The 144,179-nt window shown below is 40.9% G+C and overlaps 1 protein-coding gene across 3 annotated transcripts; it reads left to right on the forward strand.

Annotated features, from left to right (window-relative positions):
* Nucleotides 1-15,342: 15,342 nt before the first annotated feature.
* On the forward strand, nucleotides 15,343-85,167 carry SHB (SH2 domain containing adaptor protein B; the record flags this gene model as incomplete). 3 transcript variants are annotated; one of them, XM_079549026.1, is made up of 6 exons in its annotated part: nucleotides 15,343-16,005; nucleotides 35,001-35,118; nucleotides 55,414-55,629; nucleotides 64,457-64,628; nucleotides 68,549-68,668; nucleotides 84,984-85,167. In XM_079549026.1, 6 exons carry the CDS (start codon nucleotides 15,343-15,345, stop codon nucleotides 85,165-85,167), a joined length of 1,473 nt encoding a protein of 490 aa, XP_079405152.1. The 3 variants fall into 3 exon arrangements, with proteins under 3 accessions (XP_079405152.1, XP_079405153.1, XP_079405154.1); XM_079549027.1 differs by having other exon boundaries at nucleotides 15,343-15,960; nucleotides 34,968-35,118; XM_079549028.1 differs by having other exon boundaries at nucleotides 15,343-15,900.
* Between the last annotated feature and the right edge of the window lie 59,012 nt (nucleotides 85,168-144,179).

Below are 144,179 nucleotides of genomic sequence, written 5' to 3' on the forward strand. Positions count from 1 at the left end.
GAGTTTCTTTCGGTGTACTGCAGCATATATATAAGTCATTGAACAGTTTCCTTCTCTGGAATAAGGATTTCAGGTGTTTGCAGTGTATCTGTTTATGTTTTCTTTGCAGAAATTCAAATATTACATATGTCTTGGTACAGTGGTTACAAACCATTCACCTCTTTTGTACAAGCTAAAGTACAAAGATACTCAGCATAGGAAAATGTTGGCATTGAGAAGCAACACCAACTTGCAGATTTCTGTTCCTGCAAGTTCGGGAAACATGACAGAGAAGTTGCGAATCATGAACTGAAGAAAGGCTTGAAGAGCAGCACTGTCTTTGACATCAGTGGATGTTTCTGTCAGTGGCTAAAAACACAAGACAAATGCCTTACAATGTGTCAGGCCACTGCCAGTCAGGACTTGTTCACCCCTCCAAGTCTGCCTGGCCATACAAATGGCACTGCAAATGACTGCTGCTGACCCCTGACAGTACAAAGGCAGTACTTGGTCAAGATTAGCAGGAGTAATATCCTTCTTCCTTAGATCCACAATGAGAAAGAAATCAACTGCAAAACCTACATGCCTGTGTCCTGACAGGTCTAAAGGCAAATGCGTAACCAACCTAAAAAATCAAGCTGGAGAATCTGTAATTGTCTTTCTGTGGTTACTGAGAGGTCATGCAAGTGAGGTGGCACAAGACCTCTGGAAGTCATTAATCCACCTTTCTGCTTAAAGGAAGGTAGTGCTAAAATAAGGAGCAATATAACTGAATGTGCCACTTGCATTGTAAAATTGAGTAATGCTGGAATTAAAGTTGCATGCAGAAACGTAATTTAACAACTTTCTTATAGGTATTATAATTCGGTCTTTAATTGCAGAATTTTATTGTGTTTCCATAGAACCCAGACTCAATTAGTGCACCAGATGAATGAATTGCATGTTGGGAGCCCATGCTCAGTAATAACTTCCTTTCTTGATTCCCACATACAACAAGGCTTCACCTCATACTACTGTACAGACCATCTCCAAAAACAAGATTATAGAATGCCCTTACTTTATTTTATTATATTTTTGTCCAAGTAGTTGCTGTTTGTGCATTTCAGAAGTATCTATAGATAATTACTTGTGCAATTTCTGAGGCTGAAGTCAGCATGCTGCACTATCTACTTCAGCTTTTTAGAGGATTGTAAATGTTTATGGGTGGATGTGTTCATTTCCTGGAGTCTCTGGATTTAAATTCCACCTCTTTAACTCTTTGCAGTGTTATTAAAGAAATTCAAACACAGAATCACACAATCGTAAGAGTTGGAATGGACCTCTGGTGATCATCTACTCCAAGTCCCCTGCTAAAGCAATTGGTCAGGGCATGTTAAACTTTTCTTCTTGTTCAGAATGTTTTATGTTTCTATTCTAATTCTCTGCTGATAAGCTTATACTGAAGAAATGCCCATTAAAAATGGGTTATTAATAACTTATGAAGAGAATACTCCTGATATTTTTATTGGAGAGTATAGATACTCCTATAAAGTGCTTTTTCTTCTTCATCCTAGTATTGAAAAAGTAATTAGGTATTCTGAGTTAATGTGAAAAAGGGTCAAAAGTGCTGCAGGATTATTTTTTTAATTTATTTTTTCTCATTAATTCAAATTGTCACTTCTACACATTCTAAAAACATTGTGTGGATCCGTTGAAACAAGATGCGCTTCCTCATTAACAAAGCAATTTATCTCGTAAAATAGAAATAGGAAGAAGTAGGGGAATATTTCACTCCTTTATTTGTTGTCAGAATTCTTTGAAAATTCACTTTAATGTTTTTAAAATTACACCCCCTGAACAATCCTAAAGCAATGCATGAGTACCACTGTCAGTAGGATGCACAATGGGCAACCATGGAACAGGATTTGTGCAGGTGAGAGAAAAGCTACTTTAATGTGAAGAATTTTCCTTTTTCTTCACAGTGAAATGAACTTTTTAGCAGACATGGTCCCAGGTCAAATTAGGAAACTCCACCATGTTACTAAATATAAATGCAGGTTTTCCATCCGCAGATTTCAAGAATATTCAAAATTAACCAATTTCTTCCGAGTCAGTTTTTTCCATGCTAATCCTCTGTGAAACATGGTAGTTTCTCCTCCGATTGGCCATGGTTCATCACACTGTAAGGCTAGATATAGCCAAGGTAGATATGGTATGGCCAGTACAGGCAGGATTGGCAGCTTTGGTAGAAAACATATGTTAATCCATCAGAGACGGTGAAACAAGACTCCTCTGCCTATGTTGCATGTCACTTTTAAAATAACCAAAAGGAGTACTGAGCAGCTGACTAACCTTCAGTGAACTGCCTAAATCCAAGTTACAAAATGTAGCTTGTCCCTAAATAATGTCATGTTGTTAATAGATTGTGTCATCCTATCTGGGGAGGTCAGTGGTTACTGTTGATCTGAGATGTGCTTGGATGGAATTAATTTGCTGTTTTTCTCTTTTGCTTTCCAAAATCTTGCATGAACGTCTGTTTTCCCACGGTTTCAGATCAACATGCGTCCACTCAGATGTTTTTTGTGATGCTACGGGTCTTTCCAGTCATAACTGACTATTGGATCTGAGAACTCCCTTTCCCAGTTTACATCAAAATATTGATTTAAGTAACCTGTGACTTAAACCTTGTCTTCTAACAGTACAGGCAGGACAGGCTCAAGATTTGTGATTTGCAAGAGGAATAAGCATCACTGGGAGAATTTCACATTTTGCTGGAACTGTCTTTAAACTAAATCATCTTATATATGAATCAGACCCCAGTTTTGCTCTCTTTACTGATTTGCTCGCAAATTATTAGAATCAACTTCTATTTGCCTCTGTGATCCACTCTCTTCTTTTTCACCTCCCCCAATCTTTCCACTGAGCCCAAATTGCCACCAGCACACTCAAATAAAGGATTTACTTAATTCACAGATACTACAGGTGCTTGACAGAATCCAAGTGGTTTGCTGAAGCAGAACTTCTGAAACATATAAACAGAAATATCTGCAGATACTGTCTGCAGATTTCATTCAGATTTAAAACCTAGTGCCAGTACCAACAGACTGTGTCAGATTCTTCCAAACAGCTGTTCAATTTCTGTGGTCAATCAACAAATTAAAGCTGTGTTTTCCCCCTTTGCAGTGGCCACAGAGTGAGTATTCTGCCATTTAATTCTTATTGTTTCTGGTGTATAAAGGAGTTGTTTCTTTAGCTTTGTTTTCAGTGTGACAGGAGCTTTCCTAATGCTGTCAGTTGTAGAGCATCTGGACTTTTGTATTTTTCCTTGTGCTTTATTAAGAGCTTCCATTTCTGCTGAAAGGAAATCCACAGGGCTTCCACCTCTTCCACAGGGCTTTGACCACTTGATAGGATCTTGTTCCGATGTGTTGTCTAATGCATCTTTACAGAAAGCATGTATTTTCCACTGTGGTAGTTATCTTCATGTGTAATATACCATCTTTTGGGACAGTTACAAGGCCATAAATAAGTCAAACACAATCTTCTCATCTTTCTCTCTTTGCTTTATTCTATTAATGTTCGTTTCCACGTGATACCACCCTGTGTCAGGGTACACAGGTACGGAGAGCCTTCTAGAAAACATTGTATTCTAAGAGTTAACCATCTTGATTGTGTCATGATTGATCTAACAGCCCTTATACTTAAGAGTGAGTAGCCTGTGTGTTAACAGAGGTAGTCACCATAAGAGAATCTGCTAAGTGTCTGTGCCAGCCTGCGCTGCATGCTGGTGAATGTTGTAACAGAGATAACATTCCAGCCTGTCAGGAGAAGATCTGTGGTTTTGTATATTTACACAAGATAAAAGACACCATGGAATGGGAGGGGGAAGGAACATCTCCAGGACAGAACTTGCACAGCATGCCTTGGGAAAATCCATTTGGGATCTCTCCAATGCCACATGAAAGCAAAGCTCCCAGCATCTGAAGGGACTTAAGACTGACTCACTATTTATTGTTCTCTTTTTATGCCATCTTATTAAGACTGCTGTTTTATTACTCCATTTTTTGCTTACCTTCATTACTGAGATACAGAAAGAACCATGCACTGTGCCTGCTGCCCCATTTTCATGATGTAGAGCACCTACCTTATATTGCATTTCTGCTTCTGTGCCGGTCACTGTTCTGCCAAAGGAAGACTTTGGCAAGGATATAGCACAAAGAATGCTTGTTGCATTTTTCTTTGTACTTGCTCTACACATGGCAAACACAAAACCTCTTTTGGCCACTGTTGTCACCACACAGGCAAGTTCATATAATGTGATTAACTCTAAGCTCCGTATTAGCATTTAATCCTACTGTCTTCAGACAATGACAGAAAAGTCAAAACTCAGATCCCTTGCTAATCCAATGTAGAACTAAGGGAGAACAGAAGGCTTTCTATATCAATTTTCAAGAACACTGCAGAAACGCAAGATGTTGTCAGCATCTTATTTTTAAGTTTTGCTGAAAGGAAGCACAGTGAAAGCGAGAAGGGTAGAATTTCATGCCTGATGTTTTGAAATGCTCTGCAATATCCATCAAAAGCAGTGCGTGTCTCCATGAGAATAATAATAGCAGTTTTTGTGACCGAAAAGGCCTGTTTAGGATGGTTTCAACAGTTCCATACTCTGTAATGTTCAAGTCATATCTGACAATTTAATGTGAAGGGAGAAAACACCAACAGCTCTTCTTTGAGTTATAGTGCAGTTAAAGCTCTGAAATTACTTTCAGCTACTCATAAGCAATGACAATCTATTACTTCCCACTCCTTATGATAGCTTAAGGTCCTCATTAAAACTACAGAGATCCTTCAGTAAGTCTACTTCATATTTGGCTGAAAGCGAATGGACTTGCCTTATTTATAATGATAAATTATGATAGCATAATCTGTGCACCAGTGATCTGGGGAAGATAGGTTCTCTCCCTCCAAAGGTGGACAACACAGTGCTTTGTAATCTAAGGAGGAATAGTATCTATGCACTTCTGCTTCTAGTTCATGTCCTTACCTTGCTGTCTGACTAGGGCAGGCATTGTTAACTGTAAACAAAAGACTCTGGGTTTTACTCAGTGCTCTTCCTGAAGAACCAGAAATTCCTGGCAGTGAATGCCAAAGTCCCATGTTCTTGCATTCCATAACTAGTCTTTTGAGGTAAACGCTGTGGTTAATAACTGGTTGGTGTTGTTTCAGATGACAAGAAAATCCCACTGAGTTGATTGCATCACAAATTTGAGTTTATTAAGATAGGTTTTTCTATAAGATCAATGGCCTGAACATTTAATAGCCTTTATTTCCTAAAACATAACTACATGTCCCTACAGTATGAAAGATTTTAGAATCATAGGATCATTTGAGCTTGGAAGGACACTAACATATTAACTAGTCCACTTTCCCTGCAGTGAGTAGGGACATCTACAGCTGTATCAGGTTTCTCAGAGCCCCTCCAGTCTGACCTTGAATGTGTTCAGGGATGGGATACCCACCCACCACCTCTCAGGGCAACCTGTCCCAGTGCCTCATCACACTTATTGTAAAAAACATCTTCCTTATATCCAGTTTAAATCTTCCCTCCTTTTGTTTGGAATCATCTCTCTTTGTTCTACCTCAACAGATTCTGCAATAGAGTCTGCCCCCTTCCTTTCAATAGCCTCCCTTTTGATACTGAAAGGCCACTATGAGGTCTCCCCAGAGCCTTCTCTGCTCTGTGTTCAGCAGCCCCAGATCTCTCAGCCTGTCCCTGTAGTGGAGATGTTCCATCCCTGGGATCATTTTTGTGGCCTTCCTCTGGATGTGCTCCAACAGTTTCACATCTCTTCTGTACTGAGGATTCAACATCTGAATGCAGTACTCCAGGTGAGGTCTCACCAGTGCAGAACCCTGCTGACTAGACTTCTTTTGACACAGCACAGGATAGCTGGCCTTCTGGGCTGCAAGGGCACATTACTGTCTTATGTCCAGTACTGTTAAATCCTTTTTGGCAGGGCTGTGCTCTATTCTCACAGCCACCAGCTTGTACTCGTAGTGTGGGTTGCTTTGACACAGGTGTAGACCTTGCACTTGGAGTTGTTGAACCTCATGAGGTTCACCTGGGCCTCTGCTTGAGCCTGTCTGAGTCTCTCTGCATGGCATTCCTTGTCTGAGGGACACCACTTCCATCCGGACATTGAGCCTTTGACCATAACCCTCTGGGTAATATCTCATAATCAGGTCCAATCCTGGATTGGATGTCCAATCCATTCTTTCCAATTTGGAGACAAGGATCTTATGGGGGACAGTCTCAAAGGTATTACTAAAGTCCTGATAGATGACATTATCCTGATAGATGACAAGGCTCTTCCCTTATCCATGGATACAATTATACCATCACAAAAGTGACAAGGTTGGTCAGACAAGACCTACTCTTGGTGAAGCCATGCTGGTTATCCCATGTCACCTCCCTTTCTTCCATTTGCCTCAGCACAGCTTCCAGGAGGATCTGCTCCATGATCTTCCCCTACACAGAGGTGAGGCCGACAGGTTGGTAGCTCCTGGGTCATCCTCTCTACCCTTCTTATAAATGGGTGCAACTCTGCCTTTTTTCTAGTCACTGACTGCCATGACTGTTCGAATACCATTGAGACTGTCTTAGCAACTGCATCAGCCAATTCACTCAGAATTCTGGGATACACCTTATCAGGATGCATAGACTTATGGACATTCAGGTTCCTCAGGCAGTCATGAACCTCACTTCACTTACAGCAAGTGGGGCATTGATCCTCCAGTTCCCACCTCTTGAACAATCCACTTGAAGACTGTGTGTAGGGCAAAAAGTTGTTGAGTACCTCAGCCTTCTCCTTGTCTGTTGTTATTAGCCTGCGTATATTGCTTACTGGGAGAAATGTGCCCTCCTGAACTTTCTTTTTCTGGTTGACGTACCTGTAAAAGCTTTACTTGTTCTTCTTTGAGACCCTTGCCAAGTCCAGTTCCAGCTGGGTTTTGGTGTCTTCACTCTTCACCCCATCCCTATACAGCCTAGCAGCATCCCAATGCTCCTTTCAGCTTACCTGCCCATTTCCACTGCCTGTGCATTTTATTCTTGTTCTTCTGTTTGACCAGCAGATCCTGGTTCAGCCAAGCCAGCCTTTTGTCTTCCTTTCCTGACTTTCTACGCCTGGGAATGGAGAATTCTTGTGCCCTACAGAAAGTCTCCTTAGAGATCTGCCAGCTCTGCCCTGCTCCCTTGTTCTCGAGGACAGTTTCCCAGGGGTTTTGTCGACTAACTCCTTGACAAGTTGGAGTTTGACTCTCCTAAAGTTAAGCTTCCTGATTTTATGCTTGTCCAGTATCCCTCAGGAGTGTGAAGTCCATCGCTGCATGGTCACTACAGCCTCCAGTCCTGATGTCACCCATCTGTTCACTTGCGTTGGTGAGAAACAAGTCCAGTATTGCATCTGTCCTAGTGGGGCTGTGAATTACCTGGCTCAGGAAGTTATCTTTGATGCATTCCAGGAGCCTTGGCTCACTGCACTACTTTTCCAGCAAATGCAAGGTGATTGATGTCCACCAGCAGGAATAGAGCCTGCAAATATGATACCTCCTGTGGCTGGAGGAAAAAGCCTTCATCAACAGGCTTCACTTGATCAGGCAGCCTGTAGTAGATCCCATCCACAAGGCTCCCTTTGTTGCCTCTGTCTCTAATTCTCACTCATAGGTTTTTTATATGCTCATGGCCATTCTCCAGGGACAGCTGTTCACCATTTATTCCTTCCTTGATATTGGGGGCAATGCCTCCTGTCCTCCTTCCTTGCCTGTCCCTTCTGAACAGCTTGTAGCCATCAATAGCTACATTGCATTCATAAGAATCATCCCACTAGGCTTCAGTGACAGCAATTACATCATGGTTTTCTAATAGCATAGTCCTTCTAACTCTTTCTGTTTGTTTCTCAAGCTGCATGCATTGGTATAGAGGTACTTCAGCTGAACAGATGTTTTTTTTTCCTTCCTGGAGGATAACTCCTTAATTCCTTTGAAGTGTTTACCCTCAGTCTCCCTGTTGCCTTCATCATCATGAGATGCAGTGTGTTGAGGGCCCCCGTTAGCATCTTGCTCTCTAACTTAGGTACTGTATCTTGTAGTGGGCAGGCTTGCCATCACCCTCTTCCCCCTTCAAACCTGGTTCAAAACCCAGTCAGTGAGCCACAGACCAGAACTCTTTTACCCCTTTGACCCAGGTGGACTTCATCAGCAGTCATCAGGTCAGGCACTGGGTAAACCATCCCACTGGCAAAAAAGCCAAACTTCCTGCAATGGCACTAGATCATCGAATTTTTCTTTTCCTTTTTTCTCCCCATGGCTTATCATTTGTGTAATTGCAGAGTACCATGGCTGCACTCCCCTGTTAAATTGAGAGGGAATAGCTCCTACCTTGTGCATTTCCCTCCAACAACACTGGAGGCTAATGACTACACTTCATTCACTAAACCATGCAGATGAAAGAGAAAATTAACCAACTTCATACTAGTGCATACATTTTCTGGTAAAATAGAAAGTTAACTAAAAAAATAATGAATACGAATTACAAATGGTAAAATCTATTTCTATTAATAAAATGCTTCAGTGCAAACAATTCATGTGTCACAATGAAAATCTGTATTTTGGCATTAGTGATTACTCTTCACAGTATTCTGCCTGAGCAATACTGCACTGGATGTTGTCAGAACTAATGTTGTCAAAATTTAGTAGTAAACACATCTCTGGTGGTTTAGCAAGTCAGCTGATGTCATGGATTGTCAGTGTCAGTGTTCGGTCTGTGCAAAAGCCATCTATCTTTGTTCAGAATGGAAGACGTCAGTGAATCTGATTTCCTTTTGCCTCTGTTTTCTCATGGCAGAACAATGTGGAAAATTGGAGACAATGCTTTTCTTGCCCTAGCCTAGACTTGTAAGTGTTACAAAAGGTGTATAGAGGAAATAATCAAAATATATCATAGCTGTTTTTATCCTAGAACTAAAGCCTGGAAAAAATGTTGGCAATTTTGAGATACTATTATTTAGTTCTTGTTTCTGTCATTGGAAGGGTACACTTCTAAATTCAGGAAAGACCAGCCCTTGTTGATGCTGCTAGTGTAATATGAACAGAAGCCTTTTTTTACATGAATACTGCATGGGAAAGCCAGCATACCAAGACAAAACATGGTCCCATTTGTATTGTAAGCACAAAAGTGCTCTAGTAGAGGTGATATGTTGGTTCTGTAATTCACTGGACTGCTGAGAGTTCTGGTAAGCACTTTTGAAAACAGTGTAATTAGGAACAGCAAAGTATCTTCAAAACCTGAAGTGCATCACTTTTATATGAACATGCATGAAGCCCCTGGATCAATGTAAAAAGAAAATTTGGAAAGTGAGGCCATGCATCATTACTGTTAGAATTCTGTGAAAATGTTGAAGTGATAGATAAAGCATGGCTTGAGTATAAGGTGTAGTTAGGCTTTCAAAAGCCTTCTGGTACTGTTTCTCACAAGAGAATCAGGGAATTGAAAGAATCAGAAAAGACTAATAGTGAAACCCTGTGAGAGATTTAAAACTGCTTAAGAGATTGGAAATGAAGGAATAAATGGCCAATGATTGCATCTGAAGGAGCTTAACAAGAGCATGCCTGTGGGATCCATGTTAAGATTGCTGATATTTGCTAATAATAACCAGGAATAGAGTCTAAACACTGAACTGGCAAAACACACTGATGACTTTAATTTATGTAGGTTTCCTACAGATAGCGAAGAATTGGAGAATCTCCCAAGAAGTTCTAAGCAAACGAGGTAAGTGAGAAGTACCAACAAAACATATACAGGCAACTGCAAAGCAGCAAGCAATGGGACGACTGTGGAGTACTACAACAGCTTTGAGTTTGGGATGAATAACAACATCTCAGTAGGGCAGCCATCAAGCATATCCATCAGGAAAATCCTCCTGTTGTGCCTGCAGAGGCTTTCAGGTCAGAACATGTTCTGTCTTACGCAGCACAAGAGCATAGTAGCTGGAGAGTACATAGAAAGGAGAGCAGATTCATGGATGCACAGAATAATTGCAGTTGGACTTGAATCTCTTGAACCTAGGTCCAATCTACCAGTGAAAGTCTGGCCAGGATAAATCTGCATGTTCAGAGCCTTCTTCAGCTGAGGTCTGAGCTACTCACTGTGGATATCACAGTGCCACTCTGGGACCCTATGGCAGTGCCCAACTTTTCATCACTAGCATTATTGCCATGAAGATATGCATAGCACTGAGCCTCAGAGCAGAAACCAGAAATTCTGAGATTATTGCATATTGCAACACAAAGCAAGGAAAAAAAATCCTTGCAACAAAATGACTGTTTATCCAGCTGAGCCAGCAAATGCTCAGCCTCACAGGCTGAATGAAGGTCTCAGACAGATTTTACAATCCATGAAGAACTTTCTGCTGTTGCAGCTACATCTCTGTCAGACCTAATCATTTTCTGATGGGTTGCTGGTGTTGGAAAGCTCAAATCCTATGATTCCAGACTGCCCACATCCAAAGCAAACCTGTGATGCAGCTCATATTGTTCTCCTGAGCCAGAAATCTTCAGAATGCTTGCAAATGCACAGAGTCCTAATGCTAGCTGGCTTTATGAGCAGTTCTTTCTACAGCGCATCTGTAAGTGACAGAAAAACTTCAAAATCTGTCCTTGCCCATAAGATAAAAGAAAAGATCACTGGACATGAACTATACTGGCTCTTGGGAGGAAAGAGATTATCTGAAAGAAAAAATACAAGAGGAAAAGCAACGCCCATTCTTTTCCTACAGTAAGACAGTGTGAGAAGAATCAGCTGGGCTTCAATAACCAAAAGTGACTCCAGAAGTGAACTAGTTGCTGTAGGCGGTCACCCTGGAAAACTGAAAAATCAGATTTTCACATTTAGCCACATACATACACAGAAAGGAAAATATTTAGAATTCTGATAGGCCATGGGTCACAAACTAATCTGGAATCATTACATGACTGTGATGCAATATGCACAATTTAGAGAAACCCAAACGCATTGTGGATGCTACATACCTTTTATGAAACATCCAACATCATTTTTGGTTTTATGATGGCATCTCTTAATATGTTGAATGCTTGTGATTTTTTGCCTAGCCCTAAGCTGCAAAAAACAGTATAATTCCTGCTTTCCATCCCTTTTGTAAGAATTTTAGTTGGAAGACCTAATAAATGCAGAACAATGTTGGACTTTTTTTTATGTTTTCTTAGAGAACTGTGAAATTATATATGACAATACTGCTTGTGTGTTTATTAAGCCAGAAAGTTATTTGCTATGTATGGCACTTGCTTCTTTTTCCTCTTTATCTTAATTTGAAATGCAATTAAAATATACAGCAATACTTATTACACATGGAAACGAGACGCATGAGGGGAAATAAATGTCTTGTAAATTCCCAAGAAGTTGCTCCTTAACTTCATAATTTAACTAAATAAATATAATTAGCAGTGTGCACATTCAGCACAAATGCAAAATAATATACGCTTGCATGTAATAATATATATGTATCAAATGCCAGCTCTTCTTTTGGACTCGTTGGCAATAAGAATCCCAGTATCACTCATTCTCAAAGTTGGAACAAATTACAAACTTCTCCTAGTGCTTCTACTTCAAGAGACGAAGTGCTAAACAGGAGCAGAACTGTTGATCCTTCTTTCCCATATCTGGCTTTAAAAAACAACAATAATAATTAAAATTAATTAACCAGCCAGAATTCATAATTCCATTCCAGGCTCTGAAAAGATGAAGCCTGGTTCCTCCACAGATCCACATGTCACAGAGCAGAGACTAGAAGTGCTTCAGGTACACCTGCATGAGCATGGGTCTGGAAAGCAGCCAGGAGTGCTGTGGTCCTTACAGGCTCAGGTTGGCGCAAGGTGATAGAAAATTAATCTCATTTTTATGCTGTTTTATGCTGTGCTGTCTTGCAGATACTTCTACTTTCTATATAAATATATATAATATATAATATATAATAAATATATATATATCTAACTGGTATTTATACCAGTTAGCACCCAGGCTGGACTTTTCCTGGGCTTACCCAGTCTCCCCAGTTTCCTATTTTCATACTCTGATGAGATTTTAAGGTGGGCAAATTAAGAGAACTGTTAGAATATTAGACAAACTGCCCTGCATTGGTAGCATTTTGCTCACCAATCTGTCTGCAAAAGCAATGTTTAAATGCAGTTCTTTATACATCCATAAGAGACGGCTGTTGGACTGAGCTTGTGGTACTCCTAGGGCCTTCCTGCCTTTCCCATGCACCCATATTGGAGCCAAATTCTTGGTGGAAAGACTGGCAGAACAGGAATTAGGAAGCTGGTTTTCTGAGCAGTGAGGTCCTTGGAGTTTTAAAGAAATTGAAGCTCATCTTCCTTCAGGACAGAAACTCACACTTGCATAAGGGCCATTCCTAGAAATAGCAATCCTGGGAGCTTTTCAGCCCTCTGAGGGACCCTGGCTGTCATCAGGTAAAACGCTGGATGCCTTTCAGTGTTCATTTCAGTTAGGAAGGCTGTTCTATGAAAAACTATGGTCATTTTTACCCTATGTTGGAAATGGAGGAGCTCTGCTGTCAGAAGGTGACTACACAACTATATAGACTATATTCAGGCTTAGTCTGAGCAAGGTGATCGAGCCCAAGAAATTTTCTGGCATTTAAAAGAGAATAAGGCTGTGTGAATGTGCCAAGAACAAGGTTAAAATGGCCCACAAAACCCGAGGAAAAAATCATGTGAAACTCTATCGCTAATGAAGTTATGAACACAATTTACTTTGTTCTGCCTTCAGGAATATATTGCAGGTATGACTGTGATGTTGGACTTCAAGAATGCAAAAATGCAAGCAGAGCACTACACAGCTGACTTGTAATCCTGTGCAGATAGGGTTTTCTCTTCTCTCCCCCTTAAAGGATATAAAGTGCAAGATAAAAAGAGGGCCCAAGTGATTAACGGTAATAGTGTAGAGCATGACTAGCCTACATCCCTGCATAACATTGCCTTTCCGGTCTTTGGAAGGGGCTCTAGTTTCAAGCCACTCTTCTGTGCAGAAAGCAAGTACTTGTCCATGGCTCCTTTCAGTGTGGGAAGGTCTTCATGAGAGCTTTGTCCTCTACCAAAAGAACAGAAATCCTGAGCTGCAGATTCCCTACTTGTCCATTGCTCTGCATTAATGGACTTGGTAAAGCAACAGGGAGGCGGTCCTTCACATGAAAGCATGGATCTGAAAACCTTGTCATGAACTTGATTTGAGTTGAAGAGGTGGTAATGGTTATCCCAAAAGGGGATAATGAAGAACCAGCTTCTTAGTGCTTGTTTTGGTGGTCTGAATCCTGGCTGCTGGAAGCCTCCCCAAGATGTAATTATTGGGGACTTTTTCACCATTTTGTAAGCTGAATCCTACCTATGCAGAGCAGACAGAAGAGGCAAACAATGTCCCAGATTAGTTCCCACAATTGTAGCACTAGGTCCCACCTGGAGTGTTCTTTGATCTTAACTTCTTTCTTGTTGCAGAGGCCTTAGAGGGACTACGGGGATCAGCATAAGGATGTTCATAACTCCACTTGAACATCTATTCAACACCTTCAGCTTTCTTCAAGACCAGACCAAATAATTACTGCAATAGGTATTGTACAGTGATAGGTACGAAGATGAGACTAACACAGCAATTCAGAAGAAATCTTGGGAGAGCCTGCTAATTGTCTGGGCAAATGGAGAAAGTTACAGCAAGGAATATTAACCGATCACAACAACAGTGGCCCACATGAAAAACCCTCCTGAAAATAAACCAGTGTGATTCATGCAGATATCATCTCCAACTCACTGTAGCACATATATAGGAACTCACTTGGGAAAGGCATCTACTGACATACATCACTATGTCCTCTTTGCTTAGCAGCACCATCCCTAACCAGCAGCAGGGCCTGGTGCCCTTCCCTGGGGACATGGTCAAAGACCCCTGCGTCACGGAAGGGAACAGCACACATAGGCAGTGGGGCTGTGAGCTCAGGGCTCAAACCAAGGAAAGTGGCAGGAGAGCACAGCCCTGGCTGCAGGCCTGTAGCTTCTCCAGACAGAGGATCCATGCCTCAGCCCACCTGGGAGAGGAAGAGGGCCCATGCCTCCTGCCTCCTCATGGTGGGGATGAGGTCTCCCAGAGGGACACTGCTGCTGCTGCTGGCAATAATGGTGGTGACCTTAAACTGCTTCGGGTCCAGCACTGCCAGCCTGACAAGGGAAGGAACTGCCTCACTCTGCTCCATGCTGTACAGCCTCACCTTGAGCACTGGGTCAGTTTGGGCAGCATAATGTAAGAACATGAAACTGTGAGAGAGCACAGAAAGGGAGGTTACAAAGATGGTGAAGGAGAAGATGCTGACCTTTTGTGCACTCAGCTCAGAGCAGAGGAGCTGAGGGGAGCCCTCATGGCGGCTGCAGCTCCTCACACGGAGTGGAGGGCAGCGCTGAGCTCTGCTCTGCTCTGTGTGACATCGACAGGGCCCGAGGGAACAGCATGGAGCTGCGTCAGGGGAGGGCAGCTGGGGGTCAGGGAAAGGGTCTGCAGCAAAGGGTGGTTGGCATGGAATGGGCTGCACAGGACAGTGGGCACGGCCCTGAGCAACAGACAAGAGGGAATGGCCTCAAGTTGCGCCAGGGGAAGTTCGGGTAGGATATTAGGAAACATTTCTCCTCAGGAGTAGCGATGCAGTGGCACAAACTGGCCGTGGAGCTGGTGGAGTCACAGTCCCTGGAGGTGTTCAAGAACCGCGTAGATGTGGCAATGAGGGATGTGGTCAGTGGGCATGGTGGGGTGGGCTGACGGTTGGATTCGGCGAGTTAGAGGTCTTTTCCTTAATATTTCTTTGATTCTATGACCCTTATGTCCCTCCCGAATGGCAACATTTTGCGGTGACTGTCACGCTGGAAATGACACTCGCCCCACCCCACTCAGGGTCGGCTCCGTACCGCGACCGCGCTCCTCCCAAAGGCTCGGGCAGCTCCGCCCCGCCCCGCCCGCCCGTCCCCCACGGCCCCGCCCCGCGCAGCCGCGTCCCCCGCCCCGCTGCGTGCTGAGGTCAGGCCGGGCCGCGGTGCAGGCACGGCGGCGGCGCTCGCGAGAGCGGAGCTGCGGCGCGGCCGGGAGCGGCTGCGTCCCGCGGGGAGCAGGGGCGTCTCGGCGGCGGGGAAGCCGCCGGTGCGCGGAGCGGAGCGGGGCGACCTGCCCGCCCGCCCCGCCGCCCAGCTGCTCCATGCGGGCGGCGGCGGGCGGGGGCGGCGCTAGGCGCTGAGGGGCCGCGGCCGGCGGGGACGATGGCTAAATGGCTGAATAAGTACTTCAGCCTGGGCAACAACAAGACCAAGAGCCCCCCGCAGCCTCCGCGGCCCGACTATCGGGAGAAGCGCAACGGTGCTGGCGGCGCGCCCCGCCCCGACGGGCCGCCGCACCTCCACCGCCACCAGCACCACGCTTCGCCCGGCTTCCCGCACCGCCACCTGCGCGACGACACCAGCGAGCTGCTCCGCGCCTACCGCGCGCAGAAGGACCGCGACTTCGAGGACCCCTACAGCGGGCCCGGCTCCTCCTTGCGCAAGCTGCGCGCCCTGTGCCGGCCCGAGCCCTGCGCGCCAGACGAGCCGGGCCCGGCCGCCCCCCGCGCCTTCTCCTCCGCCTCGTGCGGTGCCGCCGCTTCCGCGCCCGCCGGCTCCCCGCTGCTCGCCCGCAGCCAGAGCGAGCGGCGGCCCGGGACGCCGCCCGAGGTGCGGTACATCTCCCCTCGGCACCGCTTGATCCGCGTGGAGATCGGCGACGGCGGCAAGTTCGGCCGCGGCGGTGAGCAGCTGGCGGCTTCCGCGCCCGCCAAAGAGAAGGTGAGCGCCGGGCCCGGCCCTGCCCTCCGGGGCCGGCTGTGGAAATGCGGCCGGGGAGGCGTTCGTCTGGGTGAGCTGCTGGGATGGAGGAGGCCTTTGTGCGTGGTGCGGATCGTTGTGTGCGGGGCAGGCGCCTCCGTGGCGGTGCCTGTGGATGCCTACCCCGCCGACAAGCTCTGGGGCGTGTCGTGGAGTCATAGAATCGCTGAGTTGGAGAAGACCTCTAGGATAACTGAGTCCAGACATCAGCTCACCCTCCCATGCTCATTCACCACGTCCCTCAGTGCCATATCCACGTGGGTGTTGAGCACCTCCATGGTTGGTGACTCCACCACCTCCCTGGGCAGCCTGTGCCCTGCATCACCACTCTGAGAAGCAATTCTTCATAGTATCCAACCCAAAACCTGTCTTTTGCTGGTACTCTGGTATGTCTTAGAGTAGATGTGCTGTGGAGGAACGTGGAGTGTGTCACCTGTTCTCAGAGCATACTGTGATTATAATCACACTGTATCAGCTCAGCTTCTGGGGTGACAGCAGGCCTGGGCCAAGGGCGATTGAGGGCTGGTTGGCCTCCTGGTGCTGCAGTGTGAGTGGCAGGGAGTGTTCCCGGTGTGGTTGTAGTGGTTTTTTCTTCCTCTCTCCTTTCCTGCAGTCGCTCACAGCCCCTTAACAGTTTTGCACAAGTCAGGCTGTGTACCAGCATCGTGCTTGTTTTGGCATGTGAGGACTAATTAGTTGGTAAGATCTCCAGAGCAGGGTACAGGCTGTTCTAAGGTCTGCATAAGCTGTAACTGTGTACAACATTAGAAGAGGTTTCTTTATGTGTTACTAATCCTCTGCAAATCTGCGTGCTTTAGTGCTTGCTACAGGCTTTGGCTGTAACTACTGGAGGAGGTCTTTATCTAACATATATTTACAGGAAAAATTTGTGTCAGAAAAACAGTGTACTCCTTGCTTTCCTTACTGGAAAAAAAAAAAAGCCATGCTCTAACTTCTTCACCTCCTTGTTCACTGCTGAAGGTGAGGTTGTTCAAAGTCCTGTGTTACAACAGCACAACACTTCCCTGGACATTTATGTCTCCAGCTGACAGCTGAAGCAAGCTCTGCAGCCGCTGGCTTGGCTGCAAATGCTCTCTTGTCTTTCATAGTGTTCTCTACAAATATTTACAAAAACACTGTAGAAACAGTGCTGGGAAGGTTCCAGGTGCAGGAACTCAGGTTACAAGGGGAGGCTTAGGAGAGGCTAGAGCAGCTCTGCTGTTGTAAGCACTGTGCCTCTGCTCTTTCTTTAAGTACATTTTTTTTTATTGTGTTGTGTGTGTGTGTGTGTATTGAAAATCAGTTTTTCTGCAGTTTGTAAATTGGCTTGTGAAACTTCAGCGTTAGAGTCTCATCACAGGAATTCTTTGTGCTGAATTTACCAATTTAAATTAACTGTGGGTGCATGTTTAAGTATGTAAAAGGATTGAATTGAGTGGTAACACATTTCTGCAACAACGTGATAAATTATATCCTGTCCAGGTGGAATTACCAATGTATCAGTTTGTCATGATGATGACAAGATATTAAAACACTAGCATTTATTACACAGTCTGTCACTTTACAGGTAGCTCCTGACTGGAAGCAACTTCTTTCTTGGAAGTAAACCATCATTAAAGTTACAGTCTCAGTGTATTCACTCTTCTGTCAATTACCTGTGTTCAGACCAAGTGCTCTCAGGCAAATACTTCCAACAGCCTCACGCTGTAGGAAAAATAACTGCTTTGCTTGGGGCAAAACTATTCCAAGTGCAACTGCTGTTCTTCTTATGTAGAACAGGATTTACTACTATTATCTTTATATTTTAGGCCAACTGATTCAATCTGCAAAATGGAAATAACATCTGTTTCAAGTAACCCTCTTTGCCAGCCTATGTGATTATAAATGTATGCTGCTGGTTCTAAAATTTGCTTTGAATAAGCAGCCTGCACTTCTGTAAGATAGGATGATTCCCCAGAAAAAACAGAATACTCATACTGCAACCACATTCCTTCTGGTTTTGAGAGAGAGTATACATGCCATGCAGGAAGTCTTAGCTTTCTGAAGAGGCAGGTGTGCTCATCCTCACCTTGCCACAAGGTTTTTTTTCATGTTCAGATGGAACTTCCTGTGTTCCTGTTTGTGGTCACAGTCTGTTGTCCCGTCACTGGGCTGAAAGAGCCTGCCCGCCTCTGGCTTCATTCCTGACCATTAGATATTGGTAAACATTGTTAAGATCCTCTCTTGGTCTTCTCCAGACTGAACTGTTCCAGGCCTCTTTGCCTTTCCTCAGAAGGGAGATGCTCCAGGCTCTTAATCATCTTTGTAGCCCTCCGCTGCACTCTTAAGTTCCCTGTCTTGAACATGGGAGCCCAAAAGAAACGTCGTCAGGTCAGATCAGAGTAGGAGAAACACCTCTCTTGACCTACTGGCCACGCATTTTGTAATGCGCTCCAGGACACTATTGGCCTTGGCCACAGGGGCACAGTGCTGGCTGACAGCCATCCTGTTGTCCACAAGCTGCCCAGGTCCTTCTTTCCAGAGTTCCTTACCTGTACTAATGCATGCAGTCATTTCTTCCTGGCTGTGGTACTCTTTACCTGCCCTTGCTTAACCTTATAAGATTCCTCTCCAACTAACTCACCAGTCTGTTCAGGACTTGTTGAATGGCAACACAGTTTTCTTGTATGTCAGTCATTCCTCCCAGCTTTGTATCATTGGCAAACTTGATGAGAGTGCGTTCTTTCCCTTTATCCTGGTCACTGATGAAGATATTGAACAAGGCAGGGCACAGTACTGACCTCTGGGGACCAGTAGTTACAGGCCTCCAGCCAGACTCTGTGCTGCTGAGCTCTACCAGTCAGCCAGTTCTCAATCTACCTCACTGTAGATGTCCACTCATCTATCTCACACTTCCTAAGCTTACCTCACAAGAGTGTTGTGGGAGACATTGTTGAAAGCCTTGCTGAAGTCAAGATATGCAATCTGCTGCTCTCCCCTTATCTACCTCGGTAGTTGCAACTTCCTAGAAGGTTGCCAGTTTGGTCAGGCATGATTTCTCCTTGGTGAATCCATGTTGACTACTCCTGATAACCTTCCCTGCTTTCTCTTGCTTGGAGATGATATCCAGAACAAGTTGCTCCATCCCATTCCCAGGGATGGAGATGAGGCTGACTGGTCTGTAGTTTCCCAGGTCCTCATTCTTGCCAATTTCGAAGACTGGAGTAACTCTGGCTATTCTCCAGTACTTGGCCACATCTGCTGTTCTCCATGACCTTTGAAATAGAATAGAAAGTGGCTTAAGTCACTTCTGCCAGCTTCTTCAGCACTTGTGAGTGCATCCCATTGGAGTTCATAGATTTGCATGTGTTGAGTTTGCCTAGATGACCTCTGACCAGATCCTCCTTGACCAACGGGAGTAGCATAACTTAAGTACTTATATTATGAATGAAAGAAAATAAAATTGCTGTATAAGGCTCTTCTCACAGAAAGATATTAGTGTTTAATAATCCAGGAGTGTTCATTAAAGTCTTGTGGTCTGTTCCAGCACCTCTAATCTTTGTTTTTCTTCTTTTTGAATATACAATTATAATGCTCTGCTTTCTTTTACAGAGAACTATGGTTTCCCACAAATTCCATGAGCGGTTTTTCAAGCTTTGTTTCTGATGTCTGGGTAGGACTGCTGTGGGTTAAACTTACGAGAGATTCTGGAATGGGTAGTAGATCTAGGAAGATGCCTGTTCAATGTACAGATTCAGGTTACATGTAAAGGACAAATGGCAAAGTGTAAATAACACCAAACTAGATAGTATAAATTTCTAGGAAAATGATAAACCAGATAATCTGAGTAGTAGAGGAGATAAATACTAAAAGTAATGGCAGGCCTGGCTGCATCTGGCAAGATTGCAGACATAGGCTGTAAAAGTAACCACAGAGGTGTAACTCATCTGGGCTTGAAGAGCCTTAATAAGCAGAGGTAAAGATGCTGACTGAAGCCAGATTGGTAGCAGGCCGTGCACATATAATAGTGAGGTGAACAACCTTCACAAGAAATACACAAGGCAGGGTGTCATCACTGCCAGGTATCTTTGAATTCAGAATGGTTTGTGGACTTTTTTACCTAGGTGGTACAATCAGACATATTTGGGGGCTTTAGCAGTGATGTGTATCTGAAAGCAAAGGAGATTGGGCAAGGTTATAATTTGTGGCAGATTTATCTGAATAGCTCTAGTATAGACGATAAGGAATGACTAGCTTCTGTTTTCAGTGTGGGCCTGGGAGAAGTTAAATACTCGGCTCTCCTGGAGCAGAAAAAGGAGCTTAGATGAGTTGGAATGGCGTGTCCATACACAGCAGCTTCCAGGTTCATGCATCTGTGTAAGAATGGATGTGAGACTCAGCTTGCCATCAACTCAGTGGACAAACCTGTTAGTAAAGACTGAACTGATGTCCTCTAAGTGATCTTTTTTTCTGGTGTAAGTCCATGAAAGTAGTAATACTTAAGCGTATAAAAGGTTGTTTTGTATATTTTCTTACCTAAATACTTATATGTGGCTTTGGATCTGAAGAGCTATTCAGACAGCAACTACATTACACTCCATTGCAGTAAGTTCTTAGTGTTTAAGAGGTGGACCTGTAGTGTACTTGTCTTGTAAAAGATGATTATTTCATAATAATGAGCAACATTTGTCCCTCTCTGTGTGCTGCAACTAGAACTGCGCAAGTGATCTAGATAGTGTGTGCAGAAGGCATTGCAAATTGTAAGATCCATTTCTGCAGAAGTGGCTGTGAGAGAACCTATAAATGTCGAGTGGCAGCAGGAAACCATTGAAGGCAGTATAGCTGCTGACTTGATTTCCAGAGGTCTAAAGGCTTATGTGAATCCTGCGTTTGTGCAGGAAGGGAAAACTTAGTTTGTATGAAATCCATCTCGGAAGTGTGTGGTGCAGAGATTGAATGCTAGCTAAGTGTGAGGGCTAAAGCCATGTTTTGCATCAAACATCTGCCTTTCTTACATTACAATAGGCTATGGAAAAGCTGTTTGAACTTTCCAGCATTAACATCTGTGTATGATTAAAACCTTTTAGTAAACATTGAGAAAATGTAAATGTTGAGAAGATGTTTGTTATATTTTTGTATCCAGGTCTGAGCTGTATTTGGTCTTGCAAGTAGGAATAAGTCAGGTGTATTTAACAGAATCTTTCAGCTGGCATTTCAACATATCTAAGCAGTGTTAGGGTTATTTATTTCAGGTATATACTTCTCAAAGCTTCTGAGTTTCTGATGAGACTCTGCTGTGTTCCTGTGTTCAGTCCATTTCAGCAGACCGTCGGGCTGCCATTCTTTCCAACGGGCCGTACTCTGAAGCTTACCTTCTCTCTTCATGTGGTACTTATTGCCATGTGGCTCTGACTTTAAGCCACATGTCTGAGAAGAAGATACCGGAGGCTGCTGGTCTTGTGAGTCTTCAACAGTGGCTTGTGCAAGGCTATACAAGCTAGATTTTTTTGCTACGTATCTCACGATGCTATGGCAGTAAGACCCTGCTAGAAATGTGTTCTTCTAGAAATGTGAGCACCGTGATCAAGGGATTATCAAGAGTCTTACGATAAGATACTTAGTTGTTACCTGAACCTGTGGAGTGCTAGAAATTTTAGGTCTGTTACAAGTATTGAGGTGGCCTGTTTGGGTAGAAGTGGGCCTGGCTTCTCATTGTATTGCCCAGCTGGGAACCATCTTAGGTCTGGAAATGATCAGATTTTCATACTCTTGGACAAAGAGAATTGAAGCAGAAAAAGGCTAGCTGAAGGGAGTTTTGAAGCTGTTGGAAACATGGAAGATGGGAGAAGGGTGTGGTGATCTCCTGAAAGAGCATGGTATGTATACCTTTACAGTTAACAGATCCAAAACACTGAAAGCTCCCCAGTTACTTGATTCAAACAAAATGACCGACTTGCCCTTTTTTTGAACTCATTACTGAATCATTTACTGGAAGACTTTTACATGTTCCATGTGGCCTCATTCTGAAAAGGGCTAATGTTACAGCAGTGGACCTTTGTCCAGTTTTAACCCCCTACTGTGCAACATCAGTGTCTAATATACATGAACCATGCTCACCTGGTGCTCAAGAAGCAGAAACATGTGCCTGCAGTGCTCTTTTGCATGTTCCTTCTGTTGCTTTATGAGGAAGCAAGCAAGACTCGTGTATATGCTGGGATATTATTCCAAGTGCAGTATGGCCACTCTGTTTCTGGTGATAGTAGCTCTGATTTGTCATGTGCTTAATCTCTGCACTCATGAATTGAGGTGAACTGCTTATTCCCTTTGTCCCATCCTGTGAGGATGAGACAGAATATTAATTGGGAGGTTGAGGCTGCAAGTTCTAGACAAAAACTCAGACAAAATTGTTTGCTAAAACTGCTTGTGTCTTTCCTAGAATTGCCCAGTGTAAGGTTTTTGATTGCATCTTTAATCATAGACAGTTCTGTCTTGATTTTATGTGCCTGTGCTCTTGCCAGACAACAGGGTGTGTGCTTTTCTGTTTCTCCAGGCTGTATTCTGAACATCCTGTGGCCTGAGAGCTGACCAGTATGTGTACTGGTAGTCTGTGCTTGGTGCTTTGATTTTTTTGTCTCCTCATCTGTATTCATAATCACATTTTCAAATGGTTACCAAAATACATGAAGTTGGCAGCAGGACTTCATCCTTTATTGCAGGAGACAGAGTTATAGAATAGATTAGGTTGGAAAGAATATCTCAAGGACATCTAGTCAAACAGTATTACTGCTGTGGCTCTCCTCTTTGCACCTTCCCTTCAGGTATTTATATAAATTGATAAGATCTTCCCTGAGCCGCCTCTGTTCCAGTCTGAACAGTTCCTTAGTTTTCTTGGTGGCCCTTTGCTACACTCTCTCCAGTGTGTCTATGATATTCTCTACTGGGGAACAGTGAAACAGTGCTCCAGGAGTGGACTCACCAGGGCTGAGTGGGAAGGAGGGCTCTTCTCCCTTGTCCAGTTGGCAATGCTTTGCTTCGTGCAGCCCAGGTTGTTATTAGTCTTCTTTGTGTCAAGGACACTTTGTGGTTGGTGTTCAACTTCATGTCCACTAAGATTTCCAGATTCCTCTTTGCCAAGCCTTTTTTCGTCTGTGGGCCCACAGGCAGGTCTTGGCACCTGGTTCCTTCCTAGGAGCAGGACTTGAAGCATCTCCTTGTTAAACTTCACGTTGTTTCTGTCAGCCCATTTCTTCAACCTGTTGATGTCCCTCTGGATGGCAGCACAGCTCTCTATTATACCAACCTCTCCTCCCAGTTGAATCTGCAGACTTGCTGAGGATATACTGCCCCATCATCCAGACCATTAATGGAGATGTTAGACAGAGCTGGACCCAGCATTCACCCCTAGAGCATGAAGCAGAGTGAGGCTAGGCAGATAATATTCACTGTTCTTCTTGTATACAAGGCCAGTCATCTTCACTTCTTGACCATGGTATTTTATTTCTAACTGAAAAAACAGCAGAACTACTCATAGCTGCTGTGGCCTGCAGGTACTTGTGTTGCTTTCTCGGGAGGGATGGAAGCCAGTATAAGGTGAATAACTTGTTAATCTTTAACTCTTTAAAAAATAGTTGTGGTCTGTTTGGCATGAGTGAAGAATACCTGCTGAACTGCTTTGTTTTTTTTGTAGCTGAATTCCTGACTTTGAAGTCAAGCAGTAATGCTTGAATTTTTTCTGTGTGATTTTGCAAAAATACCTGTTATTGAATTACCAGTGACTACAGTAATCTTGAAAGTATTAAAACATTTAATAGGCTTCATGTATGGGAGGGGAATGATGGTGACCACTGAGGGACTTCAGCCACTTACGATTTATTATGTGATGGTTATTAAGGATGGTGCACTATATGCTCCTGAGGTACCACAGGAGGAGCATCTTTGAAAGATTACTAAGATCTCTGCTCTTCTGAGATGTTTGAGGATGTATTTTAATCTTGCATGGTTTTGGGTTTTTTGAGGCTTTTTTTTTTAAATAGAGCTACTCTTCAAAGAAAATCACAACAGTGTGACAGACATAGTTTTGAAGATCTGACATGCGCTGTTGGAATGAGATATGATGGACCCAGTACTGTGTTACCTACTTACCCTGTGAGTAGTTTCTATGGACTAATACTGTAGAGATTGGTAAGTGCAGCATTGCAGTGGATCCTCCTCAAGTGATGATTTAAAGAAAGAGATACTAAAACAAGTAGAAAGCGTTGGTCGAGCTTGCTTCTCTCCTGTCTTCCATCCTCTGACATGTTTGCGTTAAATAACATGGTTAGCCACAATGCTTGCCACAATTGTCCAGCAGTCAGTGTAAGACTTGAAATTCATTTGAGAAGCTGTTCTGTGCCTAGCATACACACAAAAGCAATGCAAAATTGCCGAGACAGCAGCAGCAGTGAAGAAGAGAAGCTGAATGATTAGCCAAATAGTGGGGAAAAAAAAAAAAAAGAAAAAAAAAAAAACAGAATATATATATATATATATATTGGGAGAATTAGACAGCTTGAAGGTGGATAAGGATCAAAAGATATGACCTGCCACATGCTCCAAGATCATGGTTAAACAGTTGAGAGCTACCGAAAGTACTTACTGCATTCTGTCTTAGGAAGAAAAAATCATCCCCAAAGCATTAGCCAAACGCTTTTAATTTTTCCCACCCACACTCTTGTCATGAAGCTCACGTGGGAAGTTCTAGTAGGGGACTTGGAGCAGTCTCTGGAGGCTGGGCCTCCTGCATAATACAGCACTGAAAATGAATGGATAGCTGATTTGGCCTGTTCATCATTGTGGTTCTATGTGTATTGAAAGGTAAATTGATGAGTCTCATAGTCTGGGTTGTCTGAAGTGCAAGTGCACAGGTGTTGTTGAAAAGTTTCCAGCTGGCTTTCAAGGGTGATGGAGAGCACTGGAGGAAACACAGGTGCTGTTAAATTAGACTTGCTGTCAGTATATTTTCTAAAAGGGTTCTTTGGATACTGAGCAGTGAAATGATACATGAGGCAATACCGGATTTACAGTGATTTATTGTAGGGATAAAAGACTAGTTTTGCCTTCAGTAAGCTAAGAGCACAATCAGATAACAAAAAGGAAAAGTAAAACATTAAGCAATTGCTGAAGCTCAGATTGATGAGATCTCTCACCCCCCTGGGGTGGACTAACAGCCAAATCCATGCTGCATACCAGCCTCACACACCTCCACCAGGACGTGTCCTTTGCTAGGCAGACCCTCCAGTTCAGCTACCAAAATGAGTGGTCTCTCAAACCAAATATTCTTTGTGTGTTCAGGCTGGGAGACCTTTTTGCTCACTGGTTTATTCTGTAATCTGTTTTTACCGGGAGAATGGACATGCTGCCTTGCGAGCCTGCCTTGTTTTGGGTTGCTGCACTGAATTTGAACGAAACAGTGTGAACCATAAAGAGGAACAAAATGGCACATATTATGGTGTGAGCAGGCACACTTGACAACGGCATTTGTTGCCATCATTGTGTTACTGAGAGAATTGCAGGAGAGGATGGCAGCAGGTGGGGCATTATTGTTCACTGACACAAAGTTCGGAGAATGTTATGGCAGTGGGCAACTGTTGCTGGCTTGATGTGTTCAGGTTGTGATCTATTGCGTAGGAGACCATGTGCTCCTGATGCTGGAGGGAAGGTGTAGAGGGCCACATGCTGCTGTGATGGTATATGGCTGTGAGGTGAGATACCCTGTTTGGGAAGTGGCTATCTGCATACAGGGCAGAATGGCATTGCAGAGCACTGGCTGTATTTCCTTGGCAAGGTGTTAGACTGGAGCTATACTTGGGCTTCTGCGAGCTGCTGGGAGGACTCAGCTCCCACACTGCTGCAGAAAGAGGAGCCCTGCAGCCCCTTTGCGGCTCAGCAGGTTGCTGCCATATAGCTGAGGAATCAGCAGAATGCAGAGATGTCCCTGCAGGGAGATCACTGCACCAGGGGCCTTCCAGGCCCCAGCACTGGCGTGCCCTTAATGAGCTTGACTTAGGAGTTTCACGGTTGGTTTGCATTTTACTTCTGCTGCATAAAGCCACCACTTAATCTTTCTGTCTGGTGTTTGCTGTGATGATGTGTGCTGAAAAAGCCAGCTGGGGGAAAGAGTGAAGAAACGTATTACTGCTGGATGCCTGTTGCTGATTCAATAGTGATGACTTTGACCTCATTCCAGTGGCTGACAAATGCATGGGGACAGAAGAGAAAGCTGCTGCAAATGCAGTGCTTGTTCTCCTATAGTCTCTATAGTCTCTATATATTAGTCTCTATAGATTGTTCATGTCAGACAGGGGGCCCTGAAGCATTTGGTTGAAGTTCACCTTGCTTCTGTTACAAGCCTTAGCTTACCAGAAGTTTTAGAGGAACGAATAATGTTAATAGTAGTGGTGAGACTTGTCCCTGTGGTTACACTTCTGTCATTGTGCTTGCGTGTTGAGATATCAACTCTAATTGAAGCTGATCAAACTAATAAATGTAGCAGACGAGGGTACATGGAGAAGGCATGCTGTTTGACCTCACACGTTAGTAACACAGTTTGCATAAGGCTGAACGTGTCTAGTAGACGTGAAGGAAAATATTAGTAAAAGATAATGCAATACTGGGATTTTGCATGGACAGCAAAAGAAGGCAGATGAAAGGAGATTTATTGTCCTGCAAGTTCCAACTTCAGATAGAAGTGAAAAATAAGCGAATGGATGCTATGCATTGCTTGTGAAAAGATTTCTCTAAACTAAACGAGAGCAGAGCGGGAACTGGGGCAAATGTCCAGCACAGTCTATTGGAGTGGTGCTTGCATGCCTTCCATCTTCAAGGAAACTGTGAATGGAATCCAAATACACACTTGGTGCTTCATCTGGTGCACACATCTTCTGTCTGATCTAAAACTGTTGCTGCAGTCTCTCTGTTACACTTGCATTCTTCATTTGTTTTGTCTCAAATGTAGGTTTCCCTGTTGCTGCATATTTAAATAACTTGTAATGTTTTCATATTTAAAAGAAGGCTCTAGGGAGACCTTGCTGCTCTCTAGGACTCACTGAAGGGAGATTGTAGTGAAATGGGGTTTGGCCTCTTCTCATAGGTAACAGTGACAGGGATTGTCCTTAAGCTGCATCAGTGGAAGTTCAGGTTGGATATTAGGAAAAACTTCTCAGAAAGAGTGATGAGGTATTGGCAGAGGCTGCCCAGGGAGGTGGTGGAGTCACCACCTCTGGAGGTGTTGAATGTGGCACTAAGGCACGTGGTCAGTGGGCATGGTGGGAATGGACTGACAGTTGGACTTGGTGATTTTTGAGAAATTTTTCAGCAGTAATGATTCTGTGATTCTGTCATAGGTATATACACGTAAACATGGTGTATGTATTATGTAGCTATAATCATTATGCAGTATTTTGTATACATAAATGTACATTCTGCTTAAAAAGAGTTATGAAACTTCCATCTTTAGAACATTTTAAAACTTGTGTGGGCAATACCCTGAACAATGAGCCCTTGCTTTGAGCAGGGGATTGATATAATTGTTTTCAAAGATATCGTACAACCCAAGCCTTTGTTTCTGTGTCTGTGCCAGATGCTCAAAACCTGCCCTGCAGTCTGAGTGCTGCGAACATGTTAATGTAGTGCATTCCTGTAAGAAGAGTAGTGTAGGATGCAAGATATGGCTCTGTCAAGCTGGAATGTTTTCACCATTCTGCAGTTTAATCTTTGCAGCAGGTGAAGGTGGACTTACAGCATCTTTGGTCTCCCTGGTTCAAGCTTACTTTCTTCTGCAGAACATAAAGGAATGAATAGGGCTTTGTTCAGATCAGGTGTGTACAGTTGGGCATGGCAGGGTGAGTCACTGGGGGAGAATGGTATTGTGAGGACACCAAAGCAGGGCTGAATACTGATCAGCAAGAAGGAAAGCATTGTGCTTGCTTCTGTAAATTGTCCTCTGAACTTCCAGGCGGGTGTGTGCAGGAATTAAGTACATGTTAGTGCTGAAATACTGAGACACTCAACATCCGCTGAGGCATCAGCGTTACACAACTCAGTTTCTACAGTTAGGCCACCATAAATCCAGCATCCTTAGTGTTGTCTGGCAGCACAGATACTGTCTTCAGTCTTAAGCTGCTCAGATAAGGAAAGAGGTCTGCAGTACAGTTATTTACACATGCAGCTTTAGGGTGACTTGCAGAGAGTTAGGACTGTTCTACTGTAATGTGGATATGGACAGGGAAGCTTTCTGCAGACAGAATAAGGTTAGTTTCTTATGATTTAAAGGGCCTCTAAATGAGAAGGCAGGCACAGTAAGAACATGTGTAGAAATTTAGCTAAGTGGCTTTTAACCCGATTAATGAGAAAGAAAGTCTAGAAAAGTAAGAATTAAATCTGTTTCTTTTTAACAATGAAGCTGTCTAGTAAACTTCTGGTTTGCAATTTGACCTTGTGCTGATGGCCAGCTTGCTGTTGTGTTTTCTCTTATCCCTGTCAAAATGCCTGTTCTGTATCTTTACAAGCTCCTTTTCTCCTCAGGTTCACTGAGATTGTTGGAGGGACTTATGTCTCTGAACGTCTTTGGACAAGTCTTGACCAGCAGCAGTGCTTTTGGTGCCTGGTCCCCGATGTTAGTACAGAACTGTGGTCAGTTTTGCCATGACAAAGAGAAGGGTTTGACTTTTTCTTCTCTTTGCTACATTGTGTCAATGTGATTGTATCGTGTGGCTGAGCCTAAGGCACTGCTGTCCTAGTGGCAGAAGAAATGCCAGCCCTGACAGCTGAAAAGGTATCTGGTGGATTCTGGTGACAGACAGGAAAAGGACTGCAATCCACATCTCCCTTGATATTCCATAGGTTACAGCAGGACAGCCCATTAACATGGAAATGGATGCAAGCCATGATTTTGGAACAGTTGTGCATTGTGTATGAAATATGGAGAATTCTTATAAAAATTCTCATAACAGTGTTCCATGAGATATAAGCTTTTTTTTGGGGGGGGGAGGGAGGGTTAGGATTTTGTTTTAACCTGGTATTCAAAAGAAAGCAAGATACGTTAAGCTGTATCTGTCCACTCTTCTGTAACTTTTGTAACTTATTGTCTGGAAAGTGTATTTTCAAATTTAAAATAATAGAGAATAGCTCAAGGTTGGGCCCTTTCACTGCTGAAAGAAAAACAGAACTCCTTCTAAGCTTTTAGCAGCAGTTTTTGGGCCTGTGTTGCCCTATGTGAATTAGGGATACATGGAGTATGAGCAACCTGATGTAGTGGGAGGTGTCCCTGCTCATGGCAGAGGATTGGAACTAGATGATCTTTAAGGTCCCTTCAAACCCAAGCCATTCTGTGGTCCTGTGCCAGGGAACTACAGGCTACCAAGGGCCTAGGACAAGGGATATGAGCAGACAAGAAGGCAAGAGTTAATGTCTCAGATTGTTAGTGGTTGGGTTCTGTTAGTGTGAGGTGGAGGTTAATGCATTTGTTTGAGATTTGGAAACTGCAAACTGCAGTCTCCTGTGAGAATGGAGCCTTACAGATGGGTGAGTGTTACTAAACACTTTTTTTTCAGTGCCTTACCATCCGTCCACCCTCTGTCTAAGGGTAGTATCTGTCTAAATTACTCTGTCTGAACTACTGTCTAAATAATTTAGGAGCTACCTTCCTGAATTTGTGCTCCAGTCACATTTTAGACCAGAAGTGCATTTCCCTTTTGTGGTCATAGCTATGAATAAGGCCTCTTATTCCGGAGCAGAGCTGAAAATGGTCTTTCCAGCATGCAAGATAAGGTGTGGAAGAAATCACCCTGTACCTACACAGAACTATCTGTGGGGCATTCCCTTAGTATCATAGCCTAAAATTCTGAAGTCCTTCTAGAGCTTATCAGAGACCTTTCTGATGTGTAGCTGCATGGGCATTACTTGAAAGTATTATTTTTAAGGAAACGTCTGTCTAGGCCATGTTTAGGTTGTGAGGCCTGGAAGTCTCTTTGGGACAAGGAGAAATCTGGTTATGCCAAAAATATCACATGGTAGTTAAAAGAAGCAAACAAAAAGGAAAGCAGCATGTAACACAGAGTGATTTGTACTGTACCTAATGACTGGTCTTTTTTGACTGTAAATTCTCAAAGAAGATGAAGAATTTTCATTGCGGTCTTTTAAGTGTGTGTTTTCTGACGAAATGTGAGAGCGCTCATTTTAAATGAGAGCTCCTTCTGTATCTGCTGCCAGCTGCATGTTCTTGTCTGTGATGTTAGTAGACTTAATTGCCAGTCACAAAAACTGGAAAAGGCAGACTGTGCAGTCTGTTTTTTTCTGCAATTTTTCTAGTAGGGGATTTAATTACAAAATAATGGTGAATCTCCTCCCCTGCCCTCCCTCCCCCCTTTCCCCCCAGAAAAGGATCTTTAATAGTAAGTCTCCCAAAGGTTTGGCTACCAGGAGAGGTTTTTAGTGTTTTTAATGAGATAAGGATATTTGCAAAATCATGCATTAGGCTTGCTCTTTGTTTTCTTCCACTGATTTCTTATGCAAGTCATGCTTTTTTCATATAAAGGAACACAATTAAACTTGTATAGAACATAATGACATATGTAGACTTGTACAGTGTTGTAAGACTGTGGGTGAGAAGGACAGTGATGCTTGCAGCTTAGTTAGTACATGCTATAGGATTAAAACTGAATTTCAGCTTTATTTAATTTTCTGAGTTTTGTTTTTGAAAACATCTTGTAATTTCTAATTGGCTTCTTAACTGATGCTGTTGCTTGGAATTTGCTTACCTTGTAACTAAACCATGCTCATTTTCTTTTGCCTTTTAAAAGACTACCTGCCTGGGACAACTGCTGGAAGTGTTCCCTAACTCCTGGTTGATGTCTCTGATGTAGTAAGGTCAAACATAAGATTCACTTAATTTTATATCATTGGACTTCTATTTATATTTCAGAATTTGTCATACTTGTGTTTATTCATACCTTAAGTGTTACTAGATCTATGTAATAGAAAGCTAAATTGTTTTTCTTCTCTTTCTGTTGAGGAATTCTTAAACATGTCTGGAATTTCCTTCATATGACTGATACTTGGTAATCCTAGTTTCTGAAGATGTTGGCTATGCTTCTGGACTTTGTCTTTCAACTGACTTTTTTTTTTTTTTCCCTGAATACCATTCTTCCAAAGGCAGCACAGATTCACTTTTGCTGAAAAGAAAGATTAATGTAATCAGATAAGTGTAAGTACCTGTAAATGGATTACACTGCAGGAACATTCAGTGGAAAAGTAGTTTATTTAAAAGATTGAAAGCAAAAGTTGTTTGTTTGTTTGTTTTGTGGGTTTTTTGTACAGACCAGTAGGAAAGTGAGTTATGTAGCTGGCTTACCTCTTCTGTCTGCCTGCACTCTGCTCAGTTAAATGATAGGATTACGCTTAGACAAATTCTTTCTAAATTTATTTCTGAAACTGGAGTTTAAATGGCCTCAGTGTTGAGGTTTGTTCACTGCATAGCATCTGAAATACAGGCTTCCCAGACCCTGGCTTCCTGCAGTAACACAACTCAGCCCAATTTTCCTACTCAGTGTTTACACTGTTAAAATTCATGGTCTTCCTTTGTGGTAGAGGAACCAGTCCATAGTGTATTAGGGTCTGAGCTGTTATGCTCAAAACATTACTTCCATTTTAAAGACAAAGACTGTTACTGAGTTAAGTCTGAAATTCGTCAGACATCCTGAATTATGCTGAATGGATGGAATCTTAGCCTTTGGTTTGAGTGGGTGTAATATTTGCCAAGGTTCCTCCTTTTACATGGAGCTGCTTTTGAGCACTCTAGAATGGTGAAGACTTGAAGTGCTCCTCCTTTGCACTAGGAAAACCTGGTTAGACTTTCAGTCACTGATATAGTTAATCATTCTGCTGGTGTTTGTAATTTGGGAAAACCAGAAAATGTTGAGACAGGTGAGTTCCTTCAAAATAAGGCACATGCCTCAGGATCTCTTGTTGCTGTCTGCTGTGTGTTGGAGTGCTTCTACCTGTTCTGTAGGGTGAGAGTGTAGTTTTATTGATGTTTTTAAGTGTTTTTTTTTTTTTTTTTTTTCTGTATACTTTGGCTCGAAGATGAAGCAGAAAGTTTTTGCTTTAACTCTAGGGAAGGAAAAGGAGAATAATATTGGCGGTGTGACTTGGGGCTGGATGAGCTGGCATGTAGCAGGTTCGGAAAGTGGTCAGCAAAACCCGTTCACTCAGGGTCCTAAGAGCTATGATTTGGCACCCTTTTCCCACTGTACGTGGTATTTGTTTGCTCATCCCTTGATCATGCATTGTGTATCTGAAGTGGAATCGTCAAATTCCACTTTCGTCACATTTTTCTGTCGCCTATGTTGGCCTTGGCCCCTTGAACTACAGAACAGATGACTGAGACCACTTTTCTAGGCAGTAGATGGAGGGTTGTTGAGAGAGAAATGCATAACACCATCATCTCCATCTGAAACACTGAAGAGCATTCGTGAATGCGGAGGCGCTTCATTATTGTTCCTGTTCCCTTGTGCCTGTGGTGAGAAGGATGGCAGCATCTTTTCCATGTGGCGTAAAGGTAGAGATTATTCAGATCTCGGTCTGCAGAGCCTCACTGCACAGCAAGGCGTTTACATGGTGAATATCAGCTGGTAAGCAGAACGTGCACCATCAACTGGCAAGATAGTTCTTGGTGAGATTGGTATTATTGAACTAACAAATATATTAATTTCAGGTCTTGATGGCATTTTTGAATTAAACTTTTTTTGGAAAGAATTGTAAAATTGGTAGCTGTTAACAAGTACGGAAGAAATCAAATGTTGTTACTGGCCAGCTGCCATATCTAGGCTGAGAATTTATACATTTGAATATAAACAGAAACCATAACAGTCACTTGAAGCTTTCTTACAGCTCCTATCTGTAGAGCTGTTTTTAACAGAGAAGTACAGGTGCACAGCTTGAGGAGGGGGAGGCAGACTGCTATTTCTGTGCTGTAGAGTGGGTTGGAGATTTATTTGTGTTTTCTTCAGAGGCCTTTTGGAGAGAAGTTTGCTCAGTCTGATAACTCTTATAGGTGATCTGATTGAAAACATGATTATAATTTGCTGTACCCAATTGCTTAGTGCTTTGATGCTACTATTCCTCTGGATGGGAGAAGTTGCACCACTGTTCAAGCTAGGGGAGATTTTCACACTGGGGAACACAAGTGCCTTGTTCTGGTACCGATTCATGAATGCTATGTTAATTATAAAGAATATAATAATGAAATAATGTGGATTTGGACTTTTTTTTTCAACAAATCTTCTAATTGCAAGGAAGCAGATTTTGTTTTATTAATCTCTTCTGAATATCAAGTTAGTTGCTGAAGTCTTTGTGTTCACATTAGGCATCACGAGGTCTTGACTGTTAACATTATCAATCTAGATTTTTACCTCATTTGACAGCATTTTCTCTGTATAATTTTCCTTCTTCCTAATTTGCCAAAAAATATACTGGGAGAAATATCGAGAAACTGTAAGACTGTTTTCTGCTTCATGTTCTGGCATAGTTATGCTAAGGATAGACAGATATTACGTGTTGACATTTGTAATAGGAGAACAGCAGGGAGCCCATATTACAATCAGCTCTTGACAGGATTGCATCAGAAGCGTAAATGGATGGGCATTTTCAGCTGCAGGGCTTTTAGAGATAAATCTCGCCTTTTGAGGAGCAGAAATTATTGCTGCATGATGCACATTGTTGCCTTTGTCTTAAGTCTGCGCAGCAGCTGACACGTCTCTGATTTGCAGCTGATTTGCTGCTTGGGCATATGTCGCCTGTGATGGGGGGAGGGAGCTTTTCTCCTTGGGGTTTCACAACAATGAGACCATCATTTTGGTTCCTACCAGAGAGAGAAGTATTTTTTCCTCCCTCTATTACCTTGTCAGTCTGATGCTTTCATCAAACAGATTTCCAAGCACTTTCAACTCTAAGTGATGGAAAACACACTTGATTTCTAATTAAAATGTCAATCCAGGACTGCTTGGTAACCCAGCTGTGAACCTCTAACTGGAGGACAGCTAAGCCTTGCTCTAACACTTATGCCTTTGTGGTCAGTGGTAATAAATGGATCTTCAAAAATCTCCCGCTGGGACATGCTTGAGAGTGGTGTTTTTCCTCTATCTGGTGGGATATTCTGGCAGGAGGAGTTGGAGCAGATGCAGCTTCAGTCTGAGAGCTGGCACTGAACCCCTGGTTCTTTGTTTAGAAAAATTGGAGTTGTTGGCATAGCAATCTGCTTTCTGTCCCACTGTTACTGGTCTTAAAGATGTAGAACTGGTGGGACAGGAGGAGTCATGGTTGAAAAATCCCTCTGGAGGAGACCTGTCTTCAGGGCAGAATCCTTAAGGCTTTCCCTGCCCTGAACAGGGGACTGGGCAGGGTGGGTTTGATCCCATCAGAACGGTTGCACAGTTCTTTGTTTTTTGGCAGTGAGAGATAGTAACCTGCTGCTGCTTTCTCAGCTGCAGACTCATTTTCCTGTCCTGCTTTACACGTGCATGCTCTGCAGTAACTTTCACATGAGGGCTTCTCTCATTGCTCTGGCTCCCTTGTTGGCTTCTGGAAACAATATTGTTTCAGCCCCTTTGGTAACAGGGAGAAATGATTCCTAACAGCTGATAAATTGTTTAGTAATATTGTGAATTGTGTGCTTTTTTTATGAAATAATAGCAAAAATCTCTGTTAAGAGTTATGCTGGATTGGATATGGTGAGTGGTTGGATCCTTCTAGTTTGCCCATCCTAATTGTTCTGTATCTTCCTCTAATTGGATAACTTTTGACACACAGCCTGTTTTTTTGTGCACTCTCTGGGATGAAAAGAAGCAAGCATATTTCAGCACCGTTTTGTCAATGGTCCACAGCATTTCTATCTGTCCTCCGAGCCAAGGTTGTAATTGTAATCTGAATATGGCATATGATGCATTCATCTGAATGAAACTTCAGATTTTTTGCTCTTAGGGTGATACTGCATTCTGGTTTGCAAGTCTGCCTAGAGATCTCGTAACAATTACTTTCCTGTCTTTCAGGTCTTGATAGCTGATGACTATTCAGATCCATTTGATGCCAAAAGTGAGTTGAATAAAATGGTTAAAGGAGAGAACACTGGCTATATGGAACCATATGAAGCCCAGAGAATAATGACAGGTAAGAAAAGAAAATTGCGCACAGAAGATTTAGCTGCATGGCAGTTCGCTTGGATATTAGAACTGCTGTGAAACAAAAATGTCTTTTGACATGCAAAACTATTTTGTTTCTGAAAATGTCAGATGGTAACAGTAACTGCTGTGAAGGCTTTTCATGTGCTTGTACCTGCCTTGATATCTGAAAATACTGCTCTGGAGCTGGCTGTCAAATATAGATGGTTTGTACTGTCATGTAGTGAAGTGAAAAAGTGATCATGGACACTGGAGTCTGCACTGCCCTGCTTGGTAAGGTTATCATCTACAAGGTTATCATCTGTGTACATAGCAAGAATAGCTAAAGCACAGTGTTGAGTTAGGAGATTATAATAGGGTGAATTAATGCAACAGTTGATCAATTTGCTTATGGCCATTTTTTCCTCCTTCACATTCGGTCTTCTCAGCTTTCACTCTGTTGCAGGAAAGCTGCAAAGCTACATCTTTATGTTTCTTCCTTCCTTCTCTAGTGGTTTTCTGTGACCATGCATGAAATGAGACACTTTAGGATGCTTGTGAGCCTTTTAACTGATGTTCTTGGTAGTTGTCTTCCTACTGTGTTATGAAGGGAAGTGGCTTGTAATTGCAGAGTTGTAGGAATTTGGAGTGATCCCTTTGTCCTGTCATCATGTGCTGTCTTGTCTGCATGTTTCTCTGATATGATCTGCATCCATTCCCTATTTGTTGGCTGTGTAGTCTAAAAGTTTCTGAAGTCTGCAGACATAAATTTTTTAACTTACAGTGATTTCATGCAGTACATACCTTTGTGCAGATAGGTTGTGCTTTTCTTGTATTTCTACAGCTGATCCTTTTACTGTCATTGTGAGGTGAAAGTCACACCTGTGCCAGATGAGTTCATTGTATGCTTTCCTTTTCTGTTGAACAGCTCCTGTTTTGAGCAATCAAAACACTAATCCATGGGGAAAGACAAAAGGGTGTTAGATGCAGAGATCCTTTTTTCGTGCAGATGTTCCTCTTTTTCCCTTCTTAAGTAGATTTTCTGATAGATTCCTCTGATGAGGAAATTTCTTGTTGACTGTATTGCTTGAAATTTCCAATAGACAGACTGGGACATCTTACTCCTTGTTGTACATTTATTCGCTCTAGCTGAGTAATCTCAGAAAAACAAATTGGTTGAGATGAATTCTTGCTGCTTGCACACCAGTGCAAGCATCAGTAATTTCAGCTTTGAAGTCTACAGTGCATTGATTTCTCTCTTTCTGTGCTCCTAGCAGAAACTTATGCCATCTTCTTTTCCAGGATTAGCCATAATAAATGGATGGTTTATTGTACAATACGGAGTGGCATAGCTATAGTGGATAGTAGATGTGCGTACCCTTGCAAGAAGCTGTCACCCACCCCCTTGACCAACCGTAGTGTTTGTTGCAGCTCATGAACTGTCAAATTTGCTTTGTATTAAAATAAACGTTTGTTACAATCAAACATTATAAATGCTAAATGCACATTTGAAACTGTGCTCTAACCATGGATAGTGGTATAGTAAGTGTTCTAAATATGTTTGATTGATCCAGTAGAAAATGCGTGAAACTTTACTGAAGACATTTAGTGTGTTGAGATCTGGGTGATTGGATTCCAGTCATCTTGCCCAGATGTAAGTAGAAATAAAGTCTCTTTGTAAGTCTCTCTGAGATCAGGTTATATTCCACTGTTTTCAAGTATGTGTTTTTATATTTGTTTATTGGAATTTACATTTGTTTTACTTGACAAAGGAAAAAATAAAGATGTCTTTTTGGGCAGTTCTTGTAGTTTGTATTTCCCGGGTGAATTTTAGTATTTAGTACTTGTAAAGAAATCATTTGGATTATAGTTTGGCCTCAGCGTTTGGTTTGCTGCTTTGTTTGTGGTGGTTGTTAGCCATACTCTCTGATGTGGATGTTTATATGGCTGTCTGTCTAGCTTAACTTACATAGTGAAGTCCTTCTTGACTGTGTTAAGGATGGGCTAATTCCAAATGGGGGCAATCTGCTTACTGCTTCAAAATGCAATTAAAGGGAACCAGTTAAAAGAGTTTCTCTCCATGCTTTGTGGTCGTTAAGTGAAAAGATTTAAATTGTTCTTGAGATGCAGTATTAAACATGCAGAGGACAGTATAAGGGAAACAACCTGTCTTGTGGCTTGATAGAGAGGAATATGCCCTAATGCCATGCGCTAGCCTTTCACTATGAGCTAGTTAAAAAGCTGAGAGAAATCTGGGTGATGTCTTTTCCCTATCAAAATTCCATACGACTGTATCACTGCCACGTAAGCTTTGCTGTGGGGAGCTCAAAAGGTAGTGCCTTTCCCCCACCTTATGACAACTACATGTGGTGACTCAGCTCTTCCAGGTATCTATGCTTCTCAGAAGGAATTAGTCAGATCTTCAGACCATGTGCCACGCTTCTGATCAAATGCCAATTCAAAGCAACACATAGCTGTCTTTTTGTTGAACCACAGAGCTCATAAGAACCTCACATTATATGGAGAATTCAATTTTAGATCATTGCTTAGATGGAGTGTCAGCCTTTCAAGGTATCACAAGGAATGATGGCAACAAGAATGAGATAAAAGGGCAACAGATAGAGTCTATTTAACTTACTGTTTGGCTTTGAAGGGAGCTTCTTACCTCCAACATATGATTCTTGACTACTCAGTGCCTGACATAACAAATGCTGTCATATAAAAAAAAAAAAAAATGTATTTGAACAATTCGAAAACAGAGGATAGTTAGTCTCAAAGTGGTTTGGATTCAATTTATCCAAAATGTGTGGGTTGTTTTTTTTTTTACTAGAGAGGAAGAAGTACTATCAATGAGGGTATGGCTGTGTAAAAGCACACTTTGAGAAGTGTGTTGGCAGCAGAAAACCACTGTCCTTTCCTGATCAGAAGCACTGTTTTCTCTGTGCTGGAATGGGGAATTAAGGAAGATTTGGGCAAACAAGGCCTTTGAGCATGGATCTTGGTTAGGAAGTTGAGATAAGCATGTAGTAAGTACATCAGTGCTCTCATTTCTTAGAGGTTTTAATAGGGCCTTAGGACTGTGCTGTGCCTTGCAATTTAAATGTGCCCCTTGTTTTTCTTTTGCTTTTTTAGACATCACTTAGTACTCGGCCAGAGGCTTCGGTCTCTGCTTAGGGCTGTGATCTCTCTTTCATGTATCTACCTCGGGGAGATGCAGTAGACAGGGAGAAAACCCACCTCTTGTATTTCAGACTGCTACAGATTACAGTGGATGGCATTTCTGAAAATAGTCACCTTTTCTGAGATGTAACTTGCCTTGTGTTCCATGTATAGTAAATGCTATGTTGTGAACAGGCTTCAGAAGTCCGTCACAATGCAACTGGTAAAATACACACTGGGCCTGCCTTCTCTGGAGGCATTCAGGCTAGGTTGGATGGGGTGCTGAGCAGCCTGATCTAGTGTGTATCAGCCCTGCCCGTTGTAGAGGGTTGGAACTAGGTGATGCTTAAGGTCTCTCCCAACATAAGCCATTTTACAATTCTGTTAGGGATAACTTCAGAGGCAACTCAAGGCTATTTCAGGAAAATTAAAGGCAAATGTTTGATATAGGGCAGTAGGAATTCTGCTTTGTTTTTTAATGTATTTCTTGCAAGAAAGTACTTGCTTAGTTGTCCTTGAACTGGACGTGTTAGATCTTGTAGGTAGGATATGCTGACTCACAAGATGTATGGAGGTGCCAGTGTACATGCTTTTGAGTTGGTCCTGAATCAGCACAGCAGCATGCTGCCAATATCTCTTGGATAATGGAAGATGTAAGTCAGTCCCAGAAGGACTTCTGCATGTAATCTGAAAGGGGAGCGTTCTTCCCCATGCAAGTCCAACATATACAAGACAGGTTGACTAGATCAACTTGTGTATATATTCCAGCAATGGCTAACAGCTGCAGGAGGAAGTTGCTTATGCTAGACTCAAGGAGTTGGAAAGACTTCCAATGAATGCTTTAGAATATTTGATTCAAATGCCTGTTGTCATCTTACAGTCTTGCCTGTGGTTTTCAACATATTCTTCAAGCTGGGTGATGGCACATAAAATCACAGTCATAGAATGGCCTGGATCAAAAAGGTTCTCAAAGATCATCTAGTTTCAGCCCCCCTGCCACAGGCAGGATTGCCAGCCGCTAGGCCATGCTGCTCACAGCCACATCCTGCCTGGGATCTACACCATTAGTAAAGCTTTGCAGGTATACTAATGAGGATTTCAAGTAAAAATTCACTGGTTTGTCCACAGGCTCACAGCATTACCATTCTCCTCTCTATTTTTTTTTTTGTATGTTTATTGCCTGGTTTCTATCCACGTCATTCTGACTGTGCAGCAGAAGAACAGTGAACAAGTTTGACTTTCTGACACCAAGGGTTTTTGTGCAGAAAGCATGCAGCCAGTGCTAGAACAGCAGACACCTTCATACACTTCATTGTTTTTTTTTCTACGTACTGCAGTAAGAGTCCATGCCTGAGTTATGGCGGCATCTCCAATGCATGACAGACAGCCTAGGAAGAACAACCTCATCTGTCTTAACTGGGAGCTCCCCATGGGGCATCCTGGGAGCAGTAGGACTGTCTTCCTTCAGGCTATCACAGAAATGCTGGGAGTGTACAGAAAGCAGCATTCCCATGAACCTGCACCTACTTCAGAAGGCCTTGAGTGTCAGTTTCCCCTGTAACTAAAGAGGCTGTTTTTTTGTTCAGACATGTAGCTTCATCTGAATAGTCACTACAGTGCACTGGTGGTGAGTCAGGTCTTGTAAAATCCTTCTTCCTTCACTAGGTTGCCTCTGGCACATTGTTTGCTGGCGCCAAGTTTCCAGCTGCAAATAATGCAAAAAAGAACAATGATAATTGCTTTGATAAATACTAGCCTGGATATAGTAGTGTGTATAGCATGAAATGTTTAGAAAAAAAAAATTCTGGCCTCTTCAAGGTGGCTGAGCTGAGTAAACCAACCAGTGATCTTTCAGCATTATAATGGCCCTGCAGTTTAAGAATTGCTATTTGCTTGCACTTGAATACTGAAATCAGCTCTAGCCAACATGTTAGAGTTAGTGTGCTTATCCACTAAGCTTTACAGTGGATGCAATTTTGAAAAAATCTTCAAGTTGGTTCTCTTGCACCTACATTTGTGTGTGCTCCAGTTATAGATTCTGCTTGAAAGTTTTATATTGTGCCAGTCATGGTTAGAAGTTGGCCCCAAATGGGAATTTAATCCATCATCAATCCACCTCATATAGTATTGTGGATTTGTCACTAGGACTTACATATATATTGTCCTGTTGCCAAATGGTGTGGCTGCATGCTGGTTGTTCTGGCACAGCAAGATTTGTTTTTCTTCAAGTACAAAGTGGGAAAAAATGCAAGGTAACTTAACTCTTGAAATTTGATGTGTATGTTCTCTCGGTTCTTGGTTTACAGTTGCATCTGGTGAAGTTTGAAGTTCAATAGCACACAAACAAGAACTTTTGACTGGTAATGAGGCAGATGTATTTACATGTTAGGAGCCCTATAAAGGACTGCACTGGAATATTAAGAAAATTTAATGTAGTTAGACACCTCCTGTGCTTTGGAATCTATTTAAAGTTGTTTCTTGCTCTGTTAGAAACATCTTAACTGTCCTGTTGTTATTGTGTAGTGGAAAGCAATACAGAAGACTCTTTACTTTCCACTAGGCCTGATTTGCCTGAGTTGAGGCAGAGCAGAAATAATGCTGGGGCTGCTTCAATATAAGTCCTCACCTTCTCTCTAAGAAAAGCAGCTGATCTCACATGTGCTGTGAAACTGCATCACTTTAGATTTGTGGCCAGTGGCCACCACGAGCACTTTGCACTCCATGGTGACTGCAGGGAGATAAAGCTAGAAATTCTTTTGTTGGGAGGGAATGTGATGTGTTGTGTTTGCTATAATTGGCTGCATAACGGGGGTGGGGGGTGGAAACCAGCTGTACATAAAATGAATAGCATTTCTCTATATTTAACTCTGTCTCCTCCTCTAAAATAATTTAAAGAATTCTTCCTAATGTTTAACATAGTGTTGCTTGCTGCTTAGAGTAGTGTATACCAGCCTACAAATATGTAAAAATAAAAAGAAACAAATCTTCTCTTCTATGTGCAGCTGAGTAAATATAAAATATAAGGCTTGGCCTTTTCCTGAAAGGGTAACCCTTCCTCTCCAGCTTTAGTCTGGAATTGGAACTGGGAAGACAGATCTTATGTATTGATTGCCCATACATAGGTTTCATAGGCAAGAGCTCAACACTGGAGTCAGAATTGCAAAGGTACCAATTCTTATGGTAATTTCTCGCTACTAATTTAGAACAAAGAATGTTAAGCTGATGCACAGGATTCTGTTGCCTTGCAAAAATGTACTATGCATAATGGGTTTAAGGTAAGACTGAAAATTGTCTTTTTTTCTTGAGATTTTTTTTGGCCCTTTTTTGTTGTCTTTTTCAACACTTTCATCTTGGTAGGACTAGATGCAACCTGGAAATGAACTAAGTGGTAAAATTTGAATCACAAGTCTTCAAAGATGTTAACTGTTGGTTATTTGTTGTTGTTGTTGTTTTTTTTTTTTTTTTTTTTTTTGGTGGGGGAGTTCTGTCACTTCTCATAAAGATGACTTTTTGACTTTTGAAATAAAAAGGAATTTCTATCCTTAGCAGACGGTTCTGAAGAAAAATTTCCTGCTGGAAGTCCTTTGTATTTTCTTTTTTATTGTTAGAACTGGTGAAGGTTTCTGTTTTCTGAATACTATACAATCACTCTTACCAATTCTCTCTTTTTCCAGTTTTCCACTGTATTATAGTGAAATGGTAAGTTAGCTCAAAGTAAAACAAGTTGTTACACTAAATATTAGCACAGCATTTGGTGAAAAAAAACAAAATAGTTTTTAGAAGGAGAAGGTGCTTCTTCAACTGTAATATTTTGTCTAGTTTGCAGGTAAACGGATAGAATTTCTTTGTTTGCTGGCTTTTCAACCAAACCCTAAAAGTATGTAATGGCAATACATGAGTGAAACCTTAAGAAAATGTTGTCTGTTTCTGAAATCATCTGATAAATTGATAGCTGCAGTTTCTCTTGCATCTTTTTAGTTTTTTTTTTTTGTGGTCCAAGCCAGAGGTTTTCTTTGAAAGTAAAAGAAGATTGAAGATTCAGACATTTCTGTCTGCTTGTTACAGAGGCATAACATCTTGCTTTATCAACTTAGCAGCCTTTTACTATGATTTTACAACATTGTCACAGAATGGTCTTAAACTTCAATGGGAACTGGTCAGAAACTCAGCTTTTGTGCTCCGTGTGTTTTATGTGGACTGGTAGTGCAGCATACAGCTTCTTCTCTGGTTTCTGGCTATCAAGAGTTCTGCTTGAAAGAGCTCTTCTGGAGGATCTTAAGTACCTGTACAAACTCAGCTACTTCTCGACTTTATGCTTGCTGACTTTTGAGGTCATTCTCTGCAGGAACAGCCTGTCCTTTCTTGGTAGGGGCAGATAAGCCTCTTCTGGTTCTGATCTGTGTTGATGTGCTGATAAGAGCATTTGTTTCTGTTGTACTTCCACAGACAAAGATCTAGTAAATGGTTGGTATGTTTATGCTTGCTCTGGGACCATGATGACTGGATTTCTTGAGCTATATCAAAATATCCAAAAAGAACATGGAAGAATTCAAACTTGGCTTGAGTTTTTTGTTGGTTCTGCCTGGCTCAATGTCATAAGTTGGTGAAATGGTGATGAGAAGTTTGTGCACAGCTTGGCATCATGAAGCAGGATGTAGGTATGCAAAACACTTGGTCTTGTAGGCCAGACTAGTAATTAACAACAAACCAGGCAAACTGCAGGGAAATAAGGCCTGCCTGTAGGAAACCTGGACTTGTTCCGAATTCTGCATTTATTTTCTGTGTAGTAGGTAATTTTGAAAGCTGTGTGAAAAAGCACTGGATCTTGTAGCTCTAGTGCTATAGTTCTCTTTCCTATGGTTTGTCAAACCATAGTGCACTTGTCTAGAACTTGCTGCACAGCAGTTAAGTGTGATGGCAGAGCTGAGCCTGCTGGAGATTTCCTAAAGGCCTGGAGAAGATGTTACAGCTGTAATACAGCCTCTGGTGGGCAAGATGATGTCTGTGTTTCTGTCTCAATTAAAATGAAAAGAGAAGGAGAGAAGTGAAGAAAAATATCTTTCACATCCATCATTACTTTTGTGTATCTTATGTGCTCCTCGGGCTACAAGATGCACCACCACCAAGAAAACTTGGAGTTATAGTGGAATATAGAGCAGATTAACAGGCAGTTTGTCCTAATCTCTTTTTAGGGATCTTCGTGTGTCTTTCTTTAAAAGCAGAACGTAACATCTGGAAACAAATACAGTTTTCTACAGTCATCTATTTGGATGCAGCTCTGTGCTCTAGAAATGTTTGCATGCGCTCTCACTGTTGGTTTAAAGGCACATACTGGAAAATAAGTGTAACTGGAGAAATCATCAGAAAGTGTCGATTCAGTAATATGCAGCAGGATCGTGGCTGGAATGAATTTTAAAATATGGTGTTATCTGACCTGACCTCAGTGGAAAATACCAGATGTTACTCTTCATGATTTGTGATGATTCTGTTGCAAGGAGGAAAGAAAACTGATTAATGATGTTTGCATGACTGTGGTTTGGTTTTCCTAACAGTAGGGTCTGTTCTTAATGATGCTTTACTGAATGCTAGCCAGATTTATTTGCTGTTGTTAGGTATTTGTGCAAGCACAGATGCTCTTGGATGATAATGTAAAAGACTGTATGCCTTAGTGTGTTTTGTCAATAGCTGCAAACATTCATACAGAACACATCAGGTTCCATACAGTTGTACGAAAGTGTTACCCCTAGGGGGAAAAAAAATAGCTGCATTACTAACAGATTTCTTTGTAAGAAGGCTTTCAGTTAAAAATTGGCATCTAATCATGGTTTGTCTGAGTATCCTAACAACTACAGTAAGGTTGCAAACAAATGCAAGGTATTGAACAAGAGCAGCTGGACAGTTCCATGTAAAACACTTGAGGCTCATAGATGCTGGGGGCTGGTTGTGCTTCCCATCCATCTCTTCCTGAGCTGACTTGATGAGTGAAAGAATCATAGATCAAGGAGGTTGAGCTGAAACAGTTTTTTCTCAGTAATTTCAGTTTTCACATCCCTTTCACTTTTCTATGCTAGCAAGTCAGCTGTCTTCCATTTCATGCAAGGCCTTGGATTGTCAGAGACAAAAATCCATGATGGTGGATGCAATCTCAATTGGAGGTTGTACTCTAAGTCAAACTATCTTTATCTTCAGAACTGAACAGCAAATTTAGCCCTTCCTTCACTGTGTACGTTGATGACTGTTGCTGTATGAACACGTAGGACTGTGCTAGACACCGAGCTTACTGAATCTCCTAACACTCTGAATTGTATCTGATGGCTTTTACTTCCAACAGATGATGACTTATCTTTATTACAAGTCCTTGGGTACTGAACTCTTGGGTTGTACTGGTAGCTCAATTTAAATGACAGGACAAAGACTGCAGCTAGGATGGCATTCTCCTACGAGGAGCAAACCAAGTGGCCAAAACTGTAAATAATTTCTGTATCTGATCCACATGTCTTGCAGTTTTCAAGACCGCATATAACTGGTGAACAATCACTGTGGCTGTTCCTTGCAGTGAACAAGGAAAAAAATAGACAGTTTAAGATGACTTGAATACTGATAGTGCTAGCTGTTGCTGGAATCCTGCTCAGAAGGAAAGCTCTCTTGCATCATATATCACTCCAAAGCTTTGACTTTTTTGTTTTAATGGTGCTTTTATGAAAAATTGCTAACAAAGAGAAAATAAATTTTAATGGATGTTAGTCATCTGAGAAGCTTCAGGCTATGTGTTTGAGCTTTCAGTTTTGTTGTTTTTAAGTTATAACTGGCAAAATTGTTCACTAGCTAGATATTTCATTTAAAAATATGTTCAATTCACGTTTCAGTGTAGCTTTTGACTGCATAGCCACCTGTCTTAGGAAGTAATCAACTCCAGGAGTTTTTGAGCAGAAACCCTTTTCCCTACACTGTATTCTCAACAGGGAATGTTGCTGGGTGGCAGAAGTAAAATGAGAGTGTATCTCAACTCTGAGAGCTAACCTTGTTAGGCTTTTCTTAAACCAAAGATGGCAACTGTTTTGGATAGGTGCATCTACTGCCTCAGTCTGCTATGTGTTTTATTCTTGTAAATGACTTTGTCCTTACTCTGTATCACTGGGCATTCAGGTTTGCAAGGAAGTCTCTGTCCACTTCCCAGTGTTCCCTGAATGAAACTAAGTTTAAAGAAAGAAGATATCAGGGAACAAGATAAATATTGTCGTGATTTTAATGAAATCACTTTTTGCACATGTGTGAAGTCCTGCACCTAGGTCTGAGCAATCCCAAGCACAAATACAGGCTGAGTGCAAAATGGAGAGCAGCCCTGTGGAGACGGACTTGGAGGTTTTGGTGGATGGATAGCTGGACATGAGTCGGAAGTGTGCACTTGCAGCTCAGAAGGCCAACAGTATCCTGGGCTGCATCAACAGAAGGATATCAGCAGGGAGAGGGAGGGAGTTTTTCCTTTGAGGCCTCATCTGATGTACTGTACCCAGGCCTGTGTCCTCCTGAATGGGAAAGACATGGAGCTGTTGGAGCAGGTCCAGAGGCAGCAAAGTGATGAGAAGGTTGGAGCATATCTTCTACAAAGAAGTGCTGAGAGAACTGGGCGACCTGTTCAGCCTTCAGAAGAGAAGGTTCTGGGGATGCCTGGGAATCTATCTAAAGGGTGCCAACCAGAAAGCCAGAAAATGACTTTTCAATGTCATGCAGTCATAAGTTGTCCAGAGAAGCTGTGGGTACCCCATCCCTGGAAGCATTCAAGGCCAGGTTGGATGGGGGAACCCTGTGCGTGGCAACCCTGTCCTCAGCAAGAGGTTGGCACTGGATGATCCTTAAGGTCCCTTACAATCCAAACCATTCTATGATTCCATGATCCCTTGCAAAATCATTTGGAATGTATAAATGTAGATACATATTTATACCTGCTAAAAAGCTCATTGCTCAGTCTCATTCCATGTTTTGAGTAAAGTATCTGCTCATCAAAGTGTCTGATTATTTGTGAGTTTCAAGAAGACATTTTAGTTATATGAAAGCAATGAGCTGCATTTACATTATGAATGGAACCTCCTTCCACACCCCATGCCTCTCAAGGTGATTTCTGTCAGGGGGTGAGATCCTCTGCATGAAGGGAGAGGGCAGGAAGTTGTGAGCATTGGTTGTAGCCATGATTATTAGGGCTGGCTGATCTAAATTCAGGAAATCATAGCCATTTTTGCTCAAACCTTCTCTGTCCTGATTCTGGAGTGTATTAGTTTTTTAAAATACCCCCTGCATTGGTATTAAAATGTCATTCAGTGAATTGATTCTGTTTGTGCAGATTGTTTTTTCTGGGGGGAAGATACTGTCATGTATTTAATGCGGCAATGAGAACAATTGTGCTAATGGGTGTCAATGAAAATACTAGTGCTCCGTTCCCAAGAGTTCTTCCATTGCCACTTGACATAAGAAATATATCCTCTTTTGCATGGCTTAGAAGTTTCTGCGTATGGAGTTGGCAATATGAGTTTTGATTTAAGCAGTCTGTTTTGCTTTATTGCCACTTGAATTGTCCCATTTAACTCATGGAACATTGATTCTTGATTCCTGCAGTTCAGAAAAGGTCAATAAATCCTACAAACACAAATGTAGAGCAGATGATGCAGCTGGCTTTAGCAACATTCAGAGCTGACTTGACCAAACTACCAGTAAATGAAGAGGGTTTTTTTTTGAGGGGGATTCTTCCCCCTTCCAAAAAAATATTAAAAAGAACATCCTTTTTCTTCTTTAAGGTCTCTGAGAAAACTGTAATAAATAACTGCCTAACCAACCTAAAGCATCTCTTATGCAGACAACGTCTGCAGAAATTTTGAATTTTAAAATGTCAGTAATAATCACTGCTTATTTAGTAGAAATTTTTATGTTTGGGAGGAGGACTTCATAGAATAAATTCCTGCCTTCAGAGAACTGAAGAAATTAAACTTCACTGCATCTGCCATAAGAGAAATATGACTCCAAAGGCAGTTTCACATCCTTTGGAAACAGTAGTACTGTTATTCCAGTCCACCAGGATTTAGTCTTCCTATGTGTTTTGTCTTTTAATCAGTATCCTTGTACTACCTTGGATACCCCCAAAAGAAGAACATGTCTTTTGTGCCATCTTTGACAGGGTGAATTTCCCTATTTTATTTCAATGCATACCTTCTGTGGAAGATAGGAATCTGTTCTGTTGTTTGTTTCTTGATACTGAATCATAAAGGGACTTCTCCCCTACTCCCTTTCTCGCTCTGTTGGCAATTATGGTCTTCATTACAACTGTTGAAATGCAAAGTTGCTTTGTTTCCTGGAGTAATGAGTCATACCTGGAGTTCAGTAGGATATCCGTTACAGTGCAAGCTGTTTCAGGCCATTGCTTTTCACATCAGGAGGTTATGCCAAACTTTCAAACCAAGGATGGACAGTAAAGGTCTGTTGTTCATTCCTGGAAAGTGGCTCACTTGTGAGTCATTTGGCTTGTGTTTAGAAGGGAAAAGGAGGAAAGAGGTTGCAATATCCTGCAGTGCTTTCTGGAATAGTGGGAGTTGGGAGGCAGCTGTTGCAGTCTCAAGCAAAACTATCCTTGCTATATTGGGATGTTGTTGACGCTCTCTTCTGTCCAGTAGCTGGAGGCATCTGGCTGGACCTGGAAGCATGGCAGAAAGCAGTTTGAATTCCAGTGTTCTGAGGTGAAATTTGAGCAGAGGTCAATTTTAGCTTCTGTTGTGTATAGACTCTCTGCTGACATGATGAGAACTCTACGGACTGAGTTCTGGAGTGTTTTCAGATGATCTTACTGAGGTAGCTGTGAAAATAAACATTTACAGTGAGGCTTGAAAAAAGTAAGCAGCTGCCAGGCCTGTGTATGGAGAAGGGAACATTCAGTGAGAGCAAACCTTCTCATGGCAAGGTGATCACTGTAGTAGCATCTGATGCCTCTGGGAAACTGGTTGGTTGATCTGTTGCCTGGTGTGAACATATGCACAATGGAAACAGCTCTGTAACCTCCAGTGGGTTTACAGGTCAGTAGCTCTCCATTGGAAAACTCAAGAGCTATGCATGCAGAGAACAGGAGCTTAGGCTGATTCAGTCAGAACTGTTCCCTAATGAAGAAAAAGAGAGAGACTTCAAATCAGGCATGACTTCCTATGTACAGATCTGGCCCTGATGTGGCCTTTCTCTGCCAGAGACAGTCATGCTTTAAGGATAATGTCAGGTTAAATGCATCAGGTACTCGTCAGTACCCTTTATGTGAGCCTGAGCCTTCCTGAGTTTCTTTCTACTCGCACTGATAACTTTTTAGTGGCAGGTGAGAATACAAGTGGCTATTGTATACAAACAGGCTTGTTCTTCAGTTATGTACTCGGGTACTTTTTTTAAGCATGATGGTCTTCTGCTTATTCCGGGCTTGTTGATAGAAACCAGTGTACTGCACCAAGACCTCCAAACACCTAACCTAAGTTGCTACTGTGGAGCTCTTAAGTATAAAAAGTTCAAATATGCATTTTAAAATCTGTGCTTCTCTTTGACTATCCTAGCTGAAGAAAGGTTAGCCTTTTCCCCAACTACTGTAATGTTACCTTGCTTTGTAGTTCACTGTACTTCTGCACTGAAAGAACAAGATGTAAACAGGGGACTCTAAGTATTATTTGCTTGTTTTAATTAAACTTTCAGACTATTTTGGTGAATAAATGTTTGGGTTTTTTTTCTGTGCCTTGAAAACTGGATGCCAGAAAGAAATTACAGAAATTGTAGAAATCTGTAATTTCCAGATACAACTGTTACAATGCTAAGATCCCTGCCACTGGAATTACCTAGCAGATTTAGGTGGTGCAAATATATAAAGCATCACAGCAGTATTCACTGTAGGTTGGTTGTGGTTTATGTTATATAGCTGGTGGTAAGTTGTGTTCTTGATGTGTGTGAGCAGGAAGCCAAATCTAGGTCACTAAGATTGAAGCTATTTAAATGCTGACATTTGGGAAGAGTGGAGCAACTATCCAGAAGAGATTCTGAGCTCACCTGTATGGAGAGAGAAATTTTTAAATATCTTTTCTATAAACAGCCCTGTTCTGTATAGTCCTGCTCCAGCACAGTACTTAAATATTTAATTATATGTATAAAGTAAATGAACTTGAAGTACTGCCGTGTTTACTTCAGATGGCTGTGTATCTGATGAAAGTTATGTGCATTCACAAATGACTTTAAAAAATCATTGTGCTTTCATTCAACTGACAGCTATTGATTGCAGTAATTCTTTAGGAATAGTGCAAGGCTCTATCCACCAGTCTGATCTACATCGATTTCTACTGTTGAAAGGAGATGGGTGTAAGTACAAGTGCTGTTCAGACTCCTGATAACAGCATACTGTCTTTGTCCTGCTCGTAGGTTTGTCAAGTGCAAAGGATGTTGATAGTCTTTTACTCTGGTTTAAAATTCATTTTCTCTGCTACCTGTTAGAATCTGGCACTGAATATCAATGCCATTTCCAGTATGTTGTCTTCATAGCAGATCTGGCACACCAGGGTAGCACTTCAGTTATAGAGAAAGCAGCTGAGGAGCCATTAGGACTATTATTTTAAATGCTGCATCAGTCCTGTCATTGTTAGCTGAAGTGGAGATGCAGTTATGGCTGATATGTGTGGATCTGTACACTTTGGAATCTGACATAGTAATGAGTCAAAACAGCCTTATTTTACTGCATCTGGTCAGCCCACAAGTTAATGCGTCTGTATCTAATTATGCTATCTCTTTCTTAAAAAAGCATGCAGAAGTGTTATTATCAGAATGATAAGGAAACTCATACATCTGTGTTATCACAGATGCTATGAAGTCCTTGCATATAAGGAATTGAAAATACTCTCTTGTGGAACTTAGGATTGAAAAAATAGGGAGATTCATCTGATTTTCTGCACTGCCTCTTGCAGGCTAGAACTAAGCTGAGCCAGTATGAGGATTTTGTCCAAAGGCAAGAACTCTATGTGCTAGTGCCACTTCTATCCTTTATTAAATAGCCCTCATAGACTGCAGGAAATTTATATCTGATTGAACAGGAGCCTCCCTCTTGGCATATTGGATGCAGGTAAGAAAGATATTTCTACTTCAGTACAGTAAATTGGTGTTTTTAGTCTGACCAAGAGTCTTTAGCTCACTGCCTTTTGTGACACAAGAAAGAAAAAAATTTTTCTCAGGTGCTTAATTTCATTTTTCTTTACGCTGTTGCGGGAGGCCTCATTTGCTTTGTTTTTGCTCCAAATAAATGTTACAAAGGAGGGTGGGGGGGTGAAATGGTACATCAGTTTGCTTTGAGTTTATTACTGCCTAGTGACACAGGCATACTTCATTTGGGAAAATAATTCTTTTGTTGTCAGAAATTTTATTTATGAATGCAACAACATTCTTTCACCGCTTATTAGCGGGCACTTCAGGTTGAGGTGCAAGAAATATCCAGTGGCTTCTGTATACTGTAGGAGGATCTGCAGTTTTGTTGCATCCCCTTGGGCAGAGACCTTTGATTCTCTCCTATTGGATTTTGAAAGCAAGAAGTACTGCCTTCAGAATTCACTTTTGTTTTCTGCGTAGTTGTTTTCTTGATGGCATATCCAAGTTCTCTCCAAATTCACCTCAGGGATACAGCATATCAGTGAGTAGTGCTTATGATGGATTTAAGATTATTAAAAGGTTTGCGATGACCTTACCATGAGGCTATCCGGTGCAGCTCAAGGTCTACTCTTTATGTGCATTTTTGCTGAATTTGCTCACCAGCTAGAAGGAAGAATGTCAAATTCAGTCATGTATTACAGAATCTTGTGCTACCAGATGTCTCTGTTGCTGTATTTTACTGGTCAGGTTCTCTGGTTTACAAAAGACTCCAGTCTCCTGAGGCCTTATTCTATTATATCTGCTAATTTGAGAGAGCAAGAGTTACCATGATGTTTTCCACTCTACTACCAAAATTAATTCTTTCAAACCATCAGTTGTTTTTTTTCTACTGAGTAACAAAGAACATAATTCTATAGAAATGTACTTTTGTGTATCAGCAGTAATATTTCAAATAATTAGTAAATCGGAATTTCAGGACACTAAAGTGTGAACTGAGAACAGCCTGTACAAATCTGCACTGTATTTTCAATGTACTTTTTGTTGCCCTTGCTACTTGACCTTTTAAAGGTCCAAAGCCAGTGCAGTAATACAGTTTTGGACTCCCTCGTCACCAACTGTGACTATTTTAGTACTTAGAGCTGTCATTGATGGAGATTATGCAGTGCAGTCTTGACTGAGCTATGAGTGTCTAACACTACTCATGTTATAGTATCAACTTCGCTGCCTACAAAGGAACAATTTTTTTTTTTGTTCTACTTTCAGTAGAATTACTTCGTATGTACTTCCAGTATATTATGTAAAAGATAGACTTTCAGACAAGTTTATAGGAAGCTGTGAAAAGTATGTATCTATATGTACACACATACATTTGCTCCTTCCACTTCTTTTCTCTCCTGAGTCTTTTCTAGGTAAAATTTTCTGCTTTGGGATCAAAAATTGATGTTTTTTTTTCATTGCGGTTTCTGACCACAAGACATGAAAGGCCTTCTATTATGAGATTATCTTTTCTGTGCAGACTGATGCTGTAATTCTGTGAGTAAATGAAAAATGTTGATCATGGACTCCTGTTTTCATATAATCTTATATGTGGCAGCTATCGGTGTAGATGTCTTTGGTACTTAAAATGAATATAAATTATACAATTTGGAATTCTGGTTTCTGTTTGCAGTGATGCAAACTTCCTGGGATAGCCGTGGATGGCTTCACAGCACTGGAAGACAGACAGGCATGTAAGATTAGTGACTTAGGAGAAATACTGTGTTTGTCTTTGATCCAGGGGAGTTCAGGAGAGCATCAGCCACGTGTTCTTTCTAATGCAGCATACTTTTTTTAATGCAGCATTTTAAAAAGATAGTTGAAACAAGGACTGTGTTCTGCTTCAGGCAGGTTGAAAGCACAGTTCTTTTTTGTATAATCAAGATGCTATAATCGCAATATAGTTGTTTAATCAACAGATATCAAGATGTTGTAATCACAATATAATCGAGAGAATCAAGCAAGGTAGATAATGATCACAAAGAGAATAAGCGGAAGAGCTTACCCTTCGGCTGAGCTCACCAGAAGACACCAAGAGAGGGGATCTCCAGAAGAGATCCTTCCCCTCTGGTAGCCAGCTCTTAAATAGGTCTAGGAGGGGTGGAGCCTGGCTCCACCCCTTCCAGCAGCACAGGTGAATTGCCTTCACCTGTGCTCCTCTGGCTGGCTCATGGCTCGCCTCAGGTGATTAATCAGAGAGTCAGGCCGTGACTCAGCAGTTCCCATACATTTTTAAATAATGTACCCTTTTGAATGCCGTTTTCTATATTTTCCCAGTATTGGACTGTGTTAATGTGGTTTTCGTTTGTAACTAGGAATCATCCTGACCTATCTGATGTTTGTATTTACATCATTGGCTGTGATGTAGGTTTCATCGGGTTTAGTATATTTATAATACACAAAGTTTAGTTGTTTGTTTGTTTTAAGCAAAAAGGGTGTTGTCCTCTTACAGACATTTCACGGTATTTTTTAAATAATCTGGAACAATTATTCTATCAGTGTTGCTGACTGATGAATTGATGAAGTGAGGAGGACTGCTCTATGTCTTGCATCATTTATTAAAAAATTCTCTCCTTTTCTCTGATTTTTTTTTTTTTGCGGTCAAGCAGAGTCAGTAGAACAGGTTGCCTGTAATTATGCCTACAATTATACTAATCAGGTCTCTAGTATCTCTGTAGTATCTCTCTAGGCCACCTGTTTCATGTTTGACAATAAAAAACAAAAAATTTTCTTCTGTGTAAGTGAATAAATTTAATGTATTTTGATTTATGCTTTCTGCCTCTTGCCGTGTCACAGAGCTTTGCAAGAAGAGTTTTGCTCTGTCTTCACTCTGTGCCTTTGGGTATTTATGTACCTGAAGACCCTTTCTAAGAGATCCTTTCTTACCTTTGCAGGCTAAACAGCCTCAACTCTCACAACCTTTTTTTATTGGAGACATGCTCCAGTCCCATCATCATCTTTGTGGTCCTGTGCTGGATACTCTGCAGTATGTCTCCTCTTCTTCACCAGATGGCCTACAACTGGACATAGCTCTCCAGCTATGGCCTCACTAGCTCTTAGTAGGGAGAAGATATCACCACCTTGTGACTACTGGCAGTACTTTAGGTAATGCAACTAAGAACATACAGCCACTGCTTATCCTCATCTGCCAAGCTACTCATCTTACTGTGAAAGGCTATCAGGCTGTTCAAGCAGTTTTCCTTTTGTAAATCCATGCTGGGTACTCACAATCATTGTTCACATCTCTGGAAATGGCTTCAAAGACCAGATGCTCTGACACCTTTCCTAGAACTGAAGTGGGACTGATTGGTTTACCACATCTTCTTTCTTGAAGACTGGAGTTGCCATTTACTTTCTTACAGTTTCCTTCTTCAGTATCTCAAGGTTACCACAGCCACTCAATTGACAATAGAGACTGTTCTCACCAGCACTTGTAGTTTATAGCATCACCTCCCATAGATTTCTACATTTCCGGTTTTTCAAATGTTTATGCTCTGATTTTGATAGTTCTCCACCAGGATGGTGCCCTGGTCCATACTCTCCCCTCTATTCTTAGAGGTCTGAGATTCCTGGGTCTGGGGTCTTACCAGTAATGACTGAGGAGAGGGAGGAATTTAATGTTTCTGCCTCTTCTTTGTCTTTTTTATCTAGTTCAGCTGCTACATCTAGCTGTGACCCACGTTTATCCTAGCTTTCCCATTGCTGCTGAATTACTTTCTTCTTGACTTCACAGGAGTAAAATCCAAGTGACCTTTGGCATTTCTAACTTCATTCTGGTGTAGTCAGTCACTGTCTGTATATTCTTCCCAGGTCACCTGACCCTGCTTCCACCTCTTGTACACTTCACAAGTGGCTTGACTTGCACATATAAAATTCACCTTAATGGTTAAATGTAATGACACTCCTGAAGACTTGTACTGAAGACATGCATTTTCTAGACAAAACAGATATTCAAGAGGGAATTAAATTTGTTACTAGAGCTTGAAAACCTTCTTTTATGTTGTTTTTACGCAGGGTTGATAGGTCTTCTGAAATGCCCCCACTAGTAGACAGAGTGACTGCAGCTTTGTAATCTCCCAGGAAGAGATAAACCAGAATCACAGTGCACTGTTGCTTTCCATGAAGCTTGTCATGCTTATTTTTTAACAAAGTCCATGTTAACTTAAAGGAATACATATTGTTTGAGGCATTTTCCCTAGTGGTCAGTAATGGGTCCTGATTTTCATCAGTGTTCCATCTGAACATGAGGAAAAACTTCTTTACTGGAAGGGTTGCAGAGCACTGGAAGAAGTAACCCAAAGAGCCTTGTTCTCTGGAGATATTCAAAACTCACTTGGATGCTTTCCTGTATGACCTACTTCAGGGAACCTGCCTCAGCAGAGGGTTGAAGTTGGTGATCTCCAGAAGTCCCTTTCATCCCCTATGTTTCTGTCAATTTTGTCCCATAATACAATGTAAACTAAGATCTATTTATCACTGCTTTGGTTGCATCTTCTTATTGTAGTTCCAGTTCATTTTTTTGCTGATATTCTGCATTCTCTAGAGAATTTTTTTATCAGCACATTTAATTACACTATGGAATTCACTTTGGTTGGTCTTTGTATCTGAATTATCTCTTCCTGAATACTTAACCACATACAAAATATCAGTGTTCTTGAGGATTTACATTCGGTTGTTTGTAAATGTACCTTGCACAGACTGACAAGTACTGTGTTTCCTATAATCTGGTTCTACATAAGCTGGGGTGTGTTGGAGGCATAAGACTTTCCGTACTATGATTGTTAGCTAGAGCAAGCTTTTGCTTCCAGACAGTTAACCAAATGCAGAGGTGGAATTCGAAGTCTTGTAGCAGCTTGCAATATGTGTAATTAAGTAGAAATTAAGGAGTATGTGGAAGCTGAACTCTCTAAAATTAACAGTGATGATAAGGCATTGTGGGTAGTGACACTGATGCAATTCTCTTTCCTGACAACAGAGTTCCAGAAGCAGGAAGGCATGAAGACCCATCAGAAAAACATGCAGCTTTATGACACACCCTATGAACCAGAAGGTAGTGGTGTGGAATCCGATTCTGAAAGTGTGGTGAGTCAACGTTTACGAGAAAGCAAATTGCCACAGGATGATGACAGGCCTGCAGATGAGTATGATCAGCCGTGGGAGTGGAATAAAGTCACCATCCCAGCTCTGGCAGGTAGGATTCTTAGATTCTGGCCAGAAAATTCTCTCTCACAGTATTTGTTTTTCCCTTTGGGAGAATTAGAATATTTTGTTCTTTTGGGATCAGAGAGAGGGGAGAAATCTCTGAAAAACAAATATGCATAGTCCAGAATCTTCAGAAATGTGCAACGTTGCACTTTCCTGTTCGGTGCTTCAGCTATTGTGAACTATCTTAGCACTTACTTAATGTTAATAAACATCTTATTTCTCCCACCTCTTAGTCTCACCCCTATTTTAATGAATGTCATGCAGATGGTGTTTATTGTTAGGTGGATCTATGATGAGAGAGTGGCTTTGCAGTGTCCTTAAATTGTGGGCCAGTTCTTAAAGGGGTGGGACAAAAAGCCATGTAATGTGCCTGCAATAACGTTCTTCTCCTCACCAGTGTTTTTTGATAGCTGTCATTTTCAATTTAATCGTTCATCATTTCTCTGGATTTGTAGAACTTGTTTTCAGATTAATCCTTCTGAATTGCAGAATTTCTCACGATCATAGAGATCGTGCAGAAAATGAATTGCTCTCTCTGCAAATGTCTGTGCTTGTTGTCGGTTATGTTCTCCTTCCTCCCTTCTGTTGCTTTGCAGAAAAAGCAGAAGGGGCTTCATTCACTGGTGTGATTCTAAAGGCCAAAAGCTTTTTCATTGGTAGAATCTATGTTTGCAGTGAGAAGGAAGGGCAGTAGATATCATCTGCCTTAGGTTTAGCCTTCAACACATTGTACTGTGGCATTCCTGTTACCTAGTTCGAAATGCTATAACCTAGATTGGTATAGTACAAGATGAGTGGAAGTACTTTCAGGCTGTTGGACTACCAAAGGGTAGTGACTGATACTCTTCCTGGACTCTGCATAAATGTGATTTTATAGAGGACCAATTCTGGAACCCTCCCTTTTTGATGTCTTTATCAGTAATCTAGTCGAGGGGAGGAAGTGCACATCATCAAGTTTGGAATTGCTTCAAATGAGAAGGGTACAGAGCTGTCATTCAGAGGGAATAAAACAGGCTGGAGAAATGGACTGACAATAAGCTTGTGAAATCCAATTAGAACAAACTTAAAAATCTGCATCTGGAGCAGACTAACCCCCTTCAGTGATACAAAGTAAGGACTGTTTGGCTTCCCATTTTACAGCTTTACTGGAAATGGGCTGGGAATCCTGGGGAAAGTGAGGTAAACATGTCTAGTAGTGTTCCCCTAGTCGTGATGAAGGAAAGCAGCATCTTCACTTGTGTGAGCAGGAGTTTAGCCAGTAGCCCTTCAGTTGACGTTTCTTGGACAATGTATGGAATGTTAAAATAACAGAATCATAACATTGTTCAGGTTGTGAAAGAGCTTAAAGACATCCAAATGGTTTTTAAACACGTCCAGGGATGGTGACTCAACCACCTCCCTGAGGAGCCTATTCCAGTGCTTAACAACCCTTTCTGTAAAGAAGTTTTTCCTGATATCCAACCTAAACCACACCTGGCACAACTTGAGGCCATTTCCCGTCATCCCGTCACCAGTGAGAAGAGACCAACTCTGTTCTCTCTGTAAGCACCTTTCAGATATTGGAAGAGAGCAATAAGGCCTCCCCTCAGCTGCCTTTTCCTCAGACTAAACAGCCCAGTTCCCCAGTCTCTCCTCATAGGGCATATTCTCCAAGCCCTTTACAAGCCTTGTTGTCCTTCTCTTTACCTGCTCCAGCACCTCCATGTCCTTTCTGTACTGAGGTGCCCAAAAGTGAACACAGTACTCGAGGTGAGGCCTCACCAGTGCTGAGTACAGGGGCAGGATGACTTCCCTAGTCCTGCTCACCACACCATTCCTGATACAAACCAGGATGACATTGTCCTTCTTGGTCACCTGGACACGCTGCTGACTTATATTCAGCCGACTGTCCATCAGTACACTGATGTCCCTTTCCACCAGCCACTCCTCCCCAAGCCTGTAGGGTTGCCTGGGGTTATTGTGTCCAAAATGCAGAATCCAACACTTGGCCCTATTGAAACTCATGCTGTTTACCTTGGCCCATTGATCCAGTCTATCCAGGTCCCTGTGTAGTACCCTTCTCCCCTCCAGCATTCCCTCCCAGCTTGGTGTCATCTGAAGGCTTACTGAAGGTGCACTCAATCCCCTCATCGAGATCATTAATAAAGATGTTAAATAGAAGTGGCCCCATTACCAAGCCCTGGGGGACACCACTCGTGACCAGCCACCAACTGGATTTAACTCTATTGACTACAACTCTTTGGGCCCAGCAGTCCAGCCAGAGTTTCACCCAGCAGAGCATATGCCCATCCAAACCGTGAGCAGTCAGCTATTCTGTGTCTACTATTCTGATGCCAGGGAGATGTTGATAAGTATTGATTTCAGCAGAGAGACACCAAAATGGCAGGAAACTGCAGCACATGACCAGTGAGGAGATGCTGAGGACTGGTCTTAGCCTGCAGAAGAGAAAACTTTGGAGAGCTCAAATAAGTAGTTTTTCAGTGTATCCGAGAAAGTCATCAAGAAGAGAGAGAAGCTCTTCACGGATGAGCAGATGTGTGATGAGAAGGTTAGAGATAACAAGCATAAGTTCAATAAGGCAATGTTCTGACTTGATATGCAGAAGAAGTTTTCTCCTCTTTGAGGACAGCCAAGCATTGGAGCTGATTGCCTAAGGAGATTTTGTGGTCTTCATCTTCAGATGTTTTTATCCTATGTGAATGGATGGCTGTATAAAGTTTGGAATTACCTGATCACATAGTGGACCCTGACAACCTGGACTACGCAGCTCCCAAGGCGTCTTTGTACCTGAATTATTCCCTGATATTGCAGATCTGTGTACCATAATACTACCACACTGCATAAATGGGGAGTTACTTGTCTCCACAGATCTACAGGACTAGTGTTGTATACAGCCTGTTGTGATACTACTCTGCTTGGGTGTTTCTAACCTGGTTGCCTGATAAGTAGGTATAGGTGAATGGCACAAATGCATTTTTTTGTAGCACAGTATAATAAAGCAGTGAAGGTGTGATGTGTGAGTGATTCTATTCCTCTGCTTCGTTTATTTGTATGTCTTTATGTTGCAGTTGGTGTTACATTTTTCCAAACCAAGCTGATGTCTGTGAAACCTATAATGAAAAAAGGAGCTGGGAGCAAAAGACCCAGGTGAACCTGAAGCAGTTGCTTAAAAATAAGCTTCTTGCTGGAGTCCTACAGAAGAGAGAAGTAGGATAGAGAAAACTGGTTTCTACTTTCTAGCAGCATGGTGTGCTTCGGCATGCCAAACAAATAATCTTGTGGGATTCCATACTCAGTCACTTTACCTTAAGTATATGCTAATAGTTGTTCAGAACCTGGATGTAAGCCACCATCCAGTTGTGCTGCATGCTGTGCAGTACAGTCTCTCTCCCTACATTGCATGAACTCTAACTAAATTCTTAACCTGTTTATATGGCTTCAAATAGAATGTACAGCTCTGGTCCTCAGCCCTGCTGTGTTGGCAGCAGGCTTCAGTTCAGGCTTGCCTGAACTGACTCATCCACTTTGTTAGGCCAATTAAAATGTTTACAAGAATTGTGCTGGGAGACTTGTCTGTCTGTGAGATCCTTGCTACAATTTGAGATATCTGTTGTATGTCAGGATAGGTTGGTCAGTGTGACCATATTCTGAGGAGATACATATCACTGGGTTTCCAGGACTACAGCAGCAGATTCTGAAAGTCAGTCCTGCGTATGTGTGTAAATCCTTTCTTTGTTCTGACCTATTGCAGCCTTTTTATGGCCTACGTATCACTGCCCAACTTACTTAGAGCCTTTTGGTTTCCTTATGATGGCAGCAAAGCTGTCAGTGGCTGCAGCAGATGTACAGCATCAGTCTCCTGATTGATGAACCTTACTACACTGTAGCGTGGTCTCTAGTAACTCTGTTGCAGAGGTAGAGTATCTGCTGCTTGGAAGGATCTACAGGCTGCCTGCAAGGGCTGTGCAGTGCCACAGGCAGTGGATTCGTGGTAAATCTTCGGCTGCTCTGCACAGTTTCCCAAAGAATTTACTTGATTCCAGAGAGGGTTTCCTGTCTTCTCCTCTCTGTTGCTATGTCTGCATCTTGCACACTGGTGTGTTTTTTTTTTCATCCCTGCCTTTGTAGACCTCTGGGCTAGCATCATGGGTATCATGAGAAAGTCTGCAGGGACAACAGATTGCTGTTGAAGAGCTTCTGCAAAGAAACTGAACAGTTACTTTTGGCTGGATGTGTCATCTGAGAGACGTCCAAGTTTTTGCCATTCGGTCTAGTATTGGTTTGGCTGGAGGCGTAGCCAGCCATTCTTACCACTTGGGACTAGAGCTACTTTTGAGCAAAGAATGTTTTATTTGAATAAAGACCTTGAATAGTAAAATGATGTTGGAGAGAAACACACGCTTGTGTATGTGACACTTAAATACTTAAATGCAGAAATCTTTGAAGCTGTTTAACTACAGCTTCTCTCTGCAGCATAGTTTAGCATAGTTTTAGCCTTGTGAACTGAGCTTTTCCTTATGTAGTATTTTTGATAATTTTCCAATGACTAAGAATAATATCAGTGATCTTCCAGCGCAAGGGTAGTAATTGTGTGTACCCAGAGGTAATTTTTCTTTCAATGTATGTACAATAGCTAAGACAGAAACTTCATTATTTAGCAACATTGAGATACAAGCTAAATATTTACTGTACAACTCTGTGGGGCCAGGGCACATCTGTCTGCAGTGAGATCACACCTCATAGATTTCTCAATTAGTAATACAGCAGACACAGAAGGGAGATTACTGGTTTCAAAAGTTATTGTCCCAAGACATGTGTGCACATGGAAATCTTAGGCCTTACTCTTCATGTATTGTGCATATCATATGAAAATGTTGAGTTTTAATTAAATTCAGAGGATAAATGTATTAGTTTCTATTGCATTTCTTATTTTGCGCTACTTGGCATTTGTGGAGTCACTTAGTCCTGTAATCGTTTTTGTGACCAACTTTTTTGATCTTTAATGAGTGAATTCTGAAATAGTCTTTCTTGAGTGTTGATTTTAAAAAGACCTTAGCATTGTCAATTCTTTCTTCATCGTGTACTTCTTAATTTGTATATATGTGAATGTAAATTAACAAGGCACAATCTATAGATATTATTACATTTTCTGATTTGCCTGCGTGTAAATATTCTTCTAAAGCATTATGTAGTAAACTTTAATGAAAGCATACTAAGTTAAAACATTGCTGTACACAATTAACAGATTAAGAAGAAATTTAATTAAAAAGTGTTATGATATGGTTGGATTCCCTATGGGCTCATCAACATGCAGAGTTCTGTTTTACAGTGCTAGGAAAATAAGCTTTTAGATGAATAAGATTTCTGAAATGGGGTGTGTCATTCATTATAGCTCACTATGTCTTAGGCACCTGGTTATTTGTTACAAAGCAATGTATCAGGACTGTTGCAGGCTGCTTCATAACCCGTTCTTTCTGTTCTTACTCTAATTCCTTGGATTTATAAATATTTAAAATAAGAAAAGAAGAGATCCAACTCCTAAGTTTGAAACAATGAAATGTTTGCACTGGAGAAGTACTGACCCTATAATGAGGTGTGTGAATTACTTTTCTGCATACCGTAGTTCTGTAATGTAGCTAGCTAAACAGGCTGGATGGGTTTTGCTCAATTTTGAACTCAGGTGGATTTCTCTGAATAGCACATTGGCCTAATGGTATTAGAAATTCTTGCAAGGAGCGAGTCTGACTTCATAGAGCAGTAGAGGTTGTGAACCTGCAGGCAGCTCCTGCTAAAACCTTCCTTTGTTGAGAGGTTTATTTGCAGGGAACAGCATGCATTTGTGATGTGAAGTGCAGACACAGTGAGCTTTATGCAGCAAACATTTTTGATTTGTTAGGTGATGGATTTAGGAAAGAAGCCAAAATGGCAAGAAACACTAGAATTACCATGAAGTCAACTACTCATGCAAGCCTTTTTAGGAAGACGTTTGTACATCTGGCATGACTTCAAGATCTGTTGCTGAAGCATGGAGAGAAGCTGTCTGTCTCCAGCCTGGAGTCTGAGATGTGCCAAACTAAAGGTGTGCGCAGGCTGTGATGGCTGAGCAGCACCGGCTGAGTGCTGCAGCTGTTATGTGCAGCGCTGAAAGATGTGGCTATATGGAATGGAGTGCAGCATTTTGGCTGTCTGCAGCTTGAGTGCTTTCACAAAAAGATTTGGTTTTATTTCATTGGAGGCAGTACAGAGAAGAAAATAGGAAGGAAATAATGGCTTCAGCTGAAATGTGTTTTTAAAGGCCTTTATTAGGTGTGGGGCCTCTCTTGTTAGACCTCCTGTTGAGCTAGGCAAACTAGTTTGCCCGGAAGAGCTGAGTATGGCAAAATCACAGGGACAGAGTAACTTTCTGGAAAGTAAGTCTGTCTGAAAAAGGAGATAGCAACACCAGAGAGGTGGTTTGGTACCTTCAGTCTGACATGGGTTGCTCCTTGGGTGTGAGGAAAAACAGGCTTTCCGTATTGCTGTGGGCAGAACAGACCTCTGGGAAAAGGAAATGCACACAAGGTCTGTAGAGCCTATCTGAGAATCGCTTAGTAAAATAAGTGGCCCTCTGATATGAAGCAGGCCATCTGGTAGTAGTTTTCACCACGTAGCACTGATCACAGAGCTCTTGATGGAGGAACTTCAAATTCCAACCTTAGCCAAATGTGCTGGATGCAACTGTTACTGCCAGGGACCCTGGTCAACACGGACCAGGACAGTCCTCCCACACCAACTCCAGAAGGATGAGCCACCAGCTAAAGGCAGGAGAAGAGAACACATGAGGATGGTGTGCAAAGGCTGGGATGCAGTCAGTTCCATAGCTGACGTCCACATAAACACAAATACCAGTGCAGTAACTAACTTTTCACTCCTAGCTGCATGGAGTTTAACATATGAATTGTCGCTGTATGTGCTGCAACTTACATGGAGAGTGGATTTACAGTGCCCTAAAAATTCATCTGATAAGACCATCGTATGGGTTGGTGCTGAACTGAGTTATCGCACTTGCCAGTTTTGTCTGCCAGGATATATCCCCTTAGAATGCTTCTTCCCGCCAATTTAGTTCACAAAAAAGAAATAGGGCATGAGTCCAGAGACTGTCTGAGCTTTTCAGACAAAAGCATTCAAAACATTTGAAATTTAACTTTGTGCTATTTTTGCCTAACGAGTCCTATTTTTAGCCATCATAATGTTTTAAAGATTCTGCTGCTACTGTTAGGAACTGAATTTCATGTTTGTTTTATGAACTGATTTCTGGCATCTGGAAGATGTTGCTCAATCAGTAGCTGATAACATTAAGATCACCTACTTTCACAGAGTTCCCAAATTACAGTATCCAGGTGTTTCTTGAAGTTGAAACAATGTGTTGTTCATGTGTCACTTGCAAATATACACATGCAGTATTTCTCCTTGTCACGCTAGTCAGCTCTCAGTAAGGTTAAATGTGAATGTACATTTCAAAATGTAACCGTATTTCTGCCTGTGTAGTTCGGAATGTGAGTTACTGCATCTGTCCAATTCTGACAATGTTTAGTGCCTAATTTCTCAAAAAAGAGGGGCAATTTGAAAGTGTGCCCAAGACATGTGGAAAGCATATAAAAATAACCGAAGCAAAACCCTCCACAAGATTTTTCCATGTCCAACTCATATCTATTTTGTATGAATTGTATTATTGAAGATTACAGCTTTTTCCTATTGTCCAATTGCTTTAAAGCAGTAAGCACTAGCAGCCACATGCCTAGCTGTCTGTGTGTTACAAGCTGAGACCTAAATGCACATGATCTACAACATGCTGTGATAGTGATTCTCTGTAATTGTCCTTGCAATATTTTCATTTTCTATAATGCTGCTGTTGAAATTCACATAAAAGCTGTTTAAAAGCTGTTCTGTGTGCACTGTGATATTTGCCTGCAGATACAGTGAGGTTTGTTCAACCTGTTCTCCCCTAGATGATTTTTAGGAACAATAATCTATCTACAGCCGGTTATTGTACAATGAAGAAAGAAACCTCAGAAGGCAGTGTGTGTCTAGAAAGTGTAGATAGCTCCTTTCGCTGCTTCTGTCAGAATTTGATCCTTGAATTCTTTGAAGTTATAGATATGTAAAATCTCTAAGTGTGTCAATTTTTTTAATGGGAATGAGGCTGCAGGCCTCATTCATACGTGCTTTGATGAATAACCATTTTGGTTTTCCTGACATAATACAGTTTGTGAGAGAAACATTACAAATGCAATTTTTTCTTTTCAGCATTTCATGCCCTAGTATTTGAGTAAAAAAAAAAAACACCTTGTGGCAGTGTTGTAAAAGAAAACATTTTAAACTGTTTGCTACTTGCTAGCATTTCTGATGCATGTAGATGGGTGTCACCAGTCTGAAATTGCACCAGAATCACTGTGTGGACGATTTCATGTAAGCTGAGGCAAGCTGAGTTTGTGATGTTCTCACTTGCCTATTGTTCTGTAGCAGCTGAGTGAAAGCCTGTGTTCATTACTACAAGGAGTATTTCCCCAGCATCATGTACTGAGGAAGACAAGACCAGGTGTTAACATAAGCACCGACAATTTTAACAGGATTAAGAAGTGTGTGGATTTTTAGGTCTGTAATTTGCATTGTTACAAACATTTCTGGATGATAAATATAACTTTGAAGGCAAACCATTTTAATGTTAATGTATGCATGCTTATTCTCCTTGGGAAGTGTGAAACTTCTCTAAATACAGCCATGTTGCTTCTTGTTAAACTTGCCTAGAGAAGTAACTTTTGTATATCTTGCAGCCCAATTTAACGGAAGTGAGAAACGGCAAGCATCTCCTTCTTCTTCAAATGACCAATGCAGGCAGTTAAGAGCACCTGGAAGAGGCTTTAAACCCATCAAACATGGCAGTCCAGAATTTTGTGGGATTTTAGGAGAAAGAATAGATCCAACTGTTCCACTGGAAAAGCAGATGTAAGTAACACCAGTAATTGCTCTCCAGCAATTTGTTTCCTGCTTACAGCAGCAGCAGATATCCTAGATCCCACTACATCTCCACTTCTTCTGCATCCCCTCTGTTAGTGCACTCAGAACCATTGTTAATTCTTTAAGGTGTAAACTAACTTCTGTGGAAAACAATATAAAGTTAAATAAGAATCTTTCAGGAACAGTCAATTTCATCTTGTAAGTTGTGTGCAGTTATTCTACTTATTGTGTGGCATTAAGAAAAGCAAGTACCTTTCATGTACATCCAAATTGTGCTTTAAAGCTGTGTAAATTCTTGTGTTTTTATGACTGCATATTGTGTTTCTAGTAGCTCAGGACATGCCTTGCATTTGGCTATAATGCTGCTGTAGGGAGAATTTTGATGATAAGCGACAACGCTTAAATAAAAGAGACTATTTCTGCTCTGTGGTGTCAGATCTGAGGGTGGTATGTAGAAGCAGCCTTGTCAGCTCCAAATTCAAGTTCTGGGAGAATTCCATGGAGTTAATCAATCTATTATCTGCAAGGATGGCCTCTGTCCTGCGTCATTACTGTTCCTCAGTTTATTCAGACAGACTGGTGGGCGTGAAGGAGTGACCCAAAAGTGTAGTCCTATGAAAGGAGCCTGAAACTCCTCATAAATGAAGATTGTGGATTGTGGAGTGATTTACACAGATTATGCTGATATTTGTGAGCAGTGAGTTTTCCTACAGGTTCAAAGGGTAAAGCTAGAGATGTGTATTTTTAATCCCTTAAGGAGTCCCACTCTAGACAGTGTTGTGATAGACACAGAGGTTTTTTTTCAAGTGAAAGAGAGGACATGCCTGAATGGTAGTGGTAGTGGTAAGATGAGCACTGAGTCCTTTTTGCACTTCCAATTCCTCAGATGGAAAGAATCTCCTTTGTCAATTGAGTCTGAACAATGGTGATTCCAACAGTTCCTTTTCCTTTGATATACTATTTTTACATGCATTACATGATATTAGCATTTGGAACCTTCAGCTTGAAACAGTGAATATTATAATCCACCTCGTATCATTTTCCACCCAGCCAGCCTCAGCCTTTGAGGCACCTGCCTATCAACAAAGGGTAGAATTACCTAGAACAGAAGAAATAGTAATCACTATTGTGAAATCACTTGTTTACAGTACAGAAAAATTACTGATGACTACAAACTTGGCTGTAAAACTTAGTTCTCTCAGTCCACAGTAACACTTAAAATAAACTTAAAACATTGTGAAAAGTTGAAATCTTAGTTAACTTCAGACTCGGAAATAGGTTATTGTAGCAGATTTATACAGTTGTTACTGCAGTTTAGAACTGTAGTCTGCAGAGTTAGTTTTATTTCCTTTAAGTGTTAAGTTTCCTTTTTAAGTGTTAATCACACAAGATTATTTTTGCTTCTTTGTTTTGCAGGAACAATACTGAAATGATTGACCAGTTAATAATAATTGGTCAAAAAACGGAAGAGTGTGGATTTATTGTACTTTAGATTATTTGTAATAATTCAAAGTATTCAATTCTTACTGTTGTTAGACTACTTAACAGCACTATTCCATGCTTTCTCCTTATGAATGGATTTTTTTATTGTAGAGAGGAGCACAAGGAATGAAAACATGCAAATTAACAATGAATTTTTAGTATGTAATTTGGGAGTTTCTTAAACAGGCAGAAAGTCCAAGATGTAATAATGCATTAAGAAATTACTTTCAGTTGCTTGTGACTAAGGAATCCATAACCATGAACCGAGTTAACTCACAGACACAGGGGAATTGAATGAATTTGTTCCACTTCCTCAGTGTAACAGTGAAAAAGGAAAGTGTGCATTCCATGCATTCTATTGAAAGTGAATTTCTCCTTGTTGTGCACACACTGTCTGACTTCCTGTTTTGCCCTAACCAATTCAGGAACACAATAGTATTGTGCCTTCTGTGAGCTGTAGTAACTGATCACACCTAATGCGTGACTGACGCGGCTGTCTTCTCTGCAGTGGAGCTGTGGCCATATAGTGGCTGTTAGATGATCATTAACAAAATAAGGCAAATCAGGAAGAACTTATATAAACCACAGTCAGGATGGTTTCAGTTTGCCTATGTGTGATTGTGTTTGAATTTTGCTTCCAAATTTGTACTGTATGCTGTTGTTTACCGGGATGCCTTAGGAGATAAACATGTCTTCAGGCTCTCATGTCCTGTGCTTTTGCATTGGTGTGTTTTACAAGTTATTTTACAGTTTTGTTATCAGGTCTTTCACTTCTGAATCTTTGAACTTTCTATACAAATATCAATACGTTGACATCTGAAAAATAGACACACCCAGAGCAAACAGCCACAATACATTTGAAACTGCAGTTTAGGCAGGAACTTTAAACTTATTAGAGCACTATGCTTATCTTTAGCTAGCTGGAACAGGAGCAAGCCAAATGTCCCATTTACATGGGCATATGATTCACAAGCAATTACACTTCTCAGCACTGCTGTTGACTCTGAGCTGTAGCCAGAACAGCTTCCAGGCATCATTTCTGAATCAGATGCTCTCCCATCAGCAGTTGTCTTCAGATTTTGCTGTAGTTTTTTTTTCTGACTGTTCAGATCACTAGGTTTTGTTGTATGTTTTGTTGTTTTTTTCCCCTGGAACCAGCTCTGCTTGCTCTTAGTGAACCTCCCTGCCAACTGGGAATCATGCAGCCCAAAGAATGTGTTAAATACTTCCCTCTAAATATCAGACTTCAATACCTCCCTGATTTGGGCTAGGTCACATTTTATTTGGCTGCAATTGGTCCTTCAGGAGAAAAAAAGAAATACAATTTTTAAATAATAGAAGTGGCTTTTATGCTCTCCCAAATGCATTTTGTGATTGACAGTATTAGTATTCTTCTTTACATTCAAAAGACAATTCAGTTTTTAAACTGCTTTTAGAGAAGTTTTCTTCAGCAGTAAATAACTGATGAAGTGCCTGAAAACAAAAACATCTTTGTTTCTGTGGTATTTGTGATGAGATTGAGCTGTCTAGGGTATCCCTTGCTACTCCATCTTGAATATGCTGCAGGATAACCTTACTTCTAGCTTCCTTTATCATAGACTTTAGCTGTAGCTAGACACAAGATGAATTTTTTTTTTGAACACTGATTTTCATTTATCACGTTCACAAGATTTGACAGCAGAATTGACATTGGCTCAGTGATTTCTGATAAAAGAGCTTCTGTTTATTCACTTATATTTTAATTGGAGCATCTCTCAGAGTAAGTTAAACAGGGAAATAAATGTAGAACAAACAAAAGGAAACTTTTGTGCAAGGCCAGTCTTTGTTCCTGGTAATGACAGAACGGGAGCATTCCTGATGCATGCATTATCTTGCTTGGGAAGACGGGGAAGTGTCGCACTGTAGTGCTTCAGAGTGCACCTTACAGTTGCAGGAAGGGGGAGATCTCTCAGAGAAGCAGTCAACCCTGTGGAGGGCAAGGCTCGTTATCTCACTGGAGAACATTTTGGGAAGGGACAAAGCACTTCCGACTGGATTGCAAAATTTTACTTGCTGATACAGAGCAGCAGGTACTGAAGAGATTGTTTGCAGTGGTCAGTTTAATAAAGGACCCTCCTCTCCCCATTCACTTTATTTCTACATAGAAGATGCACCTATTCCACTTACTCTAGAGATTGGTAAGTGTGCCAGTTCTATCACACGCTTTCCTGATCTGACTTTTTTTCCTTCAGCTGAGACAGACTACAAGCCTCCACAAGTGGTAATGTTAATTTCAGGTAAAGCAAACATTGTGTTTTTTATCTGCAATATATTAGATCTTAAATGTATACATATGGTATTAACTGCTATCCACACCTTAAAGAAATAAAGTAGTAAAGTAGTATGAATTGAGAGACGTGTCTTTATTAATCTCTGATTTTTCCTAGATGGTATCATGGAGCAATCAGTCGGACAGATGCAGAAAACCTTTTACGTTTATGTAAAGAGTGTAGCTACCTTGTAAGAAACAGTCAAACAAGCAAGCACGACTATTCTCTTTCATTGAAGTAAGTACTTGTCAGTAAAACATAGTAAATGTAATTTAAAAGCCATAACTTCTCTGGTGCAAGAAAGCAAAATTATTCAGTCTGTTGCTGCGCTAATTCAGCTCTAAAGGGCACCCAGAGGGTTTGAGTCTGTCAGCCTACATGATGTATAGTGACAGTTGCTGAATTAAGACCTTGTAATTTTGGTATGTTAAGAGGTTTTTAGTCTTCTTTTGGTGCCCACTTAACTAAATAAACTTGGATATTTTTTTTTCTGGTGCTGATTTGAAATGCTGTCCTGCTTCTGCTTCAGGTTGAATAAATATTTGGAGAGGAGCGGGGTTATTCCTTTTGTAAAAGGCACTTGGTTTATACATGGAAGGAAGGCATTTTGTTGCAGAGCTCAACAGTAAATTGGTTCAGTCATTGGAAATAAAAAGCTCCAGATCAAGAATTAGGGAATAAACATTATTCCAATTCCAGTACTGGTTTTTGCATCACCTAACTTGGCTTAGCAGAGTATGTTACAGATCTTTGCCTCAACATATGCTCATTTGCATATCCAGCAGATGAAGTTCTAAGATTCTCAGGTTTTCCACACACGAGAACAGGAAGATCCCTGACCTTCATATTGGCTGTATATGTTTACTAGCTTTTCTGCTTCCAAGATAGGCTCTGATGTGGAACTGATTTTCCTAGGTAGGAAAGAAACAGACCTTGTCTCTTTCTTGTTGGTTTTGTTTTGTTTTGTTTTGTTTTGTTTTTGTTTTTGTTTTTTTTTAGTGGTGGTGGTTTTGTTTTTAAACCAGTGTTACTCCTGACAGTTTATCTTTTAAATGGTTTATTTACAGAGTTGTTGAAGCACATTTTACTGCTGTAATAATGGTAGTACATAATGGTAACACTTTCAGATACATTGCTGAATTTTGTATATCCTTAGGTTAATTAGAAATAAAGGGTCTTTAGCTTTAGCTGGATAGTCTAAGCAGTAGATTTCAAATTTGTTTTGTCTCAATTTTAGACATAGTAGAAGTGCATCTGTTAACCTAGTTTTTAGATTCTGTTCAGATATTTTGTAGGATTCATTAAAATCTTAACTCCTTTATCATAGTTGTGGTCTCTGTGTAATAGATGTCTGCCTTAAACAAGAAAAGACTATTTGAGGAATGTAGTTCAGCTCTTGTCGCATTTGTCATTTGATCTGTGCATTCTCTGATGCAGTTTTTCTCTAACTTCATTCAAACATTGGAAGCTTGCTGCCATATGCTTCAGATATATGTAGGGCTTAACTTTTCATATTCTGTAAGTCTTAAAATACAACTTTTGTTATTGAAGCATGTCATAGTGTTTCACTTAATTCTTACCTTGGAACAATGCTCTTGTTATTTAACAAGAGGTAAGCTCTGAGAAAAAAAGACAGTTAAGGTATAGTGAATCAGCTCCAATGCTTAGTTATCCTTACTTTGCCTAGTGTTCTTTATTTTCTTCATATTTCAGAGATTTGTACAACTGGATGCTGGTCATTAATGGCCTTTTTGTGTGTTGTATTTTAGAATCTTCTAAACCAGATTTTTCTTGTGACACTTAATTAAAGCTTCCTAAGCATTTGCTTTATGAATGACATCCTCCAACCTATGTTTTCTGGAGTATACGATAAGATTTCAATACCTTTCAGCAGCTCTTCTGTACATTTATCAAATCCGCTGTCAATCCTCACCTTTTGATGTAACTCTGTGTACCACTTCCCTGTGGTGATGATCATTCTCCCATGGCATCACTAGAGTCTGTATTATTCTCTCAATCCCGTGGTATTGCACTTAGAATTCATTTGCTATCCATTACCCAGTCATCAGTTTCCTTTTTTTCTAGGAATATCTAGTGACATCCTGCAAATGCCACCAATGTTTTCTCTTAAAATATCTAGTTAAAAAAAAATCTTGCTATTTAATCATATATTAGTTATCGTGCAAACCTCCTTCCTCTTCTAGCAGCCTGCTTCTGTTTTACTTTCCGTCTCGCTGACCATTACCATCTGCAAACTACTCACAAAGTTAATATTTGATACTGCTGTTCCCTAACACCTGATTCCTACTCACTGCCATAGAGTTCTTTTCCCCCTCATTCAGTACAGGTTGTATAATTTATTGTTCTTTTTGTGTTCTTTTCCAAATGGAGAGAATTATTAATATTATTTTTTTTTTTAATCAGCTTGTGGAGGATAAGGCTTCTGAAAGTTTTGTTAATGGAAGAATTCTTGTTCATTAAGCTCAAAAAGTGACATTCTCAGATTTCAGATTTTAGTTAGAACGTTTGTAAGGAAATCAATTACACTTGTGTATGACTACTTTTAGATATAGGAAATGGGCCTTTCAGAATACCAACAACATGCTGCTGTGTGGGGCTCTGATTCCTTTAGCGGTGACTAATCAGTACATAATGAGGTTATTTTGCGCCAGGTACAGTCAAGAATCTCTTCATTCATTTAATTCTTGTGAGATCTCATACATTTGTCTTGTGGGATTTCCTTCTTCCTTCATTAAAATGTGAAATACAGTGTATGTACTCATTTCTAAACTATGAAATTTTTCACCTTTTCCCACAAATTTCCTCTGAATTTGGCATGTATGTTTCCTTTACAGTATTTGTTGTTATCTCTTTGGGGAGCTTTAGTCTCAAACTCCTTTTACATTCTGGTGAGTTTTTGGGGTTTTGTTGTTGTTGTTTTGTTGTTGTTGTTGTTTTGTTTTGTTTTGTTTTGTTTTCATTTCTCTGTATTTCCTTATCAAGTGCATCTTTGCATACTGTTTTTCTGGATATCCTTCCAACTGATAGAATGAAATCTTTTATGAGCATTGAAAGAAATGACATCGTGTACTGCTGTTGTACTTTATGTCACAATGGAAGCAACAGCTTAAGGAGTCCTGTGTCTCCCTCTCTGGGATGATAAGAGAGATCTCAAGCTTTTGTCACTCAGTTTTGCGGACTTAACTGAATAAGCTAGGAAGTTTTCTGGTAGGGCTGCCTGTGTTCAGATGGTTTTGCACTCTTCCCAGCACTCCACTTTTATGGAGTGAGATTTATGAGACAATCTGTTTCACCTCCCATTTTCACCAGGACAGATGTGTGGCTTGTATGGAAGTGCTCAGAAAAGATGCATGGAGTGATTGGCAGGATTAACCACAGGCATAATGGCAGTCAGCCATCCCCTTCTCAGGCTGTACTGGGGAACTGTATAACCTAGTTCATACTGCCACAGATAAAATTACTTCTCTTTGAAGCAAAGAGCCTCTGGAACATTCCAGTGCAAACTGAAGTTGCTGGATGACATTACTGACAGGTAGTTGATTTCCATTGTCATCAATAGAATGTGAGACTGGCTTTCACGTCAGAAAGAAAAAAAAAAGATGAAAGAGCTGCAGGAATGTGGCTGCTGGTGTGATCATGGGTGGGGTTGTGTTTAGGTATCTTATGCCAGTATCTTCGGTAATGCCAACCCCAACTTTGCAATAATGCACCCCTCCTACACAGAACAGGACTTGTGTTGCTGTAACAATCCAGTGCCCTCCTCACTGCGTGAGGCTGGATCAGGACTGGAAAGAGAGGCTTTGCTCACTTTTCATGTACCAGACAGTTTTGGAGGTGCTTGAGGTCTTGTGCGAGAGACCTGTAAGGATTGGGTCTTTTGGATGTTGCTGCTAAATGTGCATAGTGAAATGAACTTTAGAACAGTTTCAGCATCAAAAATCTGTTTTATTTTATGACGTGTTTATGATGAAATGGAAAGCCTTGACTGTCTTGCAATCTGATAGTACACTATGAAAATACATAGTAGTTAGGAGGGAAACAAGTTAATAAAGCTATAGCACAAAAATAATACTCACCAGCCATGTGTAATTTGCTCTTGTTACAAAGTTGCAGCCTTGTCATTGTTGCATTTACCTACAGTAATTACAATAAGATATGGTTCTTGAAGTCTCTTATATCTCTGGAGTTGATAGATGCTGTGGTGGAAAAAATAAGCTGTACTCTGTAAGCAATTCTGGAGCAATTTCTGGAGCTGATTTGACTCCACTTGTGCTTAAATGTGCACTACATACTTGGCCATGTCCTCCTCTGTATGTCTGTGTGGTGTTTTTTGCATAAAGAATAAGGCTGGTGTTTCCAGGAAATGACCTATCAGGAAGCAGTATGTGACAGAGACTCAAGTATATGCTAATGCAAAACTACTGGCTTTAAAAATGACTGCAGTTTTAACTATTGCCTGCTGTGTCCAGTAAACTGACTGCTATTTAAGTTGAACACACTTATAGGAGGTTGTGTTAAAATATGAAATATAGACAGTGTCCTTACAAACCACAGTTTGGTGATTCTGCTCTGGTCGTCATGTCTTGTGGGAGAGGCTGCCAGGTGTTTGTCTGTTTCTCAGAGGCTTTTTGATCAGAAGTGTAGCATTTCTATTTCCCAAAGACTATGCCAGTGGCATGCCTGTAGTATAATTATAGTGACTTCGGTTCTTTTTATTTATATATGTATTTATTTTTCTGCGTAAGATGCTTGCTGGATAATGTGTTACTTATTCTCTCTTCTTGTCAGAAGAGAGAATTTATTTATTCTCTCTTCTTGTCAGAGCATTTTCTTTACCTTGAAAATTAAGAAGTGTCCTGATTGCCTGCCCTATAATGGTATGTTTTGCAGGAAAGGCTGAAATTTTTATTTCAGGCTGTAGAGGAGATGGCAATTTTCCCTGGCATATGAAGAGAGAAGCTTCCTTCACTTGCCATTGCTTGCATCAGAATTTATTTTGAAAAGTCACTGGAGACATACTCTTTGGAAATGCTTTATAAAACTTTGGGAATATTCCATGAAGTCAGACTACAGCTTGATCTTTTTATTTCAGTATCATCTTGCTCCTGTGAGAGAGAGAGAGAATAAGAAATAGAAGTTACATTTATGTTTGCCCTGTCGGTGATGTTAAGTAACTGCACTATGTTCAACTAGAACAGATATCCAATAAGAGAATAATCTTGCTGGTAAATTTAAAAGCAGCATTTCTGTTTGTGTGATGTTGCCATGGCTGCAGTGAAGCAGTACATGAAATGTATCTTTTTCTAGATATATCCGTACCGGAATAGGAAACCATGGTAAATAAAAGCTGTAAACAGAGTGAGAGCTCAGTATGTTATTGCTGTTGTCAGCTAAACTCTTCTCTAATTGTTCAGTTGTAATTTGATTGAAATTATTGCTGCCTGACTGGCATTGAGCACTGAAACAGTACATTTCAAAAAGCAAATATTGTCGTCTCCTTTTAAAAACACTGAAGGCCTTTATTCCAGCAGTAGTGAACTGTGGCATGGTATTGTCATGAGTTGGCATCAGTAGCCTTTTCAGGCTTGTGGGTATGGGTAGCATTCTATTTCACACTTGAATTGAATTTAAGTTGTGAATAGCTCTGTGGATGCATCTTCTAACATCTACTTGATGGGTCATATGCTTATGCTTGCAATCAGGAGAATGGGTAGCAACTGACACAGATACTGATTTTATGTGGTGAGAATGTCTTTGTTTTTATCCTGTTACCTATGGCCAAACTCCAGATCTAATCTTGGATGCCAAAAAAGCAAGTTGGGTAAGGCAGACTATCATAGAGGCATGTGAAGAGAGCCCAACCTCTCATTAGATAAGGGACCTAGGAGCTTATTCCCATCCACATTCCATCCTATAATATAAAGCCTTGCATACTTTATTTGATTCATTCCCACTAAGCTCGCACCTTAGAAGAACTGGTTATGGACTTGCAGTGCCAACCTTTTTTCCCAAAAAGAGAAGATAGAGTACTCTCAGCAATTCCAGGAGTATCCGTCTTGGAGTAAGAGTGGTTTCTCTGGGGCTTTACAAATGGAGATGGTGGGGCTGCTTCTGGAAACCCCTGAGGCCTGTGTTTTCAATTGAGCCACACTGGTTCATGCAGCAACAGACTGCTGAAGAAATGCAAATGAGTCTCTGCTGTGACTGTATTTAGAACATGGGAAAGCAGTGCTGAAGACGAGGCTGTGAGGCTGAAGAGATAAGGCCTCCAGGCTTTAGCAGTGCATCAGATTAGATTTGTAAAACAAATAATTATTAAATTTGTTCTTGTGATGTCTTGCTGTGACTTTAATAAATTTAATAAATTTGAGGAAAAAATTGAAGCTCTGAGGAGCACTTAGCTATCCATAGTCTGCATCCTCCCATTAGAGGATGTTCCATTCATCATCCTGGCTGTTTTTCACACTTCTTACATAGGCTTGGGTAGTACAAGTATGACAGACCTGAGTAGTTGTGGTTAACAAAAGCAGTGTAACAGGTAGGCAGGCACATCACTATGGAGGCTTATGGTGCTCTCCTGAGTGGATATGCTGAGTACACTGACAGCTCAGAGGTGATGATCTCTCCAGAACTCCAATTCAGAAGATGATGTGCTTTGGACTGTCCATGATCCATTGAAATATGAAAGGATAGTTAGACTCCAACTGGCCTTCAGAGCAAATGAAAGTTGATATACATCATGTCTTCTATTGGGAGGAAGTGAGAAGCAGGCCAGATGTCTGTTTACCCACATGAGTGATTCCATGAAGTGAAGGAGTACATATATTGAAGTATCTGTGAGGGAAAAATAGCATCTATAGGGAAAATATTGAATTTATACAAGTGCATGCACATATGCATGAGTAAACTCACAGTTCATCCATGTTTTGTGTGAAGCACTTGACTTTTTAATGCCAACTCCTGGCAAATCCTCTAGTTAGTGTTGAGAGCAAGCTCTTCTGTGAATGTGGATGATTTTTATGTTTATATATATGGAGGTTGACAGTAAAAAAGACAAACTCCAAGCTTATGGAACTGTGCTACAAGTGTTTTTCTTCAAAATATGTAGAAATTGTTGGCATATTCTGAGACAATAAAATAGTCCTTGTGTAATAACTAATAATTAATAATGTATATAAGTAATAACTAATAATAAATAAATGTAGATCAGTCACATTACAAAGTAGAAACGTGGAGATTTAGTTTAGCTTTAAGAAAATAAATCACCCAATGGAAAAAGATTCTCAGAAGTTTGCTGGACTACTAGCTATACATGGACAAAATTAGAGAACTGAAACAGACCTTTTTAAACTACAGTTCTAAGCCTATTTAAGTGGTACAGGAGCCAAAGGCACTTCTCACATTCAGAAGCACTGTCTTTGCCATTTTAATTCATTACAATGAGGTTTCCAGTATTAGATTAAACTGATACGGAAATCCCATAAGTTACATATGAGTTACCTCTGATTTCTGTGGTTGCATTGCTTCATTGATGACCCTGTGTTTTCTCTGTTTTTACTGTTCAGACAACAGTGATTCTACTTAGTCATAAAAACTGGGGAAGTGCCTAATGTGTAGGTGAGTGAGATATGGAATTGCTTTGTGAGGTGAGATAAATTTTAGTAATTTTGTAGCTGTGAGTCTCTAAGATCATTTATTGGTAGAAGTTGCAGCTTCTGCCCCTATTTAGATGCTGTGTGCTTTTCCCAGGTAATCATGTTCACCATTGTTCTTTTGGTGTGTTTGTGCTTCTCAGGGACCTTCATCAGCATCTACAAACCAGCATTGTTTTCAGTTCTATCGATACATTTCTGATACTTGAAAAAAGAAAGAGATAACTGAGATAATGACAGCAATATAAAATCTATCTGCACCTTGATATGATTCTGTAGATTGATTTTTTTTTTTAATTAAAAAAAAAAGCTTTTGATTTTATGGTTTTTTGGTTTTTTTTTAACAGTTTTTGATTTTATGGTATTCTCTCTGACAACAGGAGACAAGCTTTAGGGTTTCTGAAATACAGCAATATCTGGCAAAGGGAATCTACAAAAACATTACCTATATCTGAAAAGATAAAAGACAGCAGCACTTGTTCAATTTCATTTAATGTAACAAATGTACAATGGAGAGGTCCCCAGAGACCATATTTTCTGGTATTAGGAAAGCTTTCTGTGTTCTGTGGTCTTTGAGAAGGTCAGACACACAAGTGGTTTGTCAGCTTCATGTTACGAAAGTGATTATTCTGCATGTATGAAGCAACGATGGAAGATGCTCCATTTCCAAGTTATAATGCACCTGTTTTAATTTAAGTTGCTTGTGTAAATGGCTGTAGTTTTAAATAAGTGCTGTTTACCTGGTGAATATTCATTGTGAATATTCATTAATATCATCCATTGTGAGTATTCATTAAAAGTTGGATATCTCTGGAGGCATTAAATGATCTTTAATATGTGGGTTCATCCATTGCTCAGCTCAGTTAAGACAAGGATTTTTTTTTCTTGATTATGACAAGTGTTTGAGGCAAAAGATAACATTCTGTGGATGATCTGGACAATCCAGAGACCTGAGGCAGCTGTGTCTTCTTTGGTAGCTCCTCCAGCAGCCTCACATTATAGAATCATAGAATTGCTTGAGTTGGAAGGGATCCATAAACATCATCTGGCCCAACTCTCTTGCAGTGAACCGGGACACCTACAGCTGGATCAGGTTGCTCACAACCCCATCCAGCCTGGCTTTGAGTGTCTTCAGGAATGGGGCACCCACCACCTCTCTGGGCAACCTGTCCCACTGCCTCACCACCCTTAATGTGAAAAACTTGTTCCTTATATTCAATCTAAATCTCTCCTTCTTTACTTTGAATTCATTTTCCCTTGTCCTATAATAACAGATCCTGCTAAAGCTTCTGTCCCCTTCTTTCTTATATCTCCCCTTTCGTTACTGAAAGGCTGCTATTAGGTCCCACCAGAGCTTTCTCTTCACCAGATTCAACAGCTCCACTCTCTCAGACTGTCCTCATAGGGCTCTAATCCCAGGGATCATTTTTGCGGCCCTCCTCTGGATGCACTCCAACAGGTCCACATCTATCCTGTACGGAGGACTCCACATCTGGATTCAGTACTCCAGATGAGGCCTCACCAGTGCAGAGCAAAGGGGCAGGGTCACCTCCCTTACCTTGCTGTCCGTACTGTTTTTGGTGCAGCCCAAGATGCAGTTGGCTTTCTGGGCTTTTAGGGCACACTGCTGGCTCAGGTCCAGCTGCCATCCATCAGTACCTCCAGGTCCTTTTCAGCAGGGCTGTTTAAGTCTCTCTGAATGGCATCCCCCTTCAGATGTGTCCACAACCTTGCTGAGGATGCACTCAGTCCCATTTTGATGAAGATGTTAAATGGCACTGGTTCCACTACTGACTGATGAGCACCATTTGTCATTGTTCCTTGTGTTTTCTGTGTATTCTTTCATGGTTGTAAGTGCTTGGCCCTCTCATACTCCCTCACTCTTTCCTTAAACTCAGTTTTAATTGCATAAGGCTTAGTGAAAACTTGAGATCCATACTCCTGATAACTGTGTCGCTGCTGCCAATGAAATGCCCAGTTGCAAGCTTCTTTATGTAAGGTCTGCTTTTTACTAGCAATTAGGGTGGTAGAATAAGTGCAGGAAGAGGTATAGAAGCAAGAGGAGAGCCATCATACTTGTGTTTCAGGTGTTCAGCCATGACTTCAGTGCACATCAAGCTCTTGTAGGTGCACTGTGAAACGTAACAGTAGGAAATCTCAATTTACATGCTGCCTTAAGTTTCAGTCTTTTTCAATGAAATCCAGCCACCTGCTGGACTGTAATAGCTAAAGCACAAGCAAAAGGACAAAAAAAGGACTGTGTGTACGTAAGTGTGCACACTTATGAAGCTGTATCTGTTGTGAGACCAGTCAAAACTGGAGCAGGTCCAGAGACAGAGTAACTGGAAGGGTTGGTAGATTTAGCTCATGGCACTGAGCCTGGCTGCCCTGCAGAAGAGAAAGTGAGGTGGTGAGCTTTGGAATGCCTTACCAGGAAAGTTACTAAGAATATGGCTGTTTGTTGGATAATGAGTCTCAAGCTTCAGCAAGGAGTTCTCATTGCATGTAGGGAAGAACTTCTTCCCTGTGAGAACAGTGCAGCCCTGAGACTTGGGTTGGAGAGGTCAGGAAATGTTTATCCTCACAGGTTTTATGAAACTGCTTGTTCAAAACACTCAACAACCTGATGGGCAGGTCCTGCTGCAGACAGGGAGTTGGACTGGCTGGAAGCACACATCTGGAGGTGTATAGATGTGCTGTAAGCCTTAGCTGAAATAGAGTTGAAGTTACAACAATTAACAGCTATTGTAATTCTTAATTTAACAGTCATCTTTTAATGACGCTGTAGTGGTGAAAAAACATTTCCTGGTATTTGAGCATTGGTTTGCGTTAGGAAGTAAAGGTTACAAACTAGACATTGAGCAGTGTGTGCTGACAGAGATGAAAGGTGACTACTTTCTCTAAAAGTGGAAGAGGGAAGATCCTGTATGGTTTGGTTTGCCTAGTGCCTTTGTTACTGTGCATTTCTACAGACTTCCACAGAGCTGCTCAGAATGCATGAAAACAGCCAGCAGATTTATATGGCTGATTACTGTCCAGATAATAGTAAGTATGTTGGGAAAGGGAGATTTAGAGATCTGAAAGTGGTTGAAGTATGCTTGCCTGACAGGTGGTGAGGACTCATTTTCTCTGGAATAAATGGTAGGTAATTTCAAAATTAATAGTACAGCTGAGTATGCTTATTCACTGTAATAAAGGTTTCCAGCTTGATATCCTGAAGAGGATAACGTATGCTTTTGATCCTCCTAAAATCTATTCCAGTATTTAAATTCATCTCAAAACCCTAAGTACAGTTGCCTCTAACATTGTTTATTTGCTGGCTTTGAGACTGTTGTGGCCACAAGAAATATATGATTCTCAACTCTGGTTTCATCAGAACCTTCAAGATGCTCTGCCATTTTTTTGAGTGATTTTTTAATTGCTTGGCTTTTGTCAGCTTTTTGAGGTTCCTAGGGTTGTTTAACTCCTTCATTCGGGGTCTCCTTTTGCCAAGGCCCTTTGCAGTGGTGTGCACCTTCCTTACACTTTTTCTTTTCAGTTTGGAGAAATTTGACTACTTTTAAATTTTAGATTAAGATTATTTCAGAAATGAACTGAATGTGCATAGTGTCAGTAAAACCAGGAATGATCTTTACTTTCTCTCTTGTCAAAAAATTTCTGTGCAATCATTGCCTTCAGTGGGAGAGAAGAGCTGAATTCAGCCTTTTTGTCATCCATGGAGGATGTTGTTTACTAAAACCCTAATCCTATGAGCTTACAGATATACTTGTGGTTTTCCTTAAATGGCATAGGAGAGTGAAAGCAGAGTTTTTGTTGCATGTGAAAATGTAAGACTGATTTGTAGAAGAGGTCCTGTTTTTCGAGACTGATTACATAAGCTCTACAGTAGGTTCTGGTTTTTGTATTAACCTGGGCTCTATACATTTTAGTTAATTTAAAACACATAATATCTTCTTGGAAAGCAGTAGTTGTAACATAAGAAAATCCTAATTCTTATCCCTCTATGCATTTCTAGTCTGCTTTCAGCCTAAATAGAAATTACAAGGAGGTGGCTGTTAGCAGATGAGGATTTTGCCACTTCTACAGAAGTCCAACAGGCTAAACATTATTCCTGCTTTCTTAGCAGCAGATTAGCATTGCTATAGAGAATAGAGCCTGGGCACAACAGAGCACTCTTCTGCAGAGTACTGTTTTGCATGGTGCTGTTTTGCATGGTGCTGCAAACCCTTTTTACAGAGGAAGTGACACATGCTTGTACAGTGGAGATAATGGCTGTTAGACACAGGATGACAATGCTGTGTGTTCTGTGTTTGAAAAAGCAGAGCTGAGCCACAGGAACAATACTCAGGTCGGAAATTTGATTTTTCCAGTAAGTGACTTGTTCAATTGATCACTCATATACGGGGGAAAACAACAGGTCTGTTTTTTGTTTGTTCCAGAAAAGACTTGAATTCATTTCTTTGTTTCTGTAAGTTGCCGTGAAACATTGTCAGTTTTGTTCAAAGTGACAGCATGAAACAGCATTCATTTCCAGCATTGCTAGAATGCTTTTCCTGATGCTGCTGCAATGTTGTTGCCTTTTTCCTTGCCCAAGTGGCATTTCACTATAAATGCCTTGATGCAGAAAATCTGTTCTGACAAGATACCACTTTCTACAGCAAAACCTGTATTCAGAAGGCTTGACCAATTTTCCTGATTGTGAACATGAATAATGTTTCATAGTTGTTAGCATTTTCTGGAAAAAAAATGCTAGGTTTAGTGCCTAATTAATATTTCCTGAAGGTTCTTTTACCAGAGTTCAGGCATAGGATCAAACAAAGCGCGATCTGATGAGCAGTCTGCACAATCCATTTTCCCATCCTCTCTGGATTTTGAAAACCTGAGGTAAAATGTGTGGGAAAGCTCTAATTCAAAGTCGCTTGGTTTTATGGTTGGGTTGCAAAACATTTTAAACAAGGTGTGACTATTAGTCATGTATCATGTATTGTGTCTGTATAAACACCTGCCCTAGAGAGTCCAAAGCAGTTTGGTACAGGGATCAGTATCCAAGAGTTCTCCAGTTCTGCATTTGAAACTCATGAGAGTGGTTGAAATAAGGTAGGAATTATTGTTTTCCGTAGTGTCACTGTGTTTACGCTGTCTTTGTTTTGTCATTCTCAGCTGAACAAAAACTTGGGAGAAACACTGTGAAATCATAGCAACATTTGGAAGTCACACAGTAACCATTTGTTACATTAATTAAATAAGGTTCCAGCATATTTTCTTGCAAAGTGATTATGTCAGATCTACATAAGACACTGGCTTTTATCAATGTTCATGTATTCAATTTGGGGTTTTCTTTTAGGTTCTACTTCTTGGTTGTCAGACCTGGAAGCCCAGGAAGTTTCTAGCAACTATTGTTGCTGAAATAATTGAGTAATCCAGATTCCAAAAACATGACAATACATTGTCAAAGGCATGTTTTGCTTGTGCTTGTAAAATTCAAGTGAACACAAATGACACTGCAGAAAACTAAGCAGAAACTGATTTACAGCCACTTCAATCATAGAGCTTTTCCTTCATCTCTACCTTACATTTCAGTAACCTCTATATTTACTAAGATCAAGGCATGAATTGAAAGGGTTTGGAGGAGATGATGATGGAGGAATATTACTTTCAAGTTTCCTTCTGAACTATATTCCTGTAATTCTAGTCACTGGTCTAACAGAAGTCGTGTTATAAAACAAGTGTAGACATATTCTGTCCATGCCAGTTACTAATGGGACCTAATTTTCTTTGAGTTGAGGCATGTCAGAAGAGGGGAGCCTGTAAGGCAGACTTCAGAAACAAAAAGGGAAGGGTTTACAGCGCAGGATCTCAATCCTGTGATCTCCGAATGGAGATCTTTCAAACCATGTTTGAAATCCTTGGCACTTGGAAGAGCTAAATTCAAGGGTGTGGTTCCAACAGGGAATTAAGTGGCTCAGCTGGAAAGAACCTACAGAGATCTTTCAGTCCACCTGCCACACCACTTCCTTCCGAGTGAATTTGTTCTTCATTCTAGAAGACTGGAAATGTCTATGTTGGTATTTCTGGCTGCAACAAATGATGTCTCAGTTAGTTTACTTGGAGCAAGGAAAGCAGATAACAGATTCACAATGTAATTTTTGGAAACTTAAAAGAAAGCAAGAAGGGAGGGAGGAAAATACTGAAAACAGAAAATTCAGCTTCTAATGATCTTTGCTTTCGTCTGCCAGTAATCTTGGAATAGCGCTCAGCTTAAAGAGTTCTGGACAGCTGGGATAGAAATTAGAACTCACTCCATCGTTAAAAATGTGGTGGTTACTGTTGCGTACAAATACTAGCAATCAGCAAAATCTGTTCATTGTTCGAATGCTGATCTTTCCTCTTAGTCTTTTTTCTTCTGTGAACGTGCATTCTTGTTATTGCAAAGCTTTGAGATCAGCTTCGTGTGGCTGCTAGCACTTCTGCTCCTTAGCCACTCATAGAGAAGGACATCAGAAATCTACTTCTGAGGGCTGTGCATTCAAATGGGGTTTTACTGAGTAAAAATTGTGCTATTTTGGGGAGAACTCAAAACCATAGAAGTGCAAGGGAGGAAATACAATGGATGTGAGGGGGGTTTTCTTGTTTTGGTTTTCTGCTTGTTTGTTTTTTGGGAGGTTGGTATTTATTTCACAAGAAACTACAATAAGATCTACCCCCATTTCAAACCTATTCAGGGAAAACCTGCGGAGGGGAAACTCTGGGTTTGGGGCTGTCTGAACACCAGACTTTTTTATATCTTCTCCAGCAGGGGAGGGAGGGGGGACATATATGTAGGTACAGAATCCCAAATTTTCAACAGTCAGAACACTAGGTTAGCATTTCCTACTAGTTTTCTAATAAATACCTTTAAAAGAAAACTAGCTTTCATTGAGAACTGTCAGAGATCTTGCTGAATAATTAGTGGAGATAGCTAAGAATGAAAGTAATGGAAGATAACAATGAATACAGTTTTTCACCTCCATGTGACCAGTTGAAAGTTGAATCACCTGGGAAGTTCCACAAAGATCTTCAATAGCAATTGGTTTTAATAGAAGAGCCTTGGGCAAATAAAATCCCTGGGTGTGTTAGCCTTGTGGAATTCATCTTTCAATGGCTAAGTGAGGCCAGCATCCAAGAGGGCTACAATGATTAAGTGGTGACATAAATGATGATATAGTGACTGCAGGGAAAGGTTCTTTGATCATCAGTTTAATCCTTCTATTCCCAATAGTTCATTTTGCTTCATTACTGAGTTTTAACAATTGCAGGTCTACACCTCTCAAAAATTATAGTGCAGTCTGATTGAAAAGAGAGTATGTGTGTTGAGATACTGATGAGTTAGAATAGAAGACTTGGAAAACAGTGATGGATTTTTGATCCTATAAATATGAATTGCATGTAGCTGACATTAAGGGGACTACTGTTTCTGTAGGATGAAAGTGGTCCCTCTACCTCCAGTCATATCAGTTTTGTATGAAAGGTTTTTCAGTCATTCTGCTATGAAATGAATTGATCTAGGGTGAGTGTGGCTTGTATTTTTCATGAAAAATTCATCAAGCAATTACCAGAAAAAGTAAGAGCTGTGAGAGGTGCATATTAGCTGCAGGCAGTATGTACCAGCAGCTGCAAAATTACATCATGTATTATTAAATATCTTGCTTTTTAGAAGCAGATTGGTTTTGTTACTAGGGTCAATTTCATTAGCAGTATTTCATAGCCCTTTTGATCAAAAATTGCTTTTTGTTATGGTAATGAATGGTATCCAGCATTGGCATGAATTGCATGTTTCCTTTCAAACACTGCATACACTAATGAGATGCACCAGTGCTGGGGAGTTCTCTGTGATTGCAGTTTGCTCCGCAAACACGTTTTACCTAAAGAAAGAGAAATTGCCAAGAAAATTCTTCTTTTGATGAGAAATGGGACCACTGGAGCTTCTCTGAGCAACATCTCTGAGCTTTGATGGAGTAACATAATAACAGAAGTATTTGTTCTTGCCATACGTCTCTGCTTTGCAGTGAAGGGAAAAACCAGCAGCACAAATGTTCCCTTGTTTGTAAGAAATGGTCTGAAGCTATGACCACTGGACCAGAGCACTGCTCAAGTCAGTTCAGGACGTGCATCTTTGCAGACTCCTTGTAGATCTGCCTATGGTGGTAGAATTTTGCCTAGTGCATTGATATTTTATTTATTATTATGTTTAAGCTAAAACGTGTATTTAGTTTGCCTTAAGAATGTAAAAAAAAAAAATCCTCAACAAAATCTCATACTGACTTGCACCTGTGGGAAGGCGGCAGGCCAACAGCCAGAACTATGCACAATGCAGATGGAATTTTTTAAGCCCTAGATCTCTGTAAAGGGCCGATCTGAGGAATTTTCCCCAGCTGAGGGCAGCAGGTCTGCCTGCACAAGGCCACACTCTGGGCAATTGCTGTAGGGTAGGAAAGGTGTACTGTGCATAGAGGTCTCCCTAGGACAAGATCTGTCTCATCTGAATGAGGCTTACAGCCTGCATAGAACCAGTACAACAAAAAAGTGACACCTTTTGTTGAGAAATGATGGGTGGTTTTGTGAAAAGTAAATGCTCACAGCAAAATGGAAGGGAAGGAGAAAGAGGCTGTCCTCTTGCATGCCTCTAGGTAAGCTCTAGGGTAAAACAAACTTGCTTTGCCTTTGTGCTGGACTGCCTCTGAATGTTTGCAACTAACAGTCACTGTGTGTTGGAGTAGTCTAGACCTGTCACTTAGAAAATGTCTTGTTCTCTGACATTCCCCTGCATTGTGAATGAGTCTGTTGTGGTGCTGTCCTCCTCCTGTACAAAATCATGAACTAATACTTTGTTTTTCTTGTAGGAGCAGTCAAGGTTTTATGCACATGAAACTGACGAAAACCAAAGAAAAATACATCCTGGGTCAGAATAGCCCTCCCTTCGACAGTGTTCCTGAAGTCATCCATTACTACACTACAAAAAAGCTTCCTATCAAAGGAGCAGAACACTTGTCACTGCTCTACCCTGTGGCTGTGCGGACCCTCTAATATCCTAGTCTCACCCCTTCCTGTGGATGGGAGGTGAGAGGTAAGCAGGGTTGCACTAAATCCATTGTTGGAATCCAGCGCTCAAGTCTATGATGCAGAGCAACTGCCTTTAGACTGGGGCATGTGGGTCATCTACAGAATTGCGTATGGGACTTTGTGTATGGGAATATTATGCTGCAGCATGCCCCTAAAACTGTGCTTCTGTGTAAGAGAAAGAAGTCTTACCTTAGTACAGAGAGAACAGATAGCCTTCCCAGAGCTTCTCTGTGAATGCAAATACTTCCCAACAAAACATTCTTTCTCCGGGGTTTAAACTGAATCAAGTTCTTCTCAACAGTAAAGCACCAGCAACATTTATTCTCTTCTTACCCTTAGAAGCTTTTCCATGTGCAAAAGTAACCTGCCTGTGAGGTTCTTGGTGTACCTGAGAAGGAGCTGATAGCAGGCAAATCCTTGCAGCTCAGTGTGGTCACTTAGCTTGGTGCATTTTGTTTTCTTAATGCCCAAGAGTTTAAACCCCAGTGTTTCTTGGGGTAGTCAAATGTGGAAACGTTATTAGGCACATCAAACTTAATGAATAGTTTTGTGAGAGCACGTCATGGTCAATTATTTATGAATAAGGGGATATAATAAAAAAAAGTAGTCTATTCTATATTTTTATCCTTTTTTTTTTTTTTTTTTTTTTGGTACAATAATAAATCTATAAGGGTTACTGTCTTCATTTGCAAGTTTCATTCCTAGATGCAGGTGGCTAATATCGTTTGGGGGAAGTTGCACCCTGATGTTTTAAGTAGTTGAGAATGAGTCATTTTAATATGTGGGTTAGTATTTATGCATGAGGGTGGTCAAAGGCTTCTAAAAGGCTTTTGTAGGCAAAATCTTCACTTGCTTATTTCATCTGAAACAAACAGTTGTCACACTGAGGTAGCAGACTCAGAAGTGTGTGTTACACTGCCGTTACGCAAGCTGGCTTTCACAGCTGTGCAGATGAGAACAGTGGTATGTAGCAGAGCAGAAATTCAATTTTCCAGTGTGCAAGACATTCTTAAAACATGGTGCCTCAACACACACCTTCTGGCCAGTGTTCATTTTCCCCATGAGCAGAACTCCCCTTGCTGTATTTCATACACTGCCAGCAAGAAGCACTGCAGAAGCTGCTCTCTACCTCAGTCCTGCCAACTCGGTGCCCATTCACTTGAGAGATATTTGGTACATGCTCTGTGTGCTCGTTGAATGCGATAAGTGAAATACTGTAATTGTGCAGCAATTGGAACTGGGGATTCAATAGCCTGGTAGTCCTCACTTTGTGCCATCTCCCACCTATATCTAGAGTGTTGTGCATTAACCTGTCAGATGTTTTAGTAGCAAACTGGTTTCATGCAGTTTAGGTATTTTACAGACTGCAAAAGGACTGTGAAATTGTGTGTTATTTAATTCAGCTTTTCTTTCCTTTCTTCTCTTTTATGTATGTGTAGAAGTGCAAATCTGAAAAAAAATGTAATGAAATAATCACTTACTGCCTGTAAACGTAGTGCTTCACTGTATTGTCTAATCTGATAAGAACCTGAAGGAAGTCACATATAATGTCATCAGTGGTGAATGTTCTGCTGCCTGTCTTTTAAACCTGCCTTGTTCTGTTTATTGACATCCAACACAGTCTGAGCAGGAGCGGACCATATGTACATGAGGAGCCTAGTGTCATTCTGTATATTAACAGTCATGAGTCAAGCTGTCCCTGTCTCACATGGAATTCAAAGGCAGAGGTTCTTACTGGTTCTCTGAGAGAAGGGTTGTACAATGAAGTTTACAAAGAGACAACATTCCTCTCCAAGAAACAACTACTCCAGTTTTTGTGTTCTCACCTTGCACCCTTTGCATTTCCCTAATGCCTTCATTCTCCTCATAAAATCACCCAATTGGCAGGAGCATAAAAGCACTTTAACATCAGCATGTTTTTGCTGGTGCAGGACTACATGAAGGCAGATCTCTCACAGATTAGGAATCAGATTGCTTGCATCTGCTGCTGTCTCTTTTTTTTCTTTTTTGCTTGTGTGACTCTGGCAATGCCCACATGCCTCCTGGGTGAAAGGGATGTGATACTGCCTTTTTCCCATGGCAAAGTGTGTTTTTTAGAATCTGCCATTGTTGTTGTCCTACAACTGTTTTTCTTCTCTTATGGAAAAGTAAGCCCCTACACTCTCTAACAATTAGGAGCAGAAAGCAAAATAATTGTAAACCAACACCTTGCCCTTTCTTACCTATACTTTTTTAGTTCATGGAGAGGACTGTTGTACTGAATTTTTCTTGACACAGGCTGATAAAAAGTCTGTTGAAGCCAGCAGTGCCACTTTATTGCTGTCTGCAGGTTTGGGGTTGGGATCCCAAGCCTGGCACAAATCAGGTCAATGTGCAACATACAGATCTGTATACAGTTTACTACAGCTTCAAGAATCAGACCATGATTGAGCAAAAGGAAATCATCTCAGAAAATGTTGGTTGTCAGTGGGTAGGTTTTTTAATTATTTTTTAAAAAAAACTTTTAGAAAGAAAATACTCAGTAATTGCAGAATAAATAAAGCCAGGACTTTGTTTGCACTGTAATGTTGTCTTTGTTTATTTAAGTGATTGTATGATATTTTTTCCAGTGAAGGAATATTCTTCCCAGACGTTTTAATGTACATTGAAAATGCAGTGTGTTGCGGTGTGTAGTATTGAATATGGGTGGACGATCTCGTAGTGATCATGCCTATATAGCACATTAAAAGTTTATTTTAAAAAAATCATAAACATCTCCAATTTCTTCCTGTAATTGTCAATGTGTACTCAGATTGTTTTGAACAGAACAGTTGAATTGGCTTTTCAAAACATCTTGTATTTGCATGTCTTAACGGTGTACTAAATATTATTGCTGGGCTATAGAAAATCAGATGCCTTGGTTCTGCCCTGAGTAATTCTTTGGACAGTGTGTATCTTTGCAAGGACGCAACAAAAGCAGCACAGGTGCATGTATGAATGATGTTGCTGTCTAATTGCTGGAGATGCTCACAGAATCCAGTTTATTATTGCTTATTCTGTGTAAATACTGCTGAATCATCTTTTGCAGTCTTTAAAAGAGGTGCTCATTAGGCCTCTGTTTTGGTGAGTATTTCAGCACGGTGAAGGCACCTGAGCATCTGTATGTTGGGAATGGAAGTTTTGTTGGCCAGTACTGCACCTTGCATTTCCTTCCATAACTGGGAAAATTTTTGAGATTTGTCTGAGTACAGCCTTCTGTGGAGGCTGTACTTACCCAGAGATACAAAACACACACTTGGAGTTTCTCAAAGAACTTGGCCTGTGTCCATGCTCTGAGGAAAAACAGTTGGAGAATGACTTATTTATGTACTGTTTATCTATATTGCAATGAGGTTCAGGGTTTGCCCTTTCTCTTGCTGTCATTCTGCAGGTTGTCAATGCAAACACTGTTTGCATACTGATGGCAACATCAGTAGTAGCTGCAAATGCCACCTTTCATCCAAAGTGTGACTCCATGTTCACCTTTCTGATTACTCTCTGGGGAAACCCTTCCTCAATAGCTGGATGGCAGGGGAGAGCCTGCCTTAATCCTCCACTGCTGCTGCCAGTTATTCATGCTGACGTTGAGTTGGGGCATTTCAAAGCTGTGCCACAGAAATGACACAGGTCTGTCTGAGCAAGAGAAGAGCAGACTGAGCAGTAGAGCATCTCCTGTTTTTATGTGGTGTTTCTCTTTTAATAATGTGGAACGATCACACTACGAAATACTACAGATTGCTTCTTTTTCATTATTCTGGGTTTAGTGTCTTGTGAGAAGGGAAGGATATCACAGCAGACTAGTTGTTGGACCCTGTAGTTAGTTCAGTTCTTTCTCACGTGTCTTACACTGTCTCTGTGTTTCACTTACTAATGCTAGCAATTCCAAGACAGAAACACAGTAGCTTAATTGCAGCTTTGCAGAGCAGCTTTGGGAGATTGATAATGATTGAGGGATGACACCTCCCTGTCATCATTTTGTCAGCAGAAAGTTGTTGCTAGCCTGTCAGCTAGAAGTCAACATCCACAAAGCCTGTAGATAAAGAGTTTATTTAAGGTAAATCCAGTGGCTCTCTTAGGTCTGTCTGCCAGACATCCTGGACTAGTTCTCTCTCTCTTCCAATCATAGAATCACAGAATGGCTTGGGTTGGAACAGACATCAGGGATTATCGAGTTCCAACACCCTCACACAGGCAGGGTTGACAACCACTAGATCAAGTACTTATGAGGCTGCCCAGCGCCCCATTCAGTCTGGCCTTAAACATCTCCAGGAATGGGACATCCACAACCTCTCTGGACAACGTATTCCAGCACCTCACCACTCTCTAAGCAAAAAACTTCCTCCTAAATCTTCCTTCTTGTAGTTTAAAATAATTTTTCTTTGTCCTACCCATGTGTTTGAGAGGACCATAATTGTTAGTAAACTGGAGGGAAATTTAGAGGGAGTTTGACAGTAAGGAATGGGCCAGCATAAGGCTCCTGAAGTTCAGAAGAGACAGTTCCATGTTTGGATGCAGTTACCTCTTGCAAGAGGACAGACTGGAGGACGATCAGTGGGAAAAGAGTGAACAACGAGCTGAACAGGAAGGAGGTGCAGAGCACTGGTGAGAATGTATCTCAAGACGAAGTCTCAAGCTGAAGCAAGTCTATAGTCTCTATAAGTCCACAAAAGTAGTCTAGGGTTCAGACCTCATGATGTAAGAGGACAGGCTGAAGGAACCAGGTATGTTGAGTTGGAAGAAGAGAAGGTGGAAGGGTTCAGGGGTCTAGGTTCTGGGCCTACATGGAGAGGAATGTTGCTGCTACATCTTATTTGGTACTATGCATCATCTCAAGCTGCTGATGGATTGAGCCTTCTCACCTGCATTGCTGTCCAGTTTTCTCAGGAAACAGTGGAAGTTTCCATGGAGTCCTCTGATGATGTTCCCAAGTATTGCAAAGTCATTGAGAGGGACTGGGTGTAAAACGGGAGCAATATGAGGGTGACTAAAATATTACATGCTATGAAAGTCAGAAATGTGTCATGGGGAAGGTGTGAGGCACCTTTAAAAAGGACACACAGAGTTTGGTGAGGCAAGATGCAATTGTTAGATGCTGAGAGAGTTTGGGTGCACTGATCAGGTATTCTCCACCCAGTCTGTTACAGGTATTGTCCAGAGTCACTCAAGAGAGACTTGGGAGAGACCCCAAATGTACCTGAAAAAGCCCCTACGGAGAAATGAAGGGGACCCCCATGTGCCCATGATGTAGTTCCAGCATGGACACACCTGTATTCTTTCCCATGTGGTTTCCCCTATGGGGAAAGAAAATTGTCTCTGTGAGACAGATCCTGGTTGCTGACTCAACATCCTTGCTTCTTGCAGCCTGTCTTGGTATCACTCAGCTCCCATCTCATTTTCTCTTGTTGCCTTCTCTTGTTGCTCCTTGACATCTGCAATATGCATTTGTGTGACCAAGACAAGAATATCACTGAGAAATCACCTGCAAACCAGCTGCACACAGAAATACTTACTGCCTCAGTCATCTCAGTATTTCATATAGCTGGGATACCAGAGACTTTCCAGCACCGTTCAAAACTATTACAACATAATATTTAGCTTCTATAAAGGTTTGCACAGCTCTTTATTATAGTGGTTGTGACAGAGACATCTGGGATAGTGTAGATTAATCTGATGGAGAAATAATTAATTCCTAATTACTAGTATCAATTAGACTTTTGATTAAACTAGAAGTAACCACTGATGACCCATAAAGGGACAATCTGCAGAAGCATGACATCACTAAAACTCGAGATTTTAAAGTAGATGATCTACAGAAAATTCAAGGAACATATAAAAAACAACCCACAAAGTCAATAGCTCAATGGTTTTGCCAACATTGGCATAAAAGGGTGTGAAGAGTATCCCTATTTACAAAAGCAAGAGATGATTTCAATCTTAGTCAGTCTTATCACAAGAAATGCCTCAGAAAGCAAGCTTTAAGCCAAATACAAAGAAGGGTTCAGACATCATGGTATTTTCCTCACCCTCCAAACCTTATGGACTTTAGCTATCAAATGGGTGAAAAGGGGTCCTTTATTAATATTATTAAGATCAGGGCAATGAACCTGCAGTTTGTTGGTGAGGCCCAAATGAATTGCAGGATGCATTGTAACAAGCACCAATAATAAACCACTGCATCAGGTTGAAGTCCAAGGTGATGAGCCTATTCCATAGGACATTCCTGCTGCATCCCCATTTGCGAATTGTATGGTAAGAAGCCACAGGGATATATGCAACTACACCAGAATTTACCTGTGAGAACCCTTTTTTGCAAGAGCTCTGACAGACCATTGCAGACAGTCGCATGAGAACTAAATCCTGACCCTCCCATTCACAGGGAGTAGGTGGTTTACCTTAATCTAAACAGTGGTTTAACAAAAGCTCAACAAAGTCAATGGGCTAATTTAAACATCAAAAAATGATACTGCTAAATAATAATCTCTTAATCAAAGTGAGAATGAATGAGACAAGTAGAACAAATCATAGTAGAATCATAGAATGGCTTTAGGTTGAAGGGGACTTAAAGATCATGAAGTTCCAACCCCATGCCATGAGCAGGGCTGCCCCCCACCAGCTCAGCTGCCCAGGGCCCCATCCAACCTGGCCTTGAGCACCTCCAGGATGGAGTACCCACAGCTTCTCTGGGCAGCTGTGCCATGGCCTCACTGCCCTCTAAGGAAAGAACATCCTCCTAACTCCCCATTTTCCATCTAAATCCATTCCCCCATGTACAGTCACTATCTGTTTCTACCTGTAAAAAGTTGGTCCCTGTCATGGTTCTATGTTTTTTTGTTTTTGTTTTTTGTTTTTGGGTTTCAGTATTCCACATCAAAACATCATGTAGTGTACGGGGCATTAAAGTGTCACTGCCCCAATCCCAGGTACCTATCCCTGTACATTACAGCAGTCACGGGGTCTGGCCCTTCCGGGTGGGGGGGGTGCTCTCTTGCTGCCTTGCAGTGGGTGCTGGAGGTGCTTTCCTAGCCGTTCCAAGCTTTTCAGGTTTGACTCGGTCCCGGGAACTCTCTCTCTCATCTTGTCTGATTTATTCATCTCAATTTCAATTAAATTGTATATATTGTGTTATCTTGTATTCCGATATTATAGTAAAATAAGTTTTCCTCCATAGATTGTTGCCGCTGTTCTTTTCCTCCCTTCCTTCCTTCCCATTTTTTGTGGGACTGAGGTGGGGGGGGAGGGCAGAGGCCTGTCGCCCCTGTCACGGACACAGATTGATCTAGTCAACTCCGTGACAGTCCCCCTCCTGCTTAAAATCTCCCTTTAAATACTGGAAGGCTGCAAGAGGAGGACTTTGCCCCACCCTCTGAGTCATACTGAACAATAAATTTACAACTGATTTCTTTATAGATACTGGAGAAAACCATTCATGATTAAGATAGAATAATGTCCTGTATTTAGGGCTTCAAAACAACACGTTTAGTGCTCAACCGAAATATCAAATGTTATTAGGAGACCTAAATATACTGGATGTGAATATTCAAAAAACAAAAGTGGGATAAAGAGAAATACGAAACGGGCTATCAGAATTACTGATAAAAAAAACCGTGCCAGCGTTGTCCATAATGAATCTTTTACAAGCTGCCTTGATTCACAGAATCATAGAATCATAGAATGGCCTGGGTTGAAAAGGACCACAATGATCATCCAATTTCAACCCCCTGCTATGTGCAGGGTCTCCAACCACCAGACTAGGTTGCCCAGAGTCACATCCAGCCCGACCTTGCATGCCTCCAGGCCAGGATGCAGTGCTGCAAATGGAGCCTTACAACGCTGAGTAGAGGGGGACAATCACCTCCATCTCCCTGCTGGCCACCCCTTTTTTAATGCAGCCCAGAACACAGTTGGCCTTCTGGGATGGAAGAGCACAATGCTGGCTCATGTCCAGCTTCTCATCTGTCAGGACCCCCAAGTCTTTCTCTGTGGGGCTGCTCTCAAGGGGTTCTTCCCCCAGCCTGTATAAACACCTGGGACTACCCCAACCCAAGTGCAGCACCTTGCTTTTGGCCTTGTGAACTTCATTACCTTCTGGTAAAACTTTATTGTGATATATTGCTAATATTTTAACAGGAGTTTCACTGAAGAATTAGTCTACAAAGTCTATAAAGTCACACACAAAGTTGGGAATATTTAACCAGATTAGGACTGGGAATATCACATGAAAAATATTAGGGCTCTATCCAGGAAGTTATTTACCTAAGAAACCAATGGAAGGTGAAGAAAAATCAGTCCTAGCTGTGACACTCAATATCCTGTTATATATGTCTTTTTCAATAGATGAAAAATCTCTTGCAATTGTTCTAAGGACTAATCTCATTATTTTCGTAACTGTCTTGGCCTCTATAATTTATTTCACAGAATCACAGAATTGTAGGGGTTGGAAGGGACCTCCAGAGATCATCGAGTCCAACCCCCCTGCCAAAGCAGGTCCCCTACAGCAGGTCGCACAGGTAGGCATCCAGGCAGGTCTTGAACATCTCCAGAGAAGGAGACTCCACCACCTCCCTGGGCAGCCTGTTCCAGTGCTCCGTCACCTCACTGTAAAGAAGTTCTTGCGCATGTTTGTGCAGAACTTCCTATGCTGCAGTTTCCAGCCGTTTCCCCTTGTCCTGTCTCCACTCACCACTGAAAACAGTCTGGCCTCGCCATTCTGCCCCCCACACCTTAGATATTTATAGACCTGGATCAGGTCCCCTCTCAGTCTTCTCTTCTCAAAGCTGAACAGACCCAGTTCACTCAGCCTTTCCTCATAGGAGAGATGCTCCAGGCCCATCACCATCTTTGTGGCCCTCCGCTGGACTCTTTCCAAGAGATCCTTGTCTTTTTTGTACTGGGGAGCCCAGAACTGGACGCAATACTCCAGATGAGGCCTCAGCAGGGCAGAGTAGAGGGGGAGGATCACCTCCCTCGACCTGCTGGCCACGCTCTTTTTAATGCACCCCAGGATGCCATTGGCCTTTTTGGCTACAAGGGCACACTGCTGGCTCATGGCCAACCTGTCATCCACCAGGACACCCAGGTCCCTTTCCGCAGAGCTCCCCTCCAGCAGGTCATCCCCCAGCCTGTACTGGTGCATGGAATTATTCCTCCCCAGATGCAAGACTCTACACTTGCTTTTGTTAAACCTCATCCGGTTTTGTTCTGCCCAGCTCTCCAGCCTATCCAGGTCTTGCTGAATGGCAACACAGCCTTCAGGCGTGTCAGCCAATCCTCCCAACTTCGTATCATCAGCAAACTTGCTGAGGGTGGCCATTATCCCCTCATCAGGGTCATTGATGAAGATGTTGAACAAGACCGGACCCAGCACAGACCCCTGAGGAACACCGCTGGTTACAGGCCTCCAACCGGACTCTGCACCACCAACAACGACCCTCTGTGCTCTGCCAGTCAGCCAGTTCTCAACCCACCTCACTGTCCACTCATCTATCCCACACTTCCTCAGCTTTGTTATAAGGATGTCATGGGGGACAGTATCAAATGCCTTGCTGAAATCAAGGTAGACTACATCCACTGCTCTCCCCCTGTCCACCCAGCCAGAGACAACATCATAGAAGGCTACCAGGTTGGTCAAGCACGACCTCCCCCTGGTGAACCCGTGCTGACTACTCCTGATAACGTCCTCTTCTTCCAGTTGTCTGGAGATGACATGCAGTACAAGCTGTTCCATCACCTTTCCAGGGACAGAGGTGAGGCTGACTAGCCTATAATTGCCTGGGTCTTCCTTCCTGCCTTTTTTGAAGACCGGGGTGACGTTGGCTATCTTCCAGTCCTCAGGCACCTCCCCCGTCCTCCAAGACTTCTCAAAGATGACAGAAAGCGGTTCAGCAACCACCTCTGCCAGCTCCCTCAGCACCCGTGGATGAATCCCATCGGGTCCCATAGATTTGTGAACATTGGTGTTGCCTAGGTGCTCCGGGACCACCTCTTCCCTGACAGAAGGGAGGTCTTCCATTCCCCAGACCCTCTCACTCACCTCCAGGGTCTCAGATTCCCGAGTGTGAGCTTTTTCACTGAAAACAGAAGCAAAGAAGGCATTCAGTATCTCCACCTTCTCAGCATCCCCCGTTACCAGCACACCCCCGTCACTTAGCAGGGGAGCCACATTCTCCCTAGTCTTCCTTTTACTGTTAATGTACTTGAAAAAACCTTTTTTATCATCCTTTATCCCCTTTGCCAGATTTAATTCCAGGCGGGCTTTAGCCTTCCTTGTCGCATTCCTACAGACCCTGACAACATTCCTGTATTCTTCCCAAGTGATCAGACCCTTTTTCCACATTTCATGGGGTTACTTCTTTCCTTTGAGTTTGTGCACGAGCTCCTTGCTCATCCACACAGGTCTCCTGCCACCCTTTCCTGATTTCTTCCTCACAGGGACACACCGATCCTGAGCTTGGAAGAAGAGCTGCTTAAATGCCGACCAGCTCTCACAGGCCCCCTTGCCTTCCAACACCCTAGCCCATGAGACAGCTCCAAGCAGAATCATAGAATCATAGAATCATAGAAAGTAGGTCCCGGAAGAGATCGAAGTTGGCTCTCCTAAAGTCCAGGATAGCAATCCTACTTTTTGCTTTACTTCTTCCACTCAGGATCTTGAACTCCACCATCTCGTGGTCACTACAACCCAAGCTGCCCCCGACCTTTACTTCCCTGACAAGCCCTTCTCTATTAGTGAGAATAAGGTCCAGCAGTACCCCTCTCCTCGTCGATTCCTCAACCACCTGCATCAGGAAAGTTAAGAAAATTAAGAAATTTAAGAAGAAATGAATCTGAGAATGGGCTTCCAGTCACAAAACCATGATTCACATTTTATAGAATTAATGTAAATAATAATAATTCCATCATTCCACTATCCTATTCTGCCTACATCTCATAATGAGATAACAGTGTTTATGGTAAGAATGTAATGCTTAGCACTCCTATCTTATCTGACTTTGTTCACATTTCAGCAGTCAGTGGCTGCCAAGTTCCCCAAAATAAACACATCCCTTTTGCAGAAGGGTGCTTAGGGCAATTTATACCAATCTCAGGAGATGTTAAATCTCAGTATAAATCATTCTTTGCATATCCCTCTGCCTATTTTTAAAGATCATGTAGAAGGCCAAGAGCTACCCCTAGGGGTAGCCCAAAAGTCTACAATACAGCAGTGTGCACTTAAAATTTGTCATTGCACTGCCCCTTGGGAAAATTATTGTTCAGGAAGGACTCTCATTTGAATGTGACTGTCTCAAGAGCATAAGAGACATGCCATCTTCTATTCCTATTCAAGATGCTCCCTTTTAACACTAATGATACTTTAGAAGTACAGTTTAAAGATGGAAGTGTCTATGTAAGAAAACATGTTTTGTTCAACAAAGCTATAGACATTTCTGCTGATGGAAAAGCAAAGATAACTTGGGCTGAATTACTGCCCATTACCCAAGTTTTTGAAGCTGGAGCCAGCATTGTTCGTACTGATTCTAGTGATGTACACAGCCACCCAGTGGCTTGGAAATCATAAATGGTAGTGAAAAGATAAGTTAAGCAATGCTTGTACTGGGAAAAACTACATCCTTTAGCTGTACTCTAGCATATCTTGCTCCCTATGCATTTCAATCAAAAATTTTATCATAGAATTGGTCATAGCACTGGTCCCAGGATGTACCTCTGGGGACAGTACTCATCACTGGGCTCCACATGAACACAGAGACACTGACCACAATACTCTGACTGACCATCCAACCAATACTTTAAACATGGAATAGTCCACCCTTCAATTCCACATCATCTGACCAATCTGGAGATCAGGGCACTGTGTGGAACTATGCCCAAGGCCTTGTATAAGTTCAGGGAGATGACGTTGGTTGCCCTTCCTTTGTCCACTAAGGCCATCACTGCATCATAGAAGGCCATCAGATTGGTCAGGCGCAATCTGCCCTTGGTGAAGCCATGCTGGCTGTCTTGGATGACCTTGTCTTGCATGTGCCACAACACATCTTCCAAGAAGTTCTGCTCCATAATCTTCCCAGGCATAAACATGAGCCTAGTTCCCTGAGTCTTTCTTTTTCCCTTTCTTAAAAAAAGAATGATGTTTCCCTTTTTCCAGTCACCAGGACTTTGCCAGACAGCTGTGACTTTTCAAACATGATGGAGAGTGGCTTGGCAAATTCATCAGCCAGTTCCCTCAGAACCCTGTGATGCATGTTGTCTGGCTCCATAGACTTGTACACATTCAGTCTCGAACAGTTTCTTACAGTGTATGGGATTTTGTTCCCCAAGCCTCTGCCTAAAGATTCAGGGACACGAGAGGTATAGGATTCCTGATTGTTACTGAAGATTGAGGCAAAGTACTTGTTGAGTACCTCAGCCTTCTCCACATCTGTAAAAACCAGTTCTTCCCTCTCATTTATTAGGGGGGTACAACTTCCTCAGCCTGTCTCTTCTGACCAGCATACCTGTAGAATTCCTTCCTGTCATTTTTCACATCCCTTGCCAAGCTCAGTTCCATCTTCACCTTGGTTTTCCTGACCCTATCCTTGCACATCCAGACAGCATCCCTATATACTTTGAGGCCACCCATCCCTGCTTCTACTGCTTATACTTCACCTTTTTGTTCCTCAGTCTGACCAGCAGTCCTTGCTCAGCTGTGCTGTTTTTCTGCCTTCTGTGTGAGATTTCTTATCCTGGGGAATGGAGAGTTCTTGTACTCTCAGGAAAGTACCCTTAAAGTTCTGCCAGCTCTGTTCTGTTCCTCAGATTCTAAGAACATTTCCCAAGAACATTTCTCATCCAACAATTCCTTACACAGCTGGAATTTCATTCTGCTGAAGTTCAAGGTTCTGATTTCCCTCTTTGCCAGGCTGATGTTTCTCAAGATTACAAAGTAAACCAGCGAATTGTGGCTGTAGCACAGACTGCCTCCAGTCTTAACCTCTTTAATGTTCTCCTGTGCACTGATGAGCTCCAAATCTAGTAATGCTTCGCCTCTGGTTGGTTTGTTCCAATTCCTGGACCAGGAATTTATCCTCATCAGACTCCTGACGACTCCTGGAATCTGTTATCCTTTTATCTTTTTAAACAGCCATTACTCTGCAAGAAAGAAGTGTAATATAATTAATCCCTTGGTAGACAGATAAATAAAATTCAATCAATTTATACTTGCATTGTTGTCAGGTTTAGGTATTGTGAAACTCAAAATAGCTACTGTAAATATTTCTGCTATGTTTGATGTTATTTAAAATGCTTTAAAATATTCACGATCTAACATTTACTGGCTTTCATGATTAACCATTAAAACTGTTGGACTCCAGGTTATCTTTTTGCGTAACAAGGAGGCATACTTGTACTCTTGTCATAGCTTGTTATAGCTTGTTATAGCTTCTGGAAATACATTGTTTTATTTTATATCATGTTTCAAATCTTTTTGTATGTCAGCTGCTCAAATCAATGTTTTGTACACTATTCTCCTCTCAAGTAAACAGCTTTGGCCAACATATGGACCACTGTGACCAGTAAGTCTTTTCTATGACCCCATTGCTAAGCTGTAGGTGTGATAAAGAGAGAGACTTATCACCAGGGTTCTTCACAGTTAAGGGTTGGTTTGTGATACATACACCCTGCTCCGGACTTCTGGTAATATCACTGGCATAATAATAAGGCGAATGGCTACTCTATGTAAACAGGCTGATCATGTATCACTCCTGTCCTTTCTTTACATTCTTGGCATTGTGAACAGCATTTGCCCAATCAATATTGACATCAGGATGTGGTGACACCGATCACAGAACAAGAAAGCTTCCTGACAGCAGTGTGATAAGAAGCTTTACCCAACTGTCGTTTTGAAAATCTGGTTTGCCAGGTTTCTGTGACACCAGGGGATGTGTAGCAGCACATGAGATGTGAGACATTGCCTATAACATCAAGCAGCTGCATGTCTCTGTGGGACTCGGATTGGAACTGCTGCTGAATGGCAAACTGTGATACCCTGAAGACCAGGAACAATTCCACTATTGTCTGCTTCTCCCAAGGAGTGAGTGACTCATGCTCTTTTAGGTAAGTTCTGAGCCTAGGTTATGATTACTGTACTGTAATTGGGAGGTGACTGATTTGCAGCAGATTAAAAATTCAAAGTGACTAAAAATTCTAAATAAGAAAGTTATATTAATGAATTAAAAATCAGTGTAACAATAAGCTATGCTGACTTCTAAAGATTCTAGGTAATACTGAGCTCTGTTGATTACTAGAGTGTGTATGTAATCATAAAGCTATAATTACAGCCACAACTCAACGGCCAGACCTGATTCCAGCAGGGATGCCTAAAAGAACCTGCCTATCTCTGTTACACCCAGTGAGGACGAGTCACTCTATACAGAATCTGGAGTAACCCAAGAACTCTGGGGCCAGCAGGTGCTCAAGATGGTGCTGTGAGGTCAGTGGAGTTGCAAAGTAATGTTCATATTGAACAGCTTAGTGCACTGATGAAAGAAGGAAAGACCCAATGTGCAAGAGAAGGCCCTGCAATGCCCTGCAGTGCCTTTCTTGTATGTGTAGGAAAGCTCTAGGGCTATGTATCACATGTGCATCTGTGGCCATTCTGTGCAAAGGTAGCAGTCAATAAGAGCGTCTCACTGTGGTATTCTGGATATTGAAGATACATTTTCTTTTCACTGGGGCCAGGGGCTTCCAAGTGCCTCTCTTTGGGCCTCTGAGTATGACCCAGGTGGCTTCAGACTGGCTTTCTGTTGCCTTAGTTTGAGTTGGAAGGGACCTTAATGCCCATCCAGTTCCAACTCACTGCCAGGAGCAGGGCTGCCCATCACCAGCTGAGACCCAGGGCCCATCCAACCTGGCCTTGAGTACTTCCAGGGATGGGGCACCACAGCTTCTATGGGCAAAGGTAGAGATGAGTGTTTTCTAAGTTTAAATAATGTATTCTTCTCAGCCAGGAAGTTCTGAAAGCAAAACTTTGTGTCTCTTTGCACTTCCTTCCATAAGACAGGACATACACATCTTTCCTAATGGTGAATATGGGTGAAATCCTTATTTGACTTGTCTGCATCACGATTCAGGCGCTCTCATTCTGATTCTTCCATTGGATCAGTGGTGATTAATCCTGGGGACTATAAAGCATAGTTCCTATTTTATGGAGGGTATAATTCTAAGAGCAAGACTTTTGTGTGGGGAGGACACAGAGGGGCTGCCTTGGAAACGAGGTTGTATCACTTTTTGCAATGCTGGCTTCTTCTATTACTTAGTAATTTTATCAAAGCCACCTACTTCACCTATCTCACAGCGAGTAGGACATGTAGGGACAAGGCTGTGCTACCCACTGAGAGCTGAAGGCTGGCAAAGTGATCACCGGCCTGCACAAATATATTCACAATTTGAGAGTAAACAGTCCAGATACCTAAAAAGAAAGCCTGTAATATCTGATACAAAATATCAGTAGCTATGCTATATGTCTTCTTTTAATGACAAGAAGTTCATCTGCAGTTTGTTTTCAGTGTCAAGACAAGTGAATCCTAGCTAAGTTTTACCCTTGTAATTTCCACTCATATGCAAAATCTTTACCTTAACTGACACAGTGCTTGAATAAGCATGCCCAATATGAGGCTGAGGAAGAGCCTGAGAGCTACAGACAATTGGGCTCTCAATGCTCTTCAGATATTCACAACAACATGAGCAGTAATTCACAGTGCTGCATTTTTCACAGTGTCGCTCAGGTGCTGGTGTGGAGTCTGAACCAGTTATAAGCAGCAACCCAAGCATACTGTTTCAGGATGTCTCAATAGAAGCTAACCAGAGGGCAGGTCTCTGCTGTTCATATTCCCATAAGCTGTTGGAAGAGTATTGAGATTCGCTGCTATGGCAGTAAACATAAAATAACGCAAACATGTTAGTGAAATGGACATGTGTGTAATATATGTGCAATTCTGATTGCTGTTCTCAGAAAGTATTATGTTTAGACACAAAAGGTACAAAGGAAGATCATAGAATCACAGAACCATTGAGGTTGGAAAGACTACTGCGATCCTCTAGTCCACACCTGTGACCGCTATAGAACATGTTCATCAGCTCCACATCCAAATGGTTTTTGAACACCTCCAAGGATAGTGACATTATCACTCTTCTTGAGAAGCAGTTTTTCACAATATAAAGCCTGAACCTCCCCTGGCATGTACTCGAGGCCATTACCTCTCATTCTACCATTGTTACCTGGGAGAAGAGGCTGACACCCACCTAACCACAACTGGAAAAGTCCTCCTGAGTTTCACCATGAAAAGCAAGCATCTGAAAAAGAACATGTTCTCAATCTGTGAAGTCTTTTATGTACTGCAGCAGAAGGACAGAGGATGATTATTCACTGTTTTTCACAACATTAAATCTGGAGAATAGGTGATGAATTATCACAGAGGAGATTTACAAGTATGAATGGACAAGAAAGCACACTTTTTAATTCACATCTGTTGGCCATAGAGTAATGTAGGAACTAAGAGGATCAACAGACATAGAAACATCAGAGGAGTACTGTAGGTAAGGGAGAACTGCAAGACAAAATGCAACCTTGGAGCACCTCCAGCAGTGCTGATAGACAAGACCTGGAGCAAAGTGCAAGCTATATGATCACTATGTATTTTTCCTTCTTGTAACGTATGTCAGTGAGGCATTGGTTCAATTCACCAACCTGTGAACATTCTTCTTATATTTTTAATCCTAAAGCCATTGGGATAGATTTTCTTACAGGCCATTCAAACCTGTATTACCTTCATGATTACAGATGTTGCTGTTCTGCTCTGTTCTTTCAAATCTTCATTTGCCAGGTTTCTTCTGTCTTCTCTTTTCATTTATTTCTTTATTTGAATTGCTTGAGTCAGCAGCCAGCACTTCCTTACAACATTCAAAGAAAAATATCCCATAGTGAGATGTTATTGCTTTCTAAGGAAGCTTTAATTTAGTCTTAATTTTCTGGAAGACAGGATTTAATGTTCAATCAAATAATTTCCAGTTAAGTCCTGCTTGGAACTGAAGTGGTTCTCAAACAGACACCATTTTGACTGAGACTCCAGGGAACACTCGATTTCATTGTCACCAAAGAAGCAGTTCCCAGTAACTTCCTGCACAACTACATCTTTATTTGAAGTTATGGCTCTTGTTTGGTCACCTCATTAAATAACAGTTCTTGTTGTTTTTTTTTTTTTTTTTTTTTTTTCTGCTTTTTATTTCTAGAATTACTTCTTGTTCTGCCTGTGTTTGGTAAACAAGTTTATGAAACAGTAAGAGATTATGATCACATTTCCTTTTAGAATTCCATGGTGTTCCTGTTCCCACCATCCTTTGATTTTTATTTATTTTCACTGAAGGCCAAGTTTTATTCCTACCCTCTCCTTTTCTGTTCTTGCTCCCAATTTGTCAGAACATTTCATCTCTCCACCAGAAATTATTTGCTCTTTACCTGTGTGCTTCGCTCTCATGTCTCCAAGGCATCTGCAGTTCTTCCCTGTTGCCAATGAAGAGGTGCTGCCAGTTGCTGCTAGCTCAAAAACCACTTAGTTCTTCTAACTTGCCCTTTAACTGTATGTTCATTTTAGAAGAAGTAAAATTCTCTCCAAGGAAGGAGGTACAAATCTATTTGTGCAAATCAGGGCAGATCTGCACAAATTGCAAGTTGGCAGAAAGATTCTGGTAGCCTTCAGGTGCTTTGTGCCATAGCCATTTTTCTTAGCTGTGCACAATTTGTGTAACTCCATGAACACTCCTGAGAGGTGATTGTAAGAGCAAGAAAAGGAACATTAGAATTCAGGTTTGTGTTTCTTCGCTAGACTTACCTTGAGATCCTTCTCCTAGTAAATCATTATAATCAGAATTTAAATTTTGTCTGGATTAATTTGTTAATTTGATGTAGTTTACTTTATCTTTTTCATTTGCAGTAGTAACTAAAAAATCCAGCAAGAGTTGGAAGTTTCCTATACTTGTGCTGTGTAAAAGCACAAATAGTCCTGACCACAGAAATCCATAAGTTTCAGATACACACAAAAGGAGACAGTATTGACACTTTTGTATTACGCAGTGCTTTGCATGATAGAAAGTTGAAGGCACAAGGTACTTGTATTTAGTCAGGACTTGTATTTAGGCATCCACAAGAGAACCTAAGCATCTTAATCTAAACCTCATATATAGAATCTTTCTGCATTTCTATAAAGAGGCACTGTTTGGAGAATCACTCACCCTGCCAGCTATTTCACTTACATGCCTGTCTCTACTAAGTAGCTTGAAAATAGAATCTTAATTCCAGCATTTAAATTATCTGCAGCAGGTAAGGCTGTGCAACTCTGCATGAAATAGTGCTGACTTGTGATAGAACTGTTCTATCCAGAACCAAGTAAACTCTGGAATGAGAATGTGGATATTTATTTGATGAAGATAGAAGTTAGTACCAAGGCATAAGAACAGATCTTGGGGCACTAATTGCTCATGCAGTCTCATAAATAAATTACGAATGGTAATGATAAAAAGCTGCAACTGATTAAAACGAAATGATCTAGAGAAATATGGTGTAACGAAAATCAAAGAGGCTCAGTTTTGCATTCCAGCAGTCACTGGTGCTTAGTGATAGTAACTAACCAACCATAGTAAATGGACCAACCATAGTAAATGGAACTCAAGATCAAGACCCAAGATCCATAGTAAATGGAACCCAAGTCTGACTACATAGAGCACTGAATCATGGCCTAGACTTTTCAGAGAGCTGGTTCACAAAGTGCCTGGTGTATCTTTAACCTCCACCAAAGTAAGCGTGCCACATCCATGCATATTTCACTTCTTTTCCTCTGGTTTGGATAAATCTGTAGTTGCTGCTATTTATTATAGGTCAGAAGTCACTAGTATTACAGTATTATGTAAGAGATTCATTAACTTTTATTTTAAAAGTCCACAAAGTCCAATTAAGAGGGATTTAGAAGGTTTGCTAGAAAATCTTATTCACAGGACAAGCAGAATAATGCCAGGATAAACAGTATAAGCAGCAAAACACCTGGCTAAGGAAATCAGCTTACATGTGCTGATATCGTTGTCAGTGAACTGAGATTAAAACGCATGTTACGAACGCTTCTGGGATACTTTGTGCTGATAAACCTATGGAGGAGAAATATGAGTCGTTATTAAAAAAAGGCATGCTAACAAAGAAGCCTCAACCCACTTTATCGGGTTTTTTTGCACTGGACTGGCACAGCTTGCAGCATCTTTAGAAGCAATATTTTTTATCTGCAGATAATTTTTGTTCAAACAGATAGCCATAAAGAGCCCATTGCTTTCATTGCACAAAGGACAGAAACATGTGCTCAGTGTTGTGTTTGGTTCACAACTGCGGATCCAGCTCTAATTACCTCTTTCCAGAGCTACAGTTCGTCAGTGATGACAAGCAGCATTTCAGCTGATCTTGCACCACAGTGTGAATACATACACAGCTTTGAAAGAGCCTGGCTCCTTCCTTTAGCCAAAATTGTGTAGGAGTACATTTTAGAAAAACACAGAGAGCACTGGCTAGAGAGCGAAATGAACTGAGTTGAATCAACTGGGCAGCCAAAAACAAGTGAATGGGACCCGCTGTCTGATTTCACTACTGGTGCAGCAGAAGGATTTGCTTTTAAGTGCTGGGGTTGGAGTGTGCAAACTGAGAGAAAGCAAGGTCTTTTTCAGGGCATGTGCAATCTTTTCAGACCTAATCCAAAAGTTTGGGTTACTGGAAGTCTGGTGAGTTAAAGAGCTGAATGTTTCCTTATATAGAGAGCAGACTTTATACCTGACTTCCAACAGTTCAGAGAATTGGAACATTTAGAAACGAAAAAGAGCATTCCTGGAATGTTTGCCTCAAGCCTGAACCTTTAGGTTAGAGATATCTTGGTGACCTTTCTGTAGTTACATCATTAGATTCACAGTTCCCTTGGTAGACTGAATTCAGCATTGGCACCTCATTAAAGCTCTGATATGTTCATCCGTTTAAAGCCAGCACCTTGCTCTTTGTTTTATTCTTGATAGTTTAGAGTCATTTAGCCCTGTTCGACTCTCACAAAGGTTTCAGAAACATCCATGTACACATACAATAACATATATATATGTACATAACTATGACATTTGCTTTCCTTGTCTGTATTATATATGCATGTGTACTTAGATATTTGCCTTCTTTATTGCCTCTATCTCTGATGTCTTGTTCTAAAGTGAGGACATGACTACTCATCTCATAGATGGCACACTAAGTACTATTGAAGACAAATGCTATTGCAAAGGCCATACTTCTCACTTGTCTGAGTGGCAGGAAACCAGACAGTGACAGGAAATGTTAAGTCCCATCTCTAGAATATCTTATTATCCCATTGGAATCCTATGGAATTTCTCCCAAATGTGATTCTGTGAAATCTGAAAGAGGGCTGTACAACAGTTAAAAGGAGAAAAATTGGAAAAGTTGTTGAATGAAGTGCTCAGTCCTGTCTGTTCTGCACTACCTTTTGTCTCACCCAAGAAGATGACATGCAAATCGGTGAGCATATGCTTGCTTCTCATAGACCAGAACTCTCTACAGAGGACCATGGGTTCTTGGTAATGTATCTCATCTCTATGGCATATGCAGGAATTGTGGATTCCTTGCAAAGATAGTTGTATTTTGTGTGGGAGACAATACTGAGGCTGGTTGTCAGTAGGAATTGTAGCAGATGGCCAGCTACCTAAAATGTTCCGCAGTTATGTCTATCTGTCTATTAAACTCCTAAAACTTTGCAGTCTTACTACCATCAAAGCGTTGCCTTTGATCATCTGGTTTTCCTCTTAGTTTAAAGGTATGCATACCTTTTGAGAGAAGACATCATGCTATGTCAGAAACAGCTTCATTTCTGTTTCTTTTTATGGCCACAGTTTATGGCAGTTTCTGAGAACCATCTGGATGCCAACCTGTACAACCTATTATAGGGTACCTGCTTTGACAGGGGGGTTGGACTCAACAATCTCCTATGGACCCTGCCAACCCCAGCCATCCTGTGCTTCTGTAATGGTCACAGTGTGTTGCCTCTCTGTCTGAGCATTATCTTTAGCCCTGCTCACTTTCTGGTCCTGGTACAACTCCCTGGCTTCATTCTCTGCTTATATAAACTCCAGCTCTACTCATTTTGCGGCACATAAGCCTTCTTCCCCCCCTACTTCCAACCTCTCAACAAGACAAGTGGAAAACCCTCCCCAGACAAGAAAGACAGTATGATGTCTAATGATACAGAGAGAAAAATGAGGAGCTATATTCATTAAATTGGAAAAACAAACAAACAAACAAGCAAACAAAAATGCAGAGCAGGAATGGAGCAGTTGTTTGAGCAGTGATGAGGGGAGTACACAACTGCCTAAGTTTCCTGCATTGTAGGAATTGCATATTATAGAGAATGGCAGTGGACTCAATCTTGCTTCAGTAAGAGAAATATACACCTGGTTGCGGTACATACTCAAAATCTGACATCTTTCATTAAGTGTATTGTAAGAAAAAATCCTCACCATAGATCTATGCTGGAAAACTACAGTTGAGTACTGAAGGCATAAAAATGTTGTCATTGATAAGCTACCTTGAGTAATTTCTGCTGTTGTGGATGAAGGACAGCTTCCAACATGTATTGTCACCCATACTGAGTTGTGTGTCTATCCAGATATATGCAGCTTCAAATAGCATTTGAAAGCAGGACATTAAGGCATGCGCAGCTCCTGTTTCTGCAGATAGTCCTTTTCCTTGCTGTAAGAATGCTGAGTAGGTCTTCCCATGCAAAGGATTTACTGTGTCTCTAGACATTACCACAGTTCCCCAACGTAACAACTCAACTATTTGCCTCTTTAAGGTCCTTTTACACCTTCCATCTCAAAATGTGTGCTGCCTTAGAACCTCTGCTGTGCTCCATGACCTATTCAGTCTGCAAATTGCTGTGTAGCCCTTAATCCAGGCCCTTACTGCTGCCTTCAAGGCACCTGGATAGACAGTTCTGTCTTTTCCTTCCCTGTTATTGCATGATGCTGAGACCTTAGTGTAATTGGAGGTAAAAGACACTGGGAGGAAAATTCAGGGTTAGAAAATAAGGTAAGGTACAAATAAGGTATATTTTAAGAGAGTTCTTTTTTTCTCACAAAGGCTACAAACCCAGGAATGTGATAATTATGCTTTACCGTGTGACAGATGCCCAGCAAAATATGTACCTGGAACAAAAGCCATGGATTTTAGCTCCTTTGTTTCAAGAGGGTGTCAACGGATGACATTTGACAAAGTAGGGAGCTGGTGGGGTTAACAACACACCTTGCCCCTGAGAGAATGGACAAGAGGAGACCTCAGACCAGCAGAGGCACTGGGAATCAGCCCGCTCCAACAGGAATCAGCCTGCTCCAATCTACTCAGTAGCCCATAGCATAATTGTTTCCATCTGGAATAGTCCACATTTTACAAATTTTCCCCTTGCCCATTTTGCAAATGCATTAAACAGAGAGAGGGAACTACTAGTTAATCAGAGATCCAAGGCTTGGCTTTGTGATTTATAGAAAATGGTTGCATAAATATTCCTGAAATCTTCCTATCTTATGCATTCATGTAACAAATCAGATGAGACTTCCACACAGGAGGCAGAGTCTGAGCCTTTAATGTCTGATGTTTAGCTTACTTTGCTGATAGCAAGACTGAAAAAGGACAAAGCAGGCTTCAGCTACCTTGTTAGATAACCAGGATAACAAGAGATTGTAAAGTCTGTATGTGAAGAGGCAGGCCAATGCAGTGCCATTAATACGAATAAGCAGGGAGGAAACTGAAAAACAAAGAATAAATAAAAGAGGCTGAGGAGCTGTGAGTATGAGAGCTAGTACGTGTCCTCCCAGGGTAATCAGTGAGCTATGACTGTGTTTGGACAAAGAGGCTTCTTATGGAAAAGCATGCCAAAGAAAATTAGTCATCAAAGGAACCATTTGTGAGACAACACGGCTGCAGCAGAAAAACAAAATTTTTACTTCCAGAAAGACAGAAGCGTTGTGCAAGTAGAGTACCACCCAGTAACACAGACTGCAGGGGAGTCATGGCCCTGAAGACGAAACTTTCCAGAATTTCTTCCAGAAAACAAGCTTCCCCTAAGTGTGAAAAGGGACTTCATAACTAACAGGGTGAGTTACTCTGTTCACAGAGATGGAAGGACTGTGTATATCTGAAATGCCTCAGGCTGAACACAAAGATAGCTACTTCTTAGAAGACAAATGTAGGAATAAAATGAAGCACCAAGGATGGGCTGAACTAAACCTTGAAAACTGTATTAAAACACACTTTAATCACTAAAAGAGGAAAATAAAGATGGAAAGAAAGGGAGAGACTGCAGTAATGAGAATAAGAATTCAGTAATTCAAAGAGAAGACACTCAGAATCGGATTATTTGGAAATTGAAGGATCCTAGTGCTCTTCTTGGCATGGGATCACCCTCCTACATCTGCACAGTACTGAATCCCTTACCCTCTGAGTCTCTTGACTTTATACGTCAATGCTTGAACAATTTGATTTCTGCAGAAGTGGCCTCCTAACCCTCACTGACAATGATCATACCTTATCTCCACTACTTTCTTCTTTGTAATCAAATCCTTTTCAGAAAGGAACCCCTTTCTGAAAACGTAAACAAATTGGTAGTTCTTGAATGTCAGATGGTGAACCACCAAGGTTTGATCTCAAGAAAACATTCCTGCTTAAAGAGGATAAAAGACAAGCTAGCTAACATTTTCCTGAATAATTTTCAGAGTCCTGGAGGACTGAATTTTTGGAAGACATAGCCTCAAAGTAATTTATCTTCAATTGTCTTCTGGCTTGCATTGTATTTTATATACTCTGTGGTAAACCATAAATGTCCTACATCTGATGGTTAGTACTTTCAGTTTGTACAATTTTCATGGGTTAAGTAACTAACCACTGGAAGAGAAAGAAATGTCAGGATATAAGTATACCCCAGTTAGCATGTGCTAAGAAACTGGCCCTCACATTTTTGCATGAGAAATCTGAGTGTAGAAAGACTGTACTCTAGGACATTCATGTTTCACTTGAAGTTTTATATATCCTTGTGGATAGGCTGTTCTTTCAGTGATCCAGTTCCATTAGACCTCTGAATTCAAGGTGCAGTTTTACTTTGTCCAGAGGACACTATCATCAATCACAGCCCTAGTAGCTGCTGTGGTGTAACTTAAAATATGGAATTGTGACAGAGAGATTTTTCAGAGTAAAGGGAAGCTAGCATATAAAACACAGATTACCAGCTTTCTTCTCCTAGGAATTATTCTCCTGGAAATACTGGTATTAGTAGTTCTGCTCCCAGCAAACCCAAAAATGGACAGAATCCAATTATTCTACTATAGTAAGTGGGGAATATTTCATTTTATGAAAGTACATTGATAAATACTGCCCAAAACTTTTTTTTATCATGGACTAAGTAAGTTGAAACATAGGAATGCTAAGAAAAATCAAATTACAGAGATGATATTATTAGAAATCTCAGAATGACAAAAGGTGTTTGCAAATACTTTGCTTTTAGAGATGTGAAAGAGGTATGCCCACCTCCACAGATGCTGTGTTTTGCTGACTGGTGTGCTGTCATACAAGCGAATTGAACATCAAAACCTTGTGATGCAGTAGGCTGTGCTTTACATTTGCACATGGAAATCAGGAAAGTGCAGTGGCAGAAAATGATGCAAAGCAACTTTCTCATTATTGGTAACCTTAGGAGAGTTCCCTGATGTCTCCATCTACACCTGGGTCATCAGTGTTACGACACTGACCTCACAGAGCTGCATGGTATTAAGGGTGCACTGATAATGGTAAGCTGAACCTCTATACGCATCTCAGATCTGAAGTTTATTTCTACAGCCTAGTAAATGGGTTGCAGTGTTCATCCATTTGAAGGTTTTTCCATCCCCCTTCCTCTTCCCTTTATAAATGCATGGTGCCTCATATCCTAGTGAAATAGTCTTCCCCTCACCTGCTAATTTTCATGAAAGGATAAAGCTGAGTTCAGCACAGAACATGAGACTGCTCAGAATAAAATGAACATCTGGGTGCCCTTGGTGAGGTGAAGCATTATAATGTCTCCCCTGTAGCTCATTTTCATGAGGCGTCTGTAGAGGTCTCCATTTCCTACCAAATGATATTCACCAGTGACTGTAATGCATTCAGAATTAATAGGCATTTTGAAATGTTTCCTCCTTATGTTTCTCAACAGAGAGGCCTAGATACTTGCTTTCTCTTTCTACACTATTCAAGCAGCTCTCACAGGAAACTTTTCGTATTGCTCCGTTTGGATGTTATTCACCACTTCTTGTCCCTTATCAACATCTGCCATCCCCTCCTTACAAGCAGTGCACCTCAGCCACATCTGTCCTGCCTGAGGGTGTAGGGGGAACTGCCATGCAAAGGCAAGGACAGGCCCGATCACACTCACTATGTGCACACTGTACACCTCCAGTGAACTGTGCACCTTTTGTTCATGGTCAGAAGACAATGACAGCCCATTAGGAGCACCTGAACAGCTCAGTCTGTGGGAGAGATGGCCAGCAGCAGCCATGGAATTTATATACCTTAATACACCTTACTAATGTTACTGTGCAGAAAATCATCACCTTATAAGGAAAAAAGCAACCCCCCCATTAAGTAGCAGTCTACTGTGGCTTTATTATTATTATTATTATTATTATTATTATTCTACTTGTTTTTATTATGCGCTAATTGTTATCATTTTATTATTATCCATGGTGTCATTCAGCACTGATCCTTTTAAGCAGTTTATCCACAAGAACCCAACAGAGCTATATCCAGTTGTCAACACACCACAGAGCCCAGCTTCTCATTGCCTCTCAGTCAGGAGTGATTTGCTTCCCAGTGACCAAATATCGTTACCTCTAACTGGTGCTGTTTCCACACCTTCCCTGCAAAGGTGTGAGCGACTTCACAAGGCAAGAGACCCGCCACAAGATCTGTGAAGCATATTATGCCTTCAGTTTGCAGCTCATGAGCAGTCTTAATGGAAAACTTGAAGTTTTAAGTTTCTTGGAAAATGGAAAATGGAACAGATTCCATTTTAAGTCGCTACATATTCCTCAGTCTCTATGAACAACAACAATAATAAACAAACAAACAGAAAAAAGCAAACAAACAAAAAAACCACCCCTCAAACTACAACCATGATTCCTGGGTACTGAAAAATGAATTAGCCACATATGTGATATTGCTTCTCTGTCAGGCACAAGGTCTTGGTGAGAAACTGTGACAATAACCTGTAAGACACAGTATTTACTACTGTCTCCACCTACTTTAGTATCAGCAACCAACTGCTGGGGAAAGGCAGCCCAACTGGGAGAGAAAGACAGAAAGTAGGAGTAGGGATTCTGTCACAAAGAAGGAACAGAGGCTGACTCACCGATAGATTGTCAATCTTTACTAACAGGACATCTTCTTACGACCTATCTTGACGAGAGTATTAGCAGACCTGAACATTATCAGTGTGCTCATCTGATACCACATATGCTTCTTATCTAGAAAACTGTCTTAGATGGTTCAGAACCCACTAAAGAAGGCAGCACTGAGATTTCTGCTTAGCATTACTTTGTCATTTTTGCTCTGGCAGCTTAAGGTGCTATTTCAGATTTTAACTTTCATTCTCTCTGTTCTGTTGCAAGACAGTTACAAGCCCGGACAGATGGAACGGTGAGGCATTAGGATAGGCATCCTGCAGTGATCCGGCAGAGCCGTTTGGCTCGGGAGCAGCATTACCTATTCTAACCCAGAATAGGTGATAGCCTCTAAAACTAAAACTCCAGGTGTATAAGTTCATCCCCTAATCTTGCACTAAAAGCAAGGTTCTGCATTTTCAGTCTTTCCCACATTAATTTACAGCTTAGATTTTTTTTACTTTCTATTCAACCAAAACAGAAGGTTTAGTTACACAAGTTCACTTCCCACTTAGGTTATTTACTGTGAGCATGAGGTCAAGCCCACAAAGTTAGCATACCACTTTCTTAAAGGATTGGTTGTGTCTTCATGTATGGACTCATAAAATTGCTTTCAGCAGGAGCTATGTCACTGCTGGGACAGCAAACATCTCACCCGCATGGAGTCTAGTGTCAGAGCTGATTTATCCTGTCACTTATCACACTCACTTCTGTGAGTTCTCCATGAGGAAAAATAGCCTTGCACACAAATCAGCAAATCCCGAGATAGATTCAGACGATTGGATTTCACTGTACAGGTGAGTTTTCTTCCCTAGGGCATAATGAATTTAGTGGGTATCTGCCCTGTAGATAAGAATTTAGTGGAATCAGCTAAGTGCTCACCCCGTCAGAGAGCAAGAGGCTGTGAAGAGCCGTTGATCACTACCCTGGTCCCAAACGAGGCTACAAGAAATTAAAAGAACTCAACCAATTTTTGCAACAGGATGTCAGCTGCACCTAAAAGTTAGCAATGCAGAAGTAATGTGACCTGTGAGGAAAAGCTGGAAAGAGAGACTGGGCATTTACTGCAGGCAGGCAGGCAGACAGAGCTTCTCACCCAGCAGGAACTGTTGAGAGAGCAGATACGAGATTTGGGCAGACTAGGGGCAAGAACACATTCATTCAGATAAAGATCTATCTCTGTATATCTTGTGCCATTTTAATCGTTCCAGCTCAATTGGCTCTGCAGAATTGGTGCAACTCAGGGGAAAAGACATAAAATAACATAGAATTTAGGAAAAAGCTTCTTTAGCAGATGTCAAGAAGCATACAACTGTTTAAGCTAGACGAGCACAATAAGGTAAGTATCACAGAAACTCATAAAGTGCTGGAAGTCTAGAACATTGTGCTCCTTGCTGGAGTTCACAGTCACAGCAGACAACAGGAGGCAGGCAAATACAACAGCAAAGTGATGAGAAATCATTGCACCTTGTCACATGAACATTCAAGAGAGGAAAAAATAAATTGGAAAAAATAAAATTAAAAATTAAAATTACTAGTTGAAAAATACTCTAGTAATGCAGGACATGAAGTTCTGTCCTAGAATTTTTTCTCCCATTAAAAATTAAGAGATCATTGATTTGTTTACTTGTTAGGAATTATGAGATCCTTCATTTAAAAGAATGATGAGCAATACCCTTTCTCGTGTCTTGTCATATACATTTTGGTGGCATTCAGAATAATGGTGATAAAATAATCACCAATAGCCTTGGTGATTCTGTGATTCTATTAATGATGAAACAGAGAGAACACAATAAACAAAGATAAAAATAAATGCTTCCTTTGACATTGTCTAATTGGCCTATGGAAAGGCAGCAAAGATTACTGAGATGAAGAGCTGGAGAAAATTCTACGGTTTTTATGAAAAAAAAAAAAAAGATATTGTCTAGTTAGCACAGTTAACTATACTACAAAATGCAAAGCAATATAAGAAGGGTGAGAGCTTCGTCATCGTGGTGGCAGATCACACCACAGTGCTGATGCTGGGACAAAATGATGGGTTAGATGAATAGAGTCTGAGCAAGCACAGCAATTCCACTATTCCTGTGTCATCCAAACTGTGCTGAACAGTCAGTTTATGGATTATAGCTGGGGGTTAGGTTAGTTCAACAGAGTGGCAGAAGTAGTAACAAGGCTGGAAGCTGGAAGTGCAGAAGCAAGAAGTATTTTCATGACCATTGCTTAATTCTGCCTGGTGATCTACAGATACTTCATTTCATTCACTTAATTCTGAACAGATGATATTTTTCAAGAAACATTAGCTTGAAAAATCACTGTGTATGTGGGGTTGCTTTCAGAGAATCATAGAATTGCCAAGGCGTTTCTAGGTATTCTATCACCAAGGATGATCCAAGATCATCCAGTCCAACTGCCCACCTACCAGCAGCATTTCCTACTAAGCCAGGTCCAGTACCACAGCTAAATGTTTCTTGAGGACCTCCAGGAAGGATGATTCAACCACCTTCCTGGGCAGCCCTTTCCAACACCTGACCACTCTTCTGGAGTAAAAATTCTTCCTAATATCCAATATGAATCTGCCATAGTGCAATTTGAGGCCATTGCCTTTCATCCTGTTACTAGTTTTTCTAAGAGGCTGACCCTCACCCTCACAACCTCCTTTCAGCAGTTGTAAAAAGCAGTTAGGTCTTCTCCCCTGAGTCTCCTCCAGACTGAACAATCTCAGCTCCCTCAGCTGCTCTCCATAGTAATTGTGCTCCAGACCCCTCACAGCTTCACAGCCCTTCTCTGGACATACTCGAGGACCTCAATGTCTTTCTTGCAGTGAGGGACCCAAAACTGAACTCATGGCAGGGGCTCACCAAAACTGAGTTCGGAGTGATGATCACCTGCCTGCTCCTGCTGGCAACGCTGTTTCTGATACAAGCCAGGATGCCATTGGCCTTCTTTGCACTGTGGGCACACTACTGCCTCATGTTCAGACAGCTGTCAGCTAGCACCCCCAAGTCCTTTCCTGCCATGCTGCTTGCCAGCCTCTCTACGCCAGCACTGTCGTGTTGCCTGGGGTTGTTAGGGCCAAAGTGCACGACCCAGCACTTGATCTTATTGAACTTCAGTCCACTGGCCTCAACCCAGTTATCCATCCTGTCCTGATCCCTCTGAAAGCCCTTGCTACTCTCAGGCAGATCGACTCTTCCCGCAAATGTGGTATCATTTGCAAACTTACTGAGGGTGCATTCAATTCCCTTTTCCAGGTCATCAATAAAGATAGTAAACAGGATGGGCCCAGTTCTGACCCCTGGGGGGCAGAGGTTATCCTTTCCATGTTGAACGATTTTGTTGTTGTTGTTGTTGTTGTTGTGTGCCATGAGGATTTTTGGTTTTCTCTTCCTTTCCTCTTTCCTATTCTCAGTGGTAGTGAGGGTAAGCAAAACAGGGGCTGTGAGGCAGTGAGTTGTCTACCCAGGTAAACTTGCAACATCTCCCAGTTTTGACTGAGTTGATAATGGTATGTTTCATAATAATCTCATGAAGTGTTTTCTTTGTTTTTCTGACAAATCTCTCTCTCTCTCTCTCTTTGAAGACACAGGAATTCTATTAGTAATAGTTTATTTCCTCTGATTGTTTTTTCTATTCTGATCGAAGAAATGTCCACAGACTGGGAATCAAATCTCTAAGTATTACTGCTATTTTAGCTTTAGCTTTATGATATTTCAAAAGTGTGTGACAATGTGAGTGAGTCTTTCAGAATGTTTTAAAGCTAGCAGGAAGGGTGGGCATGGCTCCCATGCTGTGAAAGGCAGGAGTGAAAATAGATGAGATTCAGTTCCGAACATCAGCTTTTATCCCTCTTGTGTGTGTGTTCTCATTGCCGCATTCTGCTTTACAGATGTTAATTACGGAACATTTTAAAGACAACAGAAAAGTTTGTAAAATAACATATCTGAGGCAAACGCAATGTTTTGTCCAGAGCTTCCCAGAAGTACTTGTATCATGTTATTCTCTGTATGATGAAATGAAACTCAGAAAATTGTACAATTCCTTCCCTTAAAGGTTCAGCCGTCCAGAGTTTTAGGAAGGAATTCCGAGGTACTTATTGATATGGGTGACCCAGGAATGTGATGCGATCCCTCTGGTCCCCCAGTTCTCTGTTGTTTTCAGAACTATTTTGTGAGGTGTTTTTCTAGTACTATGTTATTTATTCCCTTCAATAGCACAGAATTCCAAATTCCTGTCTGGATTTATGGTCACAGAACTTCTACAGACATATAGGAAATGGGTTTCCACTGTGTTTTGTGCGCTTCCTCAGCTCAATAGGATGAATGCCTTGTCTCATCAACTTGGCTTTTTGTTCATTTGGATTTATATGATTAAGTGGCACTGTTTGAAATTTTCAAATGCTTTGGACATGAACAAAGAAGAGTATATTTTCATCCTCTACTTGTGTCAGCACTGACATATCACTGAATGTTTTTTGGACAGTACACCCACACCCCATGCTCCTTGTGTAGTTATTCTGTTTCTGGAATGCTCACTTGATTGATGCATTGAGCTGGGCAAAAGGCTAATGGTGTAATGCTTTAGAATTCACTGGCTGTTGCCTGGAAATATTCTCTCAGATGTTTCTTTAGCTAGCAGCTCCTGGCTCCAGAGCTATTCAGCAGCTTACCTGATGAAGGGCTCATACAAGAGTCCATGCTCTGGTGAAACACCTTTTATTCCTTGAAGGGAATGGTTTGTTGACAAAGCAACATACTCTGCTGCCCAAGATGGCACCTATGTTGAGATGTTAACTGTGTAAGAAGTGTTTTCCTCTTCCCAGACATCAGTTAACAGAATTCATACTTGTTAATGGCATCCCAAGAGCCTCCTCAGTAATTGAAGGTGACTGAAGTTGTACAGCCAGAAGAGGCCAGGAACGAGTCCGACAGTGCTGCTTTGGGTTCTGCAGCATTATCTCACTTATCTCACATCAAGCTCAGTCCTTCCCTTCTCTGCAGTGCATGATGTTGTAATCCTGGACAACATAGTGTCCAGGCTCTCTACTGAATGTTCCATGTGCTTGCTGGCTGATAAGGAGCAAAACATTTACAAACACAAGTATGTATGTGAATCTGCAATCACTAGTTAGATTAGTTGAGTTGTTTAGGTTATTAGCAGCTGAGGATATGACCTTTTATGCCCTGCAGTATCAGTGGGAGGTCTGTAAACATGCCTGAAATCATTTCTTTGCTACTAGCAACTCCCTGACCTGGATTTCTGTTTAGTAATAACAGCCCTTCAGGTCAGAGGGAGCCAACCAATACTACAGGGCTCTAGCATTACAAGAACAGCTGGTATAGCTTTAAATAACTTAGCAAGTCTCCAGAGTCCCTAACTATGCTCTCTGTTTTAGAAACAGCCTGCAATAATGCAGAGCAACAGAATGCATATGCAACTCGCCATCCTTCTTTGAGTGCACCTGCTAAACATCTGTGTCACATTTCACTAGATATGAGACATACTGTTCATGGACAAGAACTTTCGTGTCTTTGTGACCAGGATTAAACAGCTCCATCTTTTGTAAGATTTTGTCAACATGGATTCAGTGTGGCCTGGAAAGGCATGGGATTCTGCTCCTGCAGGACACAACATAGAATCATAGAGTCACGGACTGGCTAAGGTTGAAAAGGACTTTAAAGATCCACTAAATCCAACCCCTTTGCCATGAACAGGCTTGCCAGTCATCACAAAATGGCCAGGGTTGGGAGGGACCTCAAGGATTATGAATTTCCAACCCCTGTTGGGGGCCACTAACCTCCCCATTTAATATTAGACCAGGCAGCCCAAGGCCCCATCCAATCTGGACTTGAACACCTCCAGGGATGGGGCAACCACAATCTCTCTGGGCAGCCTGTTCCAGTACCTCACCACTCTCATAATGAAGAACTACCCCCTAACATCCAACCTAAATCTTTCCTCCCCCAACTTAAAACCATTTCCCTTTGTCCTGCATTTATCTATCGATTCAAGGAGTTGATTCTCCTCCTGTTTGTATGCTCCCTTTAGGTACTGAAAGGCTGCAGTGAGGTCCCGCCTCAGCCTTCTTTCCTCCATGCTGAACAAGCCCAGTTCCCTCAGCCTGTTTTCTTAGGGGACGTGCTCTAGTCCCCTGATCATTTTTGTGGCTCTCCTCTGGATTCTCTCCAACAGCTCTCTGTCCTTCTGTACATCAGATTAGGCTGTCCAGGGTACCATCCTGCCTGGTCCTGAATGTCTTCAGAGATCATCCGATAAACTCTTTATCCTCTGAATAGGCCTTCGAATCTTAATCTGTCCAATTTGGAGGTACATATGTGGTGTAGGACCATATCAAAGCCCTTACACAAATCCAGGTAGATGGCATCAGCTGCCCTTCCTTTGTCCACTAATGCCATCATTTCATCATAGAAGGCCATCAGATGGATCAGACATGATCTGCCCTTGGTGAAACCAGGCTCGCTGTCCTGGAGCATCACCTCATTTATTTCGTGTCTTAACATCTCTTCCACAAGTATCTGCTCCATGATCTTATCAGGTACGGAGGTGAAGTTCACTGGCCTGTAGTTCCCCAGGTCTTCACTTTTTCTTGAATAAGGGAACAATGTTTCCCTTTTTCCAGTCACTGGGGACTTTGAGTGACAGACATGATTTTTCAAAAAGGATGGAGAGCAGCTTGGCAACCACAGCAGCCAGTTCCTTCAGAACCAGATAATGCATGTGGTCTGGCCCCACAAGCTGGTACATATTTGGTCTCATGAGGCAATCTTGAACTTGCTCTTTTCTTACAGTGTGGGGAGTTTTGTTCCCCTGAGCCCTTCTTAGAAGATCAGGGACATGAGAGGCACGGGATGCTTGACTGTCACTGAAGACTGAGGCAAAGAGCACACTGAGTACAAACTTCTCTATGTCTGTAGAAGCAATTCTCTTCCCATTTAGCAGAGGGGGTGCACTCTCCTTTGTCTCTTCTGATCAGTGTATCTAAAGAAAAGTCTTCTGTAGGATCCCTTCTTGTTATTTTTCACATCCTTCACCGTGTTCAATTCATTTGCCCCCTGAATTTCCTGATTCCATCTCTGCATGCCCAGACTGCATCCCCATATTCTTCCCAGGCCTCCCATCCCTCCTTTAACTGCCTGTGCATTTCCCTCTTAATCCTGTTTGACCAGCAGGTTCTTATTCAGCCATGCCATTTTCCCATCTCCTCTGCTTGATTAGATAATCTCCTTACAGCGTGGGAGAGACAATGCTGTCTTTGATGGCAGCACAGTACTTGGGCCTCAGTGGTAGAGAATAGAGTGAATTTAGTTGTCACAGAGCTGGTGCTACGTGATTTACTGATTGTCCCTGTCTACAGTCTGATGATGGGTAAGGCAGAAAACATTACTACATTAAAGATTTCAAAATTTGGATTAAATTTTGCAGCTTTTATATTGAATTGCTTATATATATAGTATATATATATATACTATATATAGTATTATACTATTATAGTATTATATATATATACTATATATAGTATTGCTTATATATATAGTGAATTGCTTTTATATGCCTCATCTAATGTTGAACTGCATGCTTAGGTAAAATAGATCAGTTGTGGGATTATTTATTGACATTAGAGCAGCCCAAAATTTCATAGGCTCTGAATTTCAGAGATCTTGAGTGTTCCTACTCAAGAATGAAAGCAGGACAAGAAGAACAGATTGCAGTATTTTTTATTTTTTTTTCTTTGAAGATGCTCAGTTGTACAATATCCAGCCATAGATATATACAATATCAGCCATGACATAGGAAAAGAACTGATCTGTCTTTCTAGGTGACCCTTTGTATTTCTATCAGCTAGGTATTTCAAATGCTGATCATGCACATCTGCTGTCAGTAACAAATTCCTGGCTAACATGAAAATCTGCCGGCACACTGAAACTATTTTCCGTAAAACAAACAAACAAAAAAAGAAACAAAGAAACTAGGGACAAAAAAAAAAGGTGCTTGTACTTCCAAATGCCAGATTTTTGTATTGGTTGAAAAGCCAGCCTGGCAAAACAAGTTATTAAGTTATTTTTCCTTTTAAAAATGTCTCCACTAAAAATAAAAAATACTCTATGACTAACCTGCAGTTGCTTTTTAAATTGTAAAGCAAGCAGGAAAATTTCCATTAGCAAATATGATTTTGTACATGATTGGCCATGATTCTTGTCTCCTGAAGCGACTAAACATCTACATATTCAATTAATTTAAACTTCATACTGATTGCAGAATGTGAGCCACTTCTTTCCTATACTGACAAAAACTCTGTTGTTCTTCATTTACCGTCTTTCAACCTCTATCTGCCTTACTGCTTGCTTGTGAAGAAGTAATAGGGCATGTTTGCAAAATAGATCTTTCAATATCCAAGAAAAGACCCTCCCAGTCTCTGAGAAGTACTTGCTTCAAACTATTTCAAAGGCTATTTGAGTATCAAGTGCATCCACCAGCGGTGTGTCAATAGTTTGGAACTACTTCACGTACAACACCTCTAATTAACATTCAGCAGAGGTAGCTGTCCATAGTATGGCAAATCAAAACAGTGAACAGTGTTGGCTTTCATGGACTAGAGCTTACCCATCTCTGATCTGGAGGAAACAAAAGATATCAAAAAAAAGAAGTACCTTATGATTCCCTTGAGTTTGGCATTGTTATGATTTTACTTGCTGAGATTTTCTGCTTTCTCATGACCAATTATCACTAAGGTAACAGAGTCCCATCTTGCCTAGGCAGTGCTTTTTATGTGTTCTTGCTGCGGTGGGAGAAAGTGTGGAAAGTAAGAAATGTATAACAATTACTTTTGAAGTACAGTTGGTCATTTGAAGAGAGAAAGAATAATTATTAGGGAGTAAATTTTAGTTTGCAATCTGGAAAATGACAGAGGTCATTTTCAGAATTCCTGCCATAGTCCAACATTTGTTTAAGTCAAATATTTTTTGCTGGTCTCAATATAGGGAGAGAAAATCTGTGTCCTGTTAAAGAAATTCACGCTTGAAGAAATTAATGTTCCTTCCAAGATGAATCCATGAATGTTGAAATTTTCCCAAGCACTAAAGTGTTTTACACTGTAAAATGAGTTCAGTAGAATCATTTCATTATAGTGCTGTGAACAATGGGCATTTTTTCTCGACCACAATATGCATACATCATCAAACAATGAAAGTTCTAATTATTTTCAGCAGCTGAAATGATGGTTTGTATAATAATAAGACTTTGAAAATATGAGTTGTTTTTACTTAAAAAAAATAGCATTTTTTACTTTTTAATTGTGTTCTCTTTTACTAGAATCACCATAAATAACATTAACAATCAGTAGGCAATTTGTTTGAGTGGTAAGAAAAGGTTTTCACATACTGTGATGCCAAAGAGTCTTTGTGTTGCCAAAAGATTAAATAAATCAGTCCTGTTTAACTCAGATAGATATCTATTGCTTTTCAGACCATGGGATTAGTGGCAGTAGCATCTGGCTGAGTGTTCTAACAAAAGAGGGTAATTTCATTAACAAAAAGCAAAAAATAATAATCAGCAACAGCAAAAAAAAAAAAAAAAAAAAAAAAAAACTGAAAAAAACCCACAAAACTAACCGAGATTAAGGGACTGCCAGTCATTAATATTTGGATTAAACATGGTCAGAAAATAGAAAAGAACTGCAAAAGGTGGGTTTTTAAGACAATCCCAGAAAAATACCATACTGTTTCATGAGGAAGTGAGGGAAAAGAGAAAATAACATCTATAATACTTTACATCTATGCTCATTGGAAAAACAGCAAGTGATTTTCAAGTGTTTACTTACAGGAAATTCAACAGAAGAATAAAATTTGAATCTGATTCTATCTGAAGTGTTTTCTGGAGAAAATCCAGACACCTTTAGTAGTGAGTACATTCATAAACTGATGATGCAAAATAGATTCTCAGGTTCCTCAGAGGGCTTGGCATGACTCATTTCTCAAATTTCAGGAAGAACGTAGTTTAAAAGAAACCCACTGTGACTGAGTAAGTGATCAAGTAATTATGAGAAATTTGGGAAGTATTCAAAGGAAAGTGAACCTGGGAGGAAATTTTCATTCAAAATTTCTTATTGATGTTTTCATTAAACCAAAAATTTTGTCACGTCTTTGTCAGTTGTATTGAAAGTGTCAACGAATCTTTACAGACACTTTGCTGGAAAACCAAATTATCTTGGTTTTATTTTTTCCACTTCTATCGTAGAATAAGTTGAAAAAGTCAAAATTAATTCTAGTGACTTACCTAAAAAAAATTTAAATATTGTTAGGAGATAAACACTAAGGTAGAAAATAGGTGGGTGAGTGGGGTTCTAGTTGCCATTTTAGGATAAGAAAACATTTTAAAATGTCTGCCTTTCCTATGATACAGCAGTTCCAAATTTCTCAGCATTAAATGGAAATTTTAATGTATTGATAACAACACCTTCTTGAGCCAGTCTCAGTGCAAACAGGAACTTTTTATTCTCTAGATTTTGGAATATGCATGAAGACAGAGCATTGGTACCCACAAATAATCCGCTCCCTCTGTGCTTTTGTCGCTGAAGCAGAGCATGTATAAATGAGGGTTCTATAAAGATAATGTAATACAGACTGTATTTGTTGAACTCCTACCTAGAAAATAAACATGGATTTATTTCCTACAAGGAAAGCAATCTACTTGTCAAACACAGAAAATATAAAAAGATCAAGAGAAAAGGATACATATAGTAAGATTTCACTTCACTTCACAAATTAAGATCTTTTCTGCACAATTAATATTGAAAGCTGTAGTCAGAAAAGTTGCAGTTTTCACAGTCATACAGTTTACTACAGAGAGCAGACAAACTTTTTTCCTCCTTACATATTATCACTTGCACACAATGTTTTTTTTTTTTCTGGTCTGTCTCTTGTCACCTGAGGTTTGCAATGTGCAGCACATCACAAAACGGGATCACGTTGTTTCTGGAGGACCAGGATTAATGTGAGTTTAACAGTAAGATTTGTGAACAGCTTGAAGATGATGCATGACCAGTGGACTTTTTGGTATATATTCTGTTCTGAAGACGCCCCAGTGTGCTGGCTTTGAGTACATCTTTTCACATCTGTTTCTCTTTATCTATGCTCCCCATGTATGTGATGTAAAAGTATATGCCCTTTGTAAATCTTTCGCAATATCTTTTTATACATATTTAATCACTGGACTACTACCCTAACAATTAGGTACCCAAACTGGCCTACTAATTGGGACCCTAACTGGCGTACAATTATTCAATTGAAGATGGGGAAGATATCCTCCTGTGAAGAAAGATTGAGGGAGATGGGTTTCTTCAGCTTGGAGAAGAGAAAGCTTCAGGGAGACCTCATTATGATCTTCCAGTACTTGAGGGGACCTTATAAGCAAGAGAAGGATTGACTTTTTACATGATCTGAAAGTGACAGAACAAGCGGCAATGGCTTTAAACTAAAAGAGGGGAAATTCACGTTTGTTCTTAGGAAGACATCAGAGATCAACAAAGTGCTGGCACAGACTGCCCAGAGAGGTTGTGGATGCCCTATCTCTAAAAGCACTCAAGGCCAGGCCGGATGGAGCCCCAGGCAACCTAGCCTGGTGGGAGGCAGCTCTGCCTATGGCAGGGAACTGGAACTGGGTGATCTTTAATGTCTCCTCCAACCTAAGCTATTCTGTATTATATGGGGCCCTGATTTCCCAGATGCCCATACTCTCTGGTATCTCATCTGCTCTGATAGCCATATCCAGCCTTATTTCTGCCTTAATTCATCTATATTTCTTTCCCTTCTTCAGTGTCAGGGAATTTCATTCTGTTTCTTCAGGAGGAGAAAGAAGTTCAATTGCATTCATGTAAGCATCTAATAACTCCGTTTACATAAAATGACTTCTTGTTCAGATACTTCAGCTGTTGCTATGAAATGTGGGGAACACTTACAGATCTTGATCTTGCCTGCCTACTCTTTGTTCACACCTCAGATTCCTCAAAGCATTGAAAAACAACTCTACATTAATGTAAAAAGAATCACTATTGTTGACATTACAACGTCCTACCTGTGAGTCATTTCCCTTTTCCTTCACACTCCTCACCTCCCTGCCACTTGCTCAGGGGTGGGTTTTGCAGCACTGGCAGATTGGTACAGTTTCCAACAGGGTCAAAGTTGATCTCTGTCTGCAGATCATCATCTCCTACTCATCAGCCTTCCTCTTCCTGCTCCCTGTCCAGTGATAGCTTGAGGAAGAAGTCCATCTCAAATAAATGTAGGTAAAAGCCCAAGTAATATGGCCTAAAGCTCCCCTGGCAGAGTTCATAACAAACTTGGTTCTTTACATTCTTAATTATCCACAGCACTGAGCATGAATTTCAGTTTTCAATGCACTCAGCACAGATTCATTGACTCTAGGACCTTTTAAATCAAGCTCTGAGTAACTTATCTGTCAGCTTTTGTTTCTCCTAATAATACAAAGAAAAGAGTGGATACTCTGATGGTTTTTACTTAACTCAATCATAACAGCCCAGTTAGTTTAGTATGGTGCCAGAAATACTCTTGTCTGTTTTCCCAGAGTTGAACAATCTGCAATGACACTTGATTTCACAGAATACATATAATCATTGAGGCATTACTTAATTGAGCTTCAAGTACAATACACCATAATTGCTTGCCTCTGCGAATTTTACAAATCAACTTCACAATTATAATTGACATTACCATGGAAAACAAAGAGTGTTTGCTGTGAATATGGTGATTCTCAAATCACATAATGCTCTACTTTAGAGAAAGCAGTAACATAAAAAGGCCTACGTTCTGAATGCATAGCAATAATGTATAGCAAGCAACATACATAATTTCAAAGAGATCTATTTACCAATTCTACGGAGAATAAGCTCTTAGCCAGGGTAAATATTTAATGTAATAAATATTTACAAGGCATGCTTCAAATCTCATTGATGCCAGTGACTCTCAGACTGTTAATGTATGAAACTGGAACCATCCTGCACCTGAGTCAAATACAATAACTGTTCAGAAATGTTTGACCAGAATATTTATTCTCTAACTTCTTAATGTGTCAAATGTCTTTATTTTCTGAATTGCTACAACACAAACAAAAGTACAAAAGTGCACTCACAAATGCACTTTCCATTCTAACACCTCGTATGAATAATCCTGTCTGTTCAGTAGAATGTATCTACACCAAATTTTCAGATTTTGCAAGTAAAATATGTGTATTTATGTATGCACCCAAATCTCAGCCTGTGCTTCCATGTATAACACATTACACATTTTTTGTATGGAAGTCTTAGAAATGCACACATTTATTTTGCAGAAAACTTTTCTGATTTGTGATAAATCCTTCATGTACAAAAACTAGCACAAATATATAAACTCATCAGCCTGCACTGCTCATGAAGTGTATGTTTCATTAAACAGTGCTTGTTTCACTAAGATACACAAACTGAAAACTGCTGAAGTTTTCTTTTCAGAGAAGTATGTGTTTTGTAAATATGATTTACAAGGAATAAAGTTTAAAAAGGCCACACAGAGGGTATCAACTCAACAGAATCTTTTGCTTTCATTACTAAGAGAGCACACCTTCCCCCTCCCAACGAGAAGATCTTTAGCAATTTTTGACAATTTTCTCAAATCAAGATGGAAGTATGATCATGATTTCAAAATGCTTCTTCAGAGAGAGAGGAAAGATGTTTCCTACACATCCTTCCAAGCAGTGAAGAAACCCATTTGTATGTTTGAGAAAAACTAGTACCCAAAAAATATTTCTTTACTAGTTCTTCTAGTGGGACCTCAGAAATAACACAGCCCTCTCCCAAGCTAAGTTGTAGATGGGATGGAAGTGGATTTTCTGGCCAGCCCTGGTACTTAATGAGCACAGGTAGCAATGTGCATCAGTCAGGAGCAAAGCAGCAACTGTGATCCAGTATTAAAATTAAGTGTACAGATGTGTGCTGAATTTCATAAATCAATTTCATAAAGTTTATCCTGAATTTCGTTGTTTGCTCTGAAAGGTAGTTAGCTACTGTGGTGTTTTACCTGCAAGATCCCTAAAAAGCAGGAATTCAGTGTAATATATAAAAGATAGGAAGCATGAATTAGCTTAGTAGTGTATACTTGATGGTGTACACATTTCAGTGAAATCTTCAAACTCCCCTGTGTTTTCTGTTAACATTATGAAGGATGAAGAGCATTCCAAAGCACATCTCTGCTCCTATTCCCCCTGAAGTGAAGTGGAAAAGCATGCCTTTTACTCATTAAGAGATGTAATTAATGTTTAAAATACATTATTATCCTCTAGTCTAGAAAACCAATAAGGAGACTGCTTGAATTAAAATAATTTGCTATTCTATTCTTAATGATTTGATTAAATACTGTGATTAATTTCTCTTTTTCTTTTCTGAGAAGACATTTGGTCTTGAAATATTCTCAGTAAACAGTTGAAGTTCTTCTGCTTCTGTTTGGCTTCCCTTACTGTACCTGTATGACTGTTTGAGAAGATTAAGGGAATGTTTGGAGATAGAAAGTTATTGCCTATAACCAGTAGTTCTACTAGTAGCACCAGAAAAGCACTGCCCTGTGAAATTGTTTTAATGAGAAAATCATTGTGTTCAGATCATATTCCTTTTATTTCAACTTGATGGAGAGTTGATCTCCATCTGATGAAAGCTGAGCAAGAGATAGAACAATTATTGGTTTGATTAACACCATGAGTTAAGATCAATCAGAAGTAATTATAAACCTAGCTAATATTGGCGTTTCTAATAAAAAACTAGGTCTAGGTTTAGGTTTATGATACATCAGCCAACAGTCATTCCATTCCTACTTGTAGGTATGACCTCAGTCTCTAAGCTTGTGAGGTTCACCCATAGCTGCTGCTGAAGAGACGTTGGGATGGCAGCAAACCTGAAGGCAAGGGCTTGCCTACAAAAGGCTAGAGAATATGTATTTGGTAATCTTTTACTTCTATTTCCCACCAGCTCTGAATTGTCTCTCCTAAAAAAAACCTCTCTATATGTCTGTATAAACCCTGGTTTGTGAGACTCTGTCAGGGTATTGCTTCCTGGAGAAAAAGCAGGCAGATCCACAGGTGAGATCTGCTTTAATTCTGATCCCTATTACTGCAGTGGTTTCTCACAGCTGCTACATGACTCCCCATGTGCAAGATCCTGTAATGGACACAGCTGTGTATCAGAATGCCCTGCTCTGAAGACTACATGCCTGGCGTGTTAATCCTTGCTTCTGTGCAGATGTGGAGATAACGCAATAGTAATAAGCAGCTATGCAGTGAGTATGCAGTGTTTTCTGAGTTCCTATTTAATGAATGCAGGGAAAAAATAATCTGAAACAAGTCTCAGTCAGGAGAACAAATCAAAACAGACTTACAGGCAGAAAGTTGAAGAGATGATGTTTAGCACGGTTCTGCATTCCCAAACCAGCTGTCTTTGCCTTACTCCAGTCTCTATCTTACAGCTTATTGTCTTTGCAAAAAGCTGCTTAATGTGTGCCAACATTCAGCTAAGCTGAACAGTCTTGTTCTACCAGTTGGTACTCCTGTAGTGTAAAACAGACCCTGGTCTGATGAGTTGTTTTTTTTCCTCTCCAGATATTCTTTTTTCTTTCAGCTTACTAATGACTCTTGGGTAGTCAGGAGGCTTTCTCCTGAGCACAAAGTCCATTTTATCAGCAGGTTATGGCAAGAAAGCTGTTTTAAGAAGGCCTCTAATGCTGATGTTTGTAACAACTGCTTTTTTTTAATACATCTGAATCATCATCTTCCTCTCCTCAGCTAAAGAGTAACAGTGAGACTGAAATTACGTAGGAACACTCATCAAAGCTTACTTTCCCACAGAAACGTTCCTCAGTTCCTGTCTTTCCGTACAAGCAGATGAACCTCTTGCATTTCCATGTTCTCTGTTGACTAATACTCCAGAGCACAGGGCTCACTTAGGAAAAAACAAACAGAAAATAGAATTCAAGTCAGAGCCATAACATCAACAGAAGAATTTGTCAAATATTACATTACCCTATCCAGACAGACAGAGAAAATAGCATACTTTAGGTACCATATTCAGTGCTGGACCCAACATGCCAAAATCACAATGAACTGGTGTCCTGAGAAGGAGTTTAATTCATTAGTGACTTTGCGGGTGATAGGTACCTGAGAATCTTCTGTTGTTACCCTCAATTGTGTTTTAGCTGAAGTAGCCTGAGAAAGTCTCTCTCATAAAAGTTTCAGGAGATTCTGGCTTAACAAGTTCACCATACTACAGGATCTGAAGCTCCTTTTTTCCTTTTGGTAGCAAAGAAAATTCAAACCACAATATTTTAGCAATGCTAGTTTGTGTCCAGGGGATGATCTGGCATGGAGAACAAAAAAGCCTGGCTGTAGGTTAAGCAGCAATGCCAGAAGCAAAGCAGTCACAACAGGGAATGAAGTTTCACTTGCTGCCGAGATGAAAAATGATGCAGCTCAGTCCTGTGGAGCTGATGCAGTGCCAGAATTTGTGGCCACCTCTGGGGAGCAGAGCTGATGCTGGGGAACAAATCCAACGCCAAGTGAAGACATCCCAAGCCAATGCTCATTGGTACTGGCACAAGCTTATGTAAGGAATTGTCTCGTAACATAACTTCACAGCTTCCTTGTAGATCTGTTTACAGTGGTAGGACTCTGTCCAATACCTATTCATTAAGTTTTATTTTATAATTGAGTATATGCTTACATTTAGTTTGTCTTGAAGTATATTATAAAATTTCCCTAACAAAAACATTCCTGGAGGCATATAATAAGTACAGTCTTGGGTTTCAAAATTAACTTTCCAAGGCAAGTGATTTACAGTGTGCACAGCTCTTGAGGACACAAATTTCTCCACATTTTCACTTCAGAAGCCTCTCTGTGTTTCAGCTCATCCTTCACCTAGCTGCAAACAATACAAATATGAATATTGGTGTTAACCTACCATTAGCATATGCAGCAATTTGTAAATATCTTTTTCTGCTTTTCTCGGGAACTGCCAAAGTCTTTCCTTGAGATGCATATACTGTCTGACTTCACTTTGATGTAATTTCATGTTTGGGAGATTTGGAATAGAAAAAAACCCCACAAAATATTTAGTGTAATATTATTAATTCTTCAGTCAGCATTTCTCCTTCAATATCTCTTACAAAAGGGACTCATCTACATTACAGATTCATTATGAAAGTAGTGCCCTATGTAGTGGTATCAAAGAATCATAGAATCATTAAGGTTGAAAGAGCCTTCTAAGACAATCTAGTCTGACTATCTAGCCATTTCTACCATGCCCACAAACCTATGTTTCTCAGTGCCACATCCATACAGTTCTTGAACACCTCCTGGGACGTGATTCCACCACCTCCCTGCCACTGCCTCACCGCCCTTTCTGAGAAGATATTTTTCCTAAAGTACAACCTGAACCATTCCCTCTCATCTTATCCTCTGTTACTTGGGAGAAAAACCCTCCCTTCAGGGACTTGTAGATAGCAAAAGCATCTCCCCTTAGCCTCCTCTTATTCCAGTTCCCTCATCAACTCCTGATAAGATTTTTGCTCCACATCCATTACAGTTTCATTGCACTCCTCTGGACATACTTCAATGCCTCAGTGCCTTTCACAAGGCCCTCTGCTGAGCACAGAGGGACAATCACCTTCCTGCTCCTTCTGACTATATTATTTCTGATACAAGCCAGAATGTCAGTGGCCTTCTTGGCCCACTGGACACAATGCTGGCTCACATGCAGCCAAGCATTGACCAACATTCCCAGATTCTTTTCTGCCAAGTAATTGCGTGCTCCAAGCCTGTAGAATCGCATGGAGTTGCCGTGACCAAAGTACAGTACCTGGCACTTGGTTTTGTTGTAGATCATACAGTTGGCTTCAGCCCACCCAGCTCATCTATCCAGATCCCTCTGAAGGGCCTTTCTACTCTCAGGCGGGTCAACATTTCCTTCCAGTTTGGTGTCATCTGAAGACTAGTTGAGAGTACACTTCATATCCTCATCCAGATCATTAATATGGATATTAAACAGGCCTGACCCCAGTACTTACCCCTGGAGAACACACTTGTTACCGATCACCAGCTGGATTTAACTCTATCACTACCATTTTCTGGGCCCAGCACTGCAGCCAGTTTTTCATTTAGTGAAAATACACTGGTCCAAGCCATGGGCTGCCAACTACTCCTAAGAGAATGTTATGGCAAACAGTGTCAAAGGCTTTCCTGAAATCTAGGTAGACTATATCAACAGGCTTTCCATCTCCACCAGGCAGGTCACCTGGTCATAGAAGGAAATCAAATTGGTTAAGCAGGACCTGACTTTTGTGAACTCATGCTGGCCAGACCTGATCCCCAGACTGTCCTGCACATGTGCTGTGATCTCATTCAAGTTTATCTGCACCACTGTCTTCCCCAATACTGCAGTCAGGCTGACAGGCCTGTAATTCCTCGGATCTTCCTTCCAACCCTTCTTGTAGATGGATGTCATGTTGATAAGTCTCCAGTCATCTGGTACCTCTCTGGCTGACCAGGACTAATGATAAATAGTGGGAAGTGGCTTGGTTTCTTGTGCTTAGAAATACTACATGTAGAAAGAGTCATAGCAAGGAATATTGTCATGGTTTTACAATTTTTGGTTATCAGTATTCCACCTCATAACATCATGTAGTGCACCAGGAATTAAAGAGTTAATGCTCCAGTTTTGGGTATCTGTCCCAAGAGAGAAGAACCACATACCCCAGAGGACTTTGTGTTCAGAGAGGAGATATAACCCCTGGCAAGGTCATGAGACCAGGCTCTCTTCCATTCTGCTTACTCCAACCACACATCAGGACGTCATCAGTTCTAGTTATATTGTGCTATATTGTATTATAGTTATCTTGCATTCCAATACCATATTTAGTAAATTAGTTTGTTCTCTCCTCTCCACTGTTTTGTTTTGAGGTCCATCTCTCTAACCTTTTTCCCTTTTCCCTTTCCAGGGTGCAGATCAGCGGATCCTTCCACCCTGCTAGTCAAGGAACTGGGCCAATTAGATGATCATTGTGGTCCTTTTCAACCCAGGCCATTCTATAATTCTATGGTTCTATGATAAACTGTTGGCAAATACACGTTTCTCCTTCCAGACAGAAAAAATCATACTTAGCCACTCATAGAACTGTTGAAAAAGAGTGTGCTGGGAAGCAATAGTGGAACTGGTTTAATAAAGCCAAAAAATGCAGCAGGCTTTCCACATTCTTTCCTGTACTCTATAGGTTGTATTACAGGAAAGCAAAATAGAAGAGAAGATAAAAGCTTAGATTCCAGAAAATAAATAGAGTACTTCTGGAAATAAACAGCTCATGTGAGTGAGGGAAACTTCATGATACACACAGATTTCTTACAGTTAGAAACATTTCCAGTCACAGAAGACTCTAACGTAACCTCTTTAAAAACCCTCAGATCCTCTCTGCTATCTGCCGCTTACCTTAGAATTCCTTGCATCACTGGCAAACTGAACTGCCATATTTTACACTGCAATAACATTTCTTCTTGAAATCTGATTTACCTTTTTTTTTTTTTTTTTTTTTTTTCAGATTCTGACTCAAGATTCTGAATTAAGAAAAATTTGGACTGCAAATTGCCCCACATGTTCTCAGCCACTGGAAGTCCTTTGGTATCTGAAATTAAAATTCAGTGTAATTCAGTGAAAATTTAAGTGAGTCAAAAATCCTTCAAAATGAATAAATATTAAAAAAATGTGAATGTGAGCAATAAAAGCCAGTAAATCTTTGGGTTTCCTCTAGTTGCTAAATAAAGGATTTCAGGTACTGAGACCAACATTCAGAGGTAAAAGTGGTTGGTGTGTTATAAAAGTGGTGCAGAGAGACTTTGAATAGCTTCATTAGGAGGCTATGCAAGGATTCAGTTTAATAGGGGCTTACTGGGACACGAGTGGACTCTAACTTTGCATTGCTCAAATGCTAACTTAAAGGAGGAATTTATTTTGCATCTAGTAAAAGAATTCAGATGAGAATCAATCTACTAGCTGCTAATGGCAAATGTCCCAGTCATGTTTCAGTGCCCCTCATGAAGTGAAATCCTAAAAAATCACAGCTGTCTTCTCACATTGCAGTATGAACAGCAGCCCCAGCAGAGTCCTTTAAGGATGATGAGTGAGGTGTTTTCTCCAGCAGAAATCAAGAGAAGAAGAAACTGGAGAGCTCACACTTCTTTAGGAGTAGTCTCTGACTAATTGGCTTCTTCTCTTATTACATACTAGCTTTCTTTCCACGAGTACACAGCAAGCCATCCTCTGTTGAGCAGCTGATGGCTGCATGTGACATGATGGGGACATTGGTAAATCTGTCTGCTGTCATCTCTTTCTAGCTTTAATCTCTAAGCAGGGCTCTAAGGGAAATGCAACTTTGCTTCTCCTGCATGATCAAGTACCTGCACCCGAGAAGCTGCAGAAAGCAGAACAGTTGAAAACAGAGCTTGAAGAAATTAGTGAGAGTACACCGGAGAGAAGTCATCAACTGTATCAATGTGATCACTGTTCAGAGTATGAAGCTCAGGAAGCTTTCTTTTTCTTTCCTGGTCCTCTAATCTGTGTGATCTCTGATCTTTCCTTAGCTACAATACTGCTGATAGTGTCTGCTAACTTTGATGCTCAGCTACATGCTTCAAACCTCAGAGAGAAAGGAAAACTTACTGAGGGTAGTCCAGTGATTAAAAAAAAGCACCTCTTTGATTTCAAACACTTTTCTGAGCCTTGTGGAAAAGTCAAGAAAATTTTGTCTTGCAGCTTTTCTCTTCCTCGTGAAGCTAAGGGAAAAAAATGTCGCGTGCAATATGAAATCCCAGACTCATCAATGCAGGCCATGTATTGACAGTGGTGCAATCAATTGTTCTTGGAGCCACAGGTTTGAAAGATTTGTCTCAGCAAGTGCTGGAGAAGGACTTGAGTAAACTTGGCCCAAACTCTCCATTCAGATCTCAGTATCACACTAAGCCATATTTGCCCAATAATGCATATAAGCCCTCAGGCACTTTCTGTGAAGCCAGTCCCTGTGAACCAAGACATTGATGTAGTGCTTTCTTCAGGTTGCTCTTCTCTGATTTGGACACAGAGCAACTATATTCACCACATCACTATATATTCACTATATTCACCATATCACCATGCTAGATATGCCTGGCATGGGAGATTGGACAGAAATCATAACAACTTTGACTAGTTGGACAATCATGTACATATTTATTTCAAGGAGAGAAAATGTAGGACTGCACAGTCTTCTGAGAGAGAAGAATGTCCCCAAACCACGTCTAGGCCTTGCTCTCTATGATGAGGAAGGTGACAGAAGCAAAGTTGGTATCTGCAGGCCTTTAACAAGGTACTTAAAAAGGTACCAGATTCAGACATGGGCAGGATGTTCTGTTTGGCTTTATACAACTCTGCAGGAACAGTCTTCACTTGGATCAGAGTCTGGGCAATCACTGATCTGAACAGCACCAGAAATTCTTCTGGCTGTTTTTTAAGAAGGACTACAATCTGCCTCAGTTCTTCCTAATTTATTCCAGGGATTTCTTGATTCAAATTCTCACCTGAACTGTGTTCCACAAGATTTCATTCAAACATTCATGTGAATGGGCCTGCAAAATTGATGGGAAGTCACATGAAGGGCTGTGGTGAAATTCTTGAAACAAAGAAAGGAGTATAGCAGAACAGTCAGAGGGAGTTGCTGCTTGCCAAGAGGAATGCAAATGTCTCCTGTGGTTGGCATTGTTTTGGACTGAGGTGAAGATGCTGAGAACATATAAAACCTTAATGGCAAACAGTTATTTACCTGCAGGGAAAGTGATTAAAGTCAGCAAGAGACTTTATTATTAGAGCAAGGAGAGCCCTTTAAATATTTACAACACTACTCCACAGCAACTTGTTACAAAGACTGCAGAAACACCAAAGAAAAGGAGGTATACTTCTTAGAGCTGTGCAGATTCCTTAGCATAGTATAAAAGACAGACTTGCCCTCCCTGTACTGCAGAGAACTTCAATGAATTTTAGTACCTAAAGTATTGCCCTTTTGCCATCAAAGCCATTGAGTGATACAGTGAATTTGCTTACATTTCACATCAGTGAAACAAAGGCAGTGAGAAACCAACACTATCCTCTTATTTATTTCAGTTTGATTAATGAACATTTATCAAACACTATGCAAACTTTTTTGATTGAAGAATATCCTGCTAGCAGTTAAGAATGCATGATTATATATAGGTATATGTAAGTAATTTATGCCACATCAAAATGCGACGTAGGAGGAGCAGCTTTGAAGTTCCATCTATTTCTGTCATCAAAAATTTGTATCTTCCTTTCAGAAATAGAGCTTTCCCCTGCAAAAACGAAAAAGACCTATAGATACATATATTATCTCAGCTAAGGACAGAATGAATATTTTGCAAAGGTGAAGGAGAATCATCTGAAAATCACACGGCTAGTTAAATCACCAACGCTGTGTGAATAGTCATCATAAAAACAGAATGTACTTTGGCAGTGAGTCAAAGGTAAGAAGGCAGGCAGTGGGAAAGCTTTCTTCTCCTAGTATAGAAGAAGCTCAGTCCAGAAGTTTCATCATGCTGGGAGTATAATGAGAGTTGACACTAAACCAGCCCTCTTCCAATCTGACATTTCTGTCTGTTATAGTTTAAACAGTGGTCAATGACAGATTATACCTTGTTAGCATTGAAGTTTGATGCTAGTAAGGATACTATTAAGAGGAAATGCAAAATTTAGCTTGTAGCAAGGAACAACCCAAACAGAGAGTGAGAATTTCCTGTTATCTCTGACAGACTGCTTTTCTTCTGAGCTTGGGGAAACTCAGGCTTGCACACGGTCTTCACATTTAGAAGTGTGCTTGTTTTCTCCTCAATCTTTTCTTTTGTGAAAGATAGAGTCTGTGATGCCAGTACATGGAACAAATACCTTAAGATTTCCCTAACACTCATGACAGTCAACAAATCATACCAATTATTTCCATAGAGGCACTGCTAAACTCAACAAGAGCTGAATATGAAGCCAAGACAAAACTTTAAGTAAAGAAGATTGCTTTATGTTGACTGCAATAGATTTTAAGTTAGATACTATTCAGAAATTAGGACATTAGCACTTTTGTTGAAAAAACAGCAGAGAAAAATTGTACATTTGCATCTCTACTTACAAATGATGCAGACAATTCTTTCTTAGACACATGCAATCTGAGTTCATTAATACTAACAGGCTTTTTCATGCATCATAAAAAGGTAAAAACTTAACTCTAGAGTTAAGAGTGAGGATTCAAAAGAGTATAAATGTTCTAATAAGACAAAAACAGAGACTCACAGGCAAACAGTTTTGTTAAGTCTTGCAATTCTACTGACCCACACTCATGGCTTTTTTTGAAGTGGCTGTTCTTATAGACTTGAGAAGAAGGAAAGAAACTTCAGTCGTCTTTTAGAAGATATAGCTTTCAGAATGCTGTTAATCATCTGAGTGCACGGCTTTAACTGCTAGCTATCTGGCCTGCAAATAAATTCACATGCTACAATTGTTATTACTGTTATTACACATTACCATTTTAAAACCTGTCTCAGAGTTTCATGTGGCTAAAGACCACAAATACCACAAAAAGTATCTTTGGATTAGTGTTGTAATATTAATCTTAACTTTGTACTGTTGCTTTTGGATGCTATGCCTAAAAATCTTTGAGATCAGGTGTTCCCAGAAAGCATCCAGAACTTCCAGAATTTATCACTCTGAAATTCCACAAAAAATTTAGATTGAATTTTATCCTCAGTATTCTTTGAGAGGAGGTGAGTTACGTTGTTTAAATATGGAAAATCTCCCTTAAACTTTTGATTCTATCTGATTCCATCTAAAAGCTGTTACTTCTTGTTCATTTTCTCTTACAATACTTATACCAGTTTAAAGTCTTGTTATCAGTATGGGAAAAAAGAAGCATGGACAACATTGCTGTTCACAGAAATATAAGATTTTTCTCTCTTTTGAGATGAGTCGGGTTTCACTCAATACTGATCTGCCTGTTTCTAAAGTTGGGAAGATACTATGAAAGGAAAGAACTCATCTGAAAGAGGTTAGTAGAAGGAAGAAGAGAAGCAGCTCGGGGAAGGTTTGTAGCAAATCTCACATTTTGGCAGAAATCTTTGTAATCCAATATGATGATGCTTTTAAAAAACAATCTCTAGAACTTATCTGGAAAACTCCAGTATCATTAGTGAGCCAGAAAATCGTTAACGGTGCAAATGGGAATAAAGTGCAAAAATAGGATTTAATAAAGAATGAACTGTATGACTTCCTAGGAGTAGGTACTGCAGGTACTGCAATGATGCAGTACAAAGTACAAAGTACAAAGTACAAATTATGGTGTCATTAGATTTTGTGAGAGCTTCTCAAGAGTACATGCTTGGAAGGAAATGTAAAGGGAAATGTAAGGGAAAAGTACATGCTAGGAGGGCAAAGTTAAAAAAGATTGGAAATGACAGTATAAGAAAAAAAATTAAACCTACACAGTAGCCAAAAGAGAGTATTTCCATGTTGTACTGGTATTTTCCTCATGGCAACATGGCTAACACCCTGATTTGAAGGGAATCTTATCTAATTATTTCCATCTTAGAAAGGCACAACCATGGAACTGTGTGACTACCTTATTAACAGTACATGCCTTCAAACACAAAAGGAACTCTAAAACTCTCCCATGAAAGAGAACCAGAAGATGTAAAGCAATGAACCAGTGAAGAAAGACAAAGAGGCATATCTACTAGTGAAAGCACTGCAATATTTTGGGCAAGGACAATATCACCTGTCATGCAGTTAACAATAAAGCAATATAGGAGAATAACAGGTTAGATATCTAAGGAGGATGGGCGTGGTATAAATCAGAGCAATGGAGATACTGTGGCAGTATAATTATATACCCTTTTTTTCTGGGTTTCTCACTTCTTCCTATTTGCATGGCTAAGCAAGTCAGGAAAGCTCATAAAATCAGCTGCTTCCCACACATGGGCATAATTGTCAAATGAACTTTGGTGTAGTTTTTTCAAAACTCACTGCACTGCTGAAACTGCGCAGATAAGCAGATGCTCACAGAGAAGCCAAGTAAGCCCTCTAGCTATTAAACTCAGCTGTTCTTGCAGGACCTTATGTCAGGAAGAGAAGATACCTGGATCTGCCTAATGCACATGTAATTTGGCAGGGAAAGCCCCCTAATCAGCTTTTAGCTGAGTCATTCAGCTTGCTCAAACCACCTTTCTTGCAAGCAGTGTCCCATAAAGAGCAGCAAACAGACAAGTGCTGCCACAGACACCTTCTGAGAGTGCCGTGGCAGGGGCAGTCTTAAGGATATGGAGGCAGAGGAAGAAGACTGGAAACAAAAATGTTATCAGCTGATATTTCTGGCAAATGTCTGACCACAGCCTCAGTCCTGTTTGATGTCAAATCAAAACAATTGAGTAAGAACAACGTCAGTGCTATTCCTATATCTGGGTAAAGGATCTCTGGTGGTCTTATCTATGCATCTATTGCATGCCCTGAGGAATAATTAGTGTCCTTGATGCACACTACACAGAAAATCTGTAACAGAGATAAAAATTAAAGTCTGGTGTTCTGTTTGTTGGGAGAAGCAAGAACAGTAATGGATCAAACCTCTGCCTAGCTGGAAGCAACTGCCATGGATACATAGAGAACTCATGGAAATATGAACCAAGAAATCTCATTTCCATGAGAGAATAAAGTGAAGTATATCAGTGCAAATTAAAGCCCCAGAGGCTTCACATAATGTGAACATGGCCCCAGCTCAGAAGATGCAGCAGGAGGTGGGTGGAGTTTAGGGGGGACAGGTGTCAGATCAAACATCCCAATTGCAGTGCCAAAGTTCTTGGGCTTGCTAAGGTCCTGTTTCTGCCCTAGGAGTTTGGCCCAAGTGAGGGAGTACTGTGACAGGGTAACAGGGACAGAAAATTCTGAATGATGCCATTTGTAAGCAGAGCTCATAATTGTGCATCAGGCATTACAATAACACCCTTGGAGGCAGCACCACTATGGAAATTCTCATAAATTTTGATTATCTTTAGCCAGATTAAACACATCTCATTTTGAGACAAATTCCCCAGCATCTGGTGATATCAGAGGAGTGTTTCAGTTTACAACAGCAAGTCTAGGCCAGTAGGAAAAAATGGGTATTTTGTTAGGGCAATTCACAAGCAATCAAAGATTTTTTTCCTTCCACTACACATAATTATTCTCCAATTTATTTGTTGTTTGAATGCGGACCCTTACTCTTTATAGCGTGAGTTTCATATTTCACTGAGGATCCAGCTGCAAGGGGCGTGAAGGAAAGGCCTCACTCGAGGACTTCAGAAATAAAATAAAATATTCTTATTTCCTTGAGCTATCTGTGTGCCAGGACTCAATTTTTTTCACAAGGATCTGGATCTAAGTAGTATAAATGCAAGACAAAATCCATTTCCACAAGGCCCAAAGGCCAGCTCCATCTAATTAGCCTGCAAATTCACTAACATTTCCACTGTCTCTTGTGTTTCTTTGTTGTTGTTTTTTTTCTTCTATCCTAGTGATAGCAAAATAATACATAGAATGATGTCTTGTCAGAAACAGTTATCCTTTTATTAACTACCACAAAAAGTACTTCGCAACACCCACTTTGCGCTCACTGCTCCGCAAAGGGTTATGAAACTCATTGACGCTGTACAACATTTAAATGTTCCCACAAATAGAAACATAATCAGCCTTGTGAGAGGTGCCTGTATGCAGACCTGATCTTCTACCTTGCTACATCCACAGTGGTTTTCAATCACAATTCATAATCTTGGTCTTCCAATTCACCACTTTCTGTCTCCCAAGATGCTGTTCTATCATTAGAAATTTTTTTCAGTGAGTCATCATCAGTACTCATGTCAACTGAGAATAGGACACACAGTAGTCATGTCAACTTACATTAAGAACTGTTTGACAGCCAAGCGTCATTTTTCTGTTTTTAGTGACACAAAATCACACTGAGATAAAACCACAGATAGGGCTGGGAAAAGACGTGTTTTTTCATTCCAGGATGATAGTTGAGTGGCCCATTATGTTTTCCCCATGAAAATTAAGTCATGCTCATGCTGAATTTCAGCACAAGATCTCTGTTTCAGATTATTCATTTTCCTTTGTTTTCTTACATCATATTATGCAGCCAGTCTAAATGGCTAAAGAACAGACTGGTGTAGGTGCAAATGCATGCAGACACATTGTGTCTTTACAAAGGAGAGAAAAGATATGTCTTCATCTGGAGGAGATTCTGAACGATATTATGAGATATTATGAGAGATGTTCTCAATATTATTGAGAATAAAGTTTTCCCAAATCCACTGGAGGTGAAATGTTCATGTTCTATTAAATGCATGAAAGCTCTAAAAAAGAAATGAACTTCCAGGTAAAATTTGTCATCTTTTATAGTGGATTCAGTGACTCTGCCAAGTGTCCTCATTTACATGTCCCTCAGCTTCCAGCAGTGACAGCTGTGAGAAATGATGGCTTCAGGAAGTTCAAGGTTGACTGTTTGAGTAAATAACATTTCCTGAAGTCATTCTAGCAAAAGTGTCTAAATGTCTTGGTCAACCTGTTTTCTCCAGGAGAGATCCTCTGAACCTCACAGCCTACAAACTATGTGCAACAGTGTTAAAGCAATAACAAACACAGCTAGGAACAAAGAGTGCAAATGGATATGCCACCAACGACTCAGCAGCTACTGCTATCCAAAACACCTTCAGCACAGCTTTTGATCTGTGTTTCCCAGCATGATTTTTGTATAAAGCAAATCTAATCCTTACTGTGTGGGTTTTAGAATTGAACATTGACTATGCATTTTGCAGAAGAGAGACATGGTTATGAGTTTGCAGAGTCATTTGTTTGATATATGGCTTTATTTTGTGTGTTACTGTTGAAAAAGTTTTGAGAAATCTAACCCATAAAACTGCTCCCATCAAGCTCACCATCAAGCAGACAACAGTGATGAGAATTTTAAAATATGTCATATTTCTTACCCAGGAATGGATGGAATAGATACTTTTAATCCAGAAATTACATAATGGATGTATTTATGTGTCATTTTTCTGGATTTCCTGGAGGAACTGTTGCTTTCCCGGTTTATTGGCTTTCTTCAGAGGTAAATATTTCCTGTTTATTTCTAAGTACATCTGATCGCTAGGTTGTTTACTGGATTACTTTTTCAAAAGTTAATTCTGGATGTCTAAATATGCAAATAAGTTATTTCAATACATCTTGAATATTTCAGAAAATATTTTTTTGTCAAACGGTAATAGTAGCTCTCTTCCACACTGTGGTATTTTGCCTTGTATACCTGTTAATGGGAGAGTCAAGGGGACTCGTGCTCCTAGTTCCTCATTCCCTGCATGCTTCTGTCTCTGCCTAACAAGGTCCAGCAATTGACCACAACCATATCTGCTGCATACACTTGGTATGTCTGTAATGAAACAATTTAATGAGCCAGATGCAGTGCCGGTGTAAGGATGGCATGCTGCCTTGCTCTTTGCAGGGGAAGACCCACTGTTATAGAAAGGATGTTATTGTAGGCTAGTTAAAGACACCTCTGTACTTGCATGACCATCTTTTTTGTTCTGATGAATGAACTGGGAAGTACAGCAGCCGTTCTCTTTCATCAGACGACAAATAATTCTTTCCAAGATGATAAAAATCAGCTCATTTTCATCCACATGCAGTATATTCTTTGCATTTCCAGATTCTTTTTTTTTTATCCTTTTTTTTTTTAATTCATAAATTATTATTTCTTTATGGAAACACTCTTTGGTGTCTAAATGTAAAAATTTGAGCGATTGTGCACTCACAAGTAAGCATTAGAGAATTAGATACTGCAGTCACTCAGGATAGTTCTGCTTCATCTTTGTCATAAATACTCTCCTCAGTTGCTCATAGAGCTTCTGCTGCAGTAAACAGAACATTGGTATAATTGGAGCATTGAGTTTCAATTATTAGGGAGCTTGTCTAAAGAAGATATTTGGTGCCTTTATTCTCTCTTCTTGATAAAGGAACTAAGAATATCATACCACTTGAAGACTAATTGTGAATTTTGGCACTTAGCTTCATAATAAAGTCCTTGGTTCACTGTTTTTCACTCCAGTGCAGAAATTTTAGTGCAGCATGGGGAAGTATTGTAAGGCACACTTTGTATTATGCATTAACAAGCATTGGGTACTCACTGTGTGTATTGCAATGTTCTGTGCATGTACTCTTAACAAAAGCTTTTTTCACAGAAATCTGCCATTGCAGCCATCTGATGTTAATTATTTTTCACATCAAAACGAACAGAACACCTTATAGCAAAGATTTCAGCACTTGAGCTTGCCCTCCATTGTGAACCTTCTTATGGCAGGCAGGCCAAACCTGGGAATAGATCAGGTCTTCAGCAGAATTTTGAATAAAAAACCAAAATATTCCTCCTGATGAGTCTCTATTTCCTCTACATCATAGGCTGATGCTGATTTTTTTGAAGGGATAAAGGTCAAAGGAGGGACATTCTTTGAGAGGGATAGCTAATGCAAAAGCAAGGCTTTGACTTCCTGAAAAAAATGAAAGCATGTGAAGTATTCCTGGTGTTATTTCCACTTGAATGACAGGTGTCATAATCAGTTGTATAGTTCATACAGTTTTAAATCAGTGAAAACCTTTGCTACCCATGCTTCTGCATTCTTTTCTCCGTACAGTTTTCTATATTGTTTGCTTTGTTTACTTCTAAAATACACCCACACAAATCAGAATCTAGAGAACAAGTTGAAGTGTCCATTCACTTTTTTATCTTTGTTGGTTTCATTGCAGCAGTGTCTAACATGAAGAATCAACCAGAGAAACATGTTCCACTGAGAAAGTGAAATAAAATGTATACATTTACTCCAAGACCTCTGCAAATAATCTGTTTTGGCAAGCAAAGACCTTCATCTCCCAAAGAAATGTACGAATGATAAGTGCCCAAAGTACGCAACAGAAAATGCAAAGAAAAATTTTGATCCTAGAAGCTCTTCTGGAACTCCTGGGCAAAGAAGCACATAGAAAGCTGTTACCTTAAACTTCTTACCTGTTATTGAAAAAAAGGAGGCACATAATGTTGTCATTCATGAGATATGCTATCCTAAGTAAGTTCTTCTCTGCATAGTGTTTCCCCTTCAACTTCCTCACCAGAACGGATGTCATGGTCCTTGTAAGGAACGCATGGTAGTGATCCTGACCAGCAGGGGCCACCTGAGTATGCTCAGGTCTGCCCTGTGCTGTGCTGCCCATTAAGTGCAACCCTCTGCTGGACTGCACGAATCCCTTGGACTGGGCTTAATCTCTTAATCTCAAACCAGTTTCTTGTAACAAAGGAACATTCAGGCAGCACCCACACTGTACTGGTAATTATGCCTGTGGGGTCTTTTCTTCACTCAAGAAGGTCTCAAGAGAGCAATGTTTCCATTTTTACTGTAGCAATGATACAGCTGTTTACTCATCAGAAAATCTGATACAATCTTGAAGGACCAAAAGGGAGAATTTCTGCAAGCCATCTCTGCACAGCAGGCTCTGCATGAGTCAGAATCCTGTTGGATGCAAAGCCATTCAGGGTTCCAGTATCTGAAGGGATGAAAGACTATCCTTGCTATTTCTTCTTATGTTAGCTCTAATAAACAGCATTTTAAATGAAACCTTACAAAGTTTAAGTGCTTTTCTTGCTGGGATCATAACAAGCCAGCACTTCTCAATGTAAAATATATACTTACCCCTGCTTGTTATGAGTGTGCATTGCAGGCTACTAACACATTTCTACCCGAAACAACTTCCTAACAAGTTGTTGTTGACAACTCTGAAGTACTCAGACATGCTCAGAGTACTGGAAAAATCTTCCACCAATGTCAGTGAAGTGAATCAGAAAGAAAACAGGCTGATGAAGGCAGGCTTGTTCAGCATCAGGAATGCATCCCATCTAGTGGGGTCTAAAATGCCTTGAGGGGAGGGAGGATTCCACTCCTCTTCCAGGCGAGTAAGTACAGCGGCAATGTCCTTCTCAGAAGGAGCATCCTCACCGAAATAGTCCTTACAAACTTGATGCAATACCTTAATGACGGATTCCATGGTTGTCCAGGGTGATCAGCCCTCCACCTTCCACAAGCCTACCGCTGTGGTATAACTTCGCATCTGCGCTCACAGCCCCAGGGGGATCAGTCCCTCCGGCTCTTCCGCCGCCTTACCGCCGCGGGCTCCTGCGTCCGTCGTGCAACCGGCTGTCACACATTCACGACTGGGACATGGCATTATCACGTCGGGGTCACCACTTGTTGCCTTTGCTTCGGCAACCTCTGATTAATGTCCTGTCGTGAAGTGCTCAGACAGCCATGGCCAAATCACACGCTTTTATGACACCAATGTGGTGAGCGGCAAATGGCCCTTATTGCAAGCAACACACTCTTCTTATAGTTGTCCCTTATATCACAGTGCTACCAATCACCCTTGCTACGGTTATCTGTGCCCAATAGACGTGTGGCATGTCTTGTCTTGCCATGTCTCATCATGGTTTCTCATGAGTCAAGGAGCCCCCGCAGAGCCTGATGACTGTTACAGCCCCCCCTTTCACGTATTTGCTAACCACGCAAGGGGGCCCACACAGATTACGCCTGGTTACGCCTGATGACCTTGACAGCCCCCACTTTACGTATTTCGTTGACTACATCTCTAACTTGCGTATTTTGTTAACTACAAGGCTCTAGATAGTTGTCACTGTGGGCTTCCTGTTCTTGAGCGGAGTTTATAAACAGAAGGGGGATCAGCTTCTTACATGGTCTGATAATTACAGAACAAGTGATAGTGGCTTTAAACTAAAAGCTGTTGGAAGAAGAGGTTTTACTTGGATGTTGGTGAAGCCCTGGTGCAGCTGCCCAGAGCTGTGGTGCCCTATCCTTGGAAGCACTCAAAGGCCAGGTATGATGGGGCCCTGGGCAGCTGAGCTGGTGGGGGCAGCCCTGCCCACCTCTAGGGGTGTGAACTGTATGTATGGTTTTCCAGAAAATTACAAACATATTTGGAAAATTAAGAACATTACAGGGTGGAAATGAAGTTTCCCTCTGTCTCTGTACTGTCATGCCGGAAGAATATGTGCATGCTGCAAAAGCAACCCTCGTGCCTCCTTGCATTTCTCATGAAATGCTGCATATGATCCCTGACAATATGAACCATGGCAAGAGCAGCTGGTTATGTGCACAGCAAGTACATGGTTATAGGACAGAGCCGCAGTGTCTGATTTAGACTGCAGGAGGACAGTGTATAGATGAAATTATGGCTGTGTAGTATCTCGTTTTGCCAT

This window comes from Tetrao urogallus (assembly GCF_951394365.1).
Source record: "Tetrao urogallus genome assembly, chromosome: Z".
Lineage (NCBI taxonomy): Eukaryota > Metazoa > Chordata > Aves > Galliformes > Phasianidae > Tetrao > Tetrao urogallus.